The following is a 144,179-nucleotide window of genomic DNA, read 5'->3' on the forward strand; positions in this document are numbered from 1 at the left end:
CTGCTGGGTGCCAGAAATATGGCAACTATTTACCTGACAAACACAGACGGTCCATAAAACCACTTCCAGTATTTGTCCGGGCAAACACGCTCTTTGCCTTTCAGACGCTATTGATTTTCGTTTTTGACATATGTATATACCAATAAATCCAATCACTGTCATAGTACTTTGCAGTTTAAATGTGGGAAGTTGAATTGTGTAACTGTCTTTTCAAAGAGGGTAGCTTAGAATTTTGTATTTTGATGAATATGTTTGATGTGCTAGCAGTGTAAACATTAAATGGGAAGTTGCCGAGTCATCACTTGCAGTTGACTATAATGCTATATGCAAATATGTCTAAAGCGTATTAGAAAACACTACAATTCTCCACACCAACTCATATTACATCATCTCATTCTGAATGATGTCTTTGCACTCAATAAAAAAATATATATATTCCACTGTGCCATAAATCCATGTTTGAATGATACTGTTTACAACACTAACAGAAATAGGCAAATATTGATTTATGGGACGGTAGATATTATTTTTTACAAAATTGAGTGCAGAGAAATCATTCAGAATGGGATTCTGATGTAATATGAGTTCAGAGTTTGTGTTTTCTAACATGCTTTAAACATTTTCATAACGCATTGTAGTCAAAGGCAAGTTATGACTCAGCAAAATGTGGACAACTAATTTTCTATGTAACAAAACAAAATACAAAAAAAAAGCTGCAAGGACAGAAAGAGTGAAAATAAGTCCATATGTGAAAATAATTGAATTTCCCCCTTGAGTTGTGTTGTTCTTTGTAAGCATTTTCTTTCTGGTAAAACAGGAAGTGCAACTCCTTGAGAAATCAAAAACGTCATCAGTGTCAAGTCAAAAATATTTATTTGTTTTGTTTAAAATACATTTTCAATAGAATTATGGAATACAGTACAATAGACCCATAAAAAAATAACATTTATTAATACAAATTATTCAACATATCATGTAATATAAAAAGACAATAGAATCTACTGGAATTGATATTCAATCAAAATGCTGGTGTCATTATCCAGTTACAGTATAGAGAAATTCTGTTTACAACAGATACAATATGAAGTTATATCAAGGGCCACACATACTGTCCATAAAGCAAGGGCTTACGAAAAAATAACCTGATAACAATATTTTTGCCATTATCATTGTTTTTAACATGCAGTGACTGAGTACCAAAAATAGGAAATGGCAGTAGAGAACAACCCGTTGCAGAATCTCATAAATATACAGTAAGCCGATAAAGTGCTCATGAAGAAATCATTGCCAATCATGAAAGTCATGTGAGGCTTTCTGTTTGGAAAAACTTTCACTTTTTGGTCTCACAATCAACGGTATTAGTTATCATCATGGTACATTCCAGACTGCAGTACATGTTCCCTATGGAAGGATGGCTCCTCAATGTGACATACATTAAGCTCAAGGACAGGAGGACAGGAAGTGCTTGCAGAAAAACAATATAATGTTCTATTATTCTAATGTTCTAAGAGCCAGGTAACCAGGAAGTGTTTGCTGTAGGATCCTGAGGGCAATGTTAGCATATCATACTGCAATGCAATATGGGGACTTTTGCGCCATAGTCCAGGGTAGGGTAGGAAAGTCTACAGTACAGTATACACTGTTACTGCCAACCACACACAAGATGCACACCATTAAGAAAGCAGCAAAGAGGTTTCAGCTTTAAACTTATCATACACACACATTATACCCATTTAGTGTAAACATTATAGCACGAAAACAAAGATAGACAGATACTTTATTTGCTTGAATGGATTCATCTAATTTACATCAGCCCTAAACTTTAGATTTTGGAAAATGCAAACTCCAATGTGCCTTGGAGCATGCACATGCTTGTTGACCTGCGTGCTTCGTGGACCTTCACGTTCCCTGACACTGTGGCAATAGCTAAATGTTTGCTTGTACAGCTGACTAATAACCGTGAGTTCATGCCGTCAAAGCCAGACTGTTGCCTAACTGACTATCTGAGCAAATAATACAGTGCAGATGCTGATGAAACCATTTTTAACCTATCCACATCAGATATCTGCTCCTGTCTGGGTGGTTTCCCAGGAGTGAGATCTATTCCCGATTTATTTTAAAGCTTTCACTGCTGTCTTGTGTTGTATAAAGCATCAGAATTGCATGAGTGCGATTGCACGAGTCTCGAGAACGTAGCTCCTCTATGGGATCTCAAGAAAGTATAGAATTCAGAATCAGAACACCCAATTTGCCTTCTAAACGACAAAACAGTGGGGAAGTCCAAATGCTCTGCAATGTATGTAACTATACTTGGAATGGACTCGAAGGAATTAGACAACTTTCAAATTAAGATTTTTTTTTGGTTTATACTAGTGTATACAATTTCACTGTATTACGATGGGCATTCTCAGTCGGATGTGCACGTGGGATATGTGCACGTGGGATATGTGCACGTGGGATATGTGTGAAAATCGTCGATGCAGCACACATCTTTTTAGAAACAAAGAAAAAGAGTAAGCTCCACTCCATTTCCCTTAGGTCCAAGCACTGACTGCATAAATCTTACTGTGTCTTTCTTAGCTCACCTCACGCTCACCAGTAAAACAAAAAAACTAGGGATAAAAGGAAATACGATAATAACAACTCATTGTTTTACAGTAAATAAAAAAAAGGAATGAAGGCGATATATGAATCTCTCTCCTCTTTCTGTCATGTGCTATCTGGTGTATGACCAATTGACTAAACAAACCCTTTGAGCACTCAGTACTATTCCCAATTGGCGTTCAAAAACCCTCTATCGAATTGATGAAGACGGAACATCTTAAATACTATACGGCATGATCGTGAAGTATGCATGTATGTGTTTGCATCTGTCTGTGTATGTGTTTGCATCTGTCTGTGCATGTGTGACACATTCAATCTAGTCTTCTCAGACTAAAAGCATAACTAGCTGAATCTCTTGTCTTTCTCTTTCTTCTCTTTCTTTACGTACAGCCGCAGGACTCTACGATCATGTCAGGGACGTCGGTCTTGACGATGCTGTGCTGTGAGTTGAAGTAGACCATAGACAGAGGCCTGCGCTGGATGGGCACACAGCAGGAAGACACTGCTGTGTTGATGCCATTGGCTTTGAGCTGGCTGAAGACTGTAGCGTGGAAGGAAGACGCGATGCCTGGAGACCCAGCCAGGGCCTGGGGACACTGGCCCATACAGTAATTCATGTGGTACCCTTCTGGAGCTATGATCCAGTCCTGCCACTGGATATCCTTGAACTTGACGTAGAAGTCCTTCTTGCAGCAGACCGTAACATCATCTCCGCACTGCAGGGACCTCTTCTGGAGGACGTGTTTGTGGTCCTCGCGGAGCCGCACCTGGGCCACCATGAAAGGCTGGTGGGCCATGTCCATGGTCTTACCCAGCTCACACAGGTTCTGGCTAACGACATTCTCCCCGGCTACCCCAGTCTCTGTGCAGGTGACTTCCAGCTGTAGCAGCCGCTGGCCCCCGTCCATGAACGCTTGCAGGGTGTGTGTAATGGGGAAGGTGTACCAGTTGCTCTTCTGCACATCCAGGATCTTCTCTAGGAGGAGGGTGCGGTTAGAGCAGCTTTTCCCAGGCCCGGAGAGGTAGATGTGGGCTGTGACGGTGGGGCGGGGCCCCGAGTTAGGGGCGTCAGAGGAGCGGACGTACAGCCACAGGGCTGACTGGAGCACCTGAATGCTGTGGCCTTGCTCCTGCAGGAACTGGAAGGTGAGGCGTGGCTGAGCACCAGTAGTGTCCATCTCATCTAGATCACAGAGAGAAGATACAGAGTGTGAGGATTGGTTTGTCATTTTATCACAATAAACAGTATACCTGTAGGTGTGTATATAATTTACTGTAAACCACGTGTCAAACTCATTCCATGGAGGGCTGAGTGTCTGGGGTTTTCGCTCCTCCCTTGTACTTGATTGATGAATTAAGGTCACTAATTAGTAAGGAACTCCTCACACCTGGTTGTCTAGGGCTTAATTGAAAGGAAAAAACAAAAGCCTGCAGACACTCAGCCCTCCGTAGAATGAGTTTGAGAGCCCTGCTGTAACCCTATACCAGTCTTTCAGGGTAGTTCTAAGCGATGGCAATATTTTTCATATAAGTTCACGTCACAAAGTTACAGCATGTTATTTATTTAAGCAAAGATACAATCTCAAAATCTGTAACATATCACACTAATTGAAGTGTCCTGGATTTACCTTACTATGTTACGTCATCCAGGTTCAAAATTGAAATCAAATCATGAATAGTTTCAATTGGAATGTGGTCAAATAGAATGACATGAGCTATAGCCCGAGGTACAGATGTCGGATCTTAATATTTCATCGCAGGAGGAAAATAATCCTGGAGGATTTTAATGAAGATTTAATATTTAGAATTGCCGCCAGGGGGCAGCTGGAAGCAGTGTTTGGAGCCAATACAAGAACTTAGACCGCAGGTTCACTGGGTGTCAGTTTAAGTAGCCTATGTAGGCTACGTGCAGGCTACAGCAGGTCTCATGTGAATTCTTATGTGGAATATAATAAATTGCCAATGTTTGTAGGGGGAAGATGTATTTTTCATTAGGGAAAATCTGTTTTTTTAGATAAATTGTTTTATTATATATTGAAGGCAAGCAGTAAGCGAAATAAATTCATGGTTATCTCAGGTCCAGCGGGTACAGCCACTGACAATGGCACACATATGCCAGAGTAGGCATGGCTTCAAATCTGGCCCACTACTGCCCTTTAAACTTAAGGAACTAGCACTTTTCAAGTTACTCTCTGTAGGCTGTACTTTGACTCAAGTCATTTCTGAATGAAGCAACTTACTTTTTACTCTGTTACATTATTCATACCAAATTATACCAAATAACTTCAGTTACATAGATTTATATTACTATATCGTCACTGTCAGATGAAAACTTCCTAACCCAATTTATTTATTTTTTTACACATTAAATCGATACTATTGGTTCCCCTTTACGTCTGTATGAACGTTTCACAACCTCTTGACCAATGAAATGTATTCAGAATAGCTTGTCATCAAAACTCTTCAGTCCATTGGATCTCAAAGTTGGCCGTCAAACCAAGTTGTATCTCCACCACCGCTCACTTCTCTCCTGAGGATATTTTGGTTCTTGTGTTCTTAGCCAGACTCGATCAGAGGAAAGTTACACTTTAATTACCTTCAGCCTTTGTAATATTATAGATTTCTGGAGTAAGATAAGTATTTATAAGATATATTTCTGCTGTTGAAATTGTGTTCCGAGGACTAGATAACTATCTTTGGCTCATCCACAATCTGACAAAGTTCAATCACCTGTTTTTAGCTCCCCATATGATCTGTTTGTTGGCCAACTAGCCAACTTGTCATTGGCATAAAGAGTGAACAGATTAATCGGATGTGTGTGGCAATAGATAACTAGCTATCACATTAGGTTGCCAAGCTGGCTACGATAGCTAGCTGCAGTGTCAACCATGTAGCTAGCTAATGTAAACTAGATCAACGGGTCAGCTTTTTGTGCCATATACTAGAAATACTTTTTTGGGGGGGGTCTTTTTATTTACAGCTTGTAGCGGCACAACCGAGAGGGAGGAAAATGGGCCAGGCAAGAAAAGAAAATACCCTTCAAAGTGGAAAGAACAGGTTCGGAAGTAGGAGGGTAAATCCAGTTTTGTCTAGAAGGGATACAGCTTTTGTCAAAAATGTACTTTATGTAGCAGGTTAGGATGGTTAGGGTTACGTTTAGGGTTAGCTAAAATGCAACAAAAAAATCTACTTTTAACTTAAAATGAATTCCATGGTGAAATGTGTTTGATTTGCATATTAGTAACATGATTGAAAGTGAAATTTCAGGATTGATTGTTTGACTGCTGTAACACTTGTAACAATTAAACATCACACTTGGTGTAAATCATTTTAGTATGCATTCACCATCACATATACATTAAATTATATAGTGAAATTCATTTTCATTAACGCTATTGAAATTGCTAAATTATTCCAATGTCTCGACTACCATATACAGTGCAAAGTATTCAGACCCCTTGCCTTTTTTCATTTTGTTACGTTACAGCCTTATTGTAAAATTGATTAAATAAATACAAAACTTCAAACTACACACAATACCCCATAATGACAAAGCGAAAACAGATTTTTAGAAATGTAGAAATTGAGCTCAGGTGCATCCTGTTTCCATTGATCATCCTTGAGATGTTTCTACTTGATTGGAGTCCACCTGGGGTAAATTCAATTGATTGGACATGATTTGGAAAGGCACACACCTGTCTATATAAGGTCCCACAGTTGACAGTGCATGTAAGAGCAAAAATCAAGCTATGAGGTTGAAATAATTGTCCGCAGAGCTCTGAGACGACAGGATTGTGTCGAGGAACAGATCTGGAGAAGGGTACCAAAAAATGTCTGCAGCATTGAAGTTCCCCAAGAACACAGTGGCCTCCATTCTTAAATAGATTAAGTTTGGAACCACCTAGAGCTGGCCGCACGGTCAAATTAAGCAATCGGTGGAGAAGGGCTTTGGTCAAGGAGGTAAACAAGAAACCGATGGTCACTCTGACAGAGCTCCAGAGTTACTCCCTAACTATAACATTTTCCGACAAGAAAGAACTGCGGAGTTGGAATCTACTGCAGAGATAGCTTGCAGAGTTCTGTCATACTATCCAGGTCTGTGCCCAAACAATTCGAGCTTCTTCTTTAAAAAAATCCACCTTTCCAGAAACAAGTCTCTCACCGTTGCCGCTTGTTACAGACCCCCGTCAGCCCCCAGCTGTGCCCTGGACACCATATGTGAATTGATCGCCCCCCCATCTAGCTTCAGAGTTCATACTGTTAGGTGACCTAAACTGGGACTTGCTTAACACCCCGGCCATCCTACAATCTAAGATAGATGCCCTCAATCTCACACAGATGCCCTCAATCTCACACAAATTATCAAGGAACCTACCAGGTACAACCCTAAATTCGTAACCATGGACACCCTCTTAGATATCATCCTGACCAACTTGCCCTCTAAATACACATCTGCTGTCTTCAACCAGGATCTCAACAATCACTGCCTCATTGCCTGCGTGCGTAATGGATCCGCGGACAAACGACCACCCCTCATCACTGTCAAACACTCCCTAAAACACTTTAGCGGGCAGGCCTTTCTAACCAACCTGGCCCGGGTATCCTGGAAGGATATTGACCTCATCCCGTCAGTAGAGGATGCCTGGTTGCTCTTCAAAAGTGCTTTCCTCTCCATCTTAAATAAGCATGCCCCATTCAAAAAATTCAGAACTAAGAGCAGATATAGCCCTTGGTTCACCCCAGACTTGACTGCCCTTGACCAGCACAAAAACATCCTGTGGCGTTCTGCATTAGCATCGAATAGCCACCTCGATATGCAACTCTTCAGGGAAGTCAAGAACCAATTTACTCAGTCAGTTAGGAAAGCTAAGGCTAGCTTTTTCAAACAGAAATTTGCTTCCAGTAGCACTAATTCCAAAAAGTTTTGGGACACTGTAAAGTCCATGGAGAATAAGAGCACCTCCTCCCAGCTGCCCACTGCACTGAGGATAGGAAACAATGTCACCCCCGATAAATCTATGATAATCGATCATTTCAATAACCATTTTTTCCACGGCTGGCCATGCTTTCCACCTGGCTACCCCTACCCCGGCCAACACCTCATCACCCCCTGCAGCAACTTGCCCAACCCCCCACCTCCCCCCGCTTCTCCTTCACCCAAATCCGAACAGCTGATGTTCTGAAAGAGCGGCAAAATCTGGATCCCTACAAATCAGCTGGGCTAGACAATCTGGAGTCTCTTTCTAAAATGTTCTGCCGAAATTGTTGCAAACCCTATTACTAACCTATTCAACCTCTCTTTCGTATTGTCTGAGATCCCCAAAGATTGGAAAGCTGCGGCGGTCATCCCCCTCTTCAAAGGGGGAGACACCTTAGACCCAAACTGTTATAGACCTATATCCATCCTGCTTGCCTTTCTAAAATCTTCGAAAGCCAAGTTAATAAACAGATCACCGACCATTTCGAATCCCACCGTACCTTCTCCGCTATGCAATCTGGTTTCCGAGCTAGTCATGGGTGCACCTCAGCCACGCTCAAGGTCCTAAACGATATCATAACCGCCATCGATAAAAGACAGTACTGTGCAGCCGTCTTCATCGACCTGGCAAAGGCTTTCGACTCTGTCAATCACCACATTCCTATCGGCAGACTCAATAGCCTTGGCTTCTCAAATGACTGCCTGGCCTGGTTCACTAACTACTTCTCTGATAGAGTTCAGTGTGTCAAATCGGAGGGTCTGTTTTCCGGACATCTGGCAGTCTCTATGGGGGTGCCACAGGGCTCAATTCTCAGGCCGACTCTTTCTCTGTATACATCAATGATGTCGCTCTTGCTGCTGGTGATTCTCTGATCCACCTCTACGCAGACGACACCATTCTGTACACATCTGGCCCTTCTTTGGACACTGTGCTAACAAACCTCCAAATGAGCTTTAACGCCACACAACACACCTTCCATGGCCTCCAACTGCTTTTAAATGCTAGTAAAACGAAATGCATGCTTTTCAACCGATCACTGCCGGCACCTGCCCGCCCGACTAGCATCACTACTCTGGACGGTTCTGACCTAGAATATGTGGACAACTACAAATACCTAGGTGTCTGGTTAGACTGTAAACTCTCCTTCCAGACTCACATTAAGCATCGCATTATCTCAGCTCACTGGTCACCATAGCAGCACCCACTCGTAGCACGCGCTCCAGCAGGTATATTGCACTGGTCATCCCCAAAGCCAACACTTCCTTTGGCTGCCTTTCCTTCCAGTTCTCTGCTGCCAATGACTGGAACGAATTGCAAAAATCACTGAAGCTGGAAACTTATATCTCCCTCACTAACTTTAAGCGTCAGCTGTCAGAGCAGCATACCGATCACTGTACCTGTACACAGCCAATCTGTGAATAGCACACCCGACTACCTCGTCCCCATATTATTACTTACCCTATTGCTCTTTTGCACCCCAGTATCTCTACTTGCACATAGATCTTTCTATTTTTCGTTTGTGTTATGGACTGTACATTTGTTCGTGTAACTCTGTGTTGTTCTTGTTTTTGTCGCACTGCTATGCTTTATCTCGCAGTTGTAAATGAGAACTTGTTCTCAACTGTCCTACATGGTTAAATAAAGGTAAAAATAACATAAAAAACTAAAATACAGAGTTTACAGAGGTGTATAGAGTGCAGTGATGTGTCCTTTAATGAGCATTGGTGGCAAATCTGATGGCGGAATTTAAAGAACATCTAGCAGCTCGAGAGCACCCTTACCTGCCGATGTATAAATTACATCTCTGTAATCTAGCACGGATAGGATGGCCATCTGATTAATAAATACAATAAGAAAGGTAGCATATTAAACTAAATTGAGGGTCTTCAATTTAAGTACAGAATCATACAAAATGTTCTGAGACCAGGTTGAATCACGAAGTTCATTTGAATTTCCTGACGCATCTGGAAAATGATTGCCAACAAAATAGTGATCAAATTAAGATTAGACATCTGTAGGCCTACCTTGATATTCCCCAGTTATCTCAAGTCAGGGTTTCAATGTAAATGTCTGAGCTCAGTATTTTAATTGACATGGCTTATTTCCATTTTTCCAAAAGCGCATTCGATTCAGTCAGTAGTCTTACATCGGAGGTAATAACCAAACGCCCAATAAAGTCCATAAGAAAGTAAACAATAGTGACACTAGTGTAGGCTACACTATAATGTTCTAAATGACTTAACTTACCCATTTCTGCGAAGCTCACCATTTCATATCCCTGATCTTTTGTATCATTGATCTTCATTTCGAGTTCAATGGTGCCGTCGGGTCTGACTCGCCCCGCGTGCAGTTTGCGGAGAGCCGTGATAAGCGCAGCGCGGGGCACAGTCGAGGTGATGTTCGGTCTTTCTTTCAGGTGCAGCTTGTTCAAGATCTGTTGCTTGGCGATCTCAACCAGGAGCCTCTGCTCCGAATCCTTCTCCATCGGCGGAATGCCACAAGACGCGCAACCAGGCGTTGTCCCTGCGGTGGTCGCAGCCTCCAGTCCCTTCACCAGCAGAGACGTCATCAATGAAAACATTAGAAATGTGCAAGAAGAGAATAGCATGTTGGTGGGCTCTCTAGACACATGGATACTATGCATTTTAGAGGCAGGCGCAAGTGTAAGAACCGATAATATTAAACAGAGCATGTTTGAAAAAGTTGTTCCCCGAGTTGCTTTGGATGCTGATCTATTTGCATTCATCAAGTTCCTGAACTGTTCTAGTCAGAGGGACCTTGTTCCTGCAGGTGGTTACCTCGAAGACAAGGATGAGAGAGCGTGAGTGGTACTTCAACAACTAATGATGCTTCACATAACTGGGGTAATCCAACAAAAGTTGTGACACGTTATAGGGACACACCAATGAGCGCATCAAGGAAATGACAGCACTGTCTCTGACTCTCTCTGACAGGACACACACACACACAAACACAAAAAAAGAGAAAGACGGCGGATAGCATGGCACATGCGCTTTAGCGCACAGTGATCACATTGGCCACATTATTACGCACAGTGCTTTGAAGGATAAGAGAGGGTATATTATCGATCACAGTCATCACTACACTATATCACCGAATAATAAACTCCAATTGCCAAACACTTGTGGCATGCCACGTAGACCAGTAAGCGTAGGCAACTTTGACGCGTCATTATTTGAATAATGGCATGGAGCCAAGGTATTACTCAGCGCGACGCGTCACGAACTGTGAACTTTACCCCAGGTAGTTACCCCTCTTTTTACTCCAGCTCCATCTGGTCAGATAGCTTGATAATGTAAATCAGCATATGTAGGCCTACATTAAATATGATGCAATCAATTAGGCCTATTGCTCTGTCGGGAAGGTTTCTGCAGAGGAACGGGCCAGTATTGATAACTGAAGTACTCTCTCAATTACAATTTGAAATTGTACTTATGTTAATCGAAGTCTTGTATATTCTATTCTATACTTTTTCTGTATCATGTATTTAACCATGTGAATCATTTGCTTTATCTTGGCCAGGTCGCAGTTGTAAATGAGAACTTGTTCTCAACTAGCCTACCTGGTTAAATAAAGGTTAAATAAAAATAAATTAAACGTTTTTTGGCCTAATGCCCATTGCCAGGGTCTGAATTGGATGGCCATTATTATGGGCTATGTGTACTGTAAAACACGTCTAGCCTTTTTAGCCAAATGCAACATGGTGTCCAATAAACTCACAATACACAGTTCGAAGTTATTAATGGCTCCATGGTGAACAAGCATTGCAGCAATTGGCTTGAAATGGGATTGATAGAGATAAGCAGCTATTCATACAATGTTAGCGCAATATTAGCCTGCATCTACAAGAAGAGATTATGAATAAAAGACAGATTTTCTACCAAGCATATTTCGGTGTATGTAGGCCTTGGCCAACAGGCCTGCCTCTGCCTGCCCACTCACTGCACACTAACACCATAAATAACCTATCTGAACCAGGTCAATGACATTCACAATAACAGCTCAATAGAAGACACTCACATAGAGTAACGAATGATCCTAAATTGTAGGCCTATGTGTCATCGAAATTCAAAAGTATTATGTTGGTGGATGAACATTGGCCAAGAGACTAATTTCTGATTTGAACCCGAGTGGAACCAGGGGTGTAGTCCTATAATAATTCACATGGTTATTTTTATCACATCTCAATACTTGCCTTGCATGATTGCCATCTCTGTTCAGCTATTACATTCCACTCCTTGCCACTCCAATCATTGGTCAAATGATTCTTTGGCAAATGACAGGAATGGATTGGAGTGGAATGTTCTCCGAAGAGACTGGTACCCATATTAGTACTTCCTCGCCACCTTGTGGGGAGTTGTGGATACTAGAATGAAACTACAACAGGCATCGCAACACTAGAGGCTACAACAGTACGGTACACATTTTATTAGCGTGGCTTGTGAAAGGACATATTTTTTTGCTCGCGCTACAGACAGCTAAATCGGTCCGCTAATACGTGACTAGTAAATGCCTAGTGCACAACTTTTGTAAAGAAAATATGTATCACAAACATTTGGGGGGGATTTCCAGGGTGTGCTGCATCACTCTCGTCACCCCTACTTCCCGCAGATATGCACTTAAATATTGTAAGAATTATTTCTGACTGCTTATTGTTATTGTGGGGCTTGCGACGCAAAAGCCCCAGCTTCAGTCTTCGAAATTATTCTTCTCCTTTAGAGCGCTACTCCTTTTACACAGTTTAATCTAGAAACGCCGTTCAAACTTTAAAAACGTGGAGAATGGTCACGCTTAAGTTGCTTGTATACAACTTTTTGATATATTTTCTACTTTTTTAAATATGAAACTTTTTGTCCTTTTTGACCTTCATCCACTTTCATGGCATTTCCTCAACATTCTAAAGCTCCCCATTGTGACATGATCACTTCCAACTTCCGTTCACTGTCAATGCAATTTTTGATGCATATAATTTACTTGAACCACTTGGCAACAATTTTGTCAAAAAGTTAGAGCGTTTACATATTTGTCTACTTCTCTGTTAATCAAACTTGGCGTTTGAACAAAAAATGATATTCTGATCAAATGTTACAGCTGTTTTAGTAACCCCATCAACAACATTTTCTGTAACTGTTTTACAAACAACTGCTGTTTTCACCACTCCCCCAAAAGTCAGACAAAAACATAGAGGGTGGGTTGCACCAACATCTATTTACTCTTAAACTGGGTTAACTCAAGGTGTATCTATTAATCTTGTTGCACCACATTTTAAACCTAGTTTTAAATTAATCCAAGTTAAATTAAATCCTTCCTCTAATCTAACTTTAGTTTTCACTTAAAACTTAGATTCATTTTAAGCCTGTTGCTCAGTGAAAAAAAAATACACTGCTCAAAAAAATAAAGGGAACACTAAAATAACACATCCTAGATCTGAATGAATGAACTATTCTTATTAAATACTTTTTTCTTTACATAGTTGAATGTGCTGACAACAAAATCACAAAAAAATTATCAATGGAAATCAAATTTATCAACCCATGGAGGTCTGGATTTGGAGTCACACTCAAAATTAAAGTGGAAAACCACACTACAGGCTGATCCAACTTTGATGTAATGTCCTTAAAACAAGTCAAAATGAGGCTCAGTAGTGTGTGTGGCCTCCACGTGCCTATATGACCTCCCTACAACGCCTGGGCATGCTCCTGATGAGGTGGCGGATGGTCTCCTGAGGGATCTCCTCCCAGACCTGGACTAAAGCATCCGCCAACTCCTGGACAGTCTGTGGTGCAACGTGGCGTTGGTGGATGGAGCGAGACATGATGTCCCAGATGTGCTCAATTGGATTCAGGTCTGGGGAACGGGCGGGCCAGTCCATAGCATCAATGCCTTCCTCTTGCAGGAACTGCTGACACACTCCAGCCACATGAGGTCTTGCATTAGGAGGAACCCAGGGCCAACCGCACCAGCATATGGTCTCACAAGGGGTCTGAGGATCTCATCTCGGTACCTAATGGCAGTCAGGCTACCTCTGGCGAGCCCATGGAGGGCTGTGCGGCCCCCAAAGAAATGCCACCCCACACCATGACTGACCCACCGCCAAACCGGTCATGCTGGAGGATGTTGCAGGCAGCAGAACGTTCTCCACGGCGTCTCCAGACTGTCACGTCTGTCACATGTGCTCAGTGTGAACCTGCTTTCATCTGTGAAGAGCACAGGGCGCCAGTGGCGAATTTGCCAATCTTGGTGTTCTCTGGCAAATGCCAAACGTCCTGCACGGTGTTGGGCTGTAAGCACAACCCCCACCTGTGGACGTCGGGCCCTCATACCACCCTCATGGAGTCTGTTTCTGACCGTTTGAGCAGACACATGCACATTTGTGGCCTGCTGGAGGTCATTTTGCAGGGCTCTGGCAGTGCTCCCCCTGCTCCTTCTTGCACAAAGGCGGAGGTAGCGGTCCTGCTGCTGGGTTGTTGCCCTCCTACGGCCTCCTCCACGTCTCCTGATGTACTGGCCAGTCTCCTGGTAGCGCCTCCATGCTCTGGACACTACGCTGACAGACACAGCAAACCTTCTTGCCACAGCTCGCATTGATGTGCCATCCTGGATGAGCTGCACTACCTGAGCCACTTGTGTGGGTTGTAGACTCCGTCTCATGCTACCACTAGAGTGAAAGCACCGCCAGCATTCAAAAGTGACCAAAACATCAGCCAGGAAGCATAGGAACTGAGAAGTGGTCTGTGGTCACCACCTGCAGAACCACTCCTTTATTGGGGGTGTCTTGCTAATCGCCTATAATTTCCACCTGTTGTCTATTCCATTTGCACAACAGCATGTGAAATGTATTGTCAATCAGTGTTGCTTCCTAAGTGGACAGTTTGATTTCACAGAAGTGTGATTGACTTGGAGTTACATTGTGTTGTTTAAGTGTTCCCTTTATTTTTTTGAGCAGTGTATATATATATATATAAACTTAGATTGGAGATTCATTCTAAACTGCCACTTGAGGTAGTTTGACTGATAAAATGGCAGCATATCTACTGTGGAGAGACCATAACGACAGAGTTCCTCAGAGAATAACTAGAGACAGGTTGAATCCTGTTGAGTTTTATGATAATGGTGAGTTTTCAAGGAGACACCGCTTCTCCAAGGACTCTGTAATGCAACTGTAAAGAAAGGTTGGACCAACCATTAAGCATGGGAGTGATAGGAATGCGGCTGTACCCCCACTACGTCAGCTCCTGGTGAGCCTACGGTTCTATGTGACTGGATGTTTCCAGATGGTGGATGGGGACCTTTTTGGACTCCACAAGTCCATTTGCAGGATTGTAGTCAGTGTCCATTGCTTTTGCCAGTCTGAAGAATCAGTACATAAAGGTTCAAGCCTACATAGGAAACAGCAGCTGGATTTTACAGGAGAGATAGATTCCCAGGTGTACTCGTGGCAATAGACTGTTCACACATTCCTATATCCAACCCTGGTGGTGAGAATGGAGAACTATTCCGTAATCGGAAAGTTCACTTCTCCATCAACGTGAAGGCTGTCTGTGACTGACAAAGGTCAGCTCGCCAACATCGTAGCTAGATGGCCAGGATCCACCCATGACAGCAGAATCTTTGACAATGCTGGAAAGGGGGGCATATGAAGGCCACCTACTCGGTGACAATGGATATGCCTGTCGTGGGTACCTTATGACTCCCCTTTTAAAACCCCAGACATCTGAAGAGAGAGAATACAACACCTCTCATATAGAGATTTTTTGGGAGTGTGGAAAAAAAGATTCCCCTGCCTAAAGGAGGGGCTCCGCACGAAGATGGACACTACCCTGACAATCATTATTGCAGTGGCGGTTCTGTATAACTTTGGCAAGAGACAAGGAGACGAGTCACCTGAGGAGGCTGAGGAGGACCTACCTGAGGAGAATGAGGAAGATGGCCAGGTGCAAAATGCTGCCAATGCAAATGGGAATGCTGTGAGGAGAACCTTGATTGAGAACCATTTTGCAGCCTAAGGTGTGTATAATGTAACATTGGTAACATGTAAAAAGCAATATTATATTTTGATCGACACTTACAATTCCTAATTAGGCTTTCTGTAATCAAATGTATTATTAAGACTTTGTTATTCTCAATACCATACAGGGTGGAACTGGAAGCACCAGTACACAAGAGTGGGGACAAGACTGGAGGACACAAAATTGCTTGGGAAAGCATTGTTTTAATAAATTATTGTGTAAATAAATAAAAAGATCAGCATTCTTTACACAGTGGGCATTTGTTACCCTGCAGGAGTTTCAGTTTCTGAATTTGCTCTTTTTGTAAATACAGGACCTCAATCTGCAGTAGATTTTTCTGCACATCTATCACTCCAGTGTTATTAATGCTATATTGTAATTATTTCGGCACTATGGCCTATTTATTGCCTTACCTCCCTAATCTTACTACATTTGAACACACTGTATATAGATTTTTCTATTGTGTTTTGTGTTTTTTTTTGTTTTTGTATTGTGTTTGTTTGTCCCATGTGTAACTCTGTGTTGTTTGTGTCGCACTGCTTTGCTTCATCCAGGTCGCAGTTGTAAATGAGAACTTGTTCTCAACTGGCCTACCTGGTTAAATAAAGGTGAAATAAAATAAAATAAAAGATTTCTCTCTCTCCAGCTCCAAAACTTCAATATGAGCACCTGTCTTGTGTTTTTGCTGCTGGCGCAATATCCAGGCACTGCTGTTTCTCCATGTCACAGGGTGTCTGCTCAACTAAAGGAAAGAAAAGAAAGAAAATTAACTCATTTTTAGTAGGCAATTTACGTGCCCAGCCCAGCCTTGGTACGAATGTCACGTTCCTGACCTATTTCTGTTAGTTTGTTTTATGTGTTAGTTGGTCAGGACGTGAGTTTGGGTGGGCATTCTATGTTTTCTGTTTCTATGTTGGTTTAGGGTTGCCTGGTATGGCTCTCAATTAGAGGCAGGTGTTTGGCGTTTCCTCTAATTGAGAGTCATATTTAGGTAGGTTGTTTCACAGTGTTCGTTGTGGGTGGTTGTCTCCTGTGTCTGTGTATATGTTTGTACCATACGGGACTGTTTGCGGTTTGTTCGTTTCATGTAGTCTGTTCCTGTTATTTGCGTTCTTCACGTTATATGTAAGTTCGTCGTTCAGGTCTGTCTACATCGTTTATTTTGTTTTGTTAGTTTAATCAAGTATAGTTCGTTTTCGTCTTTGTCTCTTTTGTTTATTTAATAAAGCATTATGTCATTTCACTACGCTGCGCCTTGGTTCAATCACTACTCCTCCTCTTCGGATGAAGAGGAGGAGGAAAACCGTTACAGAACCACCCACCAATCCAGAACCAAGCAGCGTAATTTCGAGCAACGGGAAAGTATACAGGACTTGTGGAGTTGGGAGCAAATATTTAACGGAGAAGGACCATGGGCTAAAGTGAATCACCGTCCATGGGAACAGCTGGAGGCAGTTCGGAGAGCGGAGGAAAAGAGAGAGAGGAACCGGCGTTATGAGGGGACGCGTCTTGCACGGAAGCCCGAAAAGCCCGTGAGTAACACCCAAACATTTCTTGGGGGTGGGGCTAAGAGGTAGTGGGCCAAGGGCAGGTAGGAAACCTGCGCCCACTTCCCAGGCTAACCGTGGAGAGCGGGAGTACGGGCAGACACCGTGTTACGCAGTAGAGCGCACGGTGTCTCCTGTACGTGTGCATAGCCCGGTGCGGGTTATTCCACCTCCCCGCACTGGTAGGGCTAGATTGGGCATTGAGCCAGGTGTCATGAGGCCGGCTCAACGCGTCTGGTCTCCAGTGCGTCTCCTCGGGCCGGCATACATGGCACCTGCCTTACGCATGGTTTCCCCGGTTCGCCTACATAGCCCGGTGCGGGTTATTCCACCTCCCCGCACTGGTCGGGCGACCGGGAGCATTCAACCAGGTAAGGTTGGGCAGGCTCAATGCTCAAGAGAGCCAGTACGCTTGGTCCGGTATTTCCGGCGCTACCTCCCCGCCCCAGCCCAGTACCACCAGTGCCTACACTACGCACCAGGTTTCCAGTGCGTCTCCAGAGTCCTGTTCCTCCTCCACGCACTTTTCCTATGGTGCGTGTATCCAGTTCGGTGCCTCCAGTTCCGACAACACGCACTAAGCCTCCTGTGCGTCTCCAGAGCCCTGTACGCACTGTTCCTTCTCCCCGTACTCGTCCTGAGGTGCGTGCACTCAGCCCGGTGCCACCAGTGCCGGTACCACGCACCAGGCCTATAGTGCGCTTTGAGAGGTCAGTGTGCCCTGTCCCTGCTCCCCGCACTAGGCTTGAAGTGCGTGTCTCCAGTCCGGTGCCTCCAGTTCCGGCACCACGTACCAGGCCTACAGTGCGTCTCAGCCGGCCAGAGTCTGCCGTCTGCCCAACGGCGCCTGAACTGTCCGTCTGCCAAGCGCCGCATGAACTGCCCGTCTGTATTGAGCCTGCAAAGCCGCCCGTCTGCCATGAGCCTGCAAAGCCGCCCGTCTGCCATGAGCCTACAGAGCCTTCCGCCAGACTGGAGCCGCTAGAGCCTTCCGCCAGACAGGAGCCGCTAGAGCCTTCCGCCAGACAGGAGCAGCCAAAGCCTTCCGCTAGACAGGATCAGTCTGAGCCATCCGTCTCCGCAGCGCCGTCTGAGCCATCCGTCTCCCCAGCGCCGTCTGAGCCATCCGTCTCCCCAGCGCCGTCTGAGCCATCCGTCTCCCCAGCGCCGTCTGAGCCATCCCGAGCCATTAGAGCCGCCCGTCTGTCCCGAGCCGTCAGAGCCGTTAGTCAGTCAGGAGCCGCTAGAGCCATTCGTCAGTCAGGATCTGCCAGAGCCGCCAACCAGACAGGATCTGCCAGAGCCGCCAACCAGACAGGATCTGCCAGAGCCGCCAACCAGACAGGATCTGCCAGAGCCGCCAACCAGACAGGATCTGCCAGAGCCGCCAACCAGACAGGATCTGCCAGAGCCGCCAACCAGACAGGATCTGCCAGAGCCGCCAACCAGACAGGATCTGCCAGAGCCGCCAACCAGACAGGATCTGCCAGAGCCGCCAACCAGACAGGATCTGCCAGAGCCGTCCAGCCATGACCGTCCAGAGCCGTCAGCGAGCCATGACCGTCCAGAGCCGTCGGCGAGCCATGACCGTCCAGAGCCGTCAGCGAGCCATGACCGTCCAGAGCCGTCAGCCAGCCATGACCGTCCAGAGCCGTCAGCCAGCCATGACCGTCCAGAGCCGTCAGCCAGCCATGACCGTCCAGAGCCGTCAGCCAGCCAAGAGCGTCCAGAGCCAGCCAGCCAGGATCCGCCAGTCATTCTGGTGTTGCCCCTCATTCTGGTGTTGCCCCTCATTCTGGTGTTGCCCCTCATTCCGGTGTTGCCTCTCATTCCGGTGCTGCTCCTTATCCTGATGATGCCCCTTAATTTACGTGGGGTTATTTGGAGGGTGGGCATTGTGAGGGGGATAAAGAAGCGGGGATTGATTATGGTGGGGTGGGGACCTCGCCCTCAGCCTGAGCCACCACCGTGGTCAGATGCCCACCCAGACCCTCCCCTAAACTTTGTGCTGGTGCGCCCGGAGTTCGCACCTTAGGGGGGGGGGGTTATGTCACGTTCCTGACCTATTTCTGTTAGTTTGTTTTATGTGTTAGTTGGTCAGGACGTGAGTTTGGGTGGGCATTCTATGTTTTCTGTTTCTATGTTGGTTTAGGGTTGCCTGGTATGGCTCTCAATTAGAGGTAGGTGTTTGGCGTTTCCTCTAATTGAGAGTCATATTTAGGTAGGTTGTTTCACAGTGTTCGTTGTGGGTGGTTGTCTCCTGTGTCTGTGTATATGTTTGCACCATACGGGACTGTTTGCGGTTTGTTCGTTTCATGTAGTCTGTTCCTGTTATTTGCGTTCTTCACGTTATATGTAAGTTCGTCGTTCAGGTCTGTCTACATCGTTTATTTTGTTTTGTTAGTTTAATCAAGTATAGTTCGTTTTCGTCTTTGTCTCTTTTGTTTATTTAATAAAGCATTATGTTATTTCACTACGCTGCGCCTTGGTTCAATCACTACTCCTCCTCTTCGGATGAAGAGGAGGAGGAAAACCGTTACAACGAATGATGATGTAACGGGCCTGATAACGGTAACATTGTAGTAAAGTAGCATTAACGTTCATTATATTCATTGATATTTACCAGTTCAATCAATCAAATGTATTTACAGTTGAAGTCAGAAGTTTATAAACACTTAGGTTGGAGTCATTAAAACTCGTATTTCAACCACTCCACAAATTTCTTGTTAACAAACTATAGTTTTGGCAAGTCGGTTAGGACATCTACTTTGTGCAAGACACAAGTAATTTTTCCAACAATTGTATACAGACAGATTATTTCACTTTTAATTCCTTGTATCACAATTCCAGTGGGTCAGAAGTTTACATACACTAAGTTGACTGTGCCTTTAAACAGCTTGGAAAATTCCAGAAAATTATGTCATGGCTTTAGAAGCTTCTGAAAGGCTAATTGACATAATTTGAGTGGATGTGGATGTATTTTAAGGCCTACCTTCACACTCAGTGCCTCTTTGCTTGACATATGGGAAAATCAAAAGAAATCAGCCAAGACCTCAGAAAAAAGATTGTAGACCTTCACAAGTCTGGTTCATCATTTGGAGCAATTTCCAAACGCCTGAAGGTACCACGTTCATCTGTACAAACAATAGTACGCAAGTATAAACACCATGGGACCACGCAGCCGTCATACCACTCAGGAAGGAGACGCATTCTGTCTCCTAGAGATGAACGTACTTTGGTGCGAAAAGTGCAAATCAATCCCAGAACAACAGCAAAGGACCTTGTGAAGATGCTGGAGGAAACAGGTACAAAAGTATCTATATCCACAGTAAAACGAGTCCTATATCGACATATCCTGAAAGGCCGCTCAACAAGGAAGAAGCCACTGCTCTAAAACCGCCATAAAGAAGCCAGACTACGGTTTGAAACTGCACATGGGGACAAAGATCGTACTTTTTGGAGAAATGTCCTCTGGTCTGATGAAACAAAAATAGAACTGTTTGGCCATAATGACCATCGTTATGTTTGGAGGAAAAAGGGGGAGTGCTTGCAAGCCGAAGAACACCATCCCAACCGTGAAGCACGGGGTGGCAGCATCATGTTGTGGGGGTGCTTTGCTGCAGGAGGGACTGGTGCACTTCACAAAATAGATGGCGTCATGAGGCAGGTAAATTATGTGGATATATTGAAGCAACATCTCAAGACATCAGTCAGGAAGTTAAAGCTTGGTCAGAAATGGGTCTTCCAAATGGACAATGACCCCAAGGATACTTCCGAAGTTGTGGAAAAATGGCTTAAGGACAACAAAGTCAAGGTATTGGAGTGGCCATCACAAAGCCCTCACCTCAATCATTGTCACGACTTTTGCCGAAGTCGTTGCCTCTCCTTGTTCGGGCGGTGCTCGGCGGTCGTATATCGACATATCCTTGAGCTTGTATCTGGCCACGGCCAGTACCATCCGACCGGGAGAAGAGTTGCGACGGAGATACTGCTGGCTGCCAGGGTTTCCTCCTTAAACTGAGCTTGTATCTGGCCACGGTCTCCCCAGTACCATCCGACCGGGAGAAGAGATGCCCCCTCGTCTCATGCCTCACCGGGAAAGCCCGGGAGTGGGCCAGCGCTGTGTATAGAGAGGAGGATGCGGCGTTGGACCATTTTGAGGAGTTCACCTGTCATTTCCGGAGAGTATTCAACCACCCACCCGAAGGCAAAGTGGCAGGTGAGCGCCTCTATCATCTGAGGCAGGAGACGAGGAGTGCACAGGAGTTTGCTTTGGAGTTTAGGACCTTGGCTGCCGGCGCTGGATGGAGCGACAGGGCCCTGATCGACCATTACCGTTGTAGTCTACGCGAGGACGTCCGTCGGGAGCTGGCCTGTAGAGACACCACCCTCACCTTCGACCAGCTGGTGTACATGTCCATCAGGCTGGACAACATGCTGGCTACTCGTGGACGTCTAGATCGGGGTCTGGTTGTTCCATCCTCCCGCACCCTCTCTCCCGAACCTCCGGAGACCGGAGGGGGTTCCCGCTCGAGCACCACCTATGGTCGCAGAGATCACACTGCTGGTCGGTGCCGGGTTGGTTCCTCTGGGAATAGAGAAGGCAGGCAGGGCACTCTGGCATCACCCCAGGTGAGTAGGCACCATTCTCATCCAGAGCCCTCTGTTGCACTAATGTTTGTCTCTGTCACTTTTCCGGATTTTTCCCTGCATTCCCAGTATAAGGCGCTAGTAGATTCAGGCGCGGCTGGGAATTTCATTAATAAAAATTTAGCTCATAGTTTAGGGATCCCTATTGTTTCTGTGGATATGCCTTTCCCTATTCATGCCTTAGATAGTCGACCATTAGGGTCAGGGTTTATTAGGGAGGTCACCGCACCTTTGTATATGATAATGCAGGAGGGTCACAAGGAGAAGATTAGTCTTTTTCTTATTGATTCCCCTGCGTATTCTGTGGTGCTAGGCCTACCCTGGTTAGCTTGTCATAACCCCACTGTTTCTTGGCCACAGAGGGCTCTCACGGGGTGGTCGCGAGAGTGCTCAGGTAGGTGTTTAGGGGTTTCCGTTGGTGCTACTACGGTGGAAAGTCCAGATCAGGTCTCCACCGTGCGCATTCCCCCAGAATATGCCGATTTGGCTCTCGCCTTCTGTAAAAAGAAGGAGACTCAATTACCACCCCATCGACGGGGGGATTGTGCGATAGATCTCCTGGTAGACGCTGCATATCCCAGGAGTCACGTGTATCCCCTGTCGCAAGCGGAGACGGTGGCTATGGATACATATGTCTCTGAATCCCTGCGTCAGGGGTTCATTCAGCCATCCATTTCACCCATCTCTTCGAGTTTCTTTTTTGTGAAGAAGAAGGATGGCGGTTTACGCCCGTGCATTGATTATCGAGGTCTCAAAATCACGGTGAAATATAGTTACCCGCTACCTCTGATAAATACCGTTATTGAGTCAATGCACGGGGCATGCTTCTTCACAAAATTGGATCTCAGGAGTGCGTACAATCTGGTGCGTATTCGGAGGGGTGATGAGTGGAAGACGGCATTTAGCACCACCTCAGGTCATTATGAGTACCTTGTCATGCCATATGGGTTGATGAATGCTCCATCAGTCTTCCAATCATTTGTAGATGAGATCTTCAGGGACCTGCACGGGCAGGGTGTAGTGGTGTATATCGATGATATTCTGATATACTCCGCTACACGCGCCGAGCATGTGTCCCTGGTGCGCAGGGTGCTTGGTCGCCTGTTGGAGCATGATCTATATGTCAAGGCTGAGAAATGCTTGTTCTTCCAACAATCCATCTCCTTCCTAGGGCATCGGATTTCCACTTCAGGAGTGGAAATGGAGAGCGACCGCATTACAGCCGTGCGTAATTGGCCAACTCCAACCACGGTGAAGGAGGTGCAGTGTTTTTTAGGGTTTGCCAATTACTACCGGAGGTTTATCCGGGGTTTTGGTCAGGTTGCTGCTCCCATTACCTCACTGCTAAAGGGGGGCCCGGTGCACTTGCAGTGGTCGGCTGAGGCGAACAGGGCTTTTGGACACCTGAAGACTCTGATAGGAGCAGTGCTCTCTCAGCGTTCGGGTGTGCCTCTGAAGCTTCGCCCCTGTGCTTTCTTTTCGAAGAAGCTCAGCCCGGCGGAGCGAAACTATGATGTGGGGGACCGGGAGCTGTTAGCTGTCGTAAAAGCCTTGAAGGCGTGGAGGCATTGGCTTGAGGGGGCTAAACACCCTTTTCTCATCTGGACTGACCACCGCAATCTGGAGTACATCCGGCAGGCGAAGAGACTGAATCCTCGCCAGGCAAGGGGCCATGGGCCATGTTTTTCACTCGTTTTGTGTTTACTCTTACTTACAGACCAGGCTCCCAGAACGTCAAGGCAGACGCATTGTCTCGGCTGTATGACACAGAGGAGCGGTCCATGGATCCCACTCCCATACTCCCAGCTTCGTGTTTGGTGGCGCCAGTAGTGTGGGAGCTGGACGCGGACATTGAGCGGGCGTCACGTGCAGAGCCCTCTCCTCCTGAGTGTCCAGCTGGTCGTCTGTACGTTCCGTCTGCTGTCCGCGAACGATTGATCTATTGGGCTCACACGTCACCCTCCTCTGGTCATCCTGGGATAGGTCGGACGATGCGCTGTCTTGATGGGAGGTACTGGTGGCCCACTTTAGCTAAGGACGTGAGGATTTATGTTTCCTCCTGCTCGGTGTGCGCCCAGTGCAAGGCTCCTAGACACCTGCCCAGAGGTAAGCTTCAACCTTTACCCGTTCCTCAACGGCCGTGGTTGCACCTGTCGGTGGATTTTTTGACTGATCTTCCACCTTGACAGGGTTACACCACGATCCTGGTCGTTGTGGATCGGTTTTCGAAGTCCTGTCGTCTCCTCCCTTTGCCCGGTCTCCCTACGGCCTTACAAACTGCAGAGGCCCTGTTTACACACGTTTTCCGGCACTATGGGGTGCCTGAGGATATAGTGTCTGATCGGGGTCCCCAGTTTACATCAAGGGTCTGGAAGGCGTTCATGGAACGTCTGGGGATCTCGGTTAGTCTTACCTCAGGTTTTCACCCCGAGAGTAATGGGCAGGTGGAGAGAGTTAACCAGGATGTGGGAAGGTTTCTGCGGTCCTATTGCCAGGACCGGCCGGGGGAGTGGGCGAAGTTCGTGCCCTGGGCAGAGATGGCCCAGAACTCGCTACGTCACTCATCCACTAACCTTACTCCTTTTCAATGTGTATTAGGGTATCAGCCGGTTCTGGCTCCTTGGCATCAGAGTCAGACTGAGGCTCCTGCGGTGGACAATTGGTTTCGGCGCGCTGAGGAAACCTGGGAGGCAGCCCAAAATTGGCGCAGACCGTCGCCGCAGTGAGGCCCCGGTGTTCGCACCAGGGGACAGGGTCTGGCTCTCGACCCGAAACCTGCCCCTCCGCCTGCTCTGCCGGAAGCTGGGTCCGCGGTTTGTGGGGCCGTTTAAAGTCCTGAGGAGAGTGAACGAGGTATGTTATAGGTTACAACTGCCCACTAATTACCGTATTAACCCCTCGTTCCATGTGTCTCTCCTCAGGCCGGTGGTGGCTGGCCCGCTCCAGAAGGCTGAAATGCGTGATGTTCCTCCGCCTCCTCTAGACATCGAGGGGGTCCCGGCGTACTCTGTTCGATCCATTTTGGATTCGAGACGTCGGGCGAGGGGCTTTCAGTACCTCGTGGACTGGGAGGGGTACGGGCCGGAGGAGAGATGCTGGGTTCCGGTGGAGGACGTGTTAGATCCTTCCATGTTAAAGGAATTCCACCGCCTCCATCCGGATCGCCCTGCACCTCGCCCTCCGGGTCGTCCCCGAGGCCGGTGTCGACGCGCTGGAGCCGCGCGTCAGGGGGGGGGGGTACTGTCACGACTTCTACCGAAGTCGTTGCCTCTCCTTGTTCGGGCGGTGCTCGTCGGTCGACGTCACCGGTCTTCTAGCCATCATCGATCCATTTTTCATTTTCCATTGGTTTTGTCTTGTCTTCCCACACACCTGTTTTCAATCCCATCCATTACCTGTTGTGTATTTAACCCTCTGTTTCCCCTCATGTCTTTGTCAGAGATTGTTTATTGTTAGTGTTGTGTTTATGTGTATAGGTGCGCGATGGGTCTTCGTACCCATATTTGTTTATGTTCTTTTCTTATGAGTGTTATGGAGCATGTTACTGGGACATTCATTAAAAGACTCCATTTTACACTCCGTTTGACTCTCCTGCGCCTGACTTCCCTGCCACCTATACACGCGACTCTGACAATCATACAGAAAATTTGTGGGCAGAACTGAAAAAGCGTGTGCGAGCAAGGAGGCCTACAAACCTGAATCAGTTACACCAGCTCTGTCAGGAGGAATGGGTCAAAATTCACCCACCTTATTGTGGGAAGCTTGTGGAAGGCTACCTGAAACGTTTTACCCAAGTCAAACAATTTAAAGGCAATGCTACCAAATACTAATTGAGTGTATGTAAACTTCTGACCCACAGGGAATGTGATGAAAGAAATAAAACCTGAAATAAATAATTCTCTCTACTATTATTCTAACATTTCGCATTCGTAAATTAAAGTGGTGATCCTAACTGACCAAAGACAGGGAATTTTTGCCAGAATTAAATGTCAGGAATTGTGAAAAATTGAGTTGAAATGTATTTGGCTAAGGTGTATGTAAACTTCCGACTTCAACTGTATAAAGCCCTTTTTACATCAGCCAATGTCACAAAATGCTATACAGTGTCGTGTCTTTGGCATCATTAAACTGAAGATGAATCTTTATCAAAAATTCTCTGTAATTATTATTACGCGATTAAACTGATTAATCATGTAGTCGGGCCACCAAGGAAAATATTCAGATTACAAAGTTATAATTTTCCTAATTACTTTCAGATATGTTAATATCTGATCACTTAGTCTTCTGATTAATGACGTATTCTTTACCTCACGTTAGTCTCATTCCAAAAGTTGTAAATTGTTGGTTATCTGCACGAACCCAGTCTTCACTATGAGTCATCCATACATCAATTGTCTTAAAATCATTTATTTACTAACTAAGTAATTCACAGAAATGCATAACAAACAGTAGATATGTTTACAAGGAAAAGATAGGAGAATGTGCCCTAGTGGGCTAAACCGGCATGGCGGCTTGTTAGACAGAGTGATAATTATAACAATTGAAATGCTAATCCTTTGCACAATCAATATATATATTTACGCTCAGTGTGTCGTCGGGATCTCTGTTGAAAAGTTAGTTTCTGTTGGATAGTCTGTCCGCCCTCTCTCTGTCATGGTTAGAATGGATAGTTCAGAGTGACATTCATTCATGTCGTTATAGAATAGATGTTTCGGCAGTTGTCGGTCTTCGTGTTCAATGATACCAAAGTCCTAGCTGCAGACTAGTAATTAATATCAAAGACTTGTTCTTATTCTGTCGGTATCGATAGTCTAAGAGTTTAACCACGTGGTGTGGTTAAAATATTCAGCCATCTACTCAAACCTTAGGTTTATGGTCTCCTCTCAAACCTTGGCCCGCTCGTTATCGAGGTAAGCTGGTCTGGTGATAGAAAACCCGGGTGGGGGTTTTATTCAGAAGAGCAGAAAAGGGCCTGTCCCAGGATGCCCGACCATAACTGTGCTCATGGGCGGTCCTCTGATTTAGTTAAACTCCAAAGGGAATTGGAGTTTCCTTCATTAAACAGTCCAAAATCACATTACACAATTTGACAAACAGTATCATCCTCACTCATTCATCATATACAACAATTAGATGTAAGCCTCATAACTGAGGCTATTATATAAACAGCGTTTTGGTAATGTGGCCGTATTGTCTCTCATGAGTTTCACAAATTGTACCAAACGGACCAGTTCATAGCTGGATTCTTCACCGATCTTTTATACGTTCTCCAGAACATAAATACTGTTCGGACCTCCAGTTCTGTGAGGTGGAAGAAATTCCTTTGTTCTCTCTATGACACTCACTCTCTCTCTATACTGTCTGAGGCAGGATCTTCCCCAGGAATTTATGACCTCTCTGACCACAGCAGCCTGGTTGTAGGAGACAGAGAGAAATGGTGCCGAGGTAGGGGGATGTGCTTGCTGTGTCAGCGAGCAATGCAGATGTAGAAGCACGGTGGCTAGGAAAAACTCCCTAGAAAGGTAGGAACCTAGGAAGAAACATAGAGAGGAACCAGGCTCTCTTCTGGCTGTGCCGGTTGGAGATTAAAACAGTACATGACCAAGATGTTCCAACGTTCATAGATGACAGCCGGGTTAAATAATAATAATCACAGTGGTTGTAGAGGGTGCAACAGGTCAGCACCTCAGGAGTAAATGTCAGTTCATTCAGAGTTAGAGACAGCAGGTGCGGTAGAGAGACAGCAGGTGCGGTAGAGTTATTTATTCTTATTTATTTATGCTTACTAAATATTGGTGGTTCTACAGTAGTTGTCCGTCGACATCATAGGGGTTATGGAGAGGTGCAAACTGCTGGGGAATCATTTCGCATATCTTCTGAGAGAGTGGATCAATTACCTTGGACGGAGGCCCCCCTCCGGTCTGAAATAGCCCCCGCCTCTCCTCTGCCACATTCTTTTTGGCTTTCACTTTGAAGTTTTTTCAGCACATCTTCATCCGATTTGGGTCCATCTTCGCTTTAATCTGTGTCGATTCATTAACTCTTCTTTCTTTTTGACAGTCGTGTTGTCTGTCTTTTCATCCTCCAGTACGTTACTAAATTCCTCCATCAGCGCCGACAATTGTTTTTTTTTCATGAGCGGAGAAATGTGAACTTCTTTGACGTGCAATGATCAGGTGGCTAGGGGACAAATAATAAAATGCCTTAATAACGTTAAGTGATGACAACAATAAATGATATTTGATGCTATTTTAGTTTATAAACTAGCTAGCTACAGTAGCTACCGTTAGCTAACAAATACATTTTTGGGCTAGTACTGGCAAATAACGGATTTTTATTTCAAATCAGCCAACCCATGATAACCTTTCACGATGGAGTTACAGTAGTTCTAACATCATTACATTGTTATTAATCACAGTTTAAAACCGTTAATCATAGATTTACTCATCCAGATTTAAAATGAAGTGGTGCAACACATATCTGATTAATTATAAACTTAGATTTACAAAACCTAGATGAGCTCTAATCTTAGATTAATTTAAACCATGTTGGTGCAGCCCACCCAGAGGGTATGACATTTTCCTCTGATTTTCAAAGCAGAATACATTTTAGCAATAACTTGTATCAATCAGTAGATAAAGCTGTTTAGCTGTAAATTCCTGTAAATTCCAAATAAAACTACATCACGTTTAAATTTCACTTTCCTTGCGTTGTCTAAGAACACTATCATGAATCGTGTAAGTACGTTTTGTGGGTCAGAGTGCAGTATTTATTTAGTATTAAAGGCCCAAAATACTGTAAGTTAGCATGTTTCTTACACATAGGGAGCATTGTTACCAAGACAATTGTTGCCTAGCAACACTTCGGTCAGCAGGAGAGAACGTTTTCATAGCTCGACAAAATCACATGATCGGTGAAACGGCTTTAGACCAAATAGCTATTGCAAAGAATTCGAATGCTTCCCCGGTCTGGATGACCTGGAATGATAAAGAGAAGATATCTCATGCTCACTAGCTTAATCCTCCTTCTCAGGATCATGCTCCATGCTCTAAATAACTCAACTGTACCCCTCTGATTGGATAGAACAGATTAGGAATAGCTTCTACCAAAAAACAGTTACAGCTGTTTGTCGGAGTTTAGAGTGACAAAAGTGGTTAGCTAACGTCTACTAACTGCTCTCTGTGTCATCATTAATTAAGCAGCCCGAACAGAGCCGTTGCTATGGATACTCACAGACAGAGGGCAAAGGTTATGACGAGGGTGAAGAGAGTGACCACAATCACACAACTTCTGACTACACAACTACTGACCACACATCTAATCACCACAACTACTGACCACAACTACCTGGCCACAACTACAACACAACACGACTGACCACAACCACAAAACTACTGGTCACAACAACAAACCTACTGACCACAACTACTGACCACAACTACTGACCGCAATTACTGACCAAAACCACACAACTACTTACCACAACTACTGAACCACACACCTACTAACCAAAACAACTGACCACACAAATGCTGAACCACACAACTAAGGACCACAACCACATAATTATTGACCACAACAAAACAACTGACCACAACTACACAACTAATGACCACAACTACTGCTCAGCACTAGCTCTTGTCCAGCTCTGGTCCTGGGCATAGCTAGCTAGCTCTGGCTCGCACTAGCTTTGGTCTAACTGGTTTGCACTATAAAATTATAACTCGTTAATATGTATAAATGAGCATATAATACCTAACAACAATAATTGGAACTCTTGAACCGTTCAAGCTAGACACACCGAACCAACTTTCATATGTTCAGGCTATCCTAACTTTTCATGTACCTACTTTTTCAAATATAACACAGTTACCACAGTTACTACCGCAGACACTACCACTACGATAATGTTTTTCAAAACCATACATACTTTAAATTTTTTTTGCTTTAAATAGTAAAGTAAAAGGTTTTAAACTTCCACCACAAAAATACTTTTAAAGAGCTTTAGCAAGCACCAAAACTTTACGTGTAAAAAGTTATTGTGAAGCTTGCAAATCAAAATCTCCAGCTTCAATCATTTGACATACTTCTTCTTCTTCGTCTTCTTCTTCTTATTTAGCACACTACTTCTCTTACACCGTTTCAGCTAGAGATGCAGCTCAAACGTTAAAATGTGCATAATGGTCATGCTTGAGTTGCTTGTATACAACTTTTTGAAATCTTGTATACTTTTTGAAATATTAAACTTTTTGTCCTTTTCGTCATCCATCAAAAAGGCATTATTGCAGGCTACATTGTGACATTATTACTTCCAACTTCCATTCACTGTAAATGCAATAACGCCATTTTTGACACAATTCAGCTACTTTGAGCGCTTTGCAACAACTTAGACAAAATTTTGAACGTTTACATCTTTGTTTACTTCTCTGTTACTCATATGGTGTTTCAATCCCAAAAAATATTCTGATAAAACATTACAGCTGTTTTAGTAACCACATCAAAACCATTTTCTGTAACTTTTTTGCAAACAACTGCCATTTTGACCACTACCCCAACAAGTCAGCAAAAACAGAGCATTTGACATTTTAGGAATAGCTTGAATCAGACAGTAGATAGAGCTGTTTTAGTTAGCCATCAACTACTCTTTTTCTAGATGCAGCAAGTCATGTCAACAACAGCTGCAACAACAGCTACAAATTCCAATAAAACTACATCACGCTTTGAAGGTCACTTTCTTTGCTTTGTCTAACAACAGTATCATGAATCTAACAAATACGTTTTGTGGGCCAGAGTGCAGTATTTATTTAGTATTAAATCACAAACGTACTGTATGTTAGCATGTTTCTCACACTTGCTTTAGCCATAAGGGAGCAATGTTTCCTAGGCTACTGTTCCCTAGCAACGCTTTGCTCGGCAGGAGAGAACGTCTTCATAGCTCGACAAATTCCCATGATTTATGAATCTGTTCGGACCGAACAGCTAGTGCTAAGATTTCAAATGCTTCCCTGGTCTGGACGACCTGGAATGATAAAGATAATATTTCTAAGGCTCAATAGCTTTGTCCTCCTTCTCAGGATCATGCTCCATGCTCTAAATAACCCAACTGGCTAGTTTGCCTGTCTCTAAAGACACAGGTGGGCTGTAACCCTCTGATTGGATAGAGCGGATTAGGAATAGCTTCTAGAGTGACAAAAAGTGGCTAGTTAACATCTACTAACAGCTCTCTGTGTCATCATTGAGCAGCCTGAACAGAACCGTTGCTATGGATACTCACAGCCGCAGAAGGCAACAATTATGGTGAGGGTGAAGAGAGTGACCACAATTACTGACCGCAACCACACAAATATTGACCACACAACAACTGAGCCACACAACTGCAGACTGCAGTCACACAACTACTGACCACAACTACTGAACACAATTACTGACCACAACCACACAACTACTTACACAACTACTGACCACAACCACAACTACTGACCACAACCACTGACCACAACCACACCACTACTGACCACAACCACAACTTCTGACCACAACCACACAACTTCTGACCACACAACTACTGACCAAAACCACACAACTTCTGACCACATCTAGTGACCACAACCACACAACTACTGACCACAATCACACAACTTCTGACCACACATCTAATCACCATAACTACTGACCACCACAACTACTGACCACAACCACCTGGCCACATCTACTAACCACAATTAATTACCACAACCACACAACTACTGACCAAAACTACTGATCACAACCACACAACTACTGATCATACACCTACTTATATAAACTACTAACCACTACTGAACACAACTACTGACCACAACTTAACAATTACTGACCACAACTACTGACCACTAAACTAAGGACCACAACCACTGAACACAACTACTGGTCATTTAGCTATTTGATTTGCAATTTTAGGACCCCTTTAGGTATCAAAATGATTTTGGTCTTTACTTCTAAAGCACATAGAAACACTTTCAATGACATTCAAAAATGGCAAAAAGGATAGTAAAACAAAGAAATCTAAAGAAACAAGGTTTTGAAGTGTCTGTCCTAAATCTAGGGGTTATAAAAAAACAAATTCCACACATATTTAACACATTTCTGGGGGTAGGCACAAAACTACCTTTGTTCTTCCATTAATAAAAAAAAAGAAAAATGGTACTGGTTACCTTCAGACAAGTGGGGGGTCGTAAAGCAAAATGGAGAACACCATCGTGTTCGTGAGAATCTCCCCTTATTGGGGTCCCATTATTTTGTAGCCCAAATGGTTCGGACGCTACCAAACAGAAGTTGGCACATCGATGGTACCGACTTCTGACACTTTTGGAGGTCGTAAAGCATAATAGTTTATAGGTCAAACCTTTCAGACGCTACAGACGTTTTCGTGAGGAGACCGATTTTCGGGATGTCTCATGGTCTGACAAACACTGCTCTAGCTCTGCCACCTTTCACCGCAGATGCGGAAGTGCATCATTGGCAGATGTGGGTGATTGAGACCAGAGGAGGCTGGTGGGAGGAGCTATTGGAGGAGGGGCTCATTGTAATGGCTGGAAAGGAACAATTGGAACAGAGTGGTTTCCGTGTGTTGGAAGTGTTTGATACCATTCCATTAATTCCATTCCAGCCATTACAATGAGCACGTCCTCCTATAGCTCCTCACACCATCCTCCTCTGATTGAGACACATCCAATGCAAAAAACCCAGATATATCTAGCTTAAACCGACAGATTTTGATGGGGATTTTTTTGTTATGTAACTTAGATGGATGCACCGGTGTGTCAATCAACTCTAGGGTGTTAAATAGTAAAGTAAAATGTTTTAAACTTCTACCACAAAAATACTTTTAAAGAGCTTTAGCAAGCTCCACAACTATACTTGTAAAGTTACCATCTTGTTATTATTACAAGTGCTCAGCATATATGGGAACTCCTTCAAGACTGTTGGAAAAGCATTTCAGGTGAAGCTGATTGAGAGAATGCCAAGAGTGTGCCAAGCGGTCATCAAGGCAAAGGGCGGAGAATCTCCAATACTTTCTCAAACACTTTTTTGGTTACATGATTCCATATGTGTTATTTCATGGTTTTGATGTCTTCACTATTATTCTACGATATAGAAAATAGTAAAAACAAAACAACTTGAATGAGTAGGTGTTCTAAAACTTTTGACCGGTAGTGTAAATTTGCAGAAATTCGCATAAAATAACCAACCAACAGTAACTCTTGAACCGTTCAAGCTAGAGACACTAAATCAACTTTCACATGTTCAGGCTATCCTAACTTCAAATTCTTTAACACTTTTATCAATTATGATTGAATAAATGTGCATACATCTGCATGAAATAACCCACAAACAGTAACTCTTGAACCGTTCAAGCTACAGACACCAAACCAACTTTCATATTTTCAGGCTACCCTAACTTTTCATCTATCTACTTTTTTCAACTAAAACCAGTCACCACCATTACTACTGCAGACATTAGCACTACTATAACATATTTCAAAACCATACATGCTTTATAACAAGCTAGCAAACACACCACATGTTCTTCAGGAAATGTACTTTTCAGTGATCACCTAAAGATCACTGTTACCTAAAGAGTTTACGAGACAGAGCTACAGTTAGCTATCAGTAGGTCTACATACAAACCTGTTGGTCCCATGTTTCATGAGCTGAAATAAAATATACCAGAAATTTTTCATACTCACAAAAAGCTTATTTCTCTCAAATTTTGTGCACACATTTGTTTACCTTGTTAGTGAGCTTTCTCCTTTGCCAAGATAATCCATTCACCTGACAGGTGTGGCATATCAAGAAGCTAACTAAACAGCATGATCATTACACACGTGCACCTTGTGCTGGGGACAACAAATGGCCACTCTAAGATGTGCAGTTGTCACACAACACAATGCCACAGATGTCTCAATTGCGGGTGCTATTTAATGAAGCTGCCAGTTGAGGACTTGTGAGGCATCTGTTTCTCAAACTAGACACTCTAATGTACTTGTCCTCTTGCTCAGTTGTGCTCCGGGGCCTCCCACTCCTCTTTCTATTCTGGTTAGAGCCAGTTTGCGCTGTTCTGGGAAGGGAGTAGTACACAGCGTTGTACGAGATCTTCAGTTTCCTGGCAATTTCTCTCATGGAATAGCCTTCATTTCTCAGAACAAGAATAGACTGACGAGTTTCAGAAGAAAGGTCTTTGTTTCTGGCCATTTTGAGCCTGTATTCAAACCCACAAATGCTGATGCTCCAGATACTCAATCTAAAGAAGGCCAGTTTTATTGCTTCTTCAGCTTCGTTTTCAGCTGTGCTAACATAATTGCAAAAGGGTTTTCAAATGATAATTTAGCCTTTTAAAATGATAAAGTTGGATTAGCTAACACAAAGTGCCATTGGAACACAGGAGTGATGGTTGCTGATAATGGGCCTCTGTACACCTACTATGTAGATATTCCATTAAAGAAAATCTGCCGTTTCCAGCTGCAATAGTCATTTACAATATTAACAATGTCTACACTGTATTTCTGATCAATTTGATGTTATTTAGATGGACAAAAAAATAGTTTTTCTTTCAAAAACAAGGACATTTCTAAGTGACCCCAAACTTTTGAACGGTAGTGTACATTTTACAGACACCGTATGTTTTACATTTGTTATCTTGTTGTTATTAGTCCCACCCTTCAGCTCCATTCAACCCCTCCCATCTATTTCTTAACACCATCCATATTGGATTTCTTTTTGCCATATATTTTTAAACTGTGCTGCTTCACAAAAGTACTGTACCTTTCTATTCTCATAGTTTATACAGATTGTAAATTAAAGATAAACATTTTTGCTAAAATAATAATTATATTATTGATCGATTGACTATGACTTTTAAAATCACCCAGTATTGCTATCTGCAATTCTTCAGCCATTCCTAGGCCTGTGACCAAAAACGAGCTACATATGGACAGTACCAAAATAAATGATCTAATGACTGCCTCCTCACAGGAAAATCTGCAGAGCTGGGAAGAATAAGAGTTACAAGATGTTTGAATGATAGTGACCCGTCCTCCCAGGCTGCTGGCCTGGAGTAGGATCAGATAATTTGTGGAATAGTGGTGAGGTTTTAATGGGTACTGGGTTAGTTGGTAGGGCAATTTTTCACAAAGTGTAACGAATTCATCCTACACAATAGAGTAGGGGGCGGCATGCACCTATAACATTTGTTTGTGGACCGCAATAATACAGAAGACGATGAAGAAGTGTTCGAGGGTAAAGGCTGGAGGGGGGCGTTCCTGTAGAGAATGCACATGCAGGAACACCCCGAATTGCGGGTCGCAATCACACAGTATTGGAAGCCGGAGCTGAAGGGAATCTCGTTTTTCTTTATTTTATCTAAAGTGTAAGGTTCTCGTTATTTCCGTTTTAGAAGTTATTGGATGCTTTCTCTCTGATTTGATCTTCAACGTTCGATGTAGATACCTCTCACGTGTGTGCGGTTTTGAGTCGATAGCGTTTGACAGTGCAGTGGCTTTCACCGTGAGCCAACTCAGCCAGGGCAGCGTTTGGTTAGCCATGGAGCCAACGTTACTAATTAACTAGCGATTTATTGTTACCATTATTAGTTAGCATTGGGTTAACCATTCGGAGGGTGGTTGACACGCGGTATCGCTAACGAACCGCATACATATCGGCATTTCTTCAATCGGCTCATAATCCATGATCCTGTCATTGATATTTTTTTTTATCGAATTTTTTCTTACGGTAACTAACGTTTTAGATAATTAGCTAGCTAAAGGAGCAGGTGAGCTGACACCTTGTTTGACAGCTAAGTTACTGTTACCGTTAGATAAGAAGAAAAGGCTAACTTGGTTGCTGCGTATTGTCCGTTTAGCTAGCTAACGTTAAACATTTGGGAACTCAGCACTGCACTAGCAGCTGCTAGCTTACCCTACACTAATGTTAACCTGTCTGTGTACCAGCAGTAGCTAACGCGTTAGCAGCCTTCAACTCGGGAAAACAAACATCGAAGAAGCTTTCATTGAGAGAAGACTCATCTAAACGGTAAACGAGAGTTTATTCTATATTCTACCAACCACTGTAAATTAGCTAACTAACTAGCTAGTCTACCTAATGTACTTGCCAGAAGATACCGACCCTATCGTGAAGCTATTTTACACTGAGATGCACTGAAGTCTGAACTCAGTCATGGCTACTACATTAAGACACAATGGAGCTGGTGTGAGAGATGGGTTGGAAAACGTACCTCAATGCAGGGATGGGATATGCCACTGTACTCCACATCGTACCTATAATCAACACTGCTCTTTAAATACTGCTAGTTTTCCCTGAAAACTGCCCTTTTTGTCCTCCATGTTAACTAGCAGTAGCCACAGCATCCATTATGAAATTACATGTTGGGTTGAACAACAAATGAGCTGATTGGCTGACACTGCCACTATCAGGTGGCTCCTGATAGTTAGCATTATGACGAAAAGGGCAGTTTTCCTGGAAAACCAGCAGTATTTCAATCTTCTCGATTTGTCCGTGTGGATGAAGTTAACTTGGAGTACAGTGGCATATCCCATTCCTGCATTGAGGAAAGTTTTCCGACCCATATCTCGTGTCGGCTCCACAGTGTCTTTAATGTAAACATGATTGCATTCCCGAACGCCGTGTTTTTCAGTGTAAACGAGCATAACGGTAGGGTCGGTGTCTTGACATGCGGCACTTGGGGTGGACACCCACCTCAATCAATGAGAGAAGATTTGAAATAGACAAGATGGTGGCGAACACATTGGATTACCTCATGGAGCAAAACAATTATTTCATTTAATAACGGAGCAGTTTTTTCAATTCAAATGAACCCCCTGCAACTAGACATGGAAGTTTAGAAGATGTGTTGTCTTCCAAGTCACTGTGCTATGTGTTACACAAACTACTTTGTAACGGCTGTATGGAAAGCATAGCTATATCTTGTTATGGTCTCAACATATGCAGTGTGTGTGTGTGTGTGTGTGTGTTAGTCATTGCCCCTCTACCTGTATTTGTGGGAGAATAGTTGATTTCTGGATGTTTTGTTGGATACCCTACATATCAGACAGTGTACTAGGAACTGTGTTGTGGGAGAGATTGAAAGCTTTACTGGAAATATAGCCTCAGCCTGAGCCTACATGTTTTGGGAAGCACTATTAAAATACTCTTAGTTGTAAAGGGGATCAAATACCCATCATATACTATACAGCCTAAACTAACAGTACTCCACAATCTGGTTTGAATATCACAGAATAGCATGGTCTATTAGATTAGTTAATGTAGCCAACTTCAGTCCCCTCCCTCCCTCAACTCATCTTGCCTAATGAGCACATAAGAGCTTGGATAGGAAAAGCATGTAGTGCAGATGACTGTACGCTGCTCACTCTCTGTGCAGCAGCAGCATATAGTCAATTGGTGTCCGAATGCTATGGGTGGGGCATGTGGTTTTTAGAGAATAGCTTGTGTGGTTTTAGGAACAGGCTTGTCTTCGATGGGTGAACCATTGATTCAACAGTCTGCTCCTAATGAAGCGGCGGTGTGGTGGGAGCTGCCTGCTGTGGCTGCCTGTCTCTTGTCATCCACCTCAATTTGCTATTGCACTGGTGGCTGTACCCTAACTCTCATTTGGTACAGAAACACACATGGAAATATGCAGTTTCCCTTGTCAATTTGTCCTTATTTGAGCCTGTGTAGTTTACTTTTTTTTGATTGGAACATGAAAAGGCTCAAAAGAGGCATTTGATTTTCTATCCTTAGTTTGTACCATGTGTTATCTAGCCACATTAAAAAAATGATAATAATAGATGAACGGGTTTGACTAGATTAGGCTATAGATGGAAGTAGTATATCATAAATATTATTTTTTGAGACGGAGATTTGATAGCCCTGAGTAAATGTGATTCCAGTGATGAGTCATCTCATTCTGTTCTACCCTGTTCAAAGGCACTTACATATTTTGTCTTGCCCATTCTCCCTCTGAATGGCACACATACACAATCCATGTCTCAAGGTGGCTTAAAACCTCTTCTTTAACCTGTCTCCTCCCCTTCATCTACACTGATTTGAAGTGGATTTAACAAGTGACATCAATAAGGGATCATAGCATTCACCTGGTCAGTCTGTCATGGAAAGAGCAAATGTCCTAATGTTTTGTACACTCAGTATCCTATCTATCTGACGAACTAAAAATCACCGAAATTAAACCTAGACGGGGAGATCTGAAAATACCCATATCGGTGTTAATTTTGTTATGTTTGAGCAAAGAACACAGCATAAGCCATGGCAAAATTCATTGAATTCAATTGAACTTGCTTTAAAACTGCATTTTTCTCTCCGCTGCATTGCAAAATGGGAATAATTGCAGGAAATCAGCTTTAAAAACAGAAGAAAAAAAATCTCTGCTCCATGGATACATTTGCAGAATAGCAGGAAGTTGGCTTAAAAGTGCAACTGTTTCTATACCTTTTTGATGCGGATAAAATCCTGGGGTAGATTCACCGCCATAGAACCCTATCCCTACTCATCAGTTTGCCTACCTGAGATCTGCTTCTGTGTTTGCAGCAGTGGAGATGGTGGCTTTTGCTAGAGAGATGTGAAGAGATATTTATAGATCTTTGCCTGAGCACAGAGCTGGTGCTACTGCTGCTTCTCTCTCCCCCCCTCTCTCTCTTCACCCTCTCCCTCTCCTTCTATCTACCCCCTCGATTTATCTGTATCTCTCCCTCTAGCTGTCTTTCCCTCCACGCCTTGCTAGATGTATATAATCCTTCCACTGCTTGCTAGATGTAAATAATTGATCAGAACTGGAGGCTGGGAGGGAATAGGTGACTGGTTGCAGGGCTCTGGGTCCAGGTTGACATTGGACATGTGTGTGTTGGTTGCATGGCTGTGGGTCCAGACTGGATCAGACCTGTCATTACTTTCAGTAGCTTGACTTACATCCAATTGACGACACATTTTAATGCGAATATTCAAAAAATCTGTATGAAAACATTATGCACATTGTCCCATAAGATGTTTCCATCAAATGTACTTTTTGCAGATGAAAGGCTGTGCGTGATGATGTAGTGCATATGAAAATAACATTTTTTTGTGGTTAAATTCCCATGTACTGAATTAAAAAATACAAGTTACAGGGGTTTCCATCGCATTTTCAATTCTACTGATAGTTTTATCCCAAAAAAGGTTGCGTTATATAGCGACTGTTCCCACTCTGGTCTTGGCACGTGCAGATACAGTGCAGGTATAGCCTACATGATGACATTGTTATGGACAAAGTAGCAAGAGCATTTTTTTTGTTGTCAAACTGCAGTCAAGAATCGATCATCATGTCACCAGAATAAGACCCTCGATATTTATTGGAAAGGAGCATCAAGCTCATCACTGTGCACTTTCCCCACCCTGTGACGTTCATCACTTATTTAATCTGTAATTTGTAGCCTAATAAACTGCATACTTTCCCAAGTCGTGGGGGGAGGACCCCACAACATATCATCGCGTGACTCCAAGTTACTTCGGTATAATGGTTATTATATAAATATTTGCACATAAAATAATTTCCCACCGCCAATTCTCGCATAAATCATTTTACAGGCAGAGAAAGATCCCACCTTGTCTCGTGTATTTTATTTTGTCGACATTAGCTGTTTCAGTCAGGCCTGTCGTGACATTATTTTATTCAACATGTACTGTTATCGCCTAAAAAGGTTGGAAGGCAGCAAAACCCTCACTGTGAGAAGACGGGAACCGGTATCGAGGGGGAGAGAAACTGGATCATCTGTCATCACTATTAGATCTGATATTTCAGTCACAAGATGTCCAAACAAAAGCACGCAATAAATCCATTGTTGTGAGATGTATACATTTGGGGCAGCAAGTAGCCTAGTGGTTAGAGCGTTGGGCCAGTAACCGAAAGGTTGCAAGATCGAATCCCCGAGCTGACAAGGTAAAAATCTGTCGTTCTGCCCCTGAACAAGGCAGTTAACCCAGGCCGTCATTGTAAATAAGAATTTGTTCTTAACTGACTTGCCTTGTTAAATAAAGGTAAAAAAATTGTTTAAAAATGAAAGGAAGAAATATATATATACAAAAAAATAAATGGCAATAAGATTTGGCTACAGCTGCTGGTCGTTCTGTGTTTTGGGGGATTGGACATGTTATGACTACGCTAGGAGTGTGAATGGTTAAACATTAAAACGAAATTGGGATATTAACTTTCAGAAAACAACGGAAAAATGTTTCTTCCACAAAATGAAAGGCACAGTCGTGCCGTTATCACGAAACTACCAATAACAGGTCCCGAATCATCATAAAGGGAATTTTTTTTTTTTAACATACCTAATGCAACAATGCTGTAACGTTAGTATGAGATTAGCATCTTTCAAATGAAATGCCATGAATATAAGGTGCGTCACGTTGTTATTTTGAAAAATGGCAGTATGTGACAGCAGCGAAACAGCCTGCTCTGCCCCCAGTACAGTATCGAGTCTGCTGCTGCTCTCTGTGCTTTTAGCTGACCCCGTAGCTATATATCTTTATATCTATATACTGTATCGATTTTTATTTCTATGTACTGTATACGTTTTTCTTTCCTCCGCTCCTGACTGCATATGCTGCTATAGAAATTGAATGACTAGAACGTACATCCCCATTCAAGCCAGTGATGGCATAATGGGTGGTTATAAACGGTTATGACAGTTTTATTTTAATGATTGTCTTCATCCATAACCGTCGATTTTATACGGTAATTGTGCAAGCCCTAATGTTTATCAGTGCAGTGCCTAGCTAGCTAAAACTCCATCCCTGTGTTTGTCAGTGACGCTAGCTAGAAGCAAGCAGGCTACAACAATTTTAAATCAGCTGATGAAATTACTTGTGACCGATATAGCCTACTTGTACAGGAATAGAGATGTTTTGTTTTTACAACTTTCTCACTGTCTATCAGAGCATGCGTCAGTCTGCCCCAGTGCCTGCGTCTCATTGTGAGTGAGCCATGCACAATACAGGTCGCGGGAGACGATGCTCGCAAATAGATTTTTAATTTTGGAATATTGATAAGTGGCAGTTGATGTCAAGTGCGCGTTGTCTCAATGCTCATTTAGGTTAAAACACTTAACAGACTAGATTGATCACAAGGGCAAGTGGCGACTCGATAAAGGGCTTATGGGCCAAGTGTTTGGTTTGAGATTCAGCCTGTGACTACATTTGATAGAACGTAATAGCCCCCTAGCGGTCATACGGAACTGGACTATCATACGCAATAGGACCAAAATCTGCATGTGGAATTGTAATGTTTTGATTTTGTTTGAATTAATCCACAATATTGTACATTTTAACTAGCCTAACTTTTGCCATATTTTTGTCATGATGCATGAGAGCGTGTGCATGCATGCATACATAACGGTGTCTGCGTGTGAGCGAGGTGCATGCAGTTCATACCTGTGTGTTAGGCCTGGGTGGTATCCAGATTATCTTCAAACTGACCTTGTGCCATACCGGCATATTCGGTAATACCGGCACTGAACACAAGGGGCGCTTTAAAAAAAGAAAAAACACTGAGCCGTTGTACTCCGAAGGTTAGCAATGCTAACAAATGCATATAAAATGCCATAGAGCATGCCAACTAAATGCTAATGAGTGCATTGCGAACAATTTATATAGTGTCTGACCTAAAGTATTTGCAGGACAGACATCTCAGCTCATATTTATTCAAGTAACAAAAAAAATCTTCGCTGTTACCAAGCAATGCTTGATTTTGGAAAAAGCTCACCACTAAATAGCATGTTATCAGCATGTTAAATGTGCAACTGGAGGGAAAAAAATTCTAGACCACCTTTACGTACATACCCCAACCAGAAGTCATGCATTACAGGCAACATCCGCACTGAGCTAAAGGCTAGAGCTGCCACTTTCAAGGAGCGGGACTCTAACTCAGAAGCTTAGAAGAAATCCCGCTATGACATTCGATTAACCGTCAAACAGGCAAAGCATCAAAACAGGACTAAAGGGAAGCACAGCCAAGAGCTGCCCAGTGACACAAGCCTACCAGACGAGCTAAACTACTTCTATGCTTGCTTCGAGGCATGTAACACTGAAACATGCATGAGAGCATCAGCTGGAAGACTGTGATCATGCTCTCCGCAGCCGATGTAAGTAAGACCTTTAGACAGGTTAACATTCACAAGGCCGCAGGGCCAGACGGATTACCAGGACGTGAACTCTGAGCATGCGCTGACATACTGACATTTTCAACCTGTCCGAGTCTGTAATACCCACATGTTTTAAGCAGACCACCATAGTGCCTGTGCCCAAGAAAACTAAGGTAACCTGCCTAAATGACTACCGACTCGTAGCACTCACGTCTGTAGCCATGAAGTGCTTAGTAAGGCTGGTCATGGCTCACATCAACACCATTATCCCTTTATCACACAATGACGGCCTATCGGGGAACAGTGCCTTGTTCAGGGGTAAAACGATCTTGTCAGGTCGGGCATTCGATCTAGCAACCTTTCGGTTACTGGCCCAACGCTCTAACCACTAGGCTACCTGCCTAGTGGTTTGTTCAGGCATTCTTGAGTCTGAAGCAGATATGCACCTTTTTTAAACATTATTTGATTTATATCGTGATATTTGTTATCGAATGATTTAGATATTGTGATAATTTATTTGCCATATCGCCCAGCCCTATTACCAATCATTGTTTTTGAAACCAGTGGACAGGCAGTGATAAGCCAGTGGAAAAATGTGCTCTTGCAACAGCTGCATAGTGCGGATCCCAGCCTATGGAATAAAAGTGGGGCTTTAATTCATGCTGGTAAGATAAATCCATTGGAATAATGGACACATGCTCAAACTCGTACACGTTTGATAGACTTTAAGGGGCAATCTGCCAGCAAGCAAGTGCTCAGCATATGTGGGAACTCTTCAAGACTGTTGGAAAAGCATTCAAGGTGACTACCTCATGCTGGTTGAGATAATCCCAAGAGTGTGCAAAGCTGTCATCAAGGAAAAGGGTACTTTGAAGAATCTCATATGAAATATATTTTGATTTAACACTTTTTTTTGTTTGTTTACTACATGATTCCATATGTGTTATTTCATAGTTTTGATGTCTTCACTATTATTCTACAATGTATAAATAAAGACCCCGGAATTAGTAGGTGTGTCCAAACTTTTGACTGGTACTGTATGTGTGAAATGTGTCTCGAAACAGGGGCAGCGGGAAAAATACACTTAAAATGCGAATGAATGACGCTTATCTTGTGTTTCATTTCCATTCTAGCCAGGTAGGCTATACTCCGGTTGTAAAGATAAGCAATGTGCTTAATACTAGGAAAGGTGAGAAATAAATATAGTAGGCCTCGTCTATAGAAAGCTGATGGGATCCTCCTGTTTTTAATAGAGGCCATCACTCTGTTTTCTCACGCAATTGCATAGCCTATAGAAATGTTGCGCAACATGAGCTCTCATGAAGTGTTTGATTCGATTTTCGATAGCATTTGCAATGATGTCAGAGTTATTTAGAGGGTCAATAGAGTGCTGAGTGCCAGGCAGTTAGCAAGTTTGGTAGGCTACTAATGATCAGCAGCAGCATCAGAGCTTGGAGAAGCCTAATTACCATGACTAAACCATCACATGGAATTTGACTGCCTTCATGACTCTCGACCGCCGGTCTGGAGCTAACCCCAAACTTCTTCCATTTAAGAATGATGGCCACCATGTACTTGTACCTTTAATGCTGGAGAAATGTTTTGGTACCCTTCCCCAAATCTGTGCCTCTACACAATTCTGTCTCGAAGCTCTATGGACAATTCCTACAACCTCATGGCTTGAGGCTCTAGCACTGCGATGCAGTGCCCTAGACCACTGGGACCAAAGGAACAAAGCCTACCATCAGTAACACACTACGCCGCCAGGGACTCAAATCCTGCAGTGCCAGCCGCGTCCCCCTGCTTAAGCCAGTACATGTCCAGGCCCGTCTGAAGTTTTCTAGAGAGCATCTGGATGATCCAGAAGAAGATTGGGAGAATGTCATATGGTCAGATGAAACCAAAATATAACTTTTTGGTAAAAACTCAACTCGTCATGTTTGGAGACAAAGAATACTGAGTTGCATCCAAAGAACACCATACCTACTGTGAAGCATGGGGGTGGAAACATCATGCTTTGGGGCTGTTTTTCTGCAAAGGGACCAGGACGACTGATCCGTGTAAAGGAAAGAATGAATGGGGCCATGTATCGTGAGAGTTTGAGTGAAAACCTCCTTCCATCAACAAGGGCATTGAAGATGAAACGTGGCTGGGTCTTTCAGCATGACAATGATCCCAAACACACCGCCCGGGCAATGGAGTGACTTCGTAAGAAGCATTTCAAGGTCCTGGAGTGGCCTAGCCAGTTTCCAGATCGCAACCCCATAGAAAATCTTTGGAGGGAGTTGAAAGTCCGTGTTGCCCAGCAACAGCCCCAAAACATCACTGCTCTAGAGGAGATCTGCATGGAGGAATGGGCCAAAATACCAGCAACAGTGTGTGAAAACCTTGTGAAGACTTACAGAAAACGTTTGACCTCTGTCATTGCCAACAAAGGGTATATAACAAAGTATTGAGATAAACTTTTGTTATTGACCAAATACTTATTTTCCACCATAATTTGCTAATAAATTCATTAAAAATCCTACAATGTGATTTTCTGGATTTTCTTTCTCATTTTGTCTGTCATAGTTGAAGTGTACCTATGATGAAAATTACAGGCCTCATCTTTTTAAGTGGGAGAACTTGCACAATTGGTGGCTGACTAAATACTTTTTCCCCCCACTGTATAACCACAGTAAAACGAGTCCTGTATTGACATAACCTGAAAGGCCGCTCAGCAAGGAAGAAGCCACTGCTTCAAAACTACCATAAAGAAGCCAGACTACAGTTTGCAACTGCACATGAGGACAAAGATCGTACTTTTTGGCCATCGTTATGTTTGGAGGAAAAATGGGTGTGCTTGCAAGCTGAAGAAGACCATCCCAACTGTGAAGCACGGGGGTGGCAGCATCATGTTGTGGGGGTGCTTTGCTGCAGGAGGGACTGGTGCACTTCACAAAACAGATGCCATTATGAAGGAGAATTATGTGGATATATTGAAGCAACATCCCAAGACATCAGTCAGGAAGTTTATGCTTGGTCGCAGATGGGTCATCCAAATGGACAATGACCCAAACATACTTCCAAAGTTGTGGCAAAAGGGCTTATGGACAACAAAGTCAAGGTATTGGAGTGGCCATCACAAAGCCCTGACCTCAATCCCATGGAAAATTTGTGGGCAGACCTGAAAAAAATGTGTGCGAGCAAGGAGGCCTACAAACATGACTCAGTTACACCAACTCTGTCAGGAGGAATGGGCCAAAATTCACCCAACTTATTGTGGGAAGCTTGTGGAAGGCTTTTACTAGAGTGTATTGTCGTGGAAATTCTACACAGGGACACTCAAAGTCAATCTTAAATGAATCATTGTTTATTAACAGCAAGCTGGAAAGGTCACAGTCAAACTTAAATGCATAAAGTACCGGTCTGAAGTGAGCTCCCCCGGGGCAGTCCTGTTTTCTTATATAGTGCTTACAAGTTATATTTGCATTATTCATCTTATTCATCGTTCTTAATTCATCATTAACGTTTGGTTCATGCATGTGACCGACCAATACTGGTTCATACATGTGACAGACCAATACCTCACGAGGCTTCTCCTCTCCATGCGGAGACCTTGAAACTGAGATATCCCTTTCTGTTCTCAAAACAAAGTTCTGTGCGTACTACCAAATTGCACATACTGATCGTGAGGATTCCTCCCAGGCACGTTCAATCAGTCACTTGCATGAACACAGAAATTGGTTATTAGAAAAGCACAAACATAACTATTTCCATCGCATTATTTTCATATGTTTTACCGTTTAGAAATGGAAGCACTTTGTATATATATATTTTCCCACGTAAGTATTTGGACAAATCCACTTACTGTATCAAAGTAGTCAAGAGTTTAGTATTTGATCGCATATTCCTAGCACGCAATGACTACATCAAGCTTGTGACTCTACAAACTTGTTGGCTGCCTTTTTGTAGTTACTTTTGGTTGTTTCAGATTGTTTTGCCCAATAGGAACAGAATAATGAATGTGTTGTCATTTTTGTAAATAAGAATAGGATGTTTTTCAACACTTCTACATCCATGTGGATGCTACCATGATTATGGAGTATCATTAATGAATTGTGAATAATGATGAGTGAGAAAGTTAGATGAACAAATGTCGTCGTTCCCCCCCCCCCCCCCCCCAAAAGCCAGCCCCCTCACCTTTGCCATTAACCAGGGGTATGATCTTTGTTCCTCGAACTTTCTCACCGAAGCACAGCCAAAACAAACTTTAAATGCATCCCAAAAATGTGTAGTCATACGCTTGATGTCAGGGGTCGCGTTAACGCAGGATTCTGCATTTTTCACGCAGAAAAGATAATATATCTTGCTGCTTTTTGTAAATGCAGATCTGAGATGCTTCTTATTTGTCAACTCTGCTCAGGTTCAGTAAGGGTTTTGCTCCAGATCATCTATGTGAAAGGCCTAATTTCATGCTTCAGCTGCACTATCTTTGCTCACATCATTGGATCACCAGACAGCGCTCTGAATGACGTGTAGGCTACTTTTCTCTGGTACTTTCCTCCATTGTAAATTGCAAAACGGTTAATGTAGCTGGCTACATTCTTTCAATGATAAACATTAGAAATATGATGGCCTTGCATTGTTTTTTGCAAAAAAAACAACCTTGCTTTTTCGTTAGCTAGTTTACTTGTGTGACTGCTAGCCATATAGGCAGAGTTGCAAAGAAAAGCCATATCTGACTGGCCAATAAATATAAAAGACTAAGATGGGCAAAAGAACACAGACTCTGGACAGAGGAACTTTGCCTAGAAGGCCAGCATCCCAGAGTTGCCTCTTCACTGTTGATGTTGAGACTGGTGTTTTGCGGGTACAATTTAATGAAGCTGCCAGTTGAGGACTTGTGAGGCGTCTGTTTCTCAAACTAGACACTAATGTACTTGTCCTCTTGCTCAGTTGTGCACCGGGGCCTCCCACTCCTCTTTCTATTCTGGTTAGAGCCACGCTGTTCTGTGAAGGGAGTAGTACACAGCGTTGTGCGAGATCTTCAGTTTCTTGGCACTTTCTCGCATGGAATAGCCTTCATTTCTCAGAACAAGAATAGACTGACGAGTTTCAGAAGAAAGGTCTTTGTTTCTGGCCATTTTGAGCCTGTAATCGAACCCACAAATGCTGATGCTCAACTAGTCTGAAGAAGGCCAGATTTATTGCTTCTTTAATCAGAACTGTTTTCAGCTGTGCTAACATAATTGCAGAAGGGTTTTTCAAATGATCAATTAGCCTTTTAAAATTATAAACTTGGATTAGCTAACACAACGTACCATTGGAACACAGGAGTGATGGTTGCTGATAATGGGCCTCTGTACGCCTACTATGTAGTATTTTCCATAAAATAATCTGCCGTTTCCAGCTACAATAGTCATTTACAACATTAACAATGTAATGTCTACAATGTATTTCTGATCAATTTGATGTTAATGGACAAAAAAAACAGTATTTCTTTCAAAAACAAGGACATTTCTAAGTGACCCCAAACTTTTGAACGGTAGGTTATATGGTTTAAAATGTGGTGCAATTTCGTCAGCTATTTCTGGAGAAGTGCAAATTTCATCTGTAAGATGGTTCCTGCAATCAGTATAATGTTAAGTGGACATTCCTTCCCTTTCTCTTCGTATTGGATATTTATCCAGCTCCTATGAACAGTTTGGATGTGCGTAAAACCCTCCGGTTTGTTGCCTTGTCTGTATTATTATGCGCCCACGGGGAGCAAATGTGTTGCTTATAACTGTATTTAGACACAGCCTATTTAAAACAAGTTTTTTTTAAATTAGAATTATACTCTGTCTTTTTAGGCCTTATCAATAGTCTGGTGAATTGAATCTTGCTGATTTGACTACATTGGCAAGTCCATGTCCAGACAGCAATTTGCAATTGATAATTTGCAATTAGCCCCTATATCAGTGTAATGCTATAGCCTGTGTTTTTAACCATTTATTTCCATATTGGAGAAATGCATTTTAGAACAATGTGGACTGCAAACATGTTCAAAATATTAAGCAAATGTGGGACATATAATGAACTAGGTTATTATGGAGTAACAGAGTTGAGAACGAAATGGGATGAATGACCATAAATACGCAACTTGGAGCAACCACATATTTAGCCATGGAGCATGTTCTGATTGGCCAGTGAGGGGGCAAGCCTCGACACACCCACAACTTGTTTAATCATCTCAACCCCAGCCCTTTCGCGCCGCTACTGCTCCCGTAATTCCGGTGAAACATGTCATTTCAAATCCAAAATACTGGAGTGTAGAGCGAAATGTACAAATGTCATCTTCACTGTCAAAAAATGTGGTGTATGTCCTTTTTGGTTTACCTTGATGCTGGAGCTCCTCTCCATCGTTTAATAAACAAAAGAAAAATACTTGTGAGTTAGGTGGCCAGTGGCACTGTTTCCCCTAATGCGGATCTCAGCTTTAAGCTGATATTGACACATTTTACAAGGAATTTAATGCACACACGTAATTCAGTGTATCTGTCTGGTTACTTCTCAAGGTAAACTGAAATTCAAAATTTCTGAATTGACCCCAATCCTGCTGTTCTTATGACCCTTTTCAAGTCCAATCCAGCCTCTCCCTTTCTGATGCTGCTGAACTTTTGACTGCCTTTTAAACATGCTGTGCTGCAGTGAGGGCTTGTTGCAGGGAGAACTAAGGAAGATGATTCAAATCCATTCATCCTGTCTAGGGAATTATCTTTTCCCCCCGCTAATGAGGTCTTTCTTTCTTTCTGCTCGTCCATACACCTGCAGTGCATTTCTCCTACCACCACCAGTTTGTTTTTCATCCAACCCAAAGGCACTGAATGAGACTAGTGTAACAGAGAATCTAGCGTAGTTGGTTGTAATTGAGGACTTGACGGTTAGAGATGGTCACATGGCTTGCTCTTGTGGATCTAGGTTATATGTGGCTTCCTATACAACAAGGAGGGATGCAATGCAAACCTTGAGTGGGTGAATGGAGGAATGAACATTTCATTGTCCGGTTTTCGTCGTTGAAGTGTGTCTTGCCATCGTGCTGCTCCCCCAGTGACACAGTCCTTTAAACAGCTGGGTTTCCTCACTAGCCCTGGGCTGCCTGTCAGCACAATTATATTGTTACTGAGAGAGAAAGGGAGTGCGAGGAAGGGAGGGTTGGTGAAGGAGTAGAGTAAGGCAGAGCAGTGTGCACATGATATAGTGAGAGGAGAGTGCTCGCTCGCTCTCTCGCTCACCGTCTCTGTGCTTGTACACTTCATTCAGAAAAAGGGGCAGTCAAGAGGGGGTCCTTCCTTCCTCGTTTCCAAAACCCTCGACGTAGAATAGCTCCGACATGTACAGCTAGCTAGAACAGCCGGAGAGGACAGACAAGACCGTGAGTGCTCCCAGACCATGAAATAAGCTTTAGGCTAGCGGTAGCTAGATGACCGCGGGGGACGGATGGATTCTCCTCGGATACAGTCAGTGTTTATTGAGACGAAAGTGATGTCAGCGATCTGCTAGCGTAGCGCTATGTTGTAGCCTGTCGTTCCACCCGATCATTCATCCTGCAAAACCTCTGCATGGGAGCTGCAAATCTCTGAACACAGTAAGCAAGCGATGTGTGTTTGCGTGTGCGCCACTGTTTTGTATTATTCACATTTACCAGTTACGCGGGGTGTGTCAAAGTTAAACTTCAAACTATTATTCGGTGGATTGCCTTAGCTTATCGCCTCTTATCCGTCTCTGTTCGTGTCCTGTCTTTAGTAACGTTGCTAAAGTGTGATTTAGCTCGCTGCCTGGCTCTACGGTAGCTGACATCTATCTGGAGCTTCGCATAGCTTCTATAAAGTACTGTTTTATAGGGCTGGGAATCGCCAGGCACCTCACAATACGATATTATCACGATACTTAGGTACCGATTTTTATGTGTTTTTGATTCTGTGACTCTTCATTGTGATTCGATGTTCCAAACATATTGCTCACCATGCGTCTGCTGCAGGGAGATGGGAACATTAGAAAACACGTTTTTTTGATCAGTCAAAGAAATAAAAGTGCCGAAAACAAATTGGCTCCCTATTTTAAAAAGCTATTTTGGAAAATGTTGGTGCAGATACAGCCAACTAGCGCAAAAATATTATTGCGATATGATATATCATCTAAAATAATATCCCGGTATGTAACTTTCGATTTGTCCCCTTCTATTTACCCTTCTGTAATCTGTTCACCTGCATTGGTTTTTAGATGGTTTGGATGTACTGGTTTTAATTGTGACGTTAATGAAGTCACCGACTATCTAACTATGTCTATGGACTGTTCCATTTTATTAGTGGTGCATGTAGGCTACGCTGCATAATTATGGCTTTATATATTGTGCTAGAGGGTGAGTGGGTGGGTGGGTGGGTTGGCTGGTGTGAGAACACACACTTTGGTGAAGACAGTGCTGAGGTAATGAGGAATTCCCTGCTACTGTGTCGTCCTGTAGGCGGGCGGGCGGGCGGGAGGGGGGGCAGGGGTGGAGAGTTGACAGGAAGGGTCCGTCACTTTGGAACCTGTCATAGAGCAGAGAGGATGGAAGGGAGGAATTCGTCATAAGGAGCCTGCTATCCATGGAGATGTGACAGCAAATAGTTGATTCTTACAAAACATTGGGTGGGAACATCTGGAACAACCATTAAGACTAACACAGAACATAATGTGCTAGGAACAGAGAGGGGGGCGGAGAGATGGGGAGAAAGTGGGTGCAGGTGACAGAAAAAGAGGGTGGGTTGGAGATGGAGGGAGAAAAGAGTGTTTGCTAGAGGGAGAGAGAGAGAGAAAAGGAGCACTTGCGACAGAGGCGGAGAATCTCAATTGCGTACTCCCCGCTTCCTTTCTCCTCGCTTCCTTTCTCCTCGCCTCCTTCTCAAAACCCATTGGATGAGAAAGCCAGAGGTCCTTCTCCTACAATGGGTTTTGAGAAGGAGGCGAGGAGAGAGTATGCAATTGAGATTCTCCCAGAGACTGAGAAAGAGAGCAGCAGCAAAGCCCTCTTGAATAAAAAATCTGCTGCTATTTATAGCATAGTGTCTTCTTCTCTCCCTCACACCAATCGCTCTCTCTCTCGTTTCTCTTTCTGTCTCATTTGCTCTTTCAGGTGAATGAAAACCTGCCGCCTTTACCACGTAATGCTTGGTCTCGCCTCTGTATACTATTTAGCCATTTTCCCGAGCCTTCTTTGTCAGATGGTGTTTGTGACTGTCACTTTGTGTTACTATCTAATGTGGGGAGTGTTAAGCAAATCTATCTCTGGTGAGACATGGGAGATATTTTGATGGGTGTGTATCAGATACTATTGATTTAAATAAGGTGTTGCATAGGTTTTAGATGTCAATATCAGGGGCTTTTTAACTTCTCTGGGATATGTGGGACGCTAACGTCCCACTTGGCCAAAAGCCAGTAAAAATGCAGAGCGCCAAATTCAAATAAATTACTATAAAAATCAAACTTCCATGAAATCCCACATGAAAGACACCAAATTAAAGCTACAGCCAACATGTCTGATTTCAAAAAGGATTTACGGCGAAAGCACACCAAACAATTGTTAGGTCAGTACATAGCCACAGAAAAACACAGCCATTTTTCCAGCCAAAGAGAGGAGTAACAAAAAGCAGAAATAGAGATAAAATTAATCACTAAACTTTGATGATCTTCATCAGATGACACTCATAGGACTTCATGTTACACAATACATGTATGTTTTGTTCGGTAAAGTTCATATTTATATCCCAAAATCTGAGTTTAGGCGGGACGCTACTGTCTCACTTGGCAAAAAGCCAGAGAAAATGCAGAGCGCCAAATTCAAATTACTATAAAAATCAAACTTTCATTAAATGACACATGAAAGATGCCAAATTAAAGCTACACTGGTTGTGAATCCAGCCAACATGTCAGAATTCAAATAGGCTTTTCGGTGAAAGCAAACTATGCTATTATCTGAGTTAGCACCATTGTAAACAAAGAGAGATAAGCATATTTCAACCCTGCAGGCGCGACACAAAACGCAGAAATAAAAATATAATTAATGCCTTACCTTTGATGAGCTTCTGTTTTTGGCACTCCAATATGTCCCATAAACATCACAAATGGTCCTTTTTGTTCGATTAATTCCGTCGATATATATATATCCAAAATGTCCATTTATTTGGCGCGTTTGATCCAGAAAAACACCGGTTCCAAGTCGTGAAACATGACTTAAAAATATCTCAAAAGTTACCTGTAAACTTTGCCAAAACATTTCAAACTGCTTTTGTAATGCAACTTTAGGCGTTTTTTAACGTAAATAATCGATAAAATTGAAGACTGGATGATCTGTGTTCAATACAGGATTAAAACAATCTGTAGCATGCTTTCTGGTCACGCGCCTCTATCTAACAGTACACGTGACCCTGATTCAGGGTGACCCTGATTCAAAACAAGTGACCCTGATTCAAAATGGCCGTACTTCTTCATTACACAAAGGAAAAACCCTCAACTCATTTCTAAAAACTGTTGACATCCAGTGGAAGCGGTAGGAACTGCAAGAAGGTCAATTAGAAATCTGTATTCCCAATGAAAATCCATTGAATAGAGAGTGACCTCAACAACCCAAAAAATCTGAATGGTTTGTCCTCGGGGTTTCGCCTGCTAAATAAGTTCTGTTATACTCAGACATGATTCAAACAGTTTTAGAAACTTCAGAGTTTTCTATCCAAATCTACTAACAATATGCATATCTTATCTTCTGGGGATGAGTAGCTGGCAGTTGAATTTGGGTATGCTTTTCATCCAAACGTGAAAATGCTGCCCCCTATCCTAGAGAAGTTAAGCTGCTATTGATTCGCAATATGCACCCGAGAGCTTGGCATTAACATTTTTTTGCCACTTTTCCTTTGGACAAGTAGCAGGGCACTACGCTGACTTAAGTAAAACATTTTTTTTTTTTTTTACAAGGAGCACATGAAAAATGTATGCACACAGACATTTAGGAGCACAATGAAAATATTTGAGGTAATAAAGCTAGAATCCTTCAATTTTCTAGGCGCACTGGTGCTCATAATTAAATATTCCAGGTCACACACACACACATATTTACTCGTGTATATACGAGTAAAATGGTTGTACTGTAAAGCCCTGAGTATGCCAGATTTTTCTTTTTACTTCTCCGAAAGCTCAAATCACTTAAATAATTGTCTGTCACACCATGGGCCAAAAGAGTGAGTCTATGGTACTTATCAGGACATGGACAATGTTGAATAGAGGGGAATCCCAGTTTTCCAACAGTGTCATTTTTTTCCCATTATTGAGAGATTTACAACCAAAATATATAGGATTGTATTATTAACGTGCACCAGTTCATCAACTGCGTGTTAGCCATTTTGCGGATATTCACGAGTGCCGAAGGAAAGTTTTATCAGACATAACAATGACATTAATACATGCTATTAGCTAAATAGTTAAGTACCAACATGACCAGCCCAGCTACACAATGTTTTAAATAGGTTATGTAGTAGACTATCCTTTAATTTATAAGCTACCTGCTGCAATGTCTGTCTCTCTCCTCGAGCCCACTGGCACACATGCAGGTAAAGCACACACCTTGACATTTCTAGGATTTTAATGACCGAACGAACCCTGTTTGCCTACAAAAAGGAGGCGGCACAACATGTCGTTTTTCTGTCACGGATGGGCTATTGCAGCAGACGACCACACCGGGTTCCACTCCTATCAGATCAAAACAAGAAAAGGTGGCTCCAGTGGGCATGTCGGCGAATCCCGGTTCCTTTTGCGTCATGCAGATGGCCGTCAGGATTTGGAGTAAGCAGCGTAAGTCCATGGCCCCATCGTGCTTGGTGTCAACGGTACAGGCTGGTGGTGTAATGGTGTGGGGAATGTTTCCCTGTCACACGTTTGGTCCCTTGATACCAATTGAGCAACATTTCCCATGCCCAGAAGAATTCAGGCTGTTCTAAAGGCAAAGCCTCAATTTCTCTGGGAATGGAATTCACAAGGTGTCAAGTGTTCCCACAGGGATACTGGCCAATGTTGACTCCAATGCTTCAAGTTGGCTGGGTGTCCTTCGGGTGGTGGACCCTTCTTGATACACACAGGAAAACTGTTGAGTGTGAAAAAACCCAGCAGCGTTGCAGTTCTTGACCCAAACTGGTATGCCTGGCTAGGGCTGTGGCGGTAATGAAATGTTGTCAGCCGGGTTATTGTCATGCAAAAGTCTGCCAGTCCTACGGTAATTGACCGTTAATTAACATAAACCCGTTTAGCATCTCCAGGCCTCCACGCATACAAGCCACTGATGAGTGCTTTTGGAACATCTACAAAAGTCTGATAAATCTGTTTTTATTTTTGTCAGTTCTAAAGAAACATGCCATGAAGAAAATGTATTTCAGAAGAAAAGAATATGAGTTGGCCTACTGTAGGCCTATGTTATCTGGCTATGCTCCGTGCTGTAGGCTTGTTCATTTAGCTGACAAGATATGCTTGAGTCCCATGCCATTATTTTTATCTGATTTTATAGTAAGAAGAATATAATTGAACTTCGCTGAATCAAATAGAAAAAATGTTTTCCCATTACAAAGCAAGTGTTCATATGAAATGGCTATGTTGAGCGTACAAGTGATAATTTGAAACCGGTCCTATATGCTAGATTTGGAGTTATTTGGCAAATTTACTTGTGAATGATACAAACCTTAGAATGTCTTTAGAAATAAAAACATATATGGGTTGCATGGTGTGACTATAGAAAAAACCTGCGCTCTGTTTGCCTCTGGCTGCACAGCTGTTCTTTCATCAAGTGATCTTATTTTCACCCATCAGACTATTCTCAATGTAATCTTGTCTTTACTAATATGTGAAATTAGTCTCGATTTTTTATTTATTTATTTTTTTTTTTTTTTTTTAAGAAAGGCCCGTTTTCAAATGGGCAGCAACAGGGGTCAGGGGGGGAAAAAGACATGTCATCTGCAGCCTAGTGAATGGAGGCCGCGTGCTTTCCAGCCGCTCCGTTTTGTAGGCTACTTCGGTTTTTATAGCGGAGCATTTACTTAATATGAGCACCTGAGAAATACATTTAAGAATAACTTACCCCGTGCTTAATTTGGGAAACGAAGTGAAATCTGGTCGGGAACATCAATAGGGACATGTTTTCGTCTGCGTGCTCAAGAAAGGAAAACAAGGAGAGAGAGAGAGGAGGAGATGGAAATGTGTGGTGGTGAGATTCTGTACAGCTGAAGGTAATGTCACTCAATTAATTAAATGTAAACAATTCCCTATTACTAGGCTATTCAAAATCAAATACAAATTCACTATAATTGTAGGCTAACTGTAAGCAGCACTGCATAATCAAATCAACCAACAGCATGTGCTGGGGACAAAAGGACACTCTAAAATGTGCAGTTTTGTCACACTACACAATGCCACATGTCTCAAGTTGAGGGAGCATGCAATTGGCATGCTGACTGCAGGAATGTTCAGCAGAGCTTTTGCCAGAGAATTGAATGTTCATTTTTCTACCATAAGCCGCCTACAACCTCATTTTAGGGAATTTGGCAGTACGTCCAACCGGCCTCACAACCACCGCTCACGTGTAACCACTCTATCCCAGGACCTACACATCCGGCTTCTTCACCTGCAGTGAAAACAGCCTCCCTGACTGCTGATGAAATTTAGGATTGTTTCTGTCTGTAATAAAGCCATTTTTAAGGGGGAAAACGTATTCTGATTGGTTGGGCCTAGCTCCCCAGTGGGTGGGCCTGGCGCCCACCCGTGGCTGCACCCCTGCCCAGTCATGTGAAATTCATAGATTAGGGCCTAATTATTTTATTTAAATTCAGATTTTCTACTATAAACTCAATAAAATCTATAAGTGTTGCATGTTGTGTTTATATTTTTGTTCAGTATATATTCCGGTCTCTTACATTGCGTGTTCTGATATTACGATAATTTTATTGTATTGTATAAAACTATTTTTCTATAGGTATTACCGCACTGTTGAAGCTAGAAACACCTGCGATAACATCTGCAAATCTGTGTACACAACCAGTAAAATTTGATTTGATTTGGGTTGATTCTCCAGGGGGCAGAGGGCTAGGCTGGTGGGAAGGGAACAAAAGGAGTGGCTGAAGAACCTACAGGTTTATCTATGGGCTAGTGCTGAGAGATTTAGTGTTTTTTGAGGTTGTTTCTGTTAGATTTGTAAAAAAGAAAAAATCATTGTTTTCCACTTTGGTTTTGATAAAATTTTAAACGTGCATTATGAAAAATGTACATTGAAATGATTTTACAGCTTTTTAATTCAAAAACCCCAAATAGTGAACGTTCATTAATTTGCCAAAATATTCCATTGACTCTGTCAGGTCCACATTGTGTAGACATCAACAGAAAAATACTATGAAATAATCAAATATTTCAGTTGTGTATATTACTTCGTTTTTTGTTGATGGCTTTATTATTTTTAACGTCATCTCATCTCTGCTTAGGGAGTGGCAGCCAGCCAGACAATGTTATCTCTGCTCAACATACTGTACTGTCTAGTTATCCTATTTAGCTAGGCTAGCCTGCCTAAGTATGCAGCAGAGCTGTCTGACAATCATTTTACTAGTTCTTTAAAGTAAACTGAACAAAAATACACTACATGACCAAAAGTCGACGAAACATCTCATTCCAAAATCACGGGCATTAATATGGAGTTGGTCCCCCATTTTGCTGCTGTAACAGCCTTCACTATTCTAGGAATGCTTTCCACTAGATGTTGGTGGATTGCTGCGGGGACTTGCGTCCATTCAGCCACAAGCATTAGTGAGGTCGGACACTGATGTTGGGCGATTAGGGTTGGCTCGCAGTCGGCGTTCCAGTTCATCCCAAAGGTGTTCGATGGGGTTGAGTTCAGGGCTCTGTGCAGGCCAGTCAAGTTCTTCCGCACCGATCTCGACAAACTATTTCTGTATGGACCTCGCTTTGTGCTCGGGGGCATTGTCATGCTGAAACAGGAAAGGGTCTTCCACAAAGGCACAGAATCGTCTAGAATGTCCTTTGTATGGTGTAGCGTTAAGATTTCCCATTACTGGAACTAAGGGGCCTAGCCCAAACCATTATTCCTCCATCAAACTTTACAGTTGGCAGTATGCATCGTGGCTGGTAGCGTTCTCCTGGCATCCGCCTAACCCAGACTTGTCCGTTGGACTGTCAGATGAAGGGTGATTCATCACTCCAGAGAACACGTTTCCACTGCTCCAATGACTGCGAGCTTTCTACTACTCCAGCCGACGCTTGGCATTGCGCATGGTGATTTTAGGCTCGTGTGCGGCTGCTAGACCATGGAAACCCATTTCACGAAGCTGCTGTCAAACAGTTATTGTGCTGACGTTACTTCTTCCAGAGGCACTTGGAACTCGGTAGTAGAGCTGTGGCGGTCACATAATGTAATCAGCCGGTGATTGTCAAGCGAATAACTGTCGGTCTCACGGTAATTGACCGTTAATTAACATAAACACATTTAGCATCTCCTGTCTTCCGCGCATAGCCTACAAGCCACTGATGTAGAACTTTTTAGAACATCTACATTTAAAAAAGTCTAAATAATATAGCCTACACCTTCACAATAAATCCAGGATTTATTTTAGACAGGTCTAAAGAAACATGATAAGAAAATGTAATCTTTCAGAAGTATAGAATAGCATACTCTGCTTTGTCCTAATGTTTCGTCCTGATCTGGCTATACTATATGGCTGTGAGCTATAGTAGTTCATTTAGCAGACAAGATTTGGTTAGAATTCGGTGGCATTATTGTATATTATGTTATAGTATGAAGAAGACCATTGAACAAAGCTGAATAAAAGAGGATATTTTCTCCAAACGATTTGAGGGAGTGCGCACATGCGGCTATTCTGTGTTGAGGGGTTAACAAAGAAATAGGTACTCCTATATGCCTTAGAGTTATTTACGTATGTTTAGTAAACTCAGCAAAAAAAAGAAACGTCCTCTCACTGTCAACTGCATTTTATTTTCAGCAAACTTAACGTGTGTAAATATTTGTATGAACATAAGATTCAACAACAGACATAAACTGAACAAGTTCCACAGACATGTGACTAACCGAAATGGAATAATGTGTCCCTGAACAAAAGTAACAGTCAGTATCTGGTGTGGCCACCAGCTGCATTAAGTACTGCAGTGCATCTCCTCCTCATGGACTGCACCAGATTTGCCATTTCTTGCTGCGAGATGTTACCCCACTCTTCCACCAAGGCATCTGCAAGTTCCCAGACATTTCTGGGGGGAATGGCCCTAGCCCTCACCCTCCGATCCGAAAGGTCCCAGACGTGCTCAATGGGATTGAGATCCGGGCTCTTCGCTGGCCATGGCAGAACACTTCCATTCCTGTCTTGCAGGAAATCATGCACAGAACAAGTAGTGTGGCTGGGGGCATTGTCATGCTGGAGGGTCATGTCAGGATGAGCCTGCAGGAAGGGTACCACATGAGGGAGGAGGATGTCTTCCCTGTAACGCACAATGATGTGATTGCCTGTAATGACAACAAGCTCAGTCCGATGATGCTGTGTCACACCGCTCCAGACCATGACGGACCCTCCACCTCCAAATCGGTCCCGGAGTACAGGCCTCGGTGTCGCTCATTCCTTCGACGATGAACACGAATCCGACCATCACCCCGGTGAGACAAAACCGCGACTTGTCAGTGAAGAGCACTTTTTGCCAGTCCTGTCTAGTCCAACGATGGTGGGTTTGTGCCTATAGGCGATGTTGTTGCCGGTGATGTCTGGTGAGAACCTGCCTTACAACAGGCCTACAAGCCCTCAGACCAGCCTCTCTCAGCCTATTGCGGACATTTTGAGCACTGATGGAGTGATTGTGCGTTCCTGGTTAAACTCGGGCAGTTGTTGCCATCCTGAACCTGTCCCGCAGGTGTGATGTTCGGATGTACCGATCCTGTGCAGGTGTTGTTACACGTGGTCTGCCACTGCGAGGACGATCAGCTGTCTCCCTGTAGCGCTGTCTTAGGCGTCTCACAGTACGGACATTGCAATTTATTTCCCTGGCCACATCTGCAGTCCTCATGCCTCCTTGCAGCATGCCTAAGGCACGTTCATGCAAATGAACAGGGACCCTGGGCATCTTTCTTTTGATGTTTTTCAGAGTCCGTAGAAAAGCCTCTTTAGTGTCCTACGTTTTCATATCTGTGACCTTAATTGCCTACCGTCTGTAAGCTGTTAGTGTCTTAACGACCGTTCCACAGGTGCATGTTCATTAATTTATGGTTCGTTGAACAAGAATGGGAATGGTGTTTAAACCCTTTACAATGAAGATCTGTGACGTTATTTAGATTTTGACAAATTATCTTTGAAAGACAGGGTCCTGAAAAAGGGACGTTTCTATTTTTGCTGAGTTCTAAAGTTTTGATTTTTAATGCATTCTAAGGCTGCATGATGTGACTAATGATGATGATTTGAAAAAAGTCACGAGCTCTGCTTTGTTTTTAGCGCAGGCTGTACACACTTCATCAGTATCTCATTCACAATTTGACAAGCACTTGATAATACCTACAATTTCCCGGTGGCATCCCCTTTGTGTGGCCATAATGCAACCTAAAAAAATCCATGCCTTTTGCGGCCAGTGGCTGTTGTTCCCTTCTCCCTGAGTGCTGCGTGTTTCCGAAGCACTTCTGGGACGCAACTGCACATGTCCTTATCCAATTCCGAGGTGCATATTGAAGATATCATCAGCCAACAAGATGAGTAGGCTAGTGCTTTTGCTGCTCGTTAGGCCTATGTCAATCTACTATCCCCAATCGTACAAAAGTTGACATTCTGTGCGAGAAGTAAATATTCCAAACATAGTCTGGGTCAGTTGTGGGATCCGATAGATCCCAAATTTAATACAACCACTAGCATAAAAAAAAAAGCTGACGCAACAGATTAGCTTAATGTTAATAGCCTAATAGTTTATTTATTCACATAAGCGCAGCAATGCGCACACGGTAGTTAGCTATATCAAATTTATTTATATAGCCCTTCTTACATCAGCTGATATCTCAAAGTGCTGTACAGAAACCCAGCCTAAAACAGCAAGCAATGCAGGTGTAGAAGCACGGTGGCTAGGAAAAACTCCCTAGAAAGGCCAAAACCTAGGAAGAAACCTAGAGAGGAACCAGGCTATGAGGGGTGGCCAGTCATCTTCTGGCTGTGCCGGGTGGAGATTATAACAGAACATGGCCAAGATGTTCAAATGTTCATAGATGACCAGCAGGGTCAAATAATAATAATCACAGTAGTTGTCAAGGGTGCAACAGGTCAGCACCTCAGAAGTGAATGTCAGTTGGCTTTTCATAGCCGATCATTGAGAGTATCTCTACCGCTCCTGCTGTCTCTAGAGAGTTGAAAACAGCAGATCTGGGACAGGTAGCACGTCCGGTGAACAGGTCAGGGTTCCATAGCCGCAGGCAGAACAGTTGAAACTGGAGCAGCAGCACGGCCAGGTGGACTGGGGACAGCAAGGAGTCATCATGCCAGGTAGTCCCGAGGCATGGTCCTAGGGCTCAGGTCCTCCGAGAAAGAGAGAATTAGAGAGAGCATACTTAAATTCACACAGGACACTGGAGAAATATTCCAGATATAACAGACTGACCCTAGCCCCCCGACACATAAACATATAGGCCTATAAGCGTGAATGTTCCATTAGCGGGAAAACAGCATTATAAAAATTGACCACGAATGTGATTATGCACGTAATGCTTTTATTATAAAGGTGCATTTTTATGGAGAAGATTATCTTCCCCAAACTTGAATCTCATGTGCTGCTTGTATATGGAAGTTGGGCTCTACACCCCAAGTAAAGGGGATTAATTTTAAGCAGTTATTTGGTCACTTTAGTTGTGATACAAACCTTATCAAATCATATAGGCCTATGGGCTAGGCTACATGAGGTGTGGGACTATGATTCCAAAAAGTCAAAAGAAAAATGGCATTGTTTCCTGCCTTACACTGGGCATCATTCACAATTGATAATATATAATTCACAAGAGAGGCTAATATTGTCACCCATCAGACTATTATTGATTTAATCTTGTCTTTACATATACTAAATGACGTGTGAAATTTGTATGGACCATTATCATGCACCTGTCTCGAAATAGTGGTAGGTGAAGAAAATAAAAAGTTGTCATCTATCCACTTAAATAGCGAATGGAGGACGCTTTTCCCGTGGTTCATTTTCATGTCAGCCAGGTAGGCTATACTCCTGTTGTAATGATGAGCAATGTGCTTAATATTAGGAAAGTTGAGGTATAAATATAGTAGGCCTAGAAAGCTGATGGTATCCTCTTTTTAATAGAGGCCATCACTCTGTTTTGTCACGCAAATTGCATAGCCTATAGAAACGTGCTACGCGTTTCGGCTGGCTGGTCTGACGATCCCGCAGGTGAAGAAGCCAAGGTGTGGAGGTCCTAGGCTGGTGTGGTTACACGTGGTCTGCGGTTTTTGAGACTGGTTAGACATACTGCCAAATTCTCTAAAATGACTTTGGAGAGGCGGGTTATGGAAGAGAAATTAACATTCGATTCTCTGGTACCAGCTCTGGTGGACATTCCTGTTGTGACACAACTGCACATTTTAGTGGCTTTTTTATTGTCCCTAGCAATAGCTGCACTTGTGTAACGATCATGCTGTTGAATCAGCTTCTTGATATGCCACACCTGTCAGGTGGATGGATTATCTTGGCAAAGGGGAAATGCTCACTAACAGGGATGTAAACAAATGTGTGCACAAAATTGACTTAGCCACAGAGGATCATTTAGCTTCGTTAAATAAATAAAAATCAGATGCGCGTTGGCCTCTGCCTATTTGGGAAGCCCACAATATGTGCAGTGCATGTGGCCAGTGAAAAGCATGGGAAATATGTGTGAAGATGTCTTGAGTATAAAGGGAGGGATGTTTGGCGACATTATGGCGTGTTTCTCTCCAGAATGCATGCACTCCGCTCTCCAGAATGCTCTTAAAACGTCATAAAATACCTGAACATGCCTGCTGAAAAACGTCTCTCCCGAGCTCACTGGTACGGGAAACTGAAGGCCAGAATGGGCTAGTTGAAACGGTGAGTACGGCTACATGAACACAATTAATGTGATTGTTGTGGATAATCAGATTATTACAATAGTTGGAATAAAATATTTACATGCTACTGGATTCTGAGTTCGGACGTATAAAGTTTGTGTCGACTACTTCGAAGACGCATACATTCAGTTGTTCCAAATTCACTTTACTTGCGCTAAAGAGGGCGGTTCGCTCAGCTGAGCAGATCAAATACACCGCTGGAACACTGATTTAAACTGTTTACGTGTCCTAATAATTTGAAAGTTTGCCAATAAAACCAGGTTTTAATCAGTTTATGCTTGCTTTGATTTTGGTCTTAAGCTGATTTTAAAGATGAGCAGAGTAAGGTGTTTATGTGACTCTTGTGTAATATGCCTACTGCCATAATCAGTTTCATATCGAATTGTTAGTGTGCATGTAAACCTACTCAATGTTGCAAGTTCTCTAGCAGGCTGGACGGACAAATGGTAGGATGAAATTGTAAGCTTCCGCATACTTGAAACTCGCGCGCTGTGTACGGTCTTTACTATAACACCCATTTTTAAAACATATGTGCACAAGCGTGTGCACACACTGGTCCCGTGGACCCCCCTCCTATTGAAATCAAATGCCCATCCAACTGATCCGTTCTGGCACGGGCCCTGGCCTCGTCCGCTTGACTGATATTGATCTATTGTAGGCTTCAGGGCAGGAGGTTTCAGCCTAATACATCACACCACACAGTAGCTATTGCATTTCAGTAACTTGGAACAGCACAGGGAGATATAGCCCATTTTGGCTGCATACAGGTTTTAATGCGTATTTTCATTGATGGGTTGTGGTTCCTTTCAGCCAGGCCCTGGATGGAAACCACTGGACAGTAGTAATGGGGGGGAATCGAGATATTATTTTTGATTTTATCATGCCTTTTTGACAATATCGCAATATTATTGTTGCGCTAGTTGTCTGTACCTTCACCAAAACTCCAGTATTTTTCCTTCATTGCTTGTTCCCCATCTTTTAAATCAGGCTGCCAATTTTGTTTCCAGCACTTTTTTTTTTCTGTGGCTGATCAACTCATTTTCTCCAAGCTGTCTTTTTGTCCCTCTGCAGCAGCCATATGGTGAGCGGTATGTTTTGACGATGGAGTCGCAATACATATAGAATCGTTAGTATTGCAGTACGTCTCGTATCGCCACCTATCGCGATATCATATCGTGAGGTCCCTGGCCATCCCAAGCCCTACTGGACAGGAGTGCTGCCCAAGTCTGTAGCCCTATCTATCGTTGAATGTCTGGGATTGAGAGGGAGGTAGCAGGGGGCCTGGCTGGATGGATGGATGGTGTCCTCTCCATTCTAATCATCCCCTCTTTCCCTGGGGGCTGCAGTCCGGCTCAGGCATTCCTGGAATGGATGTGTAAAGGGAGGGAAGGAATTCCACACCGACCCCATACACTGAAGCCTACTGTATTAACTAACTTTGAGATCAATTGTAAGGGCCATGTGTTTTAACTGGCAATGTTCGGAGAACTATTTAAGGCATTTCTGAAACATTTGGTGAATGCTTTCGGCTACGTTGGCACAGTATGTGGAAAGTAGGGAATCGGCCTAATGATGTGTGGGGCTCAGGCTGGCCTGAGTAGGCTACTAGCTGTCCGTATGCGAGTGAAAGGCCCACCGGAAAAGGGAGTTCACCTCCCGATCTGTCGAGGTTTACTAGTTAGCTCTTCAGACCTCAGTCCTTCTCCCTCTCTCTGTGTTTGTCTGCTCCTCAATCTGCTTAGTTCAGGGTTTACTTGGAACAGAGCTGCTGCAGCCTGCACCAGTTCGCTTGTTCACCAACATAACACAGAACATAACAGAGCAGAGTGTGTGAGGGAGTCAACCATCTGTACCAGGATTTACGTTAGCCGGTAATAGCCGGCTTTTGGCCCAAATTAAATAAAAAAAATTAAATAGAAAAGCCGATAAATGAAATTGGTGCCAGCCAATTGTCTGGGAGAAAAAGAAAAGTCTTTACCTTATTAATTGATGGAAATACCAGTCTATGTCAATACATTTGACTGGTCATGCTTATCAGTCTTGTAGGTTAATTTGCATAATTCAGTGGTGTTAAATTGGCCCGTGTGCTCAGTATATTCGTTCATGTGTCTTATTTATCACGCGAGTACAGATGGGGCCTTTGAGTGGGACATCTGTCAGGCAGAGAGCTGACACACAAACACTAAATGCGTAGGCCACGGAAGGTAGGCTCCATCTGCACGTCACACAACACTTTGCTATGAGCTGGAGGCAGTATGCGTTTTAAAAACATACACTCGATTGTTTGAAACCGGCATGTTTTTTTTTACTACATATTATGAGGCAGGTCTTACCTTGCTTCGAAGTAGCCTAGCCCAAATCCGACCGTATCCGCGGAGGCAATTATTTGATATCAACTTTCTTTCATTGTCCAGTAGCCAAACGCACAATCCCAGTCATATCAGCAACCCATGCTAGTTGTTTTCATTTTAGATCCCCTCTTCTTTCTAAATGTCTAAACTATTTTTGACATCTGTCTCGTGAAACCGTGCTTTGTGCTTTTGACAAGTGTTTTTCCCTCTAATTGCATTATGGAACAAACATTTGCGCTTAGCCTACTGCGTTGAGCGCATTGCTGCGTTTATAATGTGGATAAATACGTTTATCAACATTTTTAAGTTAAAGGTTCTGATCTGTTACATCAGACTCTTGCTTTTTTTATCTGGTTTTGGGGTGTAGCCTACTGGTTGTTTGAATTTGGGATCTATCACCCCACAACTGTAAATGTGGATAGAATAACCATCTTCAAAGTGCGCGTGAGAATTCGGTACAAAGGGCCGCGCATCGTTGCATCAACTTTTATGCGCTGTTAATATGAATGACCGTAATCTAAAGGGGATGTATGTCATTCTGAGCACAGTGGGTGGACACCCTAATCAGGTTACGCACCCAATGCATATAAATGTCCGGTAAATTTAAAATTCTGTCTGTCAAATGTCCGGTGAAACCCTGAACTGGACATAAACCAGTGTGCGAAACCCTGATGTCTTTATCTCTGTGTCTGAGCTGAACTCCTTCAATGCACAGAGCCAGGTAATTGGCGAAGGGGAAGGACGCAGGGTGATAAAGCCTAAAAAGAGAGGTGTATGTGTGTTTGGCAGGCAGGAACGGGGGCTACTACAGAAAGTAGTCTTGGTGACAGAGCCTGTTGCCATGGAGCTGGGCCTCCCATTGGTGGAGGCATGGGCCAATCACACAGCAGCACAGTCTGTTTCATCATTGAGAAGAAAAAAAATTCTGCTCTACCATTTCTCTCTCTCTCCCTCTTCCTCTCATCACTGACTGCTCCTCCTTCCTTTACTAGAAAAAGGGCAGGAATTACATAAGGTTTGTAATGGGAGCGGGACTAGCTTCTGATGTTTGTCTTGACACACATTTTGTGTGAGTGAATGAAAATGTAGCAACCGGTCCATTGCAGGCAGCATCTTTTTGAATGAGGCTAATCAAAATACACGCTCATTGGCACAGATTTATCCTAGATTTCAACACATGTAGCCTAGCCCTAACCTCGTGCAGTGCCTAACTCCAGTGCCTGCAACTCCACTGGTATTTTAGTGTCTTGAATCATCTGCCCGTTTGTTAGGAAATGTGAATGTAAAGGCTTGTGGACATGAAAGGATGCTGCGCGGCGGAGTCCCCCTGTCTGTCCTCTGTGGGTAGCAGTGCTGCGAGGCGGTGACTCATACACTTGTTTTTGGCTTAGGCTACATCCCGTCCCAGTAACACACTCATCTGCACTAGTGTTAACACACTCTTATGTGTACTTGTGACTCGCCCCTTTCTCCTTATATTCTAATGGTGACGATGAATGATATTGACAAGTGTGGCTGAAAATAGTTGTGAGGTAGGCAACAGGCTAGTCGATTGTTAGTAGTTCATGAGGAAGCGCTCTCATTGGTAGTGTCTGTGGTCTTCTGTTGTCTATTGATGACTTGTCTTACTGCTGTATGATAGGAAGGATTATTTAGGCCAAGCTGTCTTGGCCTAAATAACCCCCGTCTTTCTCTCACTCTCTATATCTATTGCTCCCCCGCACACATTCCACCACTACTTCCCTCGTCAATAATGCATAGAAAGATCAGTATCCCCTCTTCCTTTCTTTCTCTCCTCTCTGTCATTCATAATGAATGAGGGACGTGTGACATCCTGGCCAACACCTTTTGCTCTCACGCGCCATCTCTTCATATAACTCTCTCGCTTTCTCTCTCCCCCTCCCTCTCTCTCAATCCTGACCCTGCCACACACTCTTTTCCTCTTCTGTGTCATAGAGGATACCCCTGCTCTGTCCCTCCTCTCTCCCTCCCTTTCTCTTTTCTCTGCAGTGTTCTTTTTTCCTCTCAATGTCTTCTCTTAAATTGTCAGCCTGCTGACGCCATCCTCCTCCTCTGCTCAGCCCACTCACTCCTGTGGGACACGCTCAGCTCTGACTCATTCACTCTCTCCCCCTTTCTCCCTTCGCTCATCACTCTCTCCTTCGCTCATCTCTCCCTCGCTCCATCACTCTCTCTCCCTTCGCTCCATCACTCTCTCTCCCTTCACTCCATCACTCTCTCTCCCTTCGCTCCATCACTCAGTCTCCCTTCGCTCCATCACTCTCTCTCCCTTCGCTCCATCACTCTCTCTCCCTTCGCTCCATCACTCTCTCTCCCTTCGCTCCATCACTCTCTCTCCCTTCGCTCCATCACTCTCTCTCCCTTCGCTCCATCACTCTCTCTCCCTTCGCTCCATCACTCTCTCTCCCTTCGCTCCATCACTCTCTCTCCCTTCGCTCCATCACTCTCTCTCCCTTCGCTCCATCACTCTCTCTCCCTTCGCTCCATCACTCTCTCTCCCTTCGCTCCATCACTCTCTCTCCCTTCGCTCCATCACTCTCTCTCCCTTCGCTCCATCACTCTCTCTCCCTTCGCTCCATCACTCTCTCTCCCTTCGCTCCATCACTCTCTCTCCCTTCGCTCCATCACTCTCTCTCCCTTCGCTCCATCACTCTCTCTCCCTTCGCTCCATCACTCTCTCTCCCTTCGCTCCATCACTCTCTCTCCCTTCGCTCCATCACTCTCTCTCCCTTCGCTCCATCACTCTCTCTCCCTTCGCTCCATCACTCTCTCTCCCTTCGCTCCATCACTCTCTCTCCCTTCGCTCCATCACTCTCTCTCCCTTCGCTCCATCACTCTCTCTCCCTTCGCTCCATCACTCTCTCTCCCTTCGCTCCATCACTCTCTCTCCCTTCGCTCCATCACTCTCTCTCCCTTCGCTCCATCACTCTCTCTCCCTTCGCTCCATCACTCTCTCTCCCTTCGCTCCATCACTCTCTCTCCCTTCGCTCCATCACTCTCTCTCCCTTCGCTCCATCACTCTCTCTCCCTTCGCTCCATCACTCTCTCTCCCTTCGCTCCATCACTCTCTCTCCCTTCGCTCCATCACTCTCTCTCCCTTCGCTCCATCACTCTCTCTCCCTTCGCTCCATCACTCTCTCTCCCTTCGCTCCATCACTCTCTCTCCCTTCGCTCCATCACTCTCTCTCCCTTCGCTCCATCACTCTCTCTCCCTTCGCTCCATCACTCTCTCTCCCTTCGCTCCATCACTCTCTCTCCCTTCGCTCATCACTCTCTCTCCCTTCGCTCATCACTCTCTCTCCCTTCGCTCATCACTCTCTCTCCCTTCGCTCATCACTCTCTCTCCCTTCGCTCATCACGCTCTCTCCCTTCGCTCATCACGCTCTCTCCCTTCGCTCATCACTCTCTCTCCCTTCGTTCATCACTCTCTCTCCCTTCGCTCCATCACTCTCTCTCCCTTCGCTCCATCACTCTCTCTCCCTTCGCTCCATCACTCTCTCTCCCTTCGCTCCATCACTCTCTCTCCCTTCGCTCCATCACTCTCTCTCCCTTCGCTCCATCACTCTCTCTCCCTTCGCTCCATCACTCTCTCTCCCTTCGCTCCATCACTCTCTCTCCATTCGCTCCATCACTCTCTCTCCCTTCGCTCCATCACTCTCTCTCCCTTCGCTCCATCACTCTCTCTCCCTTCGCTCCATCACTCTCTCTCCCTTCGCTCCATCACTCTCTCTCCCTTCGCTCCATCACTCTCTCTCCCTTCGCTCCATCACTCTCTCTCCCTTCGCTCCATCACTCTCTCTCCCTTCGCTCATCACGCTCTCTCCCTTCGCTCATCACGCTCTCTCCCTTCGCTCATCACGCTCTCTCCCTTCGCTCATCACGCTCTCTCCCTTCGCTCATCACGCTCTCTCCCTTCGCTCCATCACTCTCTCTCCCTTCGCTCCATCACTCTCTCTCCCTTCGCTCCATCACTCTCTCTCCCTTCGCTCATCACTCTCTCTCCCTTCGCTCATCACTCTCTCTCCCTTCGCTCATCACTCTCTCTCCCTTCGCTCCATCACTCTCTCTCCCTTCGCTCATCACTCTCTCTCCCTTCGCTCCATCACGCTCTATCACGCTCTCTCCCTTCGCTCATCACTCTCTCTCCCTTCGCTCCATCACTCTCTCTCCCTTCGCTCCATCACTCTCTCTCCCTTCGCTCCATCACTCTCTCTCCCTTCGCTCCATCACTCTCTCTCCCTTCGCTCCATCACTCTCTCTCCCTTCGCTCCATCACTCTCTCTCCCTTCGCTCCATCACTCTCTCTCCCTTCGCTCCATCACTCTCTCTCCCTTCGCTCCATCACTCTCTCTCCCTTCGCTCCATCACTCTCTCTCCCTTCGCTCATCACGCTCTCTCCCTTCGCTCATCACGCTCTCTCCCTTCGCTCATCACGCTCTCTCCCTTCGCTCATCACGCTCTCTCCCTTCGCTCATCACGCTCTCTCCCTTCGCTCATCACGCTCTCTCCCTTCGCTCTCTCCCTCGCTCTCTCCCTTCGCTCTCTCCCTTCGCTCTCTCCCTTCGCTCTCTCCCTTCGCTCTCTCCCTTCGCTCTCTCCCTTCGCTCTCTCCCTCGCTCTCTCCCTTCGCTCTCTCCCTTCGCTCTCTCCCTCGCTCTCTCCCTCGCTCTCTCCCTTCGCTCTCTCCCTTCGCTCTTTCCCTCGCTCTCTCCCTTCGCTCTTTCCCTCGCTCTCTCCCTTCGCTCTTTCCCTCGCTCTCTCCCTTCGCTCTTTCCCTCGCTCTCTCCCCTCGCTCTCTCCCTTCGCTCTTTCCCTCGCTCTCGCTCCATCGCTCTCGCTCTCTCCCTCGCTCTCTCCATCTCTCTCGCTCCATCGCTCTCTCTTCGCTCATCACTCTCTCCCTTCGCTCCATCACTCTCGCTCCATCACAAATTATGCTTTATTACCAACGCAATATTGTAAACACATCGTTCGTGGCCGGTGTTTGCTTGTTTGCAGACTTTTTTGTACAATTTTGACAGTGCTACTGTATCTTTTTGGACACGCGAAGACCCAAACGGCATTCCATAGTATGTATGTCGTGAAGCTAATAGCAGTGACTATTACTGTGTAACTTTACTGTGTAACTCCGGTAGGGCAACATCTGAAAAATGCCGCACTTGGTAGTGTGTACCGGTGCTCGACCAGTCGGCAAAAGCCAACATCACCCACGACAGAACGGTTGGTTGACAAGGGCAATGAATTCCATTATCTTGGCTTTAATGGATTTTGCCTTTTGAGTTGTCTCACTGAAATGTTCTTACTCATTAAAATGACTGCTCGATCCACACAGCAGACATTGTGGGCTAGGTTAGGAATGCTGTGTTGCACGTGTAGCGCACCATTTTACGCTGCGTTATTATGTCGTGTACCTACGTTATATAGTTATGCACGGTAGCTTTGACATCGGTTTTTAACATCGGAGTTAAACTAGACATATGTTCACTGCTATATCATGCATCCCTAATGACCAGCTCTCACCGGTTCATCCATACAGGGTTGTACAGAGTATGTGTGTGGGAATAGTGCCAGGGAAGCTAAACCATAGAAATGATTGCTGTCATAGCTTGTCCATAGACTGCTTGCAGGGTAAGGAAAATAATTTGAGTGAACTATCCCTTTAAAAGATGCTGTGTAGGCTTTTATTAACCATTGCAAATGTCTAGTGTTGACCATTGAGACCATTTTATGTGTCTTTCATTCGTTTTTAGAAAGCTGTTATGTGACGTGGATGATTCGGGTCTCTTCTTCGTGCTCTCCTCGGCTCCGTTTTCTGTCATCTACATATTTATTTCTAAAATCAATCTTCCTTTCGCTCTCTCCATCTCTCTCTCCCCCCCTCCACACCAATGGCAACAGCTGAGAATGACGTCACCGTCTCCCTGGCAACTCTGCCTGTGAAGAAGGGAGGAAAAAGCAGAAAGAGAGAGAGGAAATGGTAGCTGAGAATAGGCTGGCTGGCTTAGCCCGGTTCATTCATAAGTGCCTCAATTTCACACTCATTCAGTTTTTCTGGCAGAGAGAGAGAGAAATAAGTGTTTTGTTTTAGCACAGAATGTCCCTCTCTTCTGCCCATTAGAGCCACAGTCTCTCAGCCATGTTATTCTCCACACTAGAAATGACACATTTTGTTCTGCTCGGACCTTTTATCTAGTCATTCGATAATGTTGACGTGTGCGTTTTGACTGTGAGAGTTTTGCAACGTGTCCCTGTCTCTAGCTGCGTAGATATAAGGCTGTTCTGTGGTGCAGAGTTGCATAAGCCGGGACTCCTCAGCGCCGAGTGCGGTTGGTTGGCGTTCATCCGTGTGCGTGCCCTGGTCATTGATGCTGTGCCGCTGCTGCTGCCTCAGTGATGACGCTGTTGCTGTGCCTGGGTCTTCCCCTGCTGTGGGAATCCCTGCATGCCTTACTGCCTCCTCTCCTATCTGCTGCAGCAGCACAAACACACTCTCAAACACAGCCTCCTGATGAGGTCAGAGGAAACTGTGTTAAAGCTGAAGTGTGTGTTTGTGGGACAGATGGCGCGTTTCTCAAAGCTTCTGGTGTTAGTCGTCCTATGTGTGTTTGTTGTTGAGTAGTGAGAGCGCCGCCTGTCCTGAAGGTGTTAGCAGTATGTCGTCATGGTAACGTTTAGTGGAGTGCTGTTTATGAGTGGGAGAGAGAAACACGCCGTCTCACCTGTGTCAGTTGGTGTAAATTTGTTCAAAAACCAAAAGTTTCTGAGCGAAAACCATACTTTTTTCAGCCCTGGTCTGCAAGTGGTCATTCATGCATTGGCTGAATTCCTACTTCCACAGCCAGCCCTGTAGTTTACTCATCCCACGCTTTGAGCAGCGAGTCAGACTGGACCCAGTTGTAACTGTTAGTGACGTCATTCTGTCTTCCTGTTATCCCCAGGGGTCGTGGCTGGTGGAACTATCTTCAACATGCTGCTTCACTGAGACGCACAGACGGAAGGATAGCTAGACGGAAGGACAGACAGACCCAGTCAGCGGGTGCCCCCCCCCCCCCTTTCTTCCCCGTGCCAGCTGCTTCTCCCACCGGCTACCTCCCCCCTGTACAGAACTTGCTATGGAATGCCCTCACCTAGCGGACTAGCACAGTCCTCTTTAGGACCCTTTCCTGGGAACCCACTCAATAAGGATTCAGCATAGCTGATCTGTCTCAGGTACTGTTCACTGTGTACATTAACTACATTGTCCGTGTCTCCTGATTCTTACCATGTTTAAGGTTTTCCTTGGCCCTGTACTGCATTGAAACTCAGGACCGTTTAATGGATCTATCCTCTCTCTCCCCCTCCTTATCTTGAAGTAGTCTCTGGCTCCTCCTACCCTTCACCCTCTCCTGAGAAGATGTCTGTGAGCCTGGCTGGGGAGGATAACCAGACGGAGGGTGAGAGTGGAAGTAGTGGAGTGCTCCATGATGACTCCAGCAACAGAGGGAAGCTCTCCCCATCCCCTGAGCCCTGCCAGGGGAAAGAGGGCACTGGGACTGGAGGCACCGGGGAGGGCATGGAGGCAGAGGAGAGTGCCACACAGGACTCACAGGTAACTGACCTCCAGGCGACTTTGGATGTGTCCCAATAATCGCTCCTTTCTCCCGAAGTGTGAAGTTGTTCACTTTTCTTCATGGGTTTGAAAAGAAAATGACTGGTATATGGAAACTCTAGTCCATGCCAACATTAATCCAATGCTTTTTTTTTTTTAATGTGTGGGCTGTCGAGTGAACGAGTGCACACTTCTGGAGGAAGGAGAGATTATTGAGAAGCACCCTTTGCCTCCTCGGGCACTGCACTAGAGTTCCAATTTCTGGAAAGGTTTTTAAGGAATACTACAGTCCAGAATTGAATGTCTGTGAATTTCGTGGCTTTTTAGATTAGAACATAGTTAGCCATTTATATTGTGATGACAAAGTATATTTTCGCAGACATGTTTTCTTCCCCCTGCTCTGTTTGAACTTAATCTCCCATCATGCATTGTGTAGTTGCTTATGGCCATGATGAGTATGTGCTGCAATCTTGCGAGAGGAGTGTAGTGGGGGTGGGTTGGCAGGGATGGATGTGATTACAGTTGAGACAAATTGCCACTTCTTTGGAATGCCTGTCATTGAAACATTACAAACAAATTGCATGTTATCTTCATGCCTTGTTTGAGTATTGAATTTGAAGCATAGGTGTCTTATCTAGCTAGGTCGATTCACTGTAGTTAGCCGCTACCTGCTTTGTCTGGCTCGCTGACTAGCTAGCTAGTGACTATGCTGTTCCCGGACAAGCACTCCAAACGAGTTAAATAACAGGTTAGACTGCAGAACTACATATTACATGGCATGTCGGGCGTGTCAGTTTGCAAGAGTATCTAGCTAGTTGTGTTTCTGCTTGCTTGACGCATGCAGATGACTAGTACTGCCTGCTTGTGCTAGCTAGCAACATAGCTAGCCATTTGTTAGCTTGCCACTTGGTCCAGTCAAAGGTAGCTAGCTAGTTTGTTGAAACAGTAAAATATTTTTGCTAGCTGTGCTTCTAGCTTCAAACACTATCTACATCTCAATGGAGTAGAAATGTCGGGTGTACAGTACTTTATCAGCAACGTTATATTCCATCTTGTGCCAATCCAGTGGTTTCGCCTACCAGCTGTGCAGCGCGGGCTACACGGAGAAGCAGAACAATTGGTAGGCGGAAACCACTTGATTCGCACAAAATGGAATAGAAGCTTGCAGAGAAAGTTCGTAATTGCACAATTTCATGTTTACAACTTCTAAAGACCTGCATCACAATACTGAGAACTTTGCCATTTCTAAAAGGACGTTTTTGGGAGCCTTTATTCATGTTTTTCCGGAGCCCCCATACTGCACAATGAGCAATGGGGAAGTATATTGCGGGTGCGGTAAGTGAAATTGCAAAAAAAAGGTGTTTGGACCCTTCCATAACATGCCATTTACATGAATAGAGATTTGGTTCTAAAATAGTGAACCAATCCTTTTAACGTTTTTTTCTCACTAAAATACGTTTTTCACAAACGTTATTTAACGCTGTCAGTCATAAGAAATGGTCATTTTGAGTGTAGCTAGTATTCTTAGTATTACCACGTTTTCTCCCCTTGCAGAGAAGGTCTCAGAACCACGGCCATGGGCGGAAAAGGGCCAGGGTAAGGACTGCATTATTCTGTCTGTGGCATTGTTGTTGGTTTAAGTTTGCATATCATTAACCTAATCCAGGAACTTAAATCCACCCGTTAGAAAGGGTCCTACTAGCCCCATCATCCACAAAGTTCGCTCATGCTAGTTAGAAGGTTAGATAGACCAGGAGAAGTCGCAGAGGTGAGGCCTCCCAAGGCATGAGCTCAGCTTACCTAGTGTATTTATAATCCAACGTTTGGATTATGAAGGCTGTACGAAGGCTGTACATCTCAAAAGGATCATATGCATGTCTGCTGGTGCTGAGCGATTAGTGGGTAGTTCTTCAAAGTAGATAAGGCATACTGCTCAATACAAGCGATCTATCAATCAGATGTATTGTCGGGTAGACATAGTGCATTCGTGACGTATTCAGACCCCATCACTTTTTCCACGTTTTGTTACGTTAAACTTATTTTTATTAAATGGATTGATGAGGGGGGAAAAAATCGATTTAATACATTTTAGAATAAGGCTGTAACGTAACAAAGTGGAAAAAGTGAAGCGGTCTGAATACTTTCCGAATGCACTGTACCGAAGTAACTGTCTATATCCCTCTCGTTCTTGAAGCATTCTGTCACTCCTTTCCTCGTGTGTCTGCCGGCCCCACAGGCTTGCCCGGGCAAGAACCAATGAGAACAGGCAGCTAGGTGCAATGGATTCCGGTCATTGTAGTTAAGTGCAGAAAACGTGGTGATTTAACTATGAATATTGGCCTGTTGAAGACTACACTTTCCTGCAACGTCACAGTTTTATGCTTGATACGATTTCTCTCCACAGAAACGGCTCATTGAGCTCGCAAAAAAAGTAAATGGGTTTTCATATAATTGAGCCGACGTAAATAAACTGACATTTCAGCTAATCGCTCAGCACTGCCGGCATGCAGCTTTTATCTCTCACATCAGTTAACTTTTACCTTCTTTACACTACAACATTTAACATATGTTTAAAAAGTGCAATGTGTTTGGTCTATTTGTATCGAAGGACCAAAGTGCTATACGTTTCTCCTTTCTGGTTGTGTGTATGATAGTCCAATGCCAAGCTGAAGCTGGTGAGGAGCCTGGCGGTGTGTGAGGAGTCATCAGGTCCGTTCTGTACTGACGGACCTCCAGACCAGGACATCATCCAGCTGCACATCAGCTGCCCATCAGACAAGGAGGAGGAGAAGTCCTCCAAGGATGAGTACGAGAACGAGGAGAAGAACAAGGACAAGACTCCACGCAAGATGCTTTCACGAGGTAAGCTGCCTTTCTGGGGGGTGTGGGGGGTTGTCCTTACAAGGAATATCAGTTCAGGAGTTAGGGTTTTTAAATGTAGAGCTGTGGAGGGATGTGCAGGGAGTGTTTTTATTATTATTAGGGAGAGTGTGTGTGTAAAAAAAGATCTGCCATTCGTGTGTTCAGAAACGACACGCTGTGAGCCAAGCAACTCTGACCGTGTGCGTGCACACGAGCGTGATGTATACGCTTGTGCGTAGCAGAAAATAGTTGACATGGAAACAATCCTCTAAGTGCGTTTTGAAACAACACACCCTCTCTGACCCCTCTGACTGACGCTTTGTGTGTGTGTGTAGATGCTCCTGATTGCATGCGTGCGGTTTTGTAGATGGTGTGTGTGGTGTCATTTTTTTTCTGTCTCTTTCCCCTCCAGACTCCAGCCAGGAGTACACAGATTCCACCGGCATCGACGTGCACGAGTTCCTGGTCAACACACTGAAAAACAACCCCAGGTAACACACACACACACTTAAAAACAACCTGAGGCAGAGGAACCTTATCGATCTCCTATCACAGCCACATCACGAAATGGCATCTAGATGTAGTCTGTTGCCATCTGAGCCCGCAGGTTCCCCTAGTAATGGAAATGGATTGAGAAACTCTGCTCTAAGGGCTGAATCGCAACTCAAGTTTTTTTCTCTCACAAATCTATCATCAATGCATGACTTAAGTGAAAATCCAAGTTACGTGCACAGATCTCAAGTTGGGTTCCGGGCTGTAAGCGAATGCCGCTGCAGCTGTAGTAATCCTGTGGTGGTCTGGACGCTACAGTAGCTGCCCAGCCTCGGTCAGGACGGCTTGCTTGGAGTATTCACTGCGGTGAATGGAGCCTTTGATCTTTGTATGAGTAGTTGCCGCTCTCTCTCGGTCTGTCTGTCTCCCTCACTCTCCCTCTCTTTCTCTCCAACAGGGATCGGATGATGCTGCTGAAACTAGAACAAGATATCCTGGAGTTCATTAATGATGACGAGTGAGAGACATTCCCTAATATATATAGTACACTAAAGTAGCGCTCTAGATAGGGAACAGGATTTCATTTGGGATGCATACACATTCTCTACTACAACTCAACTCACTCTACTTACATTTTAGCTTTCTATGTCTGTCCGTCACAGTATTTTTAGGTGGTATATTGTACTGTAGTTGGTATATCAGCCTGGAACTCTGTGTCCCTCCTGTCGATTGGATGGTATCCAGGGTTGGAAATTAACACCCGCCAAATGCGGGGAGATTTGGTCATTGGCGGGTAAGAATGTATATTTTACCAGCCACGTTGGCAGCTGGTCACACAGGACCATTTGGGAACATTGTTTTTTTTAATTGCCGCATGTAGAAGAAGTTGGTCAAATTGACAAGGAAGGCCACTGAAATGTGACTTTGTCCTCGTGTTTCATGGCCAGTTCTATTGTTTTGTTCACACGCTAGGTGGCTGTTCAATGCCGCTAGGAAGACAGGTTTCTTTCATCAGAGACAAGCGAGTACCCAAGTTACCATGGTAACTGCTCGTCCCTTAAGGGGGGCGGCTTTACCTTTTTGGTCTCACCTAAGGATTGTGCTTGATTGAGCATGGATCACTCCTAAAAAGCTTTATTCATGAACTTTTAGTGATTTCCTATCATTAAAACACTCAAATGCTTTTGTACTCCCGATATGTATTTGTGTGCTGCTACATTTCTACTCAGGAGCACATCGTGAACTCCAGCGTGGTGCCCTGGGGCCGGATTCACAAAACCTTCTTAAGAAGAAATTTCTCAACGTACATTTTTTCCCTTAACTATAGACTTAAGAAAGTTAAGCAAAGTTGCTATTTCTCAATAAAGTTCTTGGAAATGTTCTTTAATTTTTTTCCCATTTCTTCCTAAGAGAATAAGTAAGAAAAAATGGGATTCTTGAAAATAATGTTTTAGGATTTCTTCTTGGAAATGTACTTAACTTTAGGGCAGCTAAACCCTTGTCTTGAGACGAATTGATACTTTTGTGACCATGAACGTTTTCTTGCGTCACAGACAGTTGGCTACCGGATATTTAAATACAGCAAGAAAACAAATTAAACACACATTATCTAGCTAGGTAGTAATTAACAATATATTACAATATTCTAGACGTGTTTAATAGCTAGCGCTATCGCGTCAATTTGCAAAGAAGCACTTGGCTAACGTTAACGTCGTAAGCTATGTTGGCTATAAAGTAGTTACACGTTAGCTAACTTACTTACCGGTCGCGCAGTCCCTCTACCACCGTCTCTCCTATCATGGAAATCACCTTCTCCTCCAGCTGGTCCACATTAATGGTCTCTCAGCTCCCTTCTTCTTAGCAGCCGACTTGACGTCGGATCACTTATTATTTTACGGCGTCACTGTCCTTTGCCATACCTCCGAATACAGAGACAGACTCGGCCACTCTCGCCCATCCTCTCTTTTTGGTGTCTGCAGTGACCCCGCAGTTGTCAAGTCTCCCCAACAGCAACCTTTTCCTGGCTGCTATTTCCTCCACCGTCACTTCAAGCTCTTGTTTGCTGAAGTTTTTATTGCGCTCTCCTTGGTTATCCATTTTTGATTTTGATATAGCTAACGTTAGTCTGATGCCTATAATGTGTGAAAAATAACAGTCCTATCATCCCTGTCGCACAGGCTTATTTATTGGTTTCAAGCACGTCACTAATGTCAATGTCGCATAAGGTATTTACGAAGTTCCTAAGAAAATTGAGGAATTGCATTTACGAACTATTTTATGAATTTCTTATATTTTTCTTTATGAAACTTCATACGTTTTTTCTGAAGAAATGTTTTGTGAATCCGGACCCTGAACTATAGCCTTTTGTGTCAGGGTAGGCACTTAGTTGATTCTTGATATTCAGTTGTAGAACTGTTTCTGTTTTTACTTCTTACTAGTAATACATTTATTGTTTTAGAAAAACAGAAAGCACGGTCATCTGGATTTTGTTTATATATGTAAGACCTGTATTGTGGAAAACATATTTTGTCAGGTAAAGAATCTTGAGTGGCAGGTGGCCCAAAAAGTTTATTTACCACACAGATGGTGTCTTCACTCTCATCTCGAGTTTATTTTGTTGCTTTGACTATTTTATTTTGTGGACTATTACCCTTTAAAACATCTAAGAAAGATGTGCAGAGACACTGCACTTCCACAAGGGTATCATTACTAGACTGATAAAGTTGGTGTCCATCACAGATATCCTATTAAATGAGTTATAATATGTAGTTCTATGGTGTCATCTTCTCCTTTCCCATCCAGTAACCAGTACAAGAAGTTCCCCCAGATGACGTCGTACCACCGCATGCTGCTGCACCGTGTAGCTGCCTACTTTGGCATGGACCACAACGTAGACCAGACTGGCAAGGCCGTCATCATCAACAAGACTGGCAACACACGCATGTAAGTGGGAGAACGGTAGACATTTTGAAGACCACGAGTGGAACTTAAATGGCAATGACTAGAAGTTAGAGGACAATTAGTAAAACATAGAAGGAAATGACTAGAAGTTAGAGGGCAATTAGTAGAACCTTGTGAGACAAAGAAACACATAAATAAAAATATCTTCCATTGTCCCACCAAGAGTTGCTGAATATGTTTTCTTCTTCAGCCCAGATCAGAGGTTCTCCGAGCACATCAAGGATGAAAGGAATTTGGACTTCCAGAAGAAGTTTATCCTCAAGAGAGACGATGTTAGTATGGACAAGGATGATAATCAGGTGATGATAGACACTTCTTCAGGTGTCGCTTTTTATAATGTAGTGATTTTAAAAAATACCTTATCATTTAAAAAAAGTATTTCTTGCTCTCTTTAGCTTTGTTGATCTTTATACAGCACAAGATCTGAGAAGGCTGAATATCATATCCCATTGGCTTTAGTATTGATAACAAATCGTTGAATAATGAATCGCATGTTTTACCTTACACTTACTGTATTTTTGTGACGATGCTCTGAAGAGTATTCAGTGAATACCACTTCTGTCCAATGAGGTTGCTGATCCTGCCCCTCTTTCCTCTTGTCCAATCGCAGATCCGTGTGCCGCTGCAGGACGGGCGGCGCAGCAAATCAATAGAGGAGAGGGAGGAGGAGTATCAGAAGGTGCGAGACCGGATCTTCGCCCGAGAAGTAAGTGGTGGGGGCACACTCGAGAGTAGAGATGGGCAGTTGGACTAACTTGTTAACTTGTCCCCCCCACCGTCTGTTCCACTAACCATTCCTCCCATTGTATAAACTAACAGCTAATTGTATTAACTTGTGGGTGGAGAGAGAACGGCTTACTTCATATAGCAGAGTCTATTCAGGTGGAAGAGTAATAAGTGAAGTGAATATTCTTGGAGGTCATTAGGTAACCTTAGCTTATACAGTACTTGACAGAATTGACACGAATCCGTTTTCATTGTCCAGGCAGTTATTGTAAATGAGAATATGTTCTCAATAAACTACCCGGTCCAATTATTGCTGATAAATAAATATCGTTTTGGGATCGACTAGCTGTAGCTATTCGTGTAATGTACAGGTGTCTCTTCCTTTTTCAGTCCTCTCAAAATGGATACATCAACGACAACAGGTAAGCTCACAGTAACAGTACAGTATGCATCACAATGGACAGCTTCATGTGTGCACTTGTAAAGGGACCCTGGAGTATGGAGTTAGTCCCCGGCCAGTTTACTCCCCTAGGTGGGTAGGAGAAGCAGTCGGGGTGGCCTGGTCACACCGGGGGCTCTCTAACCCTGTTCCGAACCCCCTTGCACCATCAAACTAGGCCACCAAGTTACATTTAGGTGTATTTCAAGAATTCAAAGTTCACATGCAATAATGCTGGCAATATAATCATTCTGGCAGTATATATATACGTTGACGTTTCACGGACCAGGGTTAGGTTTTGTTGAGTTGGAATTAATGATGTGTATAAACTCTGGATTGCTGATGATATGTAATTGGCCATTGAGAGGCTTTGAAGCAACCAGTCGGCCATATTGGCACTCCCCAGTAGGTAGCAGTCCTCCACGGGAACAAAAGGAATTTTATAGTATTTCAATTAAATGTTACAAGACTAAATTAAATTAAATTAGGTATTTTGCTGTAGTGGGAACAGTAACATTAGTCATCTCTAAAAATTATACTTACATTTTTTAATTTTTTTTATAGATTTTATTGCTAGCGCACATAATATAATTTACTAGTCTGCATCAAGGTGTCTGTAATAGAATACATGTGGCAAAAACGAATTTAGACATTAATGAATGCATTTCTATAACTTCCTAAATATTTTTTACAACGGTAGGGGAGTTCCAAGATGGTAGCCATGGTGGCTTCAACACAGCGCTCCCTATCATTCATCTAGTGTATATATAAATCATTGGTTGGAATGTGGGTTGAATTGATATTCATGTGTAGCTGAGAATAGTTTACCAAATATATTCCAAACAAATAAGTACAGCTTTCAACCCCTCTCCCTTTCTGATAGAGATGAACGATTATTAAACAGATGTACATAGAGAAGGAAATAAGTAGGATAACTTTGTTCCTTGTTTTGAGCTGTCAACATTTTTGCTCTGTGTGCATTATATCTCTGTTCTGGGGGTTAGATACAGTGCAGCACTGTTACCTACCTATCTGGCCCCCTCTCCTATACCCACCCACTAACCCCCGGCCTGCCTTTCTCTCCTTCCACTGTCACCCAACAGACTTTCCACTGAAGGCTACTCCTCTAGCTCTCAAAAGCGGAGACAGATCTTTAGGTACTGACACAACCGGGTGACGTGTGACTCTAGTCGTCTGTGATTGTGTTGCCATGCCCATCTACCCTCTGTCTAGTGGTGGTTTTATGACTGACTGGGTGCGTCCGGAATGGCACCTTATTCCCTACACGGTGCACTACTTTTTGACCAGAGACCTATGGGCTCTGGTCAAAAAGTAGTGGACAATAAAGGGCATAGGGTGCCATTTTGGATGCAGCCACCAGGTGTTCTTGCTTGGCGTGGCGTTGGCACTGTGAGGTCCGTTGCATGGCTGCTTTGTGGTTGGTTTTTCTGGGAGTGGGTACTACTTATTATCTACCCGTCATCATCACTACATCTTTTATAGTACTGTACTACTGCATTGCATCCCCCTATTTCTTTGTTGATTTGGTGGTTGTTAATCTGGTTTGGTTTTGTTACCCTTTCATCTTTGCTCTACTACTTGTACAGCAGTTGTCTCTACTACTACTACTGTCTGCGGTATCCTAAGGAGCGATCTCTCTGTGTTGGTTGTGATCTGCAGCAGTGAAACAATCATACTGAAACGTCTTTAGCCGACTTAGCTCAGTAATGTTGAGAAAGGGATTTGAGGTAGGTTGTAATTAGTTCCATAGACATTAGTGAAAGGAACGTTTGACTATTTTTACTGACTCAGGTCTTTCCATGTTGTTCAGTCAAAAAGAATGACTCAACTCATTTTGTTAATTTGATTCAGTAATGCCCAGCGCTCGCAGGACCCCTACCGGCGAAAGACGAACTAAAAACTCTGAAATAGTCGTGATTCTACAAGCCTCTCGTTCACCATAGCGGGCTTATTGGAGCTGCCGTTTGTGACTGAGACACAAAAGTGTGCTTTAAACAATGTACTGTACAAATACGATTATTTCTTAAAACGAGGTCTAGTTGTGGCCACAACCGGACTAGATTGTAAATGACTTTTGGCGGAATGACTTGACTGCCGCGAACAGCAGGTGTTCCTAATGTTTGGTTTTCTCAGTGTAGTTATGTTCTGATTTCCCAAAGGGAGGACGAGGGAGGGCCTTGTATGCGTTTCTGTGTGTGGCGTTAGGGTGATGTACGGTTTTGTCGCCTCTAGTTGCACAGGTGACATGCTGATCAAATGTCGGTTTCCCTGCATTAAAATCACCGACTTTGGATGTGAAATGTTCTTGTTTGCCTATGGGCCTATACAGCTCGTTGACTGTGGTCTTAGTGCCAGCATTCATTTGTGGTGGTAAATGAACAGCTACAGTATACTAAATATATATTAACTCTCTTGGTAAATAGTATGGTGTGCAGCTTATAGTGAGGTATTAAAAAAAATAAAAAAAATAAAAAATTCAGTCTTCCTTAATTAACATTAGAGATTGTGCACTAGCTGTTGTTAACAAAGGGGCACACCCCTCCCTTCGTCTTACCCGAGTCTGCCATCTGGTCTTGATGCATAGAAAATATAAACGGAACATTCATTGATTTTACTGAGGTACAGTTCATATGAGGGAATCAGTCATTTGAAATAAATAAATTATGCCCTAATCTATGCATTTCACTTGACTTGGAATACAGGTATGCATCTGTTGGTCACAGATATAGATACCGGTTGGGCGTACGGCCAAATTGATAAATTAACATTCAACTATCTGGCAACAGCTCTGGTGGACATTCCTGCAGTCAGCATGCCAATTGCACACTCCTGTGGCATTGTGTTGTGACACAACTGCACGTTTTAATGGCCTTTTATTGTCCCCAGCACAAGGTGCACCTGTGTAATGACCCCGCTGTTTAATCGGCTTCTTGATATGCCACATCTGTCAGGTGGATGGATTATCTTGGCAAAGGAGAAACGGGGATGTTAACAAATCTTGATCTTTTCTTTCAGCCCAACACTTTACATGTTGCGTTTATATTTTTGCTCAATGTAAATTATCCATGTCCTCGTTCAGCCACGACTCTGAAAAACAGAATATTTGTTTTTTCTTGTCCCGTTGATAGGATAGTCTCGAATGGAGCTCATCCCGTTTTTTTCTCCAGTGACTGCATGCTTGCCAATTGAACAGAGGGCAACGGCGGCGGTGTATTTTGTCAGCCGGTAATTGTCAAGCAAATTACTGCCGGTCTCACGGTAATGGACCGTTAATTAACATACACATTTAGCATCTAATGGCTTCCACACGTAACCTACAAGCCACTGATGCAAACGTTTTGTAACATCTACATTTTAAAAAGTCTAATAAATCCGTTTAATATAGCCTATACCTTCACAATAAATTCATGATTTATTTTAGACGGGTCTAAAGAAACACGATATGAAGAAAATGTATTCTCTGTGACTCGTCATTTGCATTGACGTCAAAGTGATTAGAGGGACAATAGAGTGCTGAGTACCAGGCAGTTAGCAAGTTTACTAATGACCATCAGCAGTTTCAGAGCTTGGAGAAGGCTAATTACTGTGACTAAACGTCATGTGGAATTTGACTTCCTTCATGACTCGTGACCGCCGGTGTGGCGGTAATACGGTCACCTTAACAGCCCTGGTCCGGAGTAAGCGGAACATCCAGAGCTGCAGACTCGTTGAAGTAGACATTTTCATCCCAAATCAAGGTTGGGAATGGCTGTTCCGATGTCCAGAAGCCTGTTTTAGGTGATAGGAAATGATGGCAGAGACACAGCTCAAATCCGCTTTAGGATACCTCAGTCATTTCTCAGAATATCTGGCACAGACGAGTTTAGCAGACTAGGCCGTTTTGCCTGCCTGTGATGTCTTGCGGTGGTATAGCTTGTTATTGTTCTGTGGATATTCCCCTCCAATAGGGTACCACAGTATGTGCAGTCATCGCACCCCACTGTATTTCAGTTGAATTGAATTTTCTTTTGTTAGTCAGAAATCCAAGCATTTGTTGTCTGAATACTCAAACACTGTCATCCCGTTACTGTCCCGAATTTGCATTTGTCAAATTTGATTGAGATGCAATAAAATCCATATTCGATTAAGATAGAAGAGAAAGTCAGCCGTAGGACGTGAACATAGCGACAGTGAGCCGATGTCGGGGGTAGTACAGTAGGTTATGACAAGTTGATAGCGTCCTGGTCGTCGCTGGATGCATTCCAATAATGCCAGGTGTGATTGATAATCTTGGCAGCAGCCCTCGCCCAGGGTGACAGCACTATGTGAATAATGCAACGAGACACTGTGTTTCTATCATAGACATTAAGACCCGGTAGATGGTGATAGCGCTGACATATTCCTATGGGGAAACTCACGACGGCGCATGAAGAGAATTTGAAGCGCGCCGTATTGACGAGTGGGGCTGAATGGCACCAGAAAAAGCACTAAGGATCACGCCGGACGGGTGAAGGAGGCCAAAACTAGCAAAGGATCGTTGTCGAAGTAGTAGTTTTCATCCTGGTCTGAGAGAGCTCCTTGACGTCTATGGCATGAGGGCGTGAGCCTCCTCGTAGCTTGCCGGCCCGCGATTAGTCTGTGTCAGTACGTGGAACTTTATGACGACCAATGTAGTCGTCACAATGGATCGCTATTTAATTCAAATAGGCATCGATAGGTTGCTACACAGTAGCCGACCAGCAGAGCTTGTGACTTCACGCTTCAGACCGCACCCGGGGGGGCCTGGTTTCTATATACCACACCATAGTTAGAACAAGTTGTGGTTTATTTTATATATATGTATGTGTATGTATGTGTGTGTGTGTCTATGCGCGGGCGTGTTTTGTCCATTGGCCTTATTGTATTTGTAGTGGTGTGTCAGGTGTGAGTTATGGACCTTGTCTCACACCCTCATTCTGCTGTCCTTATGTCTTTTTCTCCTCCTTTGTTCTTTCCCCTTGGTGTCGATTGGATAAAGCATCGGTCACCTGCATGTGGTTCTCTGTGTTGGTTTTTGTTGTGTGTGTGTGCTGGTTGGGGGAGGGTGCACTACAGTGTGTGGTGGTAACTGTGTGGTTTGTTGCCTGAATGTTGGTTTCACCAGCCGGTCGACGTCTTTATCGCGTTTGCATTTTGGTTTGTTGAATGCTGTGAATGCGGTTTACTGATGTCAACGTTGTGAACGGAGAGTGCCCCGTGGTGGCGGTAGGGTTGTAGCGTTCTCACGCCCTGTCAACGTGCATGCTCTTCACCTGTTGCTGATCACCCTGTGCTTCTGTACCCCGTTTCTCTCTCCTGCCCTCTTTCTCGCCACCTCTGTTCCTCTCCCTCATCTACCTTACCCCTCCATCTCTCTCCCTCATCTTCCCCTTTCTCCCTCTGTCCTTCTCTACGCTGCCCCTTCCACTCTTTCTCTTCCCCCTTCACTTCCCGCTCTCCTCTCTCCCCTTTCTAGGGGTAACCGTGAGAGCTCCAGCCGTGCTTCCAGCAGCCGCCAGAGCAGTACGGACAGTGAAATGAAGTGCCTGGAGCCGAGGCCCTGGAGCAGTACAGACTCAGACAGCTCCAATAGGACCCTGCGGCCCCCGGTCACAAAGGCATCCAGCTTCTCTGGCATCTCCATTCTGACCAGAGGAGATAGTCTGGGCAGCAACAAGAGCTCACAGGGTTCCTGCAGGGGCTCACGCACTGGTGCGTATTTTACGCCGCGTACACACACACACGCACATCTCCATACTGACCAGAGGAGCCAGTCTGGGGAGTAACGAAAGCTCACAAATTGTAGAGGAAAGAAATGCTTAAGAGAGTGCGGAAATGTTGAGGAACAGACGGTGCGGTTTTATCTCCTGCAGGTCTGCCCCTGGTGAGTCCAGATGGGTGTCCTCAGCCCCCGGCACCCCAGGCTGGCCCCTGCCCTGGGGGTCGCAGCCTGCTGCCCTGCCCCTCCCAACAGATCCAGACCCAGCCTCCCCAGACCGCTCTGCTGCCCACCCCACAGCAACACCCCTTGGGCAACCACAACCATAATCACAACCATATTATGGCTCAGGTGAGGAAGAAGCTCATGGTATGAACTTAATTTACATTTTTGTATGAAAATGTAACTGGAAATTAGTATATTCTTGCATTTTTTCCTCTTCTTTTGCCCAATAACTGCCCTCTGTGTCCTTACCTGAACTCTGTCTGCATCTCCTCCTCTCCTTCTCCCTCTCCCTCCATCTCTCCCTCTGTTCGCCGGTGGGGTCTCTGCAGCCAGCTCAGCCTGTGTCCTACTCCTCATCCTCCTGTTCCCAGGTTCTGCTGCCCGTCTCTCCTCCCCAGCAGTACCTGGTACTACTACCAGCCTGTCTCACCACATGCACTAACAGATACGCCATGAACACAGGCCGTTTGTAAGGCCGTTGGTGTAAATGGGGAATTATCATGTTGCCATGTCATTCGTCTAATGACTAATAGTGATTTGTTTGTGTGACTGATAGTGAGAAAGGTATGGAAGGCTCAGTAGCAGTGGAGTGTACTGTAGCCATTATACACTTACCGTCCAGTTTATCAGGTACAGCACCCCATTCACACAAATGGATGAGTCACATGGCTTGTCACATAAAGCAGGCAGAATGCATCGAGGCATTAGAATGGGCAAAACGAGTGACCTAAGAGACTTTGAGCGTGGTATGATTGTTGGCGCCAGGCGCGCCGGATCCAGCATCTCAGAAACGTCCTCCTTCCTGGGATTTTCACGCAAGACAGTGTTTAGGGTTTACTGAGATTGGTGCGACAAACGAAAAAACATCCAGTCAGCGGCTGTGCTGTTGTCGAACACAGCTCGTTGATGAGAGAGGTCGAAGGAGAATGGCAAGAATCGTGCAAGCTAACAGGCGAGCCACAAACAGACAAATAACGATGTAGTACAACCGTGGGGTGCAGAACGGCGTCTCGGAATGCCGTTTTTGTTAGGGGGAGGTAGTTGCAGAAACGTTGGAATGGTTTACTCGACCGACATTGGACAATTGAGGAGTGGAATAACATTTGCTTGGAACATGACAGCGAGTTCAGTTTACTTTAGTGGCCTGCGCATTCGCTAGACCCTCAACCCAAAAGCGCATTTTGGCATGAGATGGAGAACTGGCTGTTCACAGCATGAACGTACCGTTGTCCAATCTGCAGCAACTGTGTGATGCATGAACTAACATCCCTGTGGAACGTTTCCGACACCTTGTAGAATGCCCCGGATAATTCAGGCTGTTCTGGAGGCAAAGGGGGGTCCGAACCAGTACTAGATGGATGTACATAATAAACTGGCCGGTGAGTGTATATAGTGAGGTCCAAAATTATTGATACTGAGCTTTATTCTATGCGCACATTTTTATTGTATTATATTATTTTATACTTCTACTCAAGAGAAAGTAATAAAAACAATTCTCTAAAAGCTAGGGGTCAATTGACGCCCCTCTTTTCAATACCTCACCTCGCGAGGATTAAGGTAATTTTCTAAAACATTTTATGAGATTGGAGAACATGTTGGGAGGGATCTTAGACCATTCCTCCATACAGAATCCTTCCAGATCCTTGATATCCTTTGTGAACTTTACCCAGTATGTTTACGGTTTTCAACCCACCAGCAACTCTAACCCCTCGTTTCTCTCTCTCAGGGTGAGGAACTGGCTCCCCAGTTCAGCCAGATGACTCTGAGTAGACAGGGTTCCAGCGAGGCCCCAGAGCCCCCCACCATGTACCAGACCCAGGGGCCCACTGTCCTCACCCAACACCCCCCACCCCAGACTGGCTACATCATGGCCACCACAAGCCAGCCCCTGGCCCCTCCGTCTGGCTACCAGCCTAACACTGGACACCCCCACCCCCCTCCTCTTCCACCACCTCCCTCCCAGACCGTCATGCAGCCCCCTCCACCGCCACAGGGATACATGCAGCCACCTCCCCCGCAACAGGTATTATATTGTTTTTTGTTGTTGATGCAATCAGATGTTTGTAAAGCCCAAATATAATGAATACAGAGCTGAAGTTGGAATATAAGTTGACCAAAAGTACACACACAGCTTGAGAAGCTAGAGAGAGTCGAATACTTTTTGTTCGACAACTTTACCATCAAATGTAAGAAAGTGTCAATGGTGTGATTCCTGTGAAATCGCAGCTGGATTCACACACGGCGACGGTGTGACAGTGTCTCTCTCCCACTCAGTGCTGTGTGACTGGCTGTGAAGTCTGCGCTCTCTGTGCTTTCTTTTCTCTACCTCTACACCTCGCTAAATGTCTCCCTGCCTCCACTGTTGCGTCTCCCTGCCTCCACCGTTGCGTCTCCCTGCCTCCACCGTTGCGTCTCCCTGCCTCCACCGTTGCGTCTCCCTGCCTCCACCGTTGCGTCTCCCTGCCTCCACCGTTGCGTCTCCCTGCCTCCACCGTTGCGTCTCCCTGCCTCCACCGCTGCGTCTCCCTGCCTCCACCGCTGCGTCTCCCTGCCTCCACCGTTGCGTCTCCCTGCCTCCACCGCTGCGTCTCCCTGCCTCCACCGCTGCGTCTCCCTGCCTCCACCGCTGCGTCTCCCTGCCTCCACCGCTGCGTCTCCCTGCCTCCACCGCTGCGTCTCCCTGCCTCCACCGCTGCGTCTCCCTGCCTCCACCGCTGCGTCTCCCTGCCTCCACCGCTGCGTCTCCCTGCCTCCACCGCTGCGTCTCCCTGCCTCCACCGCTGCGTCTCCCTGCCTCCACCGCTGCGTCTCCCTGCCTCCACCGCTGCGTCTCCCTGCCTCCACCGCTGCGTCTCCCTGCCTCCACCGCTGCGTCTCCCTGCCTCCACCGCTGCGTCTCCCTGCCTCCACCGCTGCGTCTCCCTGCCTCCACCGCTGCGTCTCCCTGCCTCCACCGCTGCGTCTCCCTCTCGGTCTCCCTCTCGGTCTCCCGCTACCTCTCTCTCTCCCGCTACCGCTACCTCTCTCTCTCCCGCTACCTCTCTCTCTCGGTCTCCCGCTACCGCTACCTTTCTCTCTCGGTCTCTCTCTCTTCTCGTCACACTGCCCTCCAGCCAAGTCAGTAACGAGGCGTTTGGATCCATAAAAGATTCATTTATATTCTGGAGGACAAAAACCTCCACGTCATTGACCCTACACTGGGGTTCCTACAATGCCCAAGTAGGAATTTGGCAAATAGCTGCTCTGATGTCTCTTGCTGCCTTCATGAGGAAGTGGCAGTGCTTTCACAGTAAGGAGAATACCATGGGCAGAGTGAGATTTCTCCAGAGCACTAGTAGTTCCTGTAGTGTGCCCTTCATGACAGCCACTAAAGCTATAAGGCAGCATGGCTTACAGATCTGTCTCTCTCGCAGAACTCAACAATTAGGGAGCTAACTCCGACGGAATCAAGCTCGTACGGTGGAAAGCAAACACCCTGCACCGCCTGGTATAGTTTGTTGGATGTGCAATAGTTGATTTCTAGTTTGCTTCTCTATTCATTCACCTTGGTTGGAAAGTTTATTTTTTTAACTGAACGGTGTGTTTCTCCCTCCCTCCCTCTACCGAACCCCTCCGCAGATTCATGTGTCGTATTACCCACCTGGGCAGTACCCCAGCACGGGGCAGCAGTACCGGCCTGGACCCATGACTCACCAGGTGTCCTACCCTGCCCATACCCAGCACTCCCAGCCGATGCCCCAGCCCACACAGCAGTCAGGTCAGTACCATGCCCATCCCTCTCATCTACCTATCTGACTGTCTTTAAAGTGCCGTGCAGTTTAAATTACATCCGTCCTTGTTCTCACACACCAATTTAGATTCATCTACTTGCATGAGGGTACTGAATACAGCTGTTTTTGAGAACTAATTACCCGATTTTTAAACAGGATCATTAGAATCAAATTCTGATTTTTGGGGGGGGCCAAACGCCAACTACGTTTCTACACTTCATATTAAAATGAAGAGGCACAGTTGCGTGAGAATCTTGCTTAGATCCAGTAGTGTGGGTGAAAAGTAAGCAGGACTGGGGAAAGCCAGGACTCCTGTACACTGTTCTTTTTAAAATTAACAGTGTGTTGCGTTTTAGGCATTAAAACCGTCATCAAGGCGTTGATGACCGAATCGCTGCCTCTACCTGATTTGGCAACACTGTATACGGGAGTCCGTTCGGCTACCCAGTCAACACGATCAACAGAAACACCACCAATAAGGTTCAGATATGTAAAATGTTTCAAATCAAATGTTATTTGACACATGCGCCAAATACAACAGGTGTTGACTTTACAGTGAAATGCTTACTTACGGGCCCTTTCTCAAAAATGCAGTTAAAAAGAAAGACAAAATGTATAAAAAATAGGAAATGGTAACAAAAAAAACATTAAACAATAACTAGCCTATATACAAGGAGTACCGGTACTAAGTCAAAGTGCGGGGGCACCGGTTAGTTGAGGTAATATGTACATGTAGGTAGAGTTATTAAAGTGGCTATGCATATATGATAACAACTGAGAGTAGCAGCAGTGTAAAAGGGGGGGGGGGGGTGCAAATAGTCTGGGTAGCCATTTGATTAGATGTTCAGGAGTCTTATGGCTTCGGGGTAGAAGCTGTTGAGAAGCCTCTTGGACCTAGACTTGGCGCTCCGGTACCACTTGCCATGCGGTAGCAGAGAGAACAGTCTGACTAGGGTGGCTGGAGTCTTTGAAAAATTATAGGGCCTTCCTCTGACACCGCCTGGTATAGAGGTTTTGTCGTGCCCTCTTCACGACTGTCTTTGTGTGTTTGAATCATGTTAGTTTGTTGGTGATGTGGACACCAAGGAACTTGAAGCTCTCAACCTGCTCTGCTGCAGCCCCGTCGGTGAGAACCACATGGCCAGGTCTCCCACCTCCTCCCTATAGGCTGTCTCGTCGTTGTCGGTGATCAGGCCTACCACTATTGTGTCATTGGCAAACTTAATGATGGTGTTGGAGTCGTGCCTGGCCGTGCAGTCATGAGCGAACAGGGACTACAGGAGGGGACTGAGCACGCACCCCTGAGGGGCCCCTGTGTTGAGGATCACACGTGGCGGATGTGTTCTTACCTACCTTTTAGCACCTGGGGGTGGCCCTGTCAGGATGTCCAGGATCCAGTTGCATAATGAGGTGTTTAGTCCCAGGGTCCTTAGCTTATTGATGAGCTTTGAAGGCACTATGATGTTGAACGCGAAGCTTTATTCAATGAATAGCCTTCTCACATAGGTGTTCCTTTTGTCCAGGTGGGGAAAGGGCCGTGTGGAGTGCGTCTTCTGTGGATTTGTTGGGGTGGTATGCAAATTGGAGTGGGTCTAGGGTTTCAGGGATAATGGTGTTGATGTGAGCCATGACCAGCCTTTCAAAGCACTTCATGGCTACAGATGTGAGTGCTACATTTAGGCAGGTTAGCTTAGTGTTCTTGGGCACAGACACTATGGTGGCCTGCTTAAAACATGTTGGTATTACAGACTCGGACAGGGAGAGGTGCAAATGAAGACACTTGCCAGTTGGTCAGCGGATGCTCTTAGTACACGTCCTGGTAATCCGTCTGGCCCTGCGGCCTTGTGAATGTTGACCTGTCTAAAGGTCTTACTCACATCGGCTGCGGAGAGCGTGATCAGTCTTCTGGAACAGCTGGTGCTCTCATGCATGTTTCAGTGTTATTTGCCTCGAAGCGAGCATAGAAGCAGTTAGCTCGTCTGCTAGGCTCGTGTCACTGGGCAGCTCTCGGCTGTGCTTCCCTTTGTAGTCTGTAATGGTTTGCAAACCCTGCCACATCCGACGAGCGTCAGAGCTGATGTAGTACGATTTGATCTTTGTCCTGTATTGATGCTTTGCCTGTTTGATGGTTCGTCAGAGGGCATAGTGGGATTTCTTCTAAGCTTCTTGGTTAGAGTCCGGCTCGTTGAAAGCGGAAGCTCTAGCCTTTAGCTTAGTGCGGCTGTTGTCTGTAATCCATGGCTTCTGGTTGGGGTATGTAGGGTCATTGTGGGGATGACGTCATCGACGCGCTTATTGATGAAGCCAGTGACTGATGATGTGTACTCCTCAGTGCCATCGGCGGAATCCTGGAACATATTCTAGGCTCTGCTAGCAAAACAGTCCTGTAGCTTAGCGTCTGCTTCATCTGACCACTTTTTTTATTGATCAAGCCACTGGTGCATCCTGCTTTAATTTTTGCTTGCAAGCAGAAATCAGGAGAATAGAATTATGGTCAGATTTGCCAAATGAAGGGCGAGGGAGAGCTTTGTATGCATCTCTGTGTGTGGAGTAAAGGTGGTCCAGTGCCCCCCCCCCCCCGGTTGCACATTTAAAATGCTGATAGAAATTTGCTAAACCTGATTTTAGTCACCCTGCATTAAAGTCCCCGGCTACCAGGCGTGGACGCTGACCCGCCTCTGGGTCAGCGTTTTATTGTTTGTCTATGGCGGAATACATCTTATTCGATGCTATCTTAGTGCCAGCATCAGTCTGTGGTGGTATGTAGACAACTATGAAAAATACAGATGGAAACTCTCTAGGTAGATATTGGGGTCTACAGCTTATCATGAGATACTCTAGCTCATGTGAGCAATAATTCGAGACTTCCTTAGATATTGTGCACCAGCTGTTATTTACAAAAATACATAGTCCGCCGCACCTTGTCTTACTAGACACCGCTGTTCTATCCTGCCGGTACAGCGTATAACCAGCCAGCTGTATGATGATAGTGTCGTTGTTCAGCCACGACTCTGTGAAGCATAAGATGTTACAGTTTTTAATGTCCCGATGGTAGTTTAAACTTCTGTGTAGGTCATCGATTTTATTCTCCAAAAATTGCATGTTTGCTAGCAGAATGGAAGGAAGTGGGGGTTTATTTGATCGCCTATAAATTCTCAGAAGACAGCCCGCCCTCTGGCCCCTTTTTTCTCCGCCGCCTCTTCACGCTAATCACGGGGATCTGGGCCTGTTCCTGAGAAAGCAGTATTTCATTCACGTCAGGCTCGTCAGACTCGTCAGACTCGTTAAAGGAAAAATAAAGATTCTGCCAGTCCGTGGTGAGTAATCGCAGTCCTGATGTCCAGATGTTATTTTCGGTCATAAGAGACTGTACCTCAACCTCAACATTATGTACACAATACGTTTTTAAAAAACAATCGGTTGGGGACACGTAAAACATCAGCCGCCTTCTCCGGCGCCGTTTTAATTGGGTTGAGGTCGGGTGATTGTGGAGGCCAGGTCATCTGATGCAGTACTCATCACTCTCCTTCTTGGTCACATAACACTTACACAGCCTGGAGGTGTGTTGGGTCATTGTCCTGTTGAACAACTAATGATAATTCCACTAAGCGCAAACCAGATAGGATGGCATATCGCTGCAGAATGCTGTTGTAGTCATGCTGGTTAACTGTGCCTTGAATTCAAAATAAATCACTGACAGTGTCACCAGCAAAGCACCTCCACACCATCACACACCACCTCCTCCATGCTTCACGGTGGGAACTATGCATGTGGAGATCATCCATTCTTCTACTCTGCGTCTCACAAAGACACAGCGGTTGGAATCAAAAATCTCAAATCAGACCAAAGGACAGATTTCCACCAGTCTAATGTCCATTGCTCGTGTTTCTTGGCCCAAGCAAGTGTCTTCTTATTGGTGACCCTTTAGTAGTGGTTTCTTTGCAGCAATTCGACCATGAAGGCCTGATTCACGCAGTCTCCTATGAACAGTTGATGTTGAGATGTCCGTTGCTTGAACTCTGTGAAGCATTTATTTGGGCTGCAATTTCTGAGGCTGGTAACTCGAATGAACTTATCCTCTGCCATTCCTGTGGTGGTCGTCATGAGATCCAGTTTCATCATTGCGCTTGATGGTTTTTGTGACTGCGCTTGAAGAAACTTTCAAAGTTCTTGGAAGTGTTCCGGATCGTTTCTCTTAGCTTATTTGAGCTGTTCTTGCCATAATATGGACTTGGTCTTTTACCAAATAGGGCTATCTTCTGTATACCACCCCTACCTTGTCACAACACAACTGATTGGCTCAAACGCATTAAGAAGGAAAGAAATTCCACTAATTATCTTTTAACAAGGCACACCTATTAATTGAAATGCATTCCAGGTGACTACCTCGTGAAGCTGGTTGAGAGAATGCCAACCGCATGCAAAGCTGTCATCAAGGCAAAGGATGGATACTTTGAAGAATCTCAAATATAAAATACATTTTGATTTAACACTTTTTTTTGGTTACTACATGATACCATATGTTTCATAGTTTTGATGTCTTCACTATTATTCTACAATGTAGAAAATAGTAAAAATAAAGAAACCCTTGAATGAGTAGGTGTGCCCAAACCTTTGCCTGTTACTGTAGGCAGGGGTAAACGTGACTAGGCAGTCAGGATAGATAATAAACAGATTAGCAGCAGAGTGAAGTGTGTGTATGAGTTTATAGGTAGAGTCCAGTGAGTGTGCATAGAGCCAGTGCAAAAGTAACCGGGTCAATGCAAATAGTACAGGTAGCCATTTGATTAACTGTTCAGCGGTCTTACGCTTGGGGGGTAGAAGCTGTTCAGGAGCCTTTTGGTCCCAAACATGGCGCTACGGTACAGCTTGCCTTGTGGTAGCAGAGAGAACAGTCTATGACTTGGGTGGCTGGAGTCTTTGGCAATTTTTAGGGCCTTCCTCTGACACCGCCTGGTATAGAGGTCCTGGATGGCAGGGAGCTCGGCCCCAGTGATGTACTGGGCCTTACGCACTACCCTCTGTAGCGCCTTGCGGTCGGATGCCAAGCAGTTGCCATGCCAAGCGGTGATGCAGCCAGTCAGGATGCTCTGAATGGTGCAACTGTAGGACTTTTTGATAACTCTTTACACAAGGATCAAGGTCAGCTAAATAATGGTTACCAGGATTAAATGGCTATTTTAGCTACCACATTGTGTAATTGGGGAGAACAGTACTGGTGCAATGAGTTCCCGAAAGTTACCATGATTATACTCGTAGGACCCTGAGCATTAAGGCTGCAACAAGCCTACCCCCTGCTATACTGTCCTTGGCAACGTTTTAAGCTCCAGACTCGGGTCTTCCTTGGATTTAGGTGTCCATTCCTTTCTTTCTAGATAGCCTGTGTTAACATAACCATGACGTGATATGGTCGTCACCAGTAGGTACAGGGGTAATAGGTAGTGCAGCATTCCCAGAATACACACACACCTGTATTAACCCACTGCATGTTGTCTCCAGCAGGTCTCCAGACCATGATGCCCAGCCAGCAGCCCCAGTACCAGGGGATGATAGGAGTACCCCAGCAGCCCCAGAACCAGACCCTCATCACTTCCCAGAGGCAGGGCATACAAGGACAGATGACCGGGATGATGGTCCAGTACCCACAAATGCCCTCATATCAGGTACAGTAGGCCCTCCATTCAAGTCAATTCAATACAACTTGATTTATTTCCTCAGGGGCAATTAAGAAAGGCAAAATGCCTGTCTGAATTGTTCTTTGGGGGGGTACATATAGGTGTATTGGATTGACTTGAATTCCGTGCACGATGATGTGCATTCTTAAATCACGCCAAGTGTACATGAACGTTTCAGAGTTCCTTCCAAGGCTTTGTTTTGATTGAATATGCCACATCTGTGATGCTATTCGTAGTGTCAATTTTTTACTGCTATGTCGACGATAGACAGCTGTACATTTCAATGAAACGTGGTAAAATAACTACAACCCTCTTGTCTATGTAAGACGTGGATCTAAAGAGGAGCCAGACAACTTCTCTCTCCGATTATGAATATTTCTGAATGCATTATTTAGTTCAAAGACAAACCCCAGAACATAAATGAACCCCACTAACCTTTCCCGAGTCAAGTATTCCACAGTGTCATTAGTTTACGCCCCGTTCTGGCTAAGCGATATCTACAGTATGTCACCTTCTACATCTCCCATCAGGTGCCGGTGGCCAATGAGTCTCAGCAGGGGGTACAGCAGCAGTACCAGCAGCAAGTCATGGTGCCAGTCAGCCAGTCTCTCCAGACTGTCCAGGGGGTACAGGGACCCATGCCAGGCCAAGGAATGCCCATATACTACAGCGTCATCACCCCCACACAACAGAACAGCACAAGGTAGATGCGTAAAATGTGATATATTATATAAGTGCTTGATATTGTATAGGGGGAAAACTCCACTACTCCCAACATGTCACACACACCTGGGTGACGCCACAGCAGACATTTTGAGCTAGAACCCCAGATAACTTGTTCTTAATAAGTATTAGTTACAGCTCACTTGTAGAAGTAACAAAAATTGTAATAAAGTACGCTTAAAAAAACAAAAGCATTACATAGAATTTGTCTGAACTCCCGAAGCAGAGTAATGGTCTGAATCCATCCAGGTATGAATGAAGTTGTTTAACACTGTCTGTTAACAAGACGTGTTCTGCCAGTGCATCTATCTGTAACACGTTCTCCTGCTGACACGTCAACCGCTTGAATGCACGCTTAAGTGTTTGACACCCTGAGGTCATTAAACTATTGAATAGGATAGAAACTCACAAGACTGGAATCAATAAGCAACCTCTTGAACACTTGAATCTGTATTTTCTGTGACTCTCTCTCTCTCTCACACACACACACACACACACACACACACACACACACACACACACACACACACACACTTCCTGCTTTCACATTCCTTCTACACGCTTGCTAAACAAAATATTTGCATTGTAATTGAAGCCTAGCAGACCGCAGCTTGTCGGCGTGATATGCCTACCGTCTGTGCATGTGGAGGGCTGCCAAGTGCTTACACAGTGTGTGTGTGTGTCGCTGTGTGTGTGTGTCTCTCCCAGCCCATCAGTGGGGTACCTGCAGCCCAACTCAGAGCAGTACCAGATGAGCCAGTCGCCATCCCCTTGCAACCCTCAGCAGATGCAGCAGCAATATTCAGGTGACTGTTCATCTGGTTCACAAAGAGATGTTTTTTGGACTTTGTTGATTACGTCAACCAGCTGTGTTAGTACTGGCCTTGACATATAAGCCTAGACTCTAGACCAGCGTTGCGTTTAGGAGGTTGCGACATACTGTACATGGTCCATTGCAAATAGAAATGCCACAAAGAGAGCTAACATTATTCTTAACTTTATGGAAAGTCTGTTCTCCACTATATATATTTTTCCGGACACTTGACAACATCGTGTCATACTAAATGTGACCTTGCCTGGATTGAAGAACACTGCTGTACTGTGTAACTTCATTCAACTTTGTCTGTGTGCTACAGGAGTGCCACCCCCAGGCCCCGGGGTGATGGTCATGCAGCTTAGCGTCCCCAACGGGCCGCAGCCTACCCAGAACCCTCCTCTGGTACAGTGGAACCCCTGCAAATACTACAGTCTAGAGCAGAGGCCCAGCAAGCCCGGAGAACTCTACAAACCTGACAACACACAACAGGTACACTATACCACTATACTCATACCTCTCTCACTCACATTCACTCACTCACATACATGCAATACAGCATACACATACTGTATAGCATTCATGTAAAGGATCCTTGCTGAGTTCTGACCCCCCCCCCTCCCTTTCCTTTCCAGGCCAGTACTCAGATGAGCAGTCCCCTGGCCTCCCCTACCCAGTCCCCCACTCTCTCCCCCTCAGGCAGCGTGAGCAGCGTCTGTCCTGGCCTCGGCCCCCTGCCCCTACTGTCACAGTTCCCCAGGCCCGGACCAGGGCCTGCGCAAGGTAACAACACACGGGCACACACACACACAGACATGCAGTCACACACAGTCACACTTGTGCACACACATATGTATTTGGGGCGGCAGGGTAGCCTAGTGGTTAGAGCGTTGAACTAGTAACCGAAAGGTTGCAAGTTCAAATCCCCGAGCTGACAAGGTACAAATCTGTTGTTCTGCCCCTGAACAGGCAGTTAACGCACTGTTCCTAGGCCGTCATTGAAAATAAGAATTTGTTCTTAACTGACTTGCTTAGTTCAATAAAGGTCAAATATAAAAAATATATATAAATGTATATACAATGCATTCGGAAAGTATTCAGACCCCTTGACCTTTTCCACATTTTATGCCTTATTCTACAATTGACAATTCCCCCCCCCCCCCCTTATCAATCTACACACAATACCCCATAATGACAGCAAAAACAGGTTTTTATCAATTGTTGCACATTTATTAAAAAATGCATTGAAATCACTTATTTAAGTTATTATTTAAGTATTCAGAACCTTTGCTATGAGACTCAAAATTGAGCTCAGGTGCGTCCTGTTCCCATTGATCATCCTTGAGATGTTTCTACAATTTGGAGTCCACCTGTGGTTAATTCAATTGATTGGACATGATTTGGAAAGGCACACACCTGTCTATATAAGGTCCCACTGTTGACAGTGCATGTCAGAGCAAAAACCAAGCCATGAGGTTGAAGGAATTGTCTATAGAGCTCAGAGACAGGATTGTGTCAAGGCACGGACCTAGAGAAGGGTACCAAAACAGTTCTGCAGCATTGAAGGTCTCCAAGAACACAGTGGCCTCGATAATTCTTAACTGGAAGAAGTTTGGGACTGTTCCTAGAGCTGGCTGCCCGGCCAAACTGAGCAATCAGGGAAAAGGGCCTTGGTCAAGGAGGTGACCAAGAACCTGATCGTCACTCTGACAGAGCTCCAGAGTTCCGCTGTGGAGATGGGATAACCTTCCTGAAGGACAACCATCTCTGCAGCACTCCACCAATAAAGCCTTTATGGTAGCCAGACGGAAGCCACTCCTCAGTAAAAGGCACATGACAGCCCGCTTGGAGTTTGCCAAAAGGCACCTAAAGGACTTTCAGACCATGAGAACCAAGATTATCTGGTCTGATGAAACCCAGATTGAACTCTTCGGCTTGAAAACCAAGCGTCACGTCTGGAGGAAACATGTCACCATCTCTACGGTGAAGCATGGTGGTGGCAGCATCATGGTGTGGGGATATTTTTTCAGGGACTGGGAGACTAGTCAGGATCGAGGGAAAAATGAATGAATCAAAGTACAGAGAGATCCTTGAACACCTGCTTCATAGTGCTCAGGACCTCAGACTGGGGTGAAGGTTCACCTTCCAACAGGACACCGATCTTAAGCACACAGCCAAGACAACGCAGGAGTGGCTTCGGAACAAGTTTCTGAATGTCCTTGAGTGGCCTAGCTAGAGTCCGGACTTGAACACGATCGAACATCTCTGGAGAGACCTGAAAATAGCTGTGCAGCGACGCTCCCCATCCAACCTGACAGAGCTTGACAGGATCTGCAGAGACGAATGGGAGAAACTCCCCAAATACAGATGTGCCAAGCTTGTAGTGTCATACCCAATAAGACTTGAGGCTGTAATTGCTGCAAAAGGTGCTTCAACAAAGTACTTTTTACATTTATTTATCCATTTGAAAAAAAATCTAAACCTGTTTTTGCTTTGTCGTTATAGGTGTGTATTGTGTGTAGATTGAGAGAAACGATTTAATCATGTTTTAGAATAAGGCTGTAATGTAACAAAGTGTAAAACATCAAGGGATCTGAATACTTTCCGAATATACTGTACACTGAGTGTACAAAACATTAAAACCTCTCTGGGATATGTGGGACGCTAGCGTCCCAACTGGCCAACATCCAGTGAAAATGCAGAGCGCCAAATTCAAATAAATTACTATAAAAATTAAACTTTCATGAAATCACACATTCAATATACCAAATTAAAGTTACACTTGTTGTGAATCCAACCAATATGGCAGATTTCAAAAAAGCTTTACGGCGAAAGCTATCTGAGGATAGCAACGAGGCAAACAAAAACAGACCATCATATTTCAACCCTCCAGGCGCGACACAAAACGCAGAAATAAAGATATAATTCATGCCTTACCTTTGACGAGCTTCTTCTGTTGGCACTCCAATATGTCCCATAAACATCCCAAATGGTCCTTTTTGTTCGATTAATTTCGTCGATATATATCCAAAATGTCCATTTATTTGGCGCGTTTGATACAGAAAAACACAGGTTCCAACTTGCTCAAACGTGACGACAAAATATCTCAAAAGATACCTGTAAACTTTGCCAAAACATTTCAAACTACTTTTGTAATAGAACTTTAGGTATTTTTTAACGTAAATAATCGATAAAATTGAAGACGGGATGACCTGTGTTCAATACAGGATTAAAACAAGCATGCTTTCTGGTCACGCGCAGTACACAACAAGTGACACTGATTCAAAATGGCCGTACTTCTTCATTACACAAAGGAAAAACCCTCAACTAATTTCTAAAGACTGTTGACATCCAGTGGAAGCAGTAGGAACTGCAAGAAGGTCAATTAGAAATCTGTATTCCCAATGAAAATCCATTGAAAAGAGAGTGACCTCAAAAAAAAAAGAAAAGATCTGAATGGTTTGTCCTCGGTTTCGCTAAATAAGTTCTGTTATACTCACAGACATGATTCAAACAGTTTTAGAAACTTCAGAGTGTTTTCTATCCAAATCTACTAACAATATGCATATCTTATCTTCTGGGATGAGTAGCTGGCAGTTGAATTTAGGTATGCTTTTCATCCAAACGTGAAAATGCTGCCCCCTATCCTAGAGAAGTTAACAAGAAATTTGTGGAGTTGTTGAACAACGAGTTTTAATGACTCCAACCTAAGTGTATGTAAACGTCTGACTTCAACTGTATGAAAGCCTTCAGACAGATTTAAACAAGTTTAAATGAGTTTCCCCACGGAAGAGATATGAGAGCGTTCAAGTTTCCCCACGACTGTGCCACCTGTGGACATGCGTTGTCCCCCAGCCAATCGCGCAGACCAAAGAGCCGGTGATGAAGGAGTTTGCTTCTGCTGCAGCCGGAGCTGTACAATATAACGCTTCGGTTAAGATAAAACCCTGGTCCTTTATCTTTCACCCACTTCCACACTGACCTGTTAATGACCTTTCCATTTCGTCTCTGGCCAGCCACCAATAGGCCCCGAGAACCTGACTTTGCATTACTCACTTTACCCTTATGGCTGGCACTGACCCAGACACACACACAGACATACCCCTCTCACTAGTGCAGAGCAATTAGTGCTTTTTGAGGTCGATTACGGTGCAATTTTTCTTTTAAAACATTAAATGCACTATGTATTATGTGGGTAGAATGCTGTAACACAGAATAAAACAATTAATTAAAGTCACATGATGGTTACGACTGCCCATTACTGCTTATCACTTAAGAACCATAATTTATTTACTTTAATACAATATTTCATGTGTGTATATTACTTTTGTTTTATTTGATAGACTTTATTTCATTCCAGGTATTTTAATACCTATAGAGCTGCTACTTATGCCGTGTGACAAAATCACTATTTTAGTAGTTCTTCAAAGTAAATCAGGTTTACTTTTGACTGACTGCTGAATACAAAACTATCAATCACTTCGATCATGTATTTTCTCGCGCATTCTTGTCACAGACCGGACAAGTACTGTAGGCGCGCAATGGGTTAATAAGGTCATAGTTTATCGCATTTTGTTTTTGTAATTAACCATGTGGAATATTGGCCTGTTTGAAACTGCAACTCCCTACTACATTTACCTCTCGCTCACAGAAGAAGAACAACAACTAAATGCAATTCAAATAATTGAACCGACATTAGTCAATTTTTTTATTTATTTTTATCATATTTATGTTTGTGTTGTGTGCAGGTGATGGGCGCTACTCTCTTTTGGGCCAGCCTCTCCAGTATAGCCTATGTCCCCCTCTCATGCACAGCCAGGCAAACTACAGCTCACATCAGGTACTACTCCTCTCCATCCCTCCGTTCTCACCTTCCTTGAAGCGCACTGCCGCTTCCCCTCCATCCATCCATCCCTCCACTCCATTCCTGTATATCTACTGGCCTGCAACCTTGTTGACACTTTAGCTGTTGGTGTGTTGCAGAGCCAAGTAGGAATGAAGCATGGTGCAAGAGGGAAGAGGCAGACACTGAAGTCTCAGTCTACAGACCTGGGCACCACTGACGTAGGTAAGACAACAGAGACAGACGTCTATGTGGTATATCTGCAGTATATTTTGTACTTTCGACTCAAGGTTTGTGCCTCTACGATTCAATACACTTGACTTAAGTCCTGCACACACACACACGGGCATCCAGAAAAAAAATACTTGATTTTTGTATTAAAACTTCTTATGGCTGCCATCCCATTAACAGGATGATATGACAACAGCCAGTGAAAGTGCAGGGCGCCAAATTCAAACAGAAATCTCATAATTAAAATTCCTCAAACATACATGTATGTATTTTATACCATTTTAAAGGTAATCTTGTTGTTAATACCACCAAAGTGTCCAATTTCAAATAGTCTTTACAGCGAAAGCACCACAAACGATTATGTTAGGTCACCGCAAAATCACAGAAAAACAGTCATTTTTCCAGCCAAAGACAGGAGTCACTAAAAGCAGAAATAGAGATAAAATGAATCACTAACCTTTGATGATCTTCATCAGATGACACTCATAGGACTTCATGTTACACAATACATATGTTTTGTTCGATAAAGCTCATATTTATATCCAAAAACCTCAGTTTACATTGGTGCCATGTTCAGAAATGCCTCCAAAATATCCAGAGAAATTGCAGAGAGCCATGTCAAATAACATAAATACTCATCATAAACTTTGATGAAAGATACATGTTTTACATAGAATTAAAGATACACTTGTTCTTAATGCAACCACTGTGTCAGATTTCAAAAAGCTTTACGGCAAAAGCACAATATTCAATCATCTGAGAACAGCGTTCAGCCACAAAAGGAAGCCATACAGTTACCTGCCAAATTGTGCAGTCAACAAAACTCATAAAAAGCATTAAATCTTCGCTGATCTTCATCGGAATACACTCCCAGGACTCCCACTTCCACAAGAAATGTTTGTTTTGTTCGGTAATGTCCATCATTTATGTCCAAATAGCTATTTTTGTTAGCGTGTTTGGTAAACAAATCCAAAGTCAGAAAGCGCGTTCACTAAAAGCTGACGAAATGTCAAAAAGTTCCGTAACAGTCAGTAGAAACATGTCAAACGATGTATTGAATCAATCTTTAGAATGTTTTCAATATAAATCTTCAGTAACGTTCCAACCGGAGAATTACATTGACTTCAGATATGCGATGGAACAGAGCTCCCTCTCATGTGAACGCGCATGGTCAGAGCATGGCCAGGTCATGGTAGACCTGACTATTTCCTGTCTCCTTCGGCCCCACTTCACAGTAGAGGCATCAGACAAGGTTCTACAGACTGTTGACATCTAGTGGAAGCCGTAGGAAGTGCAAACTCATGCATATCCCACTGTGTGTTCAATAGGGGCTGTGTTGAAAATCGACCAACCTCAGAATTCCCACTTCCTCTTTGGAATTTTTTCTCAGGTTTTTGCCATATGAGTTCTGCTATACTCACAAACATCATTCAAACAGTTTTAGAAACTTCAGAGTGTTTTCTATCCACTACGAATAATAATATGCATATATTAGCAACCGGGACTGAGGAGCAGGCAGTTTACTATGGGCACCTCTGTCCACCTTTCATCCAAGCTACTCAATACTGCCCCTGCAGCCATAAGAACTCATTTATTTCATTTTACCAGGCAGGTCAATTAAGAACAAATTCTTATTTACAATAAATGGCCTGGAATGGGTCTGAATTAATAGAGTAGTTGTATTAGTGTCTGATCTCTCTCCTCCTCCTCCCTGTCTCCAGTGGTGAGTCGGGTGCTGGAGGTGACCGATCTCCCGGAGGGCATTAGTCGTCCAGAGGCTGAGAAGCTCTTCAACCAGCTTTCCATGTGTGGTGCCAAAATCCAGTGGCTCAAGGACCCGGTGGCAGGGGGCCGTGGAGGCTATGGTGGCCCGGGAGTGCATCACGGCCCTGGTCATTGTCCTGGGGCTGGAGGGGGGAAGGGCGACGGCCCCGGCGGTGACCCAGCTCACCTCTACACGGTGGTGGCTGTGTTCCCCTCCACTATGGCTGCACAGAGTGCTTCTTTTAAACTCAACAACAGTGGGGTCAGCCTCTTCAAACTGAGGGCCGCCAAAAAGAACTATGACCTGAGAGTACTGGAGAGGGCCAGCTCCCAGTGAAAAGAGATGGGGATGAAGAAAAATACTTTTGGAAATGAGGAGTGTAGAGGAGTTGGACTGAGGGGACTGGACAGTTTTTGGACAAACGAGAAAAGATGGATAAGACGTCACACATTAAAGGGATGGGGTGAACACGGAACACAAATGGGAGAGGATGGTTTGCAAATGATAAAATAATTGTTTTTGATTGTTTTATTTTATAGATACCTGAAGAGCACATAAGACACGTGAGCATGTGGATCACTGTTGCCATGTATGGGTGCCATCACACACACACACACACACACACACACACACACACACACACTCTTATGTACAGACAGGCAACAGGATCACGTAGCACACACCTGAACACACTGGACAGTTCAACCTCAGTCCATCCCTCCCCTGCTCTCCTCCAGCCTTCCTCCTTTTTCTGTCTATTACTTTCTCTTTCCTCCTCCTCGCTCTCCCTCCCATCGCCCCGCTCTTAGGCACGCACATTTATGCACAGTCACTCTTTCTATTTTTTTTCTACTGCTCTCTCTTACCCTCTCGCCACTTGTCTCATACTCTTTCATGCTCTCTTCCTCTGCATACCCCCACTCACTCCTCTCTCCTCTGGCTTTCTGTTTGCCTTATACTGCTGTTGTGGGTTTCTGTATTGCGCTATTTTTCTCAGAAGAGTATTGTTCTTTTGCGGTTCGATATATTTATATAAGTGATGTAAGGAATAAATCTATATATTCAGCGATTTTTTTTTTTTCTTCAGTGGGTAAGTTTAGGATCCCCTTTATGATACCCTCTCAACCTGTTCCTTCTGCCCCCTTTTCTCCTACCTCACGACTCCAACTTACCCATTCCTACCCTACCCCTCTACCTCCTCTACCCTTACTCTCCCAACCTACCCCATTGTCCAAATGTACCCTGTGCTCCCATTACCCTGTTACGGCTTACCCATTCTCCCCCACCCCACTCCCCATGATTAGCCCTTTCCACCGCCCCACTATCCCAAATTACCCCATTCACCCCTACCTTACTACCCCCAATTTAACCCATGTGTCCCCCACCCCAACTACCTCTTTCTCCCCTACCCCTCTTAACCCAATATACCCCACAACTTACCTCATTCTCCTGTTGACCCTCTAACCCACTCTCTCATCCTCATTGTGCTTGTGTTTTTCGTTGACAGCTGTGCAGAACGTATCAGAATAAATAGTTAAAAGTGCACAATGATTGCATAATGTCTGCTGTAAATTTTATTTAATGTTATTGTTTTTGTTTGTTTTTAAAAATATAAAAGCAAAAAAATAAAAGTCTTTGTCGTCATTGTTTGAACAGATCTGGGTGGAATCTTTGCTGTTAGATTTATTAAAGCAATTTGAATCATGAGATTGAGGTGTGTTTTGCAGTTTATGGAACACAGACTTTCTTCTATCCAAGGAATTTAAGAAGTTCCGGGGGTATCAAGAAGCATCTGACAGTTGCTCCTTTTTAAATTCCTTTCTTCTGTCCCATGGAATTAAATAGAACACTGTGTATTATACACTCAGCGGCCAGTTTAGTAGGTACACCCATCTAGTACCAGATCAGACCCCTCTTTGCCTCCCGAACAGCCTGAATTCTTCGGGGCATCGCATTAAAAAGCTATTCAATTGTTTTCAAACACCAGGACACCACTGCCACCAGCCTGAACTGTTGACACCAGGCAGGATGGGACCATGGACTCATGCTGTTTACGCCAAATCCTGACTGCCATCATTATGATGCCACAAGAACTTGGATTCGTCGGACCAGTCAATGTTTTTCCACTCCTCAATTGTCCAGTGTTGGTGACCGCGTGCCCACTGGAGCTGCTTCTTCTTGTTTTTAGCTGATAGGAGTGGAACCCCGTGTGGTCGTCTGCTACAATAGCCCATCCGCGAAAAGGATCGACGAGTTGTGCGTTCTACGATGCCGTTCTGCACACCACTGTTGAACTGCGCTGTTATTTAATCTGCTGTTATTTAATCCGCCTGTTAGCTTGCACAATTCTTGCCATTCTCCTCCAACCTCTCTCACCAACGTGCCGTTTCAGCCCACAGGTCTGGTGCTGACTGGATGTTGTTTTGTTTGTCGCACCGTTCCCTGTAAACCCTAGACACTGTTGTGCGCGAACACTTTTCTGAGATACTGGATCTGGCACGCATGGCACCGAAGATCATACCATGCTCAAAGTTGCGCAGGTTACTCATTTTGCCCATTCTAACGTTATATTGAACAGTGACTTGATGCCTGTCTGCCTGCTTTATATAGCAAGTCACTGCCACATCGCTCAGTGTCCATTTTCATGAATGGGGCGGTGTACCTAATAAACTGGCCACTGAGTGTATACAGTGCATTCGGAAAGTATTCAGACCCCTTTTTCCACATTTTTGTTACGTTACAGCCTTGTTCTAAAATGGAAAAAAGGAAAGCTGGCACCATCCCTACAGTGAAGCATGTGGCAGCACCATGCTGTGGGGATGTTTTTCAGTGGCAGGGACTGGGAGACTAGACTGGATCAAGAAAAAGATGAATGGAGCAAAGTACAGAGAGATCCTTGGTGAAAACCTGCTCCATATTGCTCAGGACCTCACTGGGGCGAAGGTTCACCTTCCAACAGGATAAGAAAATGCAGATGTGGCTTCGGGACAAGTCTCAATGTCGTTGAGTGGCCTAGGCAGAGGCCGGACTTGAACCCAATCAAACATCTGTGGAGAGATTTGAAAATAGCTGTCCAGAGACACTCCCCATCCAACCTGACCGAGCTTGAATGGATCTGCAGAGAAGAATGGAAGAAATGTCCCAAATATAGGTGCGCCAAGCTTGTAGCGTCATACCCAGGAAGACTCAAGGCTATAATCGCTGCTAAAGGTGCTTCAACAAAGTACTGAGTAAAGGGTCTGAATGCTTATGTGAATGTGATATTTCACTTTTTACTTCTTTTTTTTTATACATTTGCAAACATTTCTAAAAAACAGTGTTTTTGCTTTGTCATTATGGGGTATTGTGTGTAGTTTGAGGAAAACAATTTAACCCATTTTAGAATAAGGCTGTAACGTAAAAAAAAACATGTGTGAAGTCATTGGGTCTGAATACTTCCCAATGCGCTGTAGCTCTATGTTCTATCCCTTCTAGAATCCTGAAGTGAGTCACCTGTTGACGTCAACATCACTGGCCAGATGTAATGACTTTGATTGTACACTTTAGAGATGGTTCAATCTCACTGTCCAGTTCACTGTTGAAGGTACAACAACGCTGTTTGAGTTCGGGGACATGCGGACTAGAGTTAATTTGATTTATGAACCATGTTTACCATGTGAAGCTGACGCAAGGCGCTGGGTGAGGTATTAGGCCTTAATGCAAACACTCAACACTTGACTTCTAAATTACCAGATGGTCACCAATGTCATTGATTGGAAATTCACATTCTAAGTTTTGTGAGTCATATAATATATACTTTGGGTAAGCGAAGGTTTCTCGTGTATTTTCTGCTACTCTGCTGTCTGACACACACACACACACACATGCCCTATTACATGCTCACACAAACTCCACAAGAGACAGGGTTAGGCTACACCATTACTCACTCAATCTCCCACCTGTTGAACCTCATTTGGACAGTTGACCATAAATATGTCCCAAATGGCACCTTGTTCCCTACATAGTGCACTAGGACCAGGGACCTGGTCAAAAGTAGTGCACTATGTAGGGAATAGGGTGGCATTTGAGAAGTTGACTATGTAAAGACCCAAACAAAGGACCAGGGGAATAAACGGGAACTGATGCACAGTGCCTACGATGCCGCCCATGTTTTTATAGGACAGCGCTTGGGTTGAGTGGACCGTTCTGGCTGGCTGGACCTCTTCTTCAGCTGGTGAGGAACTTTCAGAAGCAAGGTGATCTCACCCCATCGTCAAAAGGAAGTTGAGAATTTAGGATGCCTTTATGCAGTAATATATAACTTGTCATAAGAATATATACAATTCATTTTGTACATTATGTATGTCGTTACCCTTCATGTACCCCGTTCTGGTGTCCACTTGTGTACTAAATTGACTGTAAATGGTCTGTAATAAGTACCCTGATCATAGATTTATAGAACTACTTTGGCTACAGCAAATGCCAAGATGGCTTGCTACATGTCCTAATGGGAACATGGTAAATACACGGTAGTCGCAAATGAATGTATTTGTTTGTTTTATGGCACAGTAGTCACAAGAGCAGCAGTAGCAGCTTTAGCAGTGGCTTGTTGGTCTCAACAGCATCTCACAGCGCCCTCTGCTGTTCCACAGACACCAAGACTTGACCAAAGAAAGAGCATAGCAACACAGTGGCTACGTTTAATATCCTCTTCAACAGATTTGTTTTTAAATCCAGCGAGATTTTAAAATGGGACTATTTGTCTCATATTTTTCATTTATTTGTTGTCCTAATAATATATTTGTTGCAAATATTTTGTACTTGACATGTATTGTTCAGTCCTACGTTCCAAATTGGACGATGAGGATATCCATGACAATCCTCCAGCCCCTCAGAACTTAGTCAGAGGAGGCGGAGAACACAGTGGGACCTGCACTGTTGGAGCTGTGAGGACCACTGTGTGTCAGGCTGACAGAAGGAGTGCACTATATAGGGAATAGGGTGCCATTTGAGATGCAGAGTTGAGTGTTCTCAGTCAGTTTGACACACAGTGGTCCCCACATTCCCCAATTAGCTAACACACCAAATAATGTGTGAACAATAGGCGGGTATTACACAGTTAGTGAGAGTTGAGGTACTCAGCCTGCCAACAGTTTTAATCCTGGTTGTGTAGGGGGCGTTGGGCTTTCAGTGTGTGTTTGTCAAGTATATTTAGGAACAATGTCACTCTCCATTAATAGCAAATGGCATTTCTCTGTATCTCTGTTGAAGGTTATTGTAGGAGCCCCCCCACTAATTCCCCAGATCAAATCAAATATTTTAGCAGATGTTATTGCGGGTGTAGTGAAATGCTTGTGTTCCTAGCTCCACAAGTGCAGTAGTATCTAACAATTCACAACAATACACAAATCGAAAAGTAAAATAATGGAATTTATAAATAGGACGAGGAATGTCAGTGGCATTGACTAAATACAGTAGAATAGAATACAGTATATACATATGAGATGAGTAAAGCAGTATGTAAACATTATTAAAGTGACTAATGTTCTATTATTAAAGTGGCAAGTGATTCCATGTCTGTGTATGTAGGGCAGCAGCCTCTAAGATGCAGGGTTGAGTAACTGGGTGATGGTAGCCCGCTAGTGATGGCTATTTAACTGTCTGATGGCCTTGAGATAGAAGCTGTTTTTCATTCTCTCGGTCCCAGCTTTGATGCACCTGTACTGACCTCGCCTTCTGGATGATAGCGTGGTGAACAGGCTGGGGTGGTTGGTCCTTGATGATCTTTTTTATTTTTTATTTCATCTTTATTTAACCAGGTAGGCTAGTTGAGAACAAGTTCTCATTTACAACTGCGACCTGGCCAAGATGAAGCAAAGCAGTGCGACACAAACAACAACACAGAGTTACACATGGAATAAACAAACATACAGTCAATAACACAACAGAAAGAGTCTATATACAGTGTGTTCAAATGAGGTAGGATAAGGGAGGTAAGGCAATAAATAGGCCATAGTGGTGCAATAATTACAATTGAGCAATTAAACACTGGAGTGATAGATGTGCAGGAGATGAATGTGCAAGTAGAGATACTGGGGTGCAAATGAGCAAAAAAATAATTAACATTATGGGGATGAGGTAGTTGGATGGGCTATTTACAGATGTCTATGTATAGGTGCAGTGATCTTTGAGCTGCTCTGACAACTGGTGCTTAAAGTTAATGAGGGAGATATGAGTCTCCAGCTTCAGTGATTTTTCCAATTAGTTCCAATCATTGGCAGCAGAGAACTGGAAGGAAAGACTGCCAAAGGAGGAATTGGCTTTGGTGGTGACCAGTGAAATATACCTGCTGGAGCGCGTGCTATGGTGACCAGTGAGCTGAGATAAGGCGGGGCTTTACCTAGCAAAGACTTATAGATGACCTGGAGCCAGTGGGTTTGGCGACGGATATGAAGTGAGGGCCAGCCAACGAGAGCATACAGGTCGCAGTGGTGGGTAGTATATGGGGCTTTGGTGACTAAATGGATGGCACTGTGATAGACTGAATCTAATTTGCCGAGTGGAGTGTTGGAGGCTATTTTGTAAATGACATCGCCGAAGTCAAGGATAGGCAGGATAGTCAGTTTTACGAGGGTATGTTTGGCAGCATGAGTGAAGGATGCTTTGTTGTGAAATAGGAAGCTGATTCTAGATTTAATTTAGGATTGGAGGTGAGAGTGAGTCTGTGAGTCTGGAAGGAGAGTTTACAGTCTAACCAGACACCTAGGTATTTGTAGTTGTCCACATATTCTAAGTCAGAACCGTCCAGAGTAGTGATGCTGGACAGGCGGGCAGGTGTGGGCAGCGATCGGTTGAGGCATTTAGTGCATTTGGTGCGAAGAACAGCATCCCAACCGTGAAGCACGGGGGTGGCAGCATCATGTTGTGGGGGTGCTTTGCTGCAGGAGGGACTGGTGCTCTTAACAAAATAGATGGCGTCATGAGGCAAGAAAATTATGTGGATATATTGAAACAACATCTCAAGACATCCATCAGGAAGATAAAGCTTGGTCACAAATGGGTCTTCCAAATGGACAATGACCCTAAGCATACTTCCAAAGTTGTGGCAAAATGGCTTAAGGACAACAAAGTCAAGGAATTGGAGTGGCCATCACAAAACCCTGACCTCAATCCTGAAGAAAAATTGTGGGCAGAACTGAAAAAGCATGTGTGGAGCAAGGAGGCCTACAAACCTGACTTCGGTCAGGAGGAATGGGCCAAAATTCACCCAAATTATTGTGGGAAGCTTGTGGAAGGCTCCCCAAAACGTTTGACCCAATTTAAAACCTGTTAGGGCTAGGGGCAGTACCCTGAATTTCTGGATGACTGACGTGCCCAAAGTAAACTGCCTGTTACTCAGGCCCAGAAGCTAGGATATGCATATACTTTGGATAGAAAATACTCTGAAGTTTCTAAAACTGTTAACATAATGTCTGTGATATAACAGAACTGATATGGCAGGCGAAAACCCGAGGAAAATCCATCCGGGAAAATATTTTTTTAATAGGTCACAGGTCTTTTCAATGCAGGCCTATGGGATATACAAAAGAATAGCTCCCAGATTGCAGTTCCCATGGCTTCCAGTAGATGTCAATAGTCTTTAGACAGGGTTTCAGGCATTAAAAAACTAACAAGTAGTTGGAATTTATGAAAAGGTGTTCTCATCAGGACAGGTTGACTTTTGGCACGCCTGAACGAGGGTGCGCTCTTCGTTATTTTCCTTTTCTATTGAACACCATTCTTTCCGTCTGAAATATGATCATTTATTTACATATTAGGGTACCTGAGGATTGATTAGAAACATTGTTAGACTTGTTTGGATGAAGTTTACCTAAAAACCTTTTAGCTTTTTGGATTCCATTGTATGCATGTTGAAGGAGTGGATCACTGAAATCAATGGCACCAACTAAACAGACTTTTTGGATATAAAGAAGGACTTTATCGAACAAAATTAACATTCATTTTATAGCTGGGACTCTTGGGATTGCAAACAGAGGAAGATCTTCAAAGGTAAGTGATTTATTTTATCACTATTTGTGATTTTTGTGAAGCTGGTGCTGGTTGAAAAAGTATTTTGATGTGGGGCGCTGTCCTCAGATAATCGCATGATATGCTTTCACCGTCAAGCCCTTTTGATTTCTGACAACGCGATTGGATTAACAAGAAGTTAAGCTTTTAAATGATGTAAGACACTTGTATGTTCATGAATGTTTATTACAATTTCATAATTTGAATATGGCGTGCCCCAGCTTCACCAGATGTTGTCGATTTTGATCCCCCTAGCGGGATCCGAGCCGTAAGAAACAATTTAACTTCTCTAGGGTATGTGGGACGGTAGCGTCCCACCTCGTCAACAGCCAGTGAAACTGCAGGGCTCCAAATTCAAAACAACAGAAATCCCATAATTTAAATTCCTCAAACATACACCATTTTAAAGATACACTTGTTGTAAATCCAGCCAAAGTGTCCGATTTCAAAAAAGTTTTACGACGAAAGCACACCAAACGATTATGTTAGGTATGAGCCAAGTCACAGAAAAAGACAGCCATTTTTCCAGCCAAAGAGAGCAGTAACAAAAAGCAATGCTATGAAAATTACTATAAAATCAAACTTTCATTAAATCACACATGAAAGATACCAAATTAAAGCTACACTGGTTGTGAATCCAGCCAACATGTCAGAATTCAAATAGGCTTTTCGGCGAAAGCATACGATGCTATTATCTGAGGATAGCCCTATTTGTAAATAAAGAGAGATAAGCATATTTCAAACCTGCAGGCGCGACACAAAACACAGAAATAAAAATATAATTCATGCCTTACCTTTGACGAGCTTCTGTTGTTGGCACTCCAATATGTCCCATAAACATCACAAATGGTCCTTTTGTTCGATTAATTTCGTCGATATATATCCAAAATGGCCTGTTATTTGGCGCGTTTGATCCAGAAAAACACAGGTTCCAACTTGCTCAAACGTGACGACAAAATATCTCAAAGGTTACCTGTAAACTTTGCCAAAAATTTCAAACTACTTTTGTAATACAACTTTAGGTATTTTTTAACGTTAATAATCGATACAATTGAAGACGGGATGATCTGTGTTCAATAGAGGAAGAAAACAAACTCAAGCATGCTTTCTGGTCTTGCGCCTCTATCAAACACTACACATGAAGTGACACTTTTTCAAGATGGCCGTACTTCTTCATTACACAAAGGAATCACCTCAACCAATTTCTCAGGACTGTTGACATCCAGTGGAATCCGTAGGAACTGCAAGCATGTCGCTTAGAAATCTGGTTTCCCAATGAAACCTCATTGAAAAGAGAGTGACCTCAAAAAAACCCAATCTGAATGGTTTGTCCTCGGGGTTTCGCCTGCTAAATAGGTTCTGTTATACTCACAGACATGATTCAAACAGTTTTTGAAACTTCAGAGTGTTTTCTATCCAAATCTACTAACAATATGCATATCTAATCTTCTGCGGATGAGTAGCTGGCAGTTGAATTTGGGTATGCTTTTCATCCAAACGTGAAAATGCTGCCCCCTACCCTAGAGAAGTTAAAGGCAATGCTACCAAATACTAATTGAGTGTATGTCAACTTCTGACCCACTGGGAATGTGATGAAAGAAATGAAAGCTGAAATAAATCATCCTCTCTACTATTACTCTGACATTTCACATTCTTAAAATACAGTGGTGATCCAAACTGACCTAAGACAGGGAATTTCTACGAGGATTAAATGTCAGGAATTGTGAAAAACTGAGTTTAAGTGTAGTTGGCTAAGGTGTATGTAAACTTCTGACTTCAACTGTACATGTAGGCAGGGATTAAGAGAAAGTGACTGGTAGCAGGATAAATAGTAATAATTGTTATTTAATTGAACCTTTTATTTAACTAGGCAAGTCAGTTAAGAACATATTCTTATTTTACAATGACGGCCTACCCCGGCCAAACCCTACCCTAACCCGGACGACGCTGGGCCAATTGTGCACCGCCCTATGGGACTCCAGATTCCGGCCAGATGTGATACAGCCCCGGATCCAACCAGGGTTGTAGTGACGCCTCTAGCTCAGAGATGTAGTGGTAATATACTAATGGTAATAAAAAGGAGTAGTGGCGACCATTAGTAGGATAAATAGTAATGCCAATCAATGAACAGCAGCGCAGTGGTAATAATGAATCGAATCAATAATAATTTTAGCAGCTTTGTAGGTGTGGGGGGGAGCAGTAGCCATTTAGCTTCTATCCCCTGGCAATAAGACTGTTATTTAAGAGTCTGTTGGTCTGAGCCTTGATTCACCGGTACCGCCTGCCAGATGGGAGCGTAGAGAACAGTCTCGGGTGGCTGGAATCTTTGGCAATTTTTGGGGGTCTTTCTCACCCTGCCATCAGGGTGGTGAATACTAGGAGGAAGAGGGAGTAGGAGGATGGGGAGGAGATGGTGGTGAGTCAGACTACAGTCTTGTCTAACGCCATGCAGAGTTCCATCTCTGCTCACACACTCTGAGATACCTCAGAGGCACAGCTGGCATACCTCACACAGCATGCTAACAGGGATACACAAGTGCCAGTGCTAAGCTTTTACAAGTGTTCGTTCGTTCTGATAGGGAGCAGTGCTTGTATGACTATACATGGGATTGTTAAAGAATGGTGTGGCTGACATTGTGTGTGTTGTGTGATGTTTCACAAAGCAAACTGGGAGGGAAACAAGGACGGAGACAGCTGCCGCAGATGACAAGGTAAGAGAGAGTGATGATGATGATGATGATGATGATAGTGAATGACTGGCTGCTGTGCGTTGTCAGAATAAGAAGCCTCAGCCAGAGGGGAAGCTAGGTTTATTATCTGCCTCACTAATACCTGGCTCTGTATTGCATCAAGGCTGTGGAGAAAGAGAACCTGGAGTCATCACTGCCTAGTAATTATACTGTAGCCTATAGTAATTCATACTTCATGTTCACCTAACTCCATGCACTGATTCACTCTCTCGGTGTCCTGATGTCTCTCTATCTTGATCTTCATGTCAATCTTGATCTTGATCTGTGCGTTTGTGTTGTAGTGCAGGGGACCAGATCACAGTGATAGATGACCCCAATGAGGGTGGAGGGTCTGAATGACAAATCGATCCCTAACCCGTACTACATTTAATGTAGATCTAAAAGGATTGGATAGGTTTCAGGACAAAAGGTAGTAGATCCAGTGGTGTGTATACATGGGTGCCAAGGGAAGCCAGGATTCCTCAAATAATTGACCAATAAATAAATGACATTATAAAATAACGTCTCGTTCTGTGTTTTCATAAAGGGGCTGAATCTCCCCGGAGAAATAATCCAAGCGAGGGAAACAGTGCCCCATCGGCCTCAGCATGTGTAGCCCATGTATCTGATGCAGTCCAGACCAATAGACTATAACATTTACATTTACATTTAAGTCATTTAGCAGACGCTCTTATCCAGAGCGACTTACAAATTGGTGCATTCACCTTATGATATCCAGTGGAACAACCACTTTACAATAGTGCATCTAACTCTTTTAAGGGGGAGGGGGGGGTTAGAAGGATTACTTTATCCTATCCTAGGTATTCCTTAAAGAGGTGGGGTTTCAGGTGTCTCCGGAAGGTGGTGATTGACTCCGCTGACCTGGCGTCGTGAGGGAGTTTGTTCCACCATTGGGGTGCCAGAGCAGCAAACAGTTTTGACTGGGCTGAGCGGGAACTGTACTTCCTCAGAGGTAGGGAGGCGAGCAGGCCAGAGGTGGATGAACGCAGTGCCCTTGTTTGGGTGTAGGGCCTGATCAGAGCCTGAAGGTACGGAGGTGCCGTTCCCCTCACAGCTCCGTAGGCAAGCACCATGGTCTTGTAGCGGATGCGAGCTTCAACTGGAAGCCAGTGGAGAGAGCGGAGGAGCGGGGTGACGTGAGAGAACTTGGGAAAGTTGAACACCAGACGGGCTGCGGCGTTCTGGATGAGTTGTAGGGGTTTAATGGCACAGGCAGGGAGCCCAGCCAACAGCGAGTTGCAGTAATCCAGACGGGAGATGACAAGTGCCTGGATTAGGACCTGCGCCGCTTCCTGCGTGAGGCAGGGTCGTACTCTGCGAATGTTGTAGAGCATGAACCTACAGGAACGGGTCACCGCCTATAACATATAATATATATAACATATAACATGTTGCCGCCGTAGCATTTGATTTATTGTTACGGCTGCAAAGCTGTCATCAAGGCAAAGGGTGGCTACTTGGTTACTACATGATTCCATATGTGTTATATCATAGTGTTGATGTCTCCACTATTATTCTACAATGTAGAAAATGTAAACAATGAAGAAAAACCCTGGAATGAGTAGGTGTGTGAACTTTTGACCGGTACTGTATGTGTAGTTTAATTTATTCCTCCACTGTGACAGTTGTATTTTTGTTGTCACGGCCTTATTGTATATCACGGTGGTGTATAAACGAATGGGTTACAGAGCAAACAACCCAATTATCACAACATGGGTTGCAATATGTTTTTTTACTGACTTGGCTTGGCTTCCTCAGTGATTTTACCCACGCACCCCTACTGTGTAGATCCACCATATCATACGTGGACAATTTGGAATTGCTTATACCTTTTAAGAAGTGCACAGGCTCTAGGGGCTAGGGGTTGATCTGGACCTCGGCAGTAGGCAAATCTCACAGGACACTGCTAGCTCTTCTTACTTAGCACATACGATGGGAAGTGAAACTTGTATCACTTCAACTCGCTCCCTACCTGTGTTTTTCAGGGTAAGATAGGGAAGAGGGCTGGCTTCCTGACAGCTAACTATGTCATTAGGGTGCGTTTCGGGAAGTTGTGCAAGGTGATGCGTTCCTTCGTAGGCAACCAAGTGCAATGCCTGACCTTCACTGGGAAGAGTCTACACTATCCAGTCCCCATCCCGCCGGGATCCAGAGGATTCTGGGACATCAGCTGGGCTATGTGTCAAACTCCTCCCCACAACACTACAGTCCATATACCATCCCTGAAGATCCTTCCCAAGCCTGGAAGGTCTACCACGCTTTACTCCTCTACCCGGAGCACGTCTGTGCCCCCACGCTACGAGGCCTACGAGAGCTACTACAGCGAGATACGCCGCCAGGTGGAGCAACACACGAGCCGCCTTTGTCGGAGCGTGACCCTCCTGTGCAAAGACATGGAAGATGCCATGTGCGCTCGTCAGCCCTCCGACGAAGGACGTCACCTCCCATACCCAGAGGTGACCAGCCCTCAGCACTACTACTCATATCCAGAGTCTGAAAGCACTCTACCGCTCTCTGAGCATGGCTTCCCACGGAGTGACACCAGCTTAGAACCATCTTTCTCCTGACTCGCACGTCCATGCAGGCCGTCATGGAAGAGTCTCTGCTTACGCCGCCCTGGAGCTCCTCACTCAGCCAGTTGCTGCCTTTGCAGCAACCTCTACTGGTTGCCGTCATGGAACTCGTCACCACCTCCGCCATGGAGCCTCAATCGGACGCTGTTAACCTGCTGTCTAAGGAGCCTTGCAAGTTGCCATCCAGGAGTCACCTGTCACTCCTCCTGACCAAGTTTGGTCCCCTCCATCGTGCCTCAGTTATCACCGACACTGGGGACCAATTCTGTACCTGTCCAGATGACTTTGCCTGCTCTGCTAGGGCCACAGTCAGCTCAGCCTGCTCTGCTTAACCCACATAGGCCACAGTTGACTTTGCCTGTCCTACCAGAGCCACAGCCATCCTCCCAGCCAAAGCTACAAACAGCTCTACAATGAGCTCAACCAAAGTTGCAGCCCAAACTCCTACCAGCTTCACCGTACAAGCCACAGCCGGTTCCGTCTGCTCTACTGGGGCCACAGCTGACTTCGCCTGCCCTGTCTGAGTCTCAGCCAGCTCCACAGCTCAAGCCCCAGCTGGTCCTAGAACCTGCTCCTATACAGCCATGCTACAGCCATCTACTCAGCCTGTGATGCAGCAAGCTCCTCCATTGGAGTGTTTGACTTGTAATGCATCAGGTTTCCAGTCTGGGGCTTTACCTCCTACCACTGATATCTAGCTTCATTTTTCTTCTCTCCCTACAGTTCCTTACCCAAGTCTGCTCTGGTGTCCAGTTCTCTTGTCTGTGTGCCCTTGAAGCTTGACAGGGACTGACATGTCCTGGGTTCCTCGCCTGCTCATATGGTGCCTGTCCAGAGCCACGCTGCTCACTGTCCCTTTAAATTTTTTAAAATATTATTTAATTTAACTAGGCAAGGCCGTTATGAACAAATTCTCTGGGTCTATACAGCTCGCCATCCTCGCGTCCTCCATGCTGCTCCCTGGGTCGACGCAGCACTTAATTATGGCATTTAATATATGCATAATGTTTGTACAGGATTAAGCATATTATGTACACTACCGGTCAAAAGTTTTAGCCCACCTACTCATTCAAGGGTTTTTCTTTATTTTGACTATATTCTACATTGTAGCATAATAGTGAAGACATCAAAACTATAAAATAACACATAGTAACCAAAAAAGTGTTAAACAAATCAAAATATATTTTATACTTGAGATTCTTCAAAGTAGCCACCCTGTGCCTTGATGACAGCTTTGCACACTCTTGGCATTCTCTCAACCAGCTTCATGAGGTAGTCACCTGGAATGCATTTCAATTAACAGGTGTGCGTTCTTAAAAGTTAATTTAATGCGTTTGAGACAATCAGTTGTGTTGGGACAAGGTAGGGGGGTACAATCCCCCCCTAAAGTAATCCATCATTACTTTAAGACATGACGGTTAGTCAATACGAAAAATGTCAAGAACTGTCAAAATGTAAAGTTTCTTCAAGTGCAGTCACGAAAACCATCAAGCCCTATGATGAAACTGGCTCTCACAAGGACCGTCACAGGAAAGGAAGACCCAGAGTTACCTCTGCTGCAGAGGATAAGTTCATTAGAGTTACCAGCCTCGAATTTCTGCAAAGAAACTACTACTAAAGGACACCAATAAGAAGAAGAGACTTGCTTTGGCCAAGAAACACGAGCAATGGACATTAGACCGGTGGAAGTTTGTCCTTTGGTCTGGAGTCCAAATTGGAGAATCTTGGTTCCAACCATGTGTCTTTGTGAAACGCTGTGTGAGTGAACGGATGATCTCCACATGCATGTTTATTTTCCACCGTAAAGCATGGAGGAGGAGGTGTGATGGTGTGGGGGTGCTTTGCTGGTGACACTGTCTGAGATTTATTTAGAATTCAAGACACACTTAACCAGCATTGCTACCACAGCATTCTGCAGCGATACGCCATCCCATTTGGTTTGGGCTTAGTGGAACTGTCATTTGTTTTTCAACAGGACAATGACCCAACACACCTCCAGGCTGTGTAAGGGCTATTTGACCAAGAAGGAGAGATTGAGTGCTGCATCAGATGACCTGGCCTCCGCAATCCCCCGACCTCAACCAAATTGAGATGGTTGTGGATGAGTTGGACCGCAGAATGAAGGAAAAGCAGCCAACAAGTGCTCAGCATATGTGGGAACTCCTTCAAGACTGTTAGAAAAGCATTCCAGGTGAAGCTGGTTGAAAGAATGCCAAGAGTGTGCAAAGCTGTCAAGGCAAAGGGTGGCTATTTGAAAAATATAAAATATATTTTTATTTGTTTAACACTTTTTTGGTTACTACAAGATTCCATATCTGTTATTTCATAGTTTTGATGTCTTCACTATTATTCTACAATGTAGAAAATAGTAAAAAATAAAGAGAGAACCCTTGAATGAGTAGGTGTTCTAAAACTTTTGACCGGTAGTGTATATATTCCAGTCACTTATGTATGCATGTTCCTATAATGGTTACCGTTATTTGGGTGTACATATTCCATATTATTATGTATATTCTTGCTGCTATATTTATGCATATTCCCATTGTACAATAAAACATAATAGAAGTACGTTTGAATGACACTGAGGGGCAGTGTTTTTACAGCTAATGCCAGAGGCTGATGCCATGCAGGTGTTTGTACACATGCATATACACCCACTCTCATTAAAATACACGCATAAACGGACACACACACATGTAATAGTGCCAGGCACGCACACAAACATATACAGCTGGCATTGTTATGATTTTAGATGTCCTTTGTCTTATTGGGGGGGGGGGGGGGGGTTGCATTGTTGTTTGCTGTTTTCTTCAGTCTTTTTCTTATTTATCTTTAGTTAATTTTCTTGGTTGTTGGTCCGTTGGGGGAGGTTTGGGGTGGGGAATGGAATTAATTGTATATATATATATATATATATTTCTCCTTCTTGGGGGGGTGGACTGTGGGAGGGGTCTCGGATGGTTGAGGGACAGCTATTGGGGAACTGTGGGGGGATCTTGGAGGGTTCGGGTTCACGTTTTTTGGCCTGGTGGGAGATCTGTCAACGTGCGCTTAAGCAGGGCATTGACCCTGGATGCTCCTGTATGCCGCTCTGAATGGGAGTCTGTTGGATGAACGTGTAGGGGTCGGGACGAGAGAGAGACAGGCAGCGTTTCTCAGCCAGTTGAAATTATGAATCAGCTAGCATAAGTTTTATGGATATATATACAAAGAATTGTCAATTGAAAAAAGGTCAAACGAAACGAAGTGCAGCTCGTTTGCAGTCTTTCCAGTTTCAGTTTGAAGTTATTGTGTTAGCTGTGTTGTTGGTTAGCTTCTCTGAACAACAGTGTCCTGACGAGTGAACACATTTTCTATGCCAGGCGAAATCGTGCCTCATTAGCTCATTGTTATGGATGTATCCAAATACATGTCATTAGAAAACAGTTTTAACAAATGCAGCTACTGTTGTTATTCTGTCTGCACTGTTTGACGTGACTATAAGTTAGCCGTAGTTGGCTAGCTAGCAAGCAATGGGTAAGAACGTTGCCAGTCAATTTGGCAATGGAACATTTAGAACGAACTACTGGATCGCGCGTTCATAGATACAGAATAAAAAGAACGAACGACTGGGTCGTGTCTCTAGCAACCCTAGATTTGTGTCGGGACTATATGTTGTGGAAGGATGAAATGGTACGAATAAATGAATCAATATTTTTTTTTAAATGAAAATATGTCGACAATTATTTGAATATGTTGGTAACCTGTTGTATAAGGGTGATAATGCCCTCGAAGCCCGTGTTTGTTGGATATATTGGCACGGTTTGCTTTCCCGAGACCAAACAACACCCGTGCCAATATATCCACAAAACACCGGCTTCTCGGGAATTACACATACACATATTGAGCTAATTTGCATCATTCCTCTGGCTACATTGGTATTAGAGTTAACAGTAAATCCGTCTTGCCGTATCTTTCTGACATGAGACTGAAGCTAGAGTTGCTCTTCCAGCACATACCGCACATAGTATTGTAATGAAACAGCAGGGAGCAGGTCTCGAACCCTTCGACCTTCTAGCCCGAATTCCGGCGCGCTATCGACTGTGCCGCAAATGCAAATGCATGCTCGAACAGCAGAGTCGATTTCCGCGTTTATAATCCGAGTCGTTACAGTATTCTATTATGGATATGTTACCATTCATTTGTAATTAATTGTAATTAATTTGTAACATTACAAGTCCTACTGTAGTCTTCGAACTTGGTCTGCCTGGCTCGCATTTGGATCAATAAATGCTGAATTATGTATTTATTATTTTTAAGGTCAGCACAGGTCTACAGTATTGTAACGACCCTGGGTTTATAAGCGCGGAAATTGACTCTGCCGCGCGAGCATGCTTTTGCGGCACAGCCGATAGCGCGCTGGACTTCGGGCTAGAAGGTCGAGGGTTCGAGACCTGCTCCCTGCTGTTTCATTCCAGTATATATGTCTGTTGGTTGTAGTCGCCATGGATTGTGTTATCTGAGTCTAAGTTAAAGACCAATCCAGACCCAATACACTGACCAGGCAGTTTTGAATCACTGTAGCCTGTCCAAGGCCGCTACTCCTTCTTAATTTATTGATTTGGCGTATGCGTGAGGTTAAAGACACATGCTGAGTCTATACTACTGAATTATATATGAAATCAATTATAGATGTGGATTTCTGTAGTTTTTTTCCCTCTAGTCCAGGTCCCTTATTCACAAGGTCTCAGCATAGGAGTGCTGATATAGGATCAGATATGCCTTTTAGATCCTAATGAATAAGATTTTAAGGACGGGGGACTTGATACTAGATCAGCACTTCTCCTCTGTCTGTTTTCCCAGATCGTAGTGAAGAAAGGAGAGGAGGTGAATGGGTATCTGAAAGTCAACACTGTATGGAAGCTGGGCTTATTCCCTGCCAATCTTCTGGAGATCTGAGGCCCCCTAGAGCAGGCGTTCCCACACTTTTTCACTCAGTGGGGTAGCCAGAAGACAGCTAGCTTCCGTCCTCCTCTGAGTACATTGACTTCAATACAAAACCTAGGAGGCTCATGGTTCTCACCCCCTTCCATAGACTTACACAGTAATTATGACAACTTCTGGAGGACGTTCTCCAACCTATCAGAAATCTTGCCGCATTAATTGACATGTTGTCCACCCAATCAGATCAGAGAATGGATCTAGTACTGAAAGGTAAAGCTACAGCTAGCTAGCACTGCAGTGCATTAAATGTGGTGAGTAGTTAACTCAAAGAGAGAGAAAGACAATAGTTGAACAGTTTTGAAAAAAGTAATTTCTTCAAAAATGAAGGAGAATCAAGATAGAGATATTTCATCATTTTTTTCACTCAGTTAACTAGCATATGCAGCTATCTAGTTTAGCCTTCTCAAACACCTGGCTCAAACAGAGGGATGCTACATTAGCTAACTGGCTATGACTAACAAACACAACACTGGAACTCTTTCAAGCCAAGGTAAGCTTTTGGTTTTACGAATTTCTTGCCACCGGGGCCCACCAATGTAACTGCTTGCTGACTGTACACTGTACTGCATGATTGTAGCAGGTTTACTAACTGTGAGCTAATGCATTTCTGTACATTGCGCTGTAATGTACAATTGACCTCATTTTAGCACCCAAGAAATGTAATACTTCCAGGTCAACTGTAATATGAATTTCCTGCAAAATCAATGACGAGACCTTTATGGTCTCTGCATGATTGAAGAAGGCAATGAGTTCCCTCGTGTCTTTTTAAAAATGACGGGTAGGGAAGCGAAACCTACTGCGTGATAGGGAAAGGGGGAGATAAGCTGTGTGGGGAAACAGCTTTTTTCACCCGATCTGTCCAAAAATGTAAATAAAACGTAAATAAAACGTAAATAAAACACTATGTGACATTACATACTTATTTGAAGGTTTGTGTCGAATTTGAATCAGGTTTTTAGGGCGGCGCTAAATTTACCTTCAGAAGTGAACAGCGGCTGTCTCGGCTTTTGAGAGTCATGATGGCTTGCAGTGATGACGCAAAAAATGAATGCATTCTGTTGTACAATTGACTAGGTATCCCCCCTCACCCTGTATCTGTCTCTTTCTTGTTTTAAAACTGCGAGAGAAGCACGACACCTGGTGGAGTGAGGCTGTACGACACAGAATGAGTTGCTTTATGCGTGCTGTACGTTACATCATGACATGACACAATTTAATGTACAGCGCCAGAGGTCAGGTTTTTTTTCAACTTTTCTCCAATACTATCGGGCCATTACCATGTCAATCGACGCTTGAATAGAGATGTAGTTCACACCGCAGATTCTGATGCCAACACAGTCCCATTTTAGTTTTCATTGCAGCCTCCTTTGAATGCCGCGGTTGCGCAAATTTGTACGGAATGGGGTTAGTCAACAGTAGTTCTATCAGCTATGTTGACTATGATGTTACTTTAGCTAATGTGGTGACAATGATGTAGGCTGTGTGTAGTGGTTATGATATGGTTTGGCTTGTAAAGGTTTTTTGCCTTGTCACATAGCTTATGCATTTTGCATTGAAGTCCACAAGAAGGAAAAAGGTGAGAGGAGGAAAGGATGTAGATACCCAAGTTTACCTAAATTTGTCCAATAGAAACTCTTGTTTGTAACTGTTGGACTAATGATTATACCCTAGATCAGCTAGATGCAGGCAAGAGTGTGCAAGTCGGTATTGAATGTGTCACTGTCTGTCCACGTGTCACTGTCACCTCAAATTTTTCGACCTACGTTGTAAACGTTTGTTCATGGGCTAGGTTTTAGCAACCTCAGGAGGGGTATAAGAAAAATTTGAGTATCATGTAGTAGCCTAAACCTATCACTGTTACATCGAACTGGGTGAATGGGATATGAATGAGAGTCATCCAATATGCTGTAATAGAAGTAAGGCCATGCTCATGAAAAAAATATTGCCCTCCCTCATCTTAAACGACACCGACCGACACTAGCATTCCTGTGATATTTGAGTGACTCAAACACTACAAAAAAATCTGTGGGATAAAAACATTAATAACTGACATGGACTAGTTGATCTGGTCATTTCTCACAAGGTATAAATAGCTCTCTAAGATATGCAATGACTGACGAGAGGACAACTGATGATGCACTACTATTACAACTTTCAAGAGTGAATTTCAAGCCAGACTGAGTTCCAGATTTTAAAAAAACATATAGAAACATAGAAATACAATATTTCTTTCAGTTTGAGAACCACTGGACTAAAGCACAGTTTGAGAATGTAGGAGCACTTTTTCCCCACATAACATAGCTTTATGTCACTGCACACTGTGAGGCACTGTAATAAACAGACTTGTATTTGGCTTTTTGTATAAAATACAGAGGCTAACCACACCCAATACTGTAGGTCAAGCTTTTAGCTTTGCTTACCATGACTTCTAAAGCTACTAGCATCATTACTGTAATTTGTCCTATGGGATCAGACTTGTGATAACGGTGCTTATGTTTTTATCAAGAATGGCTTACTACTTGGCACCATGTGTAAAGTATAATCATTTATTTCCTGTGGATTTTGCGAAGGACAGTTGTGTGTGTTATACCGATATCAAACTGCTCTCACCAAAGTCTTTGGAGTATCCTATACTTTTAAATGCATGTGATACAGTACATGTAAGAGTGCCTTTAAAAAAAAAACGATTGGCCACCCCTGAGTTAGAAAAAACAGTAGTGGGAGTTGTGTGGTTGTTGGGTCAGCGGCAGATCATTTTGGGAATGCCAGCTCTGTCTCCCATTGGGCATAATATTCAGTCTGAGTGACAGGCACAGAGAGACGGACAGGGACAGATTGGCATTCCAGCTCTATAATCAATCAATCTCTCTAGTTTTCGCTCTGTCTCTCTTGCACTCATTGGTGTTCTTTCTCTAGCTATCTCTCTCACTCCTTCTCTTTAGTGTTCTTTCTCTATGACTCTCTCTCACTCCTTCTCTTTAGTGTTCTTTCTCTATGACTCTCTCTTTCGCCATCTACCCCCTAAACCTCCTCGTCGTTGTAATGTAAACTACTATGCCTAATTAGATTAGCTTCAGCACTCAGTAATACTCAGACACACATACACACAGAGAGAATGTCAAAATGGCTTGAGTGTTGTGTCACGCCTCCCCTCAGAGAGAGAGAGAGAGACGTATCTGACACAGGTAGCCGCCGCTAGGCTTGAGCAGCCTTCTGATTGGACGACAGAGGAACCCTTCAGACACGGGTCACTTCCCCTTAGAAACAGCCACGTTGCTCGTTGCCGAGACGGCAGGATGGGGAGACTTGAGATCACATCTGTCATGTCATCTCTGACCTCTAACCCCTGCCACACTAGACAGACAGGCAGCAAGAAAAGAGGTGGGCAAGAGCATGGCAATAGGCCATCACAATGACATGGCTGTGAGTTGTGATCTATGCAGTTGTGTGGAAGAATCATAGGACAAAATGTTTTTCTCCATCTCCGTGTGAGTGGGTTCTTGCTGTGTTATTGAAAGGGTGCCACACAACTCAATGTTTCATAGGGTGTAAAGTTCATCTGAAACATTTGAAAAATACGTTTTGTGATAATTCAGTATTATAACATTCCCTGCTGGCACAAAGGTTCTGAGAACCATATGTTTCTTAGAGCTTGGTGAGAACGTAGTTGTCCTATGGTTATTTTGCAAACATTCTGGGAATGGTGCAGGATCCCCAGTCAGCACATAACGTTCAGAGAACCATATGTTTCTTAGAGCTTGCTGAGAACGTAGTTGTCCTATGGTTATTTTGCATACAATTTTCCCAAAACATTCAGAGAATGGTGCAGGATACCCAGTTAGCACATACCATTTAGAGAACCATATCTTTCTTAGGTGGGCATTTCATCACTTCAGCATAATATTTCGATTGTAAAGTAACGTTCTCAATTTGTTCCGAGAACGTAAAGAAAACATTCTTCTGTGAGAATTTCAGTAATTCAACATAACATTTTTTTGGAGGTTTCCTCATGGTTAATTAATTTGAAAGTCATGTTTTCAGAATTTTCAGAGAAAGTTAAGAAACAACATTCTTCTGTGGGAATTTCATTATTTCAGCATAATGTTTTCTACAGATATCCTTATGTTTCTATTTAAAGTCATGTTCTCAAACCATTGAAAACTTTCAGAGAAAACATTAGTCATGTTAATATTAGTTATGTAATAACATACAATGCATTTGGAAAGTATTCAGACGCCTTGACTTTTTCCACATTTTGTTATGTTCGAAAATCGGCACACAATACCCCATAATGACATCACAATACCCCATAATGACATCACAATACCCCATAATGACAAAGCAAAAACAATATTTTTTTTGTGCAAATGTATAAAAAATTTAAACTGAAATATTACATTTACATAAGCATTCAGACCCTTTACTCCGTACTTTGTTGAAGCATCATTGGTAGCGATTACAGCCTTGAGTCTTCCTGTGTATGACGCTACAAGCTTGGCACACCTGTATTTGGGGAGTATCTCCCATTCTTCTCTGCAGATCCTTTCAAGCTCTGTCAAGTTGGATGGGGAGCATCGCTGCACAGCTATTGTCAAGTCTCTCCAGAGATGTTCGATCGGGTTCAAATCCGGACTCTAGCTGGGCCACTCAAGGACACTCAGAGACTTGTCCCAAAGCCACCCCTGTATTGTCTTTGCTGTGTGCTTAGGTTTGTTGTCCTGTTGGAAGGTGAACCTTTGCCTCAGTCTGAGGTCCTGAGTGCTCTGGAGCAGGTGTTCACTAAGGATCTCTCTGTACTTTACTCCGTTCGTGTTTCCCTCGATCCTGACTAGTCTCCCAGTTCCTGCTGGGTACTAAGGAGGGAAATCGATGAGGACCAACAGCGTAATGCTATGGAGGAACAACATACTCCATCATGGAAAGATCCGACAACCTCACAAAATAACTTAAGGAAAATAGATTCATCTATAGACACAGACGATTTACTTACCGTTGAAGTAGAGGCTAGTGCTCTGGCTGGAATACATGCCACACTGGAAAAGTTGTGTGAGGAGGGAGCAGGGCTGAGGGGGAGTTTGGAATTTAGCCAGAGTGAAATTCTCACGCTCCAAGGAGGGAACAAGGCACTCACAGCCAAGGTTAAAATCCACAATTCTAACATGGGTTGTCTACTCAGGGAAAACAGGGTGATGAAGGAGTCGCTACTAGACATACAAAGTTGTAGCATGCGTGAAAATCATTATTTTTTCTGGGATTCCTGAGGACGCATCCAATAATCCGGAGGGTGCGATCAGAGAATTCATGCAATCCGCCTTGTAACTTCCTATAGAGGTTGTAAACAAGGTGGCTTTCCACCGAGTTCACAGACTTGGAGCTCGGAGCAACAAGACCAAGGGTCCCCGACCAATCATCGCGAAATTTGAACACTACCAACAAAAGGAGCTGATCAAAAGCAGGGGAAGGGAGCTTAAAGGGACCAAATTCGGTCTCAATGACCAATTTCCAAGGGAGATAAACGAACGTCGTAAGAGACTGTATCCGGTACAAAGACAACAAAGGGAGAACGGTAAGCGTGCCTTTCTCATTGAGGACAAACTCTTTATAGATGAACAGCTATTCCGAGACAGCTCCATAACACCATGGCTGTACAAAAAAAAAAAGTGAAACGTCAATTGCTAGGGAAATGCTGGGATGTGTTTTTCAATTATGTTTAAAGGTAATTATGATGCAACTATGACGGTGATACGATATGGATTACAATTATCATCATGAATATTAAGGCTATACCCACTACATGTTACACACATAGACACTCAACCACGCAAATTGGTGGAGTTATTATTTATTTGGACAGCACACATTATAGTCTTACTCTTATACCGACATTGTACATACTCTCACTAAATCACATCCAATATCATACACATCAACCTACTCAGATTTACTACACAAATAATATCTTGTCTCAATTTTCGAACATCTGTGGCATTGGCTCACAGGCAAACAGGCAAGGGAATAAAACAAATATTGCTAGAACCTATTTCTTGAATTCTAAATAGCAGACATTTGAAAGCTCTAATTTTGACCGTCATATTACCTCTGATGGCAGTAACTTTACAAGCACTAATTATGGTCAATTTAGACTGAGAAGAGTATCTAGTTATGGTAAGGGGTGAAATAAGTATAGCCAGTTATAATTGTAAAGGTTTAGCAGATTATAAAAAGATCAGTCTTTACGTGACTGAAAGAAAAGGAATATTACATATACTGTTTACAGGAAACTCACTCTACATCCTTAGATGAAGTTGCGTGGAAAAAGGAATGGGGTGGTGAAATTTTCTGTCATGGACAAAGGAACTCAAAAGGTGTGATGATATTAATTAACAACAATTTCGATCAGAATGTGCAAATTGTCAGGAATGATACGCAAGGAAGGTGGATATTTTTAATATGAAAGTGGACGAAAAAGAGATTTGGCTCATTAGTCTATATGGTCCAAATCAGGATGATCCATACTTCTTCGGAAATATTTATACTAATTTATTGAACTTACAGGCAACAAATGACCAAATCATTATGGTAGGAGGCTATAACACAGTGTTAAGTACCTCAATGGACTGTAAATTTAATCTCTCTACAAACTGTGCAGTTGTTGTTACACGTGGTCTGCCACTGCGAGGACGATCAGCTGTCCACCCTGTCTCCCTGTAGCGCTGTCTTAGGCGTCTCACAGTACTGAATTTGCAATATATTGCCCTGGCCACATCTGCAGTCCTCATGCCTCCTTGCAGCATGCCTAAGGCAAGTTCACGCAGATGAGCAGAGACCCTGGGCATCTTTCTTTTGGTGTTTTTCAGAGTCAGTAGAAAGGCCTCTTTAGTGTCCTAAGTTTTCATAACTGTGACCTTAATTGCCTACCGTCTGTAAGCTGTTAGTGTCTTAACGACCGCTCCACAGGTGCAATTTCATTAATTGTATGGGAAACAGTGTTTAAACCCTTTACAATGAAGATCTGTGAAGTTATTTGGATTTTTACGAATTATCTTTGGAAGACAGAGTCTTGAAAAATACATTTTTTTTCTTTTTTTGCTGAGTTAAAATAATGACTATGAATTGAGTGGGTTGAGATTTTTAAATATAAAAACACTAAACCTCTCTCTAAAAGCTTCACTAATTCAAACGTTTTACTTGAACCCTAAATGGTTCTCAAGTAGATTACTAAACTCATCCATTGTTTAAAAATTATCTTTTTGCCTTGGTACAGATTGCCCTGTCTCATTTTTGATTAATTGAAAATGATACTTTTTCAAAGTCTCTCTCTTTTTCAAACAAGCATTGCAGAGCAGGCTACAATTTCAATTTCATCCCTCTTTAAAGATAGAACACATATTACAACAAATATTATGGCTGAACTCATGTGCTGGTTGATAAAATACCTGTATTTATGGGAATGATGTTTGAAAAGGGTATTTTGTTCTTAAATTATATTGTAAATTGGAATGGTAGAGTTATTTCCTTCATGTAGTTATCAGAATTGTACAGGAAGGTCTGCTCAATCCAAGAGTACAACCAATTGATTACAGCATTACCCCAAAAATGGAGGAGGCAGGTGGCAGCGGGAGGAGGTAGGGAACTGGTCTGTCTGCCCAATATAAACGATCAAAACTTGCGGAGGAACGAAAATAGCATAAATAGGAATGTATACCAGTTTCTTTTGAGGACCAGGATGTTGACTGTCATACAGATTGCAAAATAGTTGGGAAGAGATTTTTGGTTTTAACCGATTCCATGGTTGATATATAAAACGACACAAGATTCAAGACTTCGTGCTTTTCATCTAAAATGATTATATAGAATGCTTGCCACCAATAAAATGTTGAATATTTAGGGCATAAAATCATCGAAGCTCTGCAGATTTTGTTGTGAGGATACAGAATCAATAGACCATTTATTTTGGTATTGCCCTCAGGTAGCCTGTTTCTGTTCTCAGGTTCAGGAATGGCTGAAAATGGTTAGCATTGATCTAAAATTGACCCTAGAAATGGTACTGTCAGGAGATCTGGAGAAACCGGGTCAGTCAATTACAAATATATTAATACTCTTAGCAAAAGTATTTATCTTCAACTTGCAATATGTGGATTCTATTCGATTAGATAGATTGAAATTGTACGTTAAACATCACAGCATAGTTGAAAGATATATGTTGCTTAGAAATCCGAAGAGGGTGGCCAGCAGAGATAGGTGGGATGGGTTGAAGGAAGCTGAGGCTTGAGATGTGGAATTGGAGACAAGTGGGAGTGGAGTTGCTGTGCGGGAGATAGAATGATGGTCAAAGATAAAAGTTTTTTTTTTAAACATAATAAAAAGTATGTTTGAATGACACTAAGGGGCAGTGTTTTTACAGCTAATGAGGCTGATGCCGTGTAGGTGTTTGTACACATGCATATACACACAATCTCATTCAAATACACACACACACACACATGTAATTGTGCCAGACATGCACACAAACATATACAATTGACATTGCTGTTATGATTTTAGTTGTCCTTGATGTCCTTTGTTAAAAAATATATTTTTTAGATTTGTTATTTGCTGTTTTCTTCTGTCTTTTTCTTTTTTCTCTTTAGTTCATTTTCTTGGTTGTTGGTGCATTGGGGGGTTCTTGGTGGTGGGGAATGGAATTAATTGTATTTTTTATTTACATTTTAAAATATCTTCTTGGGGGGGGGGGGACTGTGGGAGGGGTCTCGAATGGTTGAGGGACAGCTATTGGGGAACTGTGGGGGGGTTCTTGGAGGGTTCGGGTTCACGTTTTTTGGCCTGGTGGGAGATCTGTCAACGTGCCCTTGAGCATGGCATTGACCCTGGATGCTTCTGTGTGTTGCTCTGAATGGGAATCTGTTGGATGACTGGTGTGGTGTAGTTGTTGAGCGGCTTCACTGCAAGTATATTGTATGTTTCGGATATTCAATCAAAATTAAATGGGAAAATTAAATAAACACTTCGACCTCATGGCTTGGTTTTTGCTCTGACATGCACTGTCAACTGTAGAACCTTATATAGACAGGTGTGTGCCTTTCCAAATCATGTCCAATCAATTGAATTTACCACATGTGGACTCCAATCAAGTTGTAGAAACATCTCAAGGATGATCAATGGAAACAGGATGCACCTGAGCTCAATTTCGAGTCTCATAGCAAAGGGTCTGAATACTTAAGTATATAAGGTATTTCTGTTTTTTATTTGTAATAATTTTGCAAAAAAAACCTGTTTCATCTTTGTCATTATGTTGTATTGTGTGTAGATTGATGAGGAACATGTTTAATACATTTTAGAATAAGGCTGTAACATAACAAAATGTGGAAAAAGGGTAGGGGGTCTGAAAACCTGCCGAATGCAATGCATACATTCTGTTCTCAGTGTCAACAAAACTCCCTCTATCTTGTTAAGTGTATTCAGGTGTGATGGCCGCGCCCATTAATTGACCACACCTGATCTTAATGAGTGCTTGTTTCCTTCGAAATGGGATCTGTTTGAACAGCTTTGTATGAGTTCAAAAAACATGGCATGCTAGCTCCATCCTGGTGGCGCATAATTCCAGAACAGAAGAACATAGGTTTGAATCTCACTGACGCTGTGCCACAATAAAGACGCGTTTGCAAAGTTAATGCCTAACAGTTAAGCTAGCAGTGTTAAGTCTTATTCTAACATGTTCTCAGAATGTTATTTAATTACCTTCAAATAATCTGTAATTTACATTCTCAGAACATTAATAGAACCTTCCAGGAAAACTTTCTCAGAACCATAGTAAAATGTTCAGAACATTCAAGTAACCTCAAAATGTCCTTTCCCTGAACATTTTTTAAAAGTTATGTTTTACCGGTCAGGAAAAGCATGGGTTCATTCCCAAAAATGTAGGTCCCACAACTGCCAAGGAACCAAATGTGCAAGCTGGGGGTTGTTCAATTACACATCTTTATGACTTGAAATTAGAGACGACCACACAGTGACTGTACATAGGGTGATTTCAGAAAGTATTCATACCACTTGACTTATTCCACAACTTGTGTTACAGCCAGAAAACTAAATTACTTTTTTCCCCCACCCATCTACACACAATGACAGTGAAAACATGTTTTTAGACATTTTTGCTAGTTTATTGAAAAATAAATGGAGAAATCTGATTTTCATAAGTATTCACACACCTGATACACTACATGTTAGAATCCCCTTTGGCAGCGATTCCAGTTGTGAATCTGTCTGGGTAAGTCTCTAAGAACTTTGCACACCTAAATTATACAATATTTCCACATTATTCATTAATCTTCAAGCTCTGTCACGTTGGTTGTTCATTATTGCTAGACAGCCACGTCTTGCCACTCCGGAACATTCACTGTGCTCTTGGTAAGCAACTCCTGTGTATATTTGGCCTTGTGTTTTAGGCTATTGTCCTGCTAAAATGTGAATTTGACTCCCAGTGTCTGTTGGAAAGCAGACTGAACCAGGTTTTCCGCTAGGAAATTGCGTGTGCTTAGTTCTATTTACCCTTTTCTTTTATCCCCCAAAAACTCCCTTGCCGATGACAAGCACACCCATAACATGATGCAGCCACCACCATGCTTGAAAATATTCGATTTGCCCCAAACATAACGCTTTGTATGCAGCACATAAAATGTCATTTCATTGACACATTTCTTGCACTTTTACTTTGGTGCCTTATTAGAAACAGGATGCATGTTTTGGAATCATTTTATTCTGTACAGTCTTCTTTCTTTACCCTCTGTCAGTTTAGTATTGTGGCGTAACTAGAATGTTGTTTCCTATCACAAACATTCAACTCTGTAACTGTTTTAATGTCACCGGCAAGTTAGGAAGGACGCCTGTATCTTTGTACTGACTAGGTGTATTGATTTACCATCCAACGTGTAAGTAATAACTTCCCCATGCTCAAAGGGATATTCAATGTATGCTTTTTTTTTACCCACTTACCTATAGGTGCCCTGTATTGGAAAACCTCCCTGGTCTTTGTGGTTGACTCTGTGTTTGAAATTCACTGCTCAACTGAGGGACCTTGCAGATCATTAATTGCATGGGGTACAGAGATGAGGTAGTCATTCAAAAGTCGTTTTAAACAACATTATTGCACAAAGAGTGAGTCCATGCAACTTATTGTGACTTATTAACCAATTTTTTTCTCTCCTGAACTTATTTAGGCTTGCCATAACAAAGGGCTTGAATACTTATTGACTCAAGACATGAACCTTTCAGTGATACCCATCCCGGATCCGGGAGCATCCTCATCAAAAAAGCTGACTTGCATAGCCTAGCCTAACGGGACAGGGATATCATATAATATAATTTCATGAAATCACAATTCCAATACAGCAAATGAAAGATAAACATCTTGTGAATCCAGCCATCATTTCCGATTTTTTAAATGTTTTACAGCGAAAACACAATATGTATTTATATTAGCTAACCACAATAGCCAAACACACAACGGCATGTTTTCACCATGTTTCCACCGCATAGGTAGCTTTCAAAAAACCGACAAAATATAGATATAATTAGTCGCTAACCTTGAACAACTTCATCAGATGACAGTCTTATAACATCATGTTATACAATACATTTATGTTTTGTTCGAAAATGTGCATATTTGAGGTATAAATCGTAGTTTTACATTGCAGCCACCATCACAAATAGCACCAAAGCAGCCAGAATAATTACAGAGAGCAACGTAAAATACATAAATACTCATCATAAAACATTTATGAAAAATACATGGTGTACAGCAAATGAAAGATAAACATCTTGTGAATCCAGCCAATATTTCCGATTTTTTAAGTGTTTTACAGCGAAAACACAATATAGAATTATATTAGCTTACCACAATAGCCAAACACACAAAGCTATTTATTCACCGCCAACATAGCTTTCACAAAAAACAGCAATAGAGAGAAAATTAATCACTAACCTTTGGACAACTTCATCAGATGACAGTCTTATAACATCATGTTATACAATACATTTATGTTTTATTCGAAAATGTGCATATTTAGAGCTGAAAACCGTGGTTATACATTGTGAAAATGTAGCAACTTTTTCCCAGAATGTCCGGATATATTTCTGACACTCACATAATCTGACCAAATAACTCATCATAAACTTTACATAAAAATACTTGTTGTATGGCAAATGAGAGATACACTGGTTCTTAATGCAACCGCTGTGTTAGATTTTTTAAAATAACTTTAGTACGACATACAGCTTGCGTTATTGCGAGACAGCGCCCGCTAAAAGGGCGGAGAATAGGACTAAACATTTCACACAAAAATACGAAATAACATCATAAATTGTTCTCACTTTTGCTGAGCTTCCATCAGAATCTTGTACAAGGAGTCCTTGGTCTGGAAAAAATCGTTGTTTGGTTTTATAATGTCCTCTTCTCCTGTCGAATTAGCAACCTTAGCTAGCCAAGTGGCGCGAACATGTCCATCTTCTCTCGACGCAAACAACAGAAAACTCCAAAAGTCCCGATAAACGTTGAATAATCTGATAAAACTCGGTTGAAAAAACATACTTTACGATGATATTATCACATGTATCAAATAAAATCAGAGCCGGAGATATCTACCGTGTATACCGAAAGCTTTTCAGAAGCCAATGTCGATGTCCTTCCCGCGCCTAGGTAGAGAAAGGAAATTCTGGTCACGTCATTCCAAGAGCTCTTGTTCGACCTCAGATCAAGCTAGACACCCCATTCCACCTTCCACTGCCTGTTGACATCTAGTGGAAGGCGTATGCAGTGCATGCAAATCCATAGAAATTAGGCAATTGAATAGGCAGGCCCTGGAACAGAGCATCGTTTTCAGATTTTTCACTTCCTATCTGGAAGTTTGCTGCCAAATGAGTTCTGTTTTACTCACAGATATAATTCAAACAGTTTTAGAAACTTGAGAGTGTTTTCTATCCAATAGTAATAATAATATGCATATTGTACGATCTAGAACAGAGTACAAGGCCGTTTCATTTGGGCACGATTTTTTCCCAAAGTGAAAATAGCGCACCTACACACTAACAGGTTGACTCCAACCTAAGTGAATGTAAACTTCCAACTTCAACTGTATTACCTCAGTTACCTCGACTAACCGGTGCGCCTGCACATTGACTCTGTACCGGTACCCACTGTATTGTTATTTTACTGCTGCTCTTTAATGACTTGTTACTTTTATTTCTTATTCTGCATTGTTGATTAGGGGCTCGTAAGGAAGCGTTTCACTGATAGGTCTACACCTGTTGTATTCGGCGCATGTGACTAATACAATGTGATTTGATTTGATTCACTGACTAGCTGTGAAGTGTCTTCACTGACTTTTCAACCTCTGCCTGACCCGGTCTGTAATACCAACTTGTTTCAAAGAGATCCCCATGGTCCCCATGCTCAAGAATGCCAAGCTAACCTGCTATCACCCCGTAGCACTTACACCTATAGCCATGACTGCTTCAATGCTTTGAAAGGCTGGTCATTGTTCACATCAACATCATCATCCCAGACGCCTTGGACCTTCTCCGATTCGCATACCGCACCGACAGATATAAATGAATTTACCACAATCAATTTCAATAGAAAGTTAGCAAAAATAGATAACATTCTGCAACCATGGAGAGGTAAATACTTGGCAATTTATGGGAAAAATCACATAGATGAACTATTTGGTCCTTCCACAGCTTACTTAATTACTAATGGCACAGCCTACTTCAGACAACTCGTTTTTTGAAGTCATATGAGCAAAATTAATTGTATTTTTTTTGGGATTACTGAACCAGACAAAATTAAACGTGCCTATTTATATAACATATATGAGTTTGGGGGACTAAAACTATTATATATTAAAGCTTTAAACCAATCCCTAAAAGCTTTACGCATACATAAGTTATACTTGAACCCAATATGGTTCTCCAGTAGATTATTAAGGAAGGCATATCCTTTGTTAAAAAAATTACTTTTTGCCTTTATACAGATTACGACTTGAAATGTTGTTTAAAGTATAGCACTTTCTTAAACAAGCCATACAAAGTTGGTTACCATTTCAGTTTTATTCTCCAGAAAATATCTTATCAAATCAAATCAAATTTTATTGGTCACATACACATATTTTGCAGATGTTGTTGTGTTCCTAGATTCAACAGTGCAATAGTATCTAACAATTCATAACAATACACACAAATCTAAATGTAAAAGAATGGAATTAAGAAATATGTAAATGACTCAAATACAGTAGAATATAATACAGTATGAGATGAGTAAAGCATTAGGTAAACATTATTAAAGTGACTAGTGTTCCATTATTAAAGTGGCCAGTGAATTCAAGTCTATGTATACAGGGCAGCAGCCTCTAAGGTGCAGGGTTGTGTAAACGGGTGGAAGAGGGCTAGTGATGGCTATTTAACTGTCTGATGGCCTTGTAATAGAAGCTGTTTTTCAGTCTCTTGATGCCAGCTTTGATGCACCTGTACTGACCTCGCCTTCTGGATGATAGTGGGGTGAACAGGCCGTGGCTCGGGTGGTTGATGTCCTTGATTATCTATTTTGGCCTTCCTGGGACCCCTGTGTTGAGGTTCAGTGAAGTAGAGGTGTTGTTTCCTACCTTCACCACCTGGGGCGGCCCGTCAGGAAGTCCAGGACACAGTTGCACAGGGCGGGGTTCAGACCCAGGGCCCCGAGCTTAATTATGAGCTTTGTGGATGCTATGGTTTTGAATGCTGATATATAGTCAAAGAACAACATTCTTACGTACTTTAGGTTATTCCTTTTGTCCAGATGGGATAGGTCAGTGTGATGGCGATTGCATCATCTGCGGATCTATTGGGGCAGTAAGCAAATTGAAGTGAGTCTACGGTATCAGGTAAGGTCTTCGAAAGCCAAGTTAACAAACAGATCACCGACCATTTCGAATCCCATCGTACCTTCTCCGCTATGCAATCTGGTTTCTGAGCTGGTCATGGGTGCACCTCAGCCACGCTCAAGGTCCTAAACGATATCATAACCGCCATCGATAAGAGACAATACTGTGCAGCTGTATTAATCGACCTGGCCAAGGCTTTCGACTGTGTCAATCACCACATTCTTATCGGCAGACTCAACAGCCTTGGTTTCTCAAATGACTGCCTCGCCTGGTTCACCAACTACTTCTCAGACAGAGTTCAGTATGTCTCAAATTGGAGGGCCTGTTGTCCGGACCTCTGGCAGTCTCACAGGGTTCAATTATCGGGCTGACTCTCTTCTCTGTATACATCAATGATGTCGCTCTTGCTTCTGGTGATTCGCTGATCCACCTCTATACAGATGACACCATTCTGTATACTTCTGGCCCTTTTTTGGACACTGTGTTAACTAACCTCCAGACGAGCTTCAATGCCATACAACACTCCTTCCGTGGCCTCCAACTGCTCCAACTGCTCTGAAATGCAAGTAAAACTAAATGCATGCTCTTCAACATGCTCATCACTACTCTGGACGGTTCTGACTTAGAATATGTGGACAACTACAAATACCTAGGTGTCTGGTTAGACAGTAAACTCTCCTTCCAGACTCACATTAAGCATCTTCATTCCAAAATTAAATCTAGAATCGGCATCCTATTTCGCAACAAAGCATCCTTCACTCATGCTGCCAAACATACCCTCGTAAAACTGACTATCCTACTGATCCTTGACTTCGGCGATGTCGTTTACAAAATAGTCTCAAACTCCACTCAGCAAATTGGATGCAGTCTATCACAGTGCCATCCGTTTTGTCACCAAAGCCCCATATACTACCCACCACTGCGACCTGTATGCTCTCGTTGGCTGGCCCTCGCTTCATATTTGTCGCCAAACCCACTAGCTCCAGGTCATCTATAAGTCTTTGCTAGGTAAAGCCCCACCTTATCTCATCTCACTTGTCACCATAGCAGCACCCACCCGAAGCATGCGCTCCAGCAGGCTGTCACGCCCTGACCATAGTTTGCTTTGTATGTTTCTATGTTCTGTTTGGTCAGGGTGTGATCTGAGTGGGCATTCTATGTTGTATGTCTAGTTTGTTTATTTCTATGTGTTTGGCCTGATATGGTTCTCAATCAGAGGCAGGTGTTTGTCGTTGTCTCTGATTGGGAGCCATATTTAGGTAGCCTGTTTTGTATTGTGGGTTGTGGGTGATTGTTCCTGTTGGTGTGTTTTAGTTCTCACTATTTCGGGACTGTTGCGTCTTCATTTATTTTGCCTGTTTATTGTTTTGTTCTTTATTTAAAGTATTCAAATAAATATGAATACTCACCACGCTGCGTATTGGTCCGACATTTCTTACTCCTCAGACGAGGAGGACGAAGACTACCGTTACACAGGCATATTTCATTAGTCAACCCCAAAGCCAATTCCTCCTTTGGCCGCCTTCCAGTTCTCTGCTGCCAATGATTGGAACGAACTGCAAAAATCACTGAAGCTGGAGACTCATCTCCCTCACTAACTACACGAGCTGTCAGAGCAGCTCACAGATCACTGCACCTGTACATAGCTCATCTGTAAATAGCCCATCCAACTACCTCATCCCCATACTGTTATTTTTATTTTGCTCCTTTGCACACCAGCATCTCTACTTGCACGTTCATCTTCTGCACATCTATCACTCCAATGTTTAATTGCTATATTGTAATTATTTTGCCACTATGGCCTATGTATTGCCTTACCTCCTGTATCCTACCTCATTTGCACACACTGTATATAGACTTTTTCTATTGTATAATTGACTGTATGTTTGTTTATTCCATGTGTAACTCTGTTGTTGTTTGTGTCGCACTGCTTTGCTTTATCTTGGCCAGGTCGCAGTTGTAAATGAGAACTTGTTCTCAACTAGCCTACCTGGTTAAATACAGATGAAATAAAAACAATAAAAAAGGTAGTGGTGATATGATCCTTAATTCATGAGAGGCCTCTCAAGCACTTCATGATGACACAAGTGAGTGCTACCGTGCGATAGTTACTTAGTTTAGTTACCTTTGCTTCCTTGGGTACAGGAACAATGGTGGAAGTCTTGAAGTGGGGACAGCAGACTGAGATAGGGAGAGATTGAATATGTCCATAAACACTCCAGCCAGCTGTTCTGCGCATGCTCTGAGGAAGCGGCTAGGGATGCTGTCTGGGCCGGCATTCTTGCACGGGTTAACACGCTTAAATGTCTTATTCAGTTGGCCACTGAGAAGGAGATTGCTTTACAGAGGGAATAACTACGCTGTTTGTATTCTGACATTTTCCCAGTCACCTTGCCATGGTTAAATGCGGTTGTTCGCGCTTTCAGTTTTGCACAAATACTGCCATCTATCCACGGTTTCTGGTTTGGGTAGGTTTTAATATTCACAGTGGGTACAACATCTCCTATACACTTCCTGATGAACTCAGTCACTGTATCCGTGTATTCGTCTATGTTATTCTCAGAGGCTACCCGGAACAATTCCCAGTCCTCTTGATCAAAACAATTTTGAAGCATGGATTCCGATTGGTCAGACCAGCGTTGAAAAGACCTTAGCATGGGTACTTCCTGTAGAACATATATTACAACAAACATTATGGTTAAACTCAAATATACTGATTAATAAAAAAAAACATGAATTTAGGAAATTAAACAAAAAAATTATATTTATTATAATACCAGTTTTATTACTTATTAGAAACGGTGGCGTTATGTCACATATGCAGCTATCGAAAATACATGGTAATGTCTGCTCAATCCAAACTTATAACCAACTGATTGCTGCATTACCACAAAAATAGAGGAGGCAAGTGTAAAATGGAGAAGGTAGGGAACTTGTTTTTCTGCCATATATTAAAGATACAAATTGACTGAAAAGAATTGTCATAAATAGACAAATATACCAGTTTCATATGAGGACAAATATGTTGACAGCTGCGCCATACAGGTTGCAAAATAAATGGGAAGAGATTTGATGGATTCGATGTCATGACACATGGTTTATGAACTGATACAAAAAACAACACTTGATTCAACACTTAGAGTTTTTCAATTTAAATAATTATACAAAATTCTTACCACCAACAGAGTACTATATATATGGGGCATACAACAATCTCAGCTCTGTAGATTTGGTTGCGAAGAGACGGAATCTCTAGATAATTTATTCTGGTATTTCCCCTATGTAGTTTGTTTCTGGTCACAGGTTCAGGAATGGTTTAAAAAAATCACAAGAGTATTCAAAGCTGTCATCAAGGCAAAGGGTGGCTATTTGAAGAATCTGAAATGTAAAATATATTTAGATTTGTTTAACACTTTTTTGTTACGACATGATTCCACATGTGTTATTTCATAGTTTTGATGTCTTCACTATTATTCTACAATGTAGAAAATAGTAAAAAGAAAGAAAAACCCTTGAATGAGTAGGTGTTCTAAAACTTTTGAACAGTAGTGTGGAAAAAAACAAAAAAAATGATGTGTCCTCTGAAGAAGGTGGGTAAAAATAAAATTAAAAAAACAGATCCACAAATCACTATTGCACTACACACTGAACTCACCCACCTGGACAAAAGGAATGCCTATGCAAGATTGCTGTTCATTCACTACAGCTCAGCATTCAACACCTCCAAGCTCATCACCAAGCCCAGGACTCTTGGACTGAACACCTCCCTCTGCAACTGGATCCTGGAATTCCTGAAGGGCCGCCTGGGGTTAGGCACCAACACATCCGCCACGCTGACCATCAACACGGGGGCCCCTCAGGGGTGTGTGCTTAGTCCCCTCCTGTACTCCCTGTTCACCCATGACTGTGTGGCCGATAACAACTCCAACGCCATCATCAGGTTTGCTGATGAAACAATGGTGAGGCAGCCTATAGGGAGGAGGCCAGAGACCTGGCAGTGTGGCGTCAGGACAACAACCTCTCAGCAAGACAAAGGAGCTGATCGTACAGCAAACGGAGGGGCGAGCTCGCCCCCATCCTCATTCATGGGGCTGTAGTGGAGCAGATCGAGAGCTTCAAGTTCCTGTGTCCACATCACTAAGGAATCCACTAAGGTCCACTGTCACGCTCGTCTGAATGAATGGACCAAGGCGCAGCGTACTTAGAGTTCCACATGTTTAATAAAGATGAAACTCAACAAAAACAATACAGAAGAAAACGAAACGTGACGTTCTGGGCTGCTCACAGGCAGCTACACTAAAACAAGATCCCACAAACAACAGGTGAGAAAAGGCTACCTAAATATGATCCTCAACTCAGAGACAACGATAGACAGCTGCCTCTGATTGGGAACCATACCAGGCCAACATAGAAATACAAAAACTAGATTACCCACCCTAGTCACACCCTGACCTAACCAAAATAGAGAATAAAAAAGCTCTCTAAGGTCAGGGCGTGACATCCTCACACACCCGCACAGTTGAGAAGAGGGCATAATAGCACAGTATTTTCTTTAGGAATGTAGTAAAGTAAAAGATGACATGAATATAAATAGTAAAGTAAAGTACAGATACCCCCAAAAAACAACTTAAGTAGTACTTTAAAGTATTTTTACTTAAGTATTTTACACCACTGCTCTATACCAGGCAGTGTCAGAGGAAGGCCCAAAAAACTGTCAAATACTCCAGCCACCCAAGCCATAGACTGTTTTCTCCGCTAAAGTATGGCAAGCGGTTCCAGTGCACCAAGTCTGGAACCAACAGGACCCTGAACAACTTCTACCCCCAAGACATTAGACTGCTAAACAGCTAATAAAATGGCTACCCGGACTACCTGCATTGACCCTCTTTTGCTCTAACTCTCTTGCACTGACTCGACACACACACTCACAGACACACACACACACACACACACACACACACACACACACACACACACACACACACACACACACACACACACACACATTACATCCGCCCCCACACACATAACATGCACACACATGCATACTGATGACACACACACACACTTTCACACTCACCACATACGCTGCTGCTACTGTCTATCTATCCTGTTGCCGAGTCACTTTAAACCTACCTATATGTAACATAGCTACCTCGTACCCCCGACGCGGTACTGGCACTCCCTGTATATAGCCATGTTATTTTTTTACTCGTTATTTACTGTGCGTTCATCCTTTGTGTCACTATTTCTATAAAAAGTATATGTATCTTTATATTTAACCCATAAGTAAGCATTTCACTATTAGTCTACACCTGTTGTTTACGAAGCATGTGGCAAATAGGATTTGATCTGAAACACTCACAATGATGCTACAGAGATTGCTGTGATAACTTTTTTCCACCAGAGGATGCTGTTATACCTATAAATCCAGATATTCATCCAACCCAGCATCACACAGTAATAGAGCGGGTGTATACAGTAATATAGAGGATGTATACAGTAATATACAGGATGTATACAGTGATATAGAGGACGTATACAGTGATATAGAGGATGTATACAGTGATATAGAGGATGTATACAGTAATAAGAGGATGTATACACTATTAAGAGGATGAATCTGAGGATGAGTCTGTCTGTCTATCGAATTTCATCCCTTAGTGAATACACTGAGAACAAACATGGTAACCTTGATATAGAATTTGACTGATACCTATCCAGGTCAGATAGAACGTTGCTGAATCATTCCCCCCCTCGGCTCTCCTCCACCAAACTGGTCTTGCGAAGGGCCCTTTTCGACCTCAACCGGATGGTGAACTAAGCCCGAGCTGACATTTTGAAATGAGGTGGTGTTTTTTTTTTGTCCTTGTTTTCTTGTGGTCATTTATTTTTGATTTGGTCTTGAACAATGTTTTTCATACAGAATATTACCAGATGCATAAAAAAAGCATGTACAGCTAGATTGAATTGTAATCTTTTAGAACCAACTGGTAAGCCACTAAGCCAGGTCATAACAGGCTGACCCACAGAATCAAACAAAAAGAGGTATAACATGTATCTGCAAGACGTAGAAGAATGTACCTGAAGTACTACTACTACTAATAATAATAAAATCCTGAAACTATATTTTACAGTCCCTCTTTGCCTGCTAGAGCAGGTATTGATTTTAGAACTATCTTCCCTGTGTTGTTTCTTCTTTTCCTAACCTCTCAGAGCAACAAAACGACATTTACGCATTTGCTAAGTTGAGGTAGTATTATATATTTTTTTAATGTTTTCCTGCTTCTTGGAGTTATTGGTTTTATATTTGTGTGTGTGCGCACATGCGTCTATGTATGTGTCCTTGCTTTCTGCAAACATGTCCCACATCCCCAAAATTATGCCAGAACCTCTAAAGCATAAGATTAAAGCGCAATAATCATTTATTTTAGTAATTGTCGAAGAATAAAGTGCATTCAGAAAGTATTCAGACTTGGATTTTTTCCACATTTTGTTGTGTTACAGCCTGACTTGAAAACTGATTAAGATGAGATGTTGTGTCACACAATAGTCCATAATGTCAAAGTGGAATTATGTTTTACAAATGAATAATAAACGAAAAGTTGAAATGTCTTGAATCAATAAGTATTCAACCCCTTTGTTGTGGCAAGTCTAAATAAGTTCAGGAGTACTTCATGTGCTTAACAAGTCACGTAAGTTGAATGGACTCACAATGTGTGCAATAATAGTGGTTAACATGATTTTGGGATGACTACCTCATCTCTCACAAGAGAGTGCCTTGCAAAGAAGGGCACCTATTGGTAGATGGGTAAAATAAAGAAAAAAAAGCAGACAGTGAATGTCCCTTTGAGCATGGTACAGTTATTAATTGAAAGTTATTAATACACCCAGTCACTACAAAGATACAGGCGTCCTTGCTAACTCAGTTGCCGAAGAGGAAGGAAACCGCTCAGGGATTTCACCAATGACTTAAAATAGTTATAGAGTTTAATGGCTGTGATGGGAGAAAACTGATGATAGATCAACAGCATTGTAGCTACTCCACCATACTAACCTAAATGACAGAGTGAAAAGAAGGATGCCTGTACAGAATAGAAAATATTCCAAAACATGCATCTTGTTTGCAACAAGGCACTAAAGTAATTCTGCAAAAAATGTGGCAAAGCAATTCACCTACAAAATCTATACTGTAGGCCGTCAATGTAATTAAGAATTTGTTCTAAACTGACTTGCCTAGTTAAATAAAGGTTTAAAAAAACAAGAAAAATAAACAAGACAGTGAATGTTCCTGAGCGACCGAGTTACTTAAATCTATTTGAAAATATATGACAAGACCTGAAAATGGTTGTCTAGCAACCATTTTGACCGAGCTTGAAGAATTTTGAAGAGAATAATTGGTAAATGTTACACAATCCAGGTGTGGAAAGCTTTTAGAGACTTACCCAGAAAGACTCACAGCTTGTAATTGCTGCCAAATGTGCGCTTGCTTCTACAAAGTATTGACTCAGGGGTGTGAATAATTATGTAAATGGGT

At 43.5% G+C, this 144,179-nt stretch overlaps 2 protein-coding genes across 13 annotated transcripts; one reads left to right on the forward strand and one right to left on the reverse strand.

The window, feature by feature from the left end:
* Positions 1-856: 856 nt before the first annotated feature.
* LOC139535390 (inhibin beta B chain-like) lies at positions 857-10,573 on the reverse strand. The gene is made up of 2 exons (XM_071334748.1): positions 9,831-10,573; positions 857-3,787 (listed from the first exon to the last, which is right to left on the reverse strand). The coding sequence occupies exons 1-2, from the start codon at positions 10,327-10,329 to the stop codon at positions 2,985-2,987; spliced, it is 1,302 nt and encodes a 433-aa protein (XP_071190849.1). The 5' UTR covers positions 10,330-10,573; the 3' UTR covers positions 857-2,984.
* Positions 10,574-35,109: 24,536 nt separating this feature from the next.
* On the forward strand, positions 35,110-105,009 carry LOC139536508 (R3H domain-containing protein 2-like). 12 transcript variants are annotated; one of them, XM_071337060.1, is made up of 26 exons: positions 35,110-35,218; positions 35,802-35,880; positions 71,466-71,736; positions 71,880-72,115; positions 73,670-73,711; positions 74,770-74,977; positions 75,390-75,468; positions 75,927-75,986; positions 78,272-78,412; positions 78,621-78,729; positions 79,041-79,136; positions 79,547-79,578; positions 80,699-80,752; positions 85,090-85,325; positions 85,487-85,683; positions 85,887-85,964; positions 87,284-87,580; positions 89,176-89,314; positions 94,827-94,990; positions 95,533-95,705; positions 96,434-96,531; positions 96,862-97,031; positions 97,175-97,322; positions 101,288-101,379; positions 101,523-101,607; positions 103,335-105,009. In XM_071337060.1, the coding sequence occupies exons 4-26, from the start codon at positions 71,921-71,923 to the stop codon at positions 103,712-103,714; spliced, it is 3,273 nt and encodes a 1,090-aa protein (XP_071193161.1). In that variant the 5' UTR covers positions 35,110-35,218; positions 35,802-35,880; positions 71,466-71,736; positions 71,880-71,920; the 3' UTR covers positions 103,715-105,009. The 12 variants fall into 12 exon arrangements, with proteins under 12 accessions (XP_071193161.1, XP_071193168.1, XP_071193167.1 ...); XM_071337059.1 differs by having other exon boundaries at positions 35,127-35,620; XM_071337061.1 differs by having other exon boundaries at positions 35,127-35,580.
* Positions 105,010-144,179: the final 39,170 nt, after the last annotated feature.

This window comes from Salvelinus alpinus, chromosome 12 (genome assembly GCF_045679555.1).
Source record: "Salvelinus alpinus chromosome 12, SLU_Salpinus.1, whole genome shotgun sequence".
NCBI lineage: Eukaryota > Metazoa > Chordata > Actinopteri > Salmoniformes > Salmonidae > Salvelinus > Salvelinus alpinus.

Coding starts and splice junctions, on each gene's coding strand:
- LOC139535390 (XM_071334748.1), bottom strand. CDS start 10,329: ATGAATGCAAATAGATCAGCATCCAAAGCAACTCGGGGAACAACTTTT. Junction 3,788..9,830: donor GGTGAGCTTCGCAGAAATGG/GTAAGTTAAGTC, acceptor TCTGTGATCTAG/ATGAGATGGACACTACTGGT.
- LOC139536508 (XM_071337060.1), top strand. CDS start 71,921: ATGTCTGTGAGCCTGGCTGGGGAGGATAACCAGACGGAGGGTGAGAGT. Junction 78,413..78,620: donor AAGACTGGCAACACACGCAT/GTAAGTGGGAGA, acceptor TTTCTTCTTCAG/CCCAGATCAGAGGTTCTCCG. Junction 85,684..85,886: donor ACAACCATATTATGGCTCAG/GTGAGGAAGAAG, acceptor GGGTCTCTGCAG/CCAGCTCAGCCTGTGTCCTA.